At 38.6% G+C, this 144,179-nt stretch overlaps 4 protein-coding genes across 8 annotated transcripts; 3 read left to right on the forward strand and 1 right to left on the reverse strand.

The window, feature by feature from the left end:
• Positions 1 to 3,817: 3,817 nt before the first annotated feature.
• Positions 3,818 to 11,109, forward strand: bdh2 (3-hydroxybutyrate dehydrogenase, type 2). The gene is made up of 10 exons (XM_074695023.1): positions 3,818 to 3,896; positions 5,887 to 5,977; positions 6,712 to 6,790; positions 8,069 to 8,165; positions 8,980 to 9,088; positions 9,420 to 9,480; positions 9,638 to 9,751; positions 10,067 to 10,125; positions 10,289 to 10,381; positions 10,848 to 11,109. Exons 2-10 carry the CDS (start codon positions 5,906 to 5,908, stop codon positions 10,899 to 10,901), a joined length of 738 nt encoding a protein of 245 aa, XP_074551124.1. The 5' UTR covers positions 3,818 to 3,896; positions 5,887 to 5,905; the 3' UTR covers positions 10,902 to 11,109.
• An 85-nt stretch (positions 11,110 to 11,194) lies between these two features.
• LOC141808402 (sodium/hydrogen exchanger 9B2) lies at positions 11,195 to 20,252 on the forward strand. Of its 5 annotated transcripts, none has more exons than XM_074695008.1 (13): positions 11,195 to 11,347; positions 12,759 to 13,029; positions 13,684 to 13,885; positions 14,277 to 14,447; positions 15,754 to 15,896; positions 16,075 to 16,202; positions 16,685 to 16,860; positions 17,283 to 17,389; positions 17,585 to 17,734; positions 17,850 to 17,958; positions 18,444 to 18,580; positions 18,737 to 18,920; positions 19,252 to 20,252. In XM_074695008.1, exons 2-13 carry the CDS (start codon positions 12,844 to 12,846, stop codon positions 19,311 to 19,313), a joined length of 1,755 nt encoding a protein of 584 aa, XP_074551109.1. In that variant the 5' UTR covers positions 11,195 to 11,347; positions 12,759 to 12,843; the 3' UTR covers positions 19,314 to 20,252. The 5 variants fall into 5 exon arrangements, with proteins under 5 accessions (XP_074551109.1, XP_074551077.1, XP_074551094.1 ...); XM_074694976.1 differs by having other exon boundaries at positions 11,196 to 11,347; positions 18,737 to 18,959; XM_074694993.1 differs by having other exon boundaries at positions 11,213 to 11,347; positions 12,764 to 13,029; positions 18,737 to 18,959.
• A 564-nt stretch (positions 20,253 to 20,816) lies between these two features.
• On the reverse strand, positions 20,817 to 24,482 carry cisd2 (CDGSH iron sulfur domain 2). Its single transcript, XM_074695039.1, has 3 exons — positions 24,213 to 24,482; positions 21,751 to 21,965; positions 20,817 to 21,613 (listed from the first exon to the last, which is right to left on the reverse strand). The coding sequence occupies exons 1-3, from the start codon at positions 24,313 to 24,315 to the stop codon at positions 21,524 to 21,526; spliced, it is 408 nt and encodes a 135-aa protein (XP_074551140.1). The 5' UTR covers positions 24,316 to 24,482; the 3' UTR covers positions 20,817 to 21,523.
• A 2,289-nt stretch (positions 24,483 to 26,771) lies between these two features.
• suclg1 (succinate-CoA ligase GDP/ADP-forming subunit alph) lies at positions 26,772 to 52,152 on the forward strand. The gene is made up of 9 exons (XM_074665458.1): positions 26,772 to 26,969; positions 30,120 to 30,220; positions 35,928 to 36,044; positions 36,219 to 36,431; positions 36,884 to 36,941; positions 37,444 to 37,527; positions 40,049 to 40,200; positions 45,464 to 45,652; positions 51,916 to 52,152. Exons 1-9 carry the CDS (start codon positions 26,936 to 26,938, stop codon positions 51,940 to 51,942), a joined length of 975 nt encoding a protein of 324 aa, XP_074521559.1. The 5' UTR covers positions 26,772 to 26,935; the 3' UTR covers positions 51,943 to 52,152.
• Positions 52,153 to 144,179: the final 92,027 nt, after the last annotated feature.

The following is a 144,179-nucleotide window of genomic DNA, read 5'->3' on the forward strand; positions in this document are numbered from 1 at the left end:
GAAATGTGCAATCATTGTGTCTGTTCAGATAGTAATTGTATTGTTTACCACTGGGATAAATTTTCTGATTTCTTATTAAAACCATGTCTTGATTGGAAGCTATTTGTGTAATTCACCTCTGTGCCAATATCCTCTTCTTGTTTGATTAAATCTTAATGTGTTCAGCTGTATGGCAGCCTGACCTGAGCAGTGATTAATATTGTAGTTGAGGTCAAACCGACCGTGCCATTAGAATGATATTCATTCCAACATTATGCACTTGAGTAGCTTTTAAAAACGATATGTTCCGGTCACAAACGTCCAAGAGAACACTGTGCTCTCTACCTCTGTAGAGCGTCTTGATCAATCTCTTTCATAATTCATACATATTTCTCTCGGTAGGAAATAATAGGAATTTCAGTCCTAACCACCAGACAATGAGGTCCTCTATCAAGATATGTACAGGCTTGTCGAGGAAAATTAATTGCAAGGACACTTCACAGCATGAGAGACAGCAGAGCAGACAGTGTGGAACAGAGAAGTTGTATTAAATTCATTATGCTGTTAAAAAAAAAACCTTAAAGACGTGTAAAATAAAAGTGTTTAATTAGCAAAGTTTTGGTGCTTTGTTTTCTTTAATGCTGTGAAATACAGGTGTGTGCTCACATCTGCACATTGTATTTAGAGTATAAACTGACTCTTTAAAAAACAATTTAAAAAATACAAATTATATAATAATAATAATAATAATAATAATAATAATAATAGCACCCTATACATCTTCCTACAAAACACTTTTGAAAGCTCTAAATTTCATATCATGCCATGTTCTTCACTTCATCAACTAAGTTTCCACTGTTCTCTGTAATTCTTACATGAGCAGAGCAGATAAAGTTGTCATCTGCACAAACTCATCAGAGGATCTAAAGATATAATCTAAGTAGAGTATGAACAACCCTGACAGACCATCCCCACCACATGGTACTTTTCAAAACTGATTCATTTTCATTCATTTTCACATATCAATATATTTTCTTTCAAAATAACTTCCTTACTTTTGTTGAACAACACCTCTTTTACTGTAGCATTTCAGCTTACTTAGAAGTATAGTATGGTATATTGTGTTAAACACTCTAGAAATATAGTTTTTCCAGTACTTTAGAAAATTGAAAAGGCTGGTAAAGTATTTTTACCACCATTATCACTCAGACACAGTGGGAGGTTATGTATAGGGGAAAAAACAGTTAGCATCAAACAGCAGGTGGTAAAATTGAATGCAACACGAGAAATAACTTTTGGATGTGGGCCATTTCACCAAGTGAATTTCTCCCCACAATACTGATGCTTATCTTGCCTTTACACAAGGCTATGCTGAAAAGGTGTTCACACTTTAAATTCAAACTCTTAAAGATATTTACCACATATCAAAGTTGTAACGACTATACACAAATATACACATTATTGTTTTTTTATTGCCAGTATAAGGACAAAAAATGATTTATCTCACAAATAAACTCATAAAGTATTCTTTTATTGAAGCCTGCATTAAATTGAGAAATCACACAAGCTCTTAAAATGTCATTACCTCATCAAATGCTATCACCCGTTGTGGGTTGTATAGGTCTGGGTCTGGGCCTTTCTCCATCCTGTGTCTGGTTGGTTTCTATTTCTATGGCAGTGGAAAATTGAGCCAGTTAGTATAATTTTCTTTGAAGAAATGCATGAGATTTTTTTCTAAAAAAAACATGGTGGCTCAAGCAGAAACCATGGCTGTGGACACCAAAGAGACATCTGTGAGAGGCTTTGAATTGGGAAACTAAACAGGCTGGACATCCTGGTTGATGCAGTCCAAAAGAGAAAATGAATAAGTGACTAAGACACATTTCAAAGTATTGCATATATATTTCCTTAAAAGCACATTTCCACATGCATGGACATACTTTGAGAGCTGGAAAGGTTGCTGGTGTATTCAATCTATTAAGGGGTGGGTAATTGTACTGGCGAGAGAATCCTTCTTCCCTTGACAATAACACAGTCTCCCACTCAGAGTATAGTATTTGTAGTTGTAGGCTTCAATGTATTACATTACAAACTGAAATGACCTTTTATAAAGCCACTAGTTGTTCAAGATGACAACAATCAAATTGTTTCAGCATGTAATCAATCTCTGCATGATAGCGAGTTATTCTGACTGAAGAGTTTCCCTGACCTGCTTACAAGCCACTTTTCTGGCTCTATGAAGAAAATAATGATATCTTGACTCCCGTCCTTGTTGTATTCAAACCAGCTGGTGGGCCAGTCTTTTGTGATCACAACTAGTCATGCATACTGTATATTGTATTCAGATAGCTCACTGGGTCTCTCAGCAGATTGATGTTTGTGGAAGGTTTGTCATTATGGCATTAAAAGGGAGGGTTATGTATGCTATGTAAGTTCATATTGTAGTATTTTGAATTGGCAACAGGGAAGTTTCCCTGAAATGAGAAAGCAAAGAAGTTCATCTAAAAAACAGCAGTACATTGAATCATCAAAAGCAAATAAATGGAGGTTAAACGTTTGGAATAGAGAAGCTCACAGATGCCTTGCAATCAGATATTTAGAGAGAAATAAAGGCTCATGAAAGTCTTTACCCAGAAAACAGCATTTAAAGAAACAGTCACATAACAAGCAGCTTTTCTACAGCTTTTGATTAAAATATATCTCCATGTCTTGGTTGTTATGTGGCCAAAAATAATATGGTTATTGACCATTTTTGGTACTCTCTCTTCCATGTTTGTCTCCAAGTTAAAATTGAAATACAAGCTAAGGAAGTTTAATAGCACATGGATGGTGAGGAAATCATGCAATATGATCAAAAACTACTGCTAAATGCAAGATTTAAACCACAAACACTACCCCCCTTCACTCAGATTTCTGACAGGCCTATGCACTGAAGTGACTCTTCTCTTGTGCTGTCAGTCAATAAATTGTGTTATAGGTAAAATACATGTTAAAAAACTATCTTTTACACCTTGCAATAGCACCAGTGCTAAATCATCTTGACTCGAGCGTTATTACTGTTGCTAAGTCATATTTTTTTTTAGAAAAAAATCAAATGGTATATAAAACCTTAGAATTTGAACTTTTCAGTGATATATGGTCCATCACTGTAAACACAAGCATGTGATCTAGCCCCCACAAAGCAAAATAACGGAAATATTGAGAAATTGCTTAACTGCTGTCACTCAAATTTTTGCTCAAGTCAAAAACAGACAGAGAGAGCTCGGGACCTGTGCTTACTGTGTTCTGTCTTATCAAACTCCTTATGAAACCAATTTAACTTCATGTTTTTCTCCTTTTACACAACTGATACTTCCATAATATAGGCCCATGCAAAAATCATTTGACAGGGGCGAAAGCACTCAGGGCCTTTTCTATTTTGCAGTCATAGGAACAAAATATGTCCAGACCATTTTAGCCTGAGTAGCTAAAGGGTTAACACTCTCCAGTAAAACACTTCAACTTCATGTTAAGCATTACTTTTACAAACCATTAACCCATGAAGATGGAAAAAAAGGTCCTTGGAAACTGTGCAGACCTTAAAGTTCAACCCAAGTCTTGCATAATAAAAGATAGTCTCTTCATAAAGAGAGTCATGGAAGCCCATTTTCACCTGGTAAACAGAGACAGAGAAAAATGCACATTTGCAGAGGGAACAACAAAAAAAAGTCATGTACGTTGTGATAACATAAATAAACTTACATAGAAAAGTGTGGGAATAAATTGATTTGACTGCACTCTGCCTCTTTCGGGTCAAAACGACACTGCATTCTTTTATGCAGTCACTACTTCCTGGTCTGGAACCAATAGCGATACAAACAGAAGGTCACATGATATCCTCCCCTTATCACGGACATTGCAGTGGTTTGAGCAGCAAGGTAAGTTTCAGCAAATATGTCTTTCGCATAGTGTTCTGTACCATGCATTAAATATACAGATAATATAAGGTAAATTTTTGGAGACTGTTACGGATTTTGAGGCTGCCACGACGTAAACCTACAAAAAGTGCCTTTGCAACTACAGTCAGTGTTAAAGTCATAGAAAGTAAATCCATTGAAGTTGTGCAACAAATGGAAAGACTGAAATGGGGCAATCTCTGTATTAGATATGCCGGGAAAAGTCAATCAGTGCCAAGGATACATGCTGGCTTGTTAAGTTGCAGGTGCTGAAGGCTACGTTGTGCAGAAGTAACAATCTTCCCAATACAACCACTTAAGACACGTGCAGGCTGCAGCCCTATTATTAGAGTCGACGCTAAAAGAATACCGCTCTGGTCAAACAGCGTTATCAGGCTGTATATTTAAAGCTAAGCTCCAATAGATGTTCATTGATTTTTCCAATTTGCTAATAGGAACTGCTCAGCGCAATGGCCATGATTTGAAAGAGCCAGTTGGCTTAAATTGGTCTTTTCTGTTTCAGCTGAAAGGATGTCAATAGTTTTTGACATTGACTTAGAAGGGAAGTCTTTTATATTAAAAACAGACCACACATACTTTGTGTGACTATACTGAGGTTTACAAACATAGCCTTGAGCAAAAAAGTTATGCTCCCTGTAAGTTTTGCTTTTAAAGTAAATATAAAAGCCTTCAAAACTGTTACTTAAAAAAAGGGGAAAAAACACTGCATAAAGAGTGCAGCTGTTATACATAACTGCTCCACTTAAGCTTAATGCTGTTGCTATTGTCTGATTCACAGGCTCTAAAGAGCATCAATAGTCATACACATGAAATCTCACAACTATGTTTTAACTGAGTAGGCTCAAGGTAAATGAAAAAATGCAGTCTCCGAGCTCCATGCTAGTTTTGTCTCTCTTCAACCTTTGCTTGAGAAGAGAGGAATAAAAAGGTGGACAGTTTCTCTGAGTCTGACTAATTGGTTGAAACAACCAGCTGTCCTTTTACAAACTTCTTCTCAAATATGCACCAGCCAAAATAGTCCAGAATGCTCCTTGTTGAAACTGTTCTGACTAACTACTTGAAACTGTGCCATCTACTGACTGCTACAAATGCAGAGTCTAAAAGCACACTTTTTTTCCAGTGCGTCATGAGGTCCTCAGTGAAAATGGTTTAAATTTTAACACTTTATTTTAAAATCTCAGAGTAATTTGCCTTGTAAGGAAAATTTTCCCTGTCTAAACATTTCCAAAAGCTAGTATCAGCCTAAAAAGCACAATTAGGGGGAAGTACTACTTATAAAGAGTTTATGAACTTATTATTTTTTCAATAAAATGATACAAGATCACAGAACATAATGATTAGCCTGCACTTGAAGATCAAAGGTCTTGTGCTATTTGCTAATAATAAATAAAGCTGACGTGCATATTGACATACTAGGACTTTGTAACCACTACAATGATTGAAGTGTGCTACATCTAAAAACGCTTCACCTTGAAAGACACAGGCTGTGGTGGAAGTGCCCAGTTTAATCAGATTAAGCAGATATGACATTACCCTAGGGAAACTTAAATACGAGTCCCAAATTGCTTGAAATAAAAAAGGCTTTTATCTTTATTTCTTGTCTAAAGTAATTTTGAGGTGTCTCTGCTGTTAATTGTGTTGTGAAAAATAGCCTGTCAATCAATTCTTCTGAGCTTGACTGAGGCTCAATGCACTTAATTAAAAAAATTGTAAAGAGTTTATTTTTTTGGTGCTCCAAGCATCACATCGTCAGTGTGATCAAAATTTGAAAAATAGTCAGTGGATTACCTTCCAGGTAGATTTTTACTGTATGTATTCTATCTAAACCCCCTACAACTGATATAATCTATGAAAACTGGTAGTCGTGTTTATTTCTTAAGAATAGAAGCCTTAGTCATCAAAGTGAACCTATTACTGATAAACACTCTGTTTCTCTTTGTTTTCATCACAGGAGCCGTGAAAGGTGCACTATGGGCCGCCTGGATGGGAAAGTGATTGTGCTGTCAGCTGCTGCTCAGGGGATTGGCCGTGCTGCCGCAATAGTAAAAAGCTTTAATTTTGACTTCTCACTGATACATCCTCCATTAATTCACGGGGAAGATTTTAAAGAGTTATTTATGTTGCGCATACTCAAAGCTACGTGTATTCCCACATAACTGCATATTTATGTCTGCTCTTGACATGCCTGAAGATTTCATTGTTGCTGTTGCCATTAGGAAGGATATGAAAAAAAAAATTAAATCAATTTGGGGATGTAAAACTATTACATTAGAGACATTACTTTATTCATATTTGACTTCTCTCTGTGCATGTGTTGAAGGCAATGTTTTTTCCATGCATGTTCTGTGAATAACTTTACCTCTGTAGGTATTCTTGATGTGACACACACATCCTTGAATGATCACCTGTATTAAAACCACGCCTTTTTTACAGTATCTGCTGAGTGTGAAAGAGTTCACAAACAGATAGGTCTATTACTGTTTCGAGTCATTTGACCCAAATATCATTGCATTGATCTGTGAGCAGTCTTTAGAGTATGTTCCAGATGCACTGTTAAGGGTATTTTACTGTCTATGTGATGTGGCTTGGGGGTAATGGTGCAGAAACTCTGTAGTTGTCACCTGACTAAAGGTGCAGTGGGTGTCTGTGTGCATATAAGCAGCAATGAAAGACTGAATAAAAAGAGTGCCTCTCTGCAGAGAAACAGTGTGCTGCAGGCTTTATGCAATGATGACTTGAGAAATTACTGGAACTGACTCAATATGTCCACCTGTAGGCATTTGCAAAGGAGGGTGCTCAAGTCACTGCAACGGACATCAACGGAGAGAAGTTGAAGGAGCTGGACGGCATTCAAGGCAAGGTTCATCTCTGTTTATGTGAGGCTGACCTCTGCTGGGTAACCGAAGTAATGCAGCCAGGGTCCCTAAGCCATGTTTTGCTTTCCTGGTGATTACTGTACCACCAGGGTTTTAAACGACATTTGACAAATTTTGGAAATAAAACAAAATAGTTTATTTAAAGTAGCATTAATAAACAAATGATTAAACCCACTGACCATACAATCTTTGTTATTTTTCTTATCTCCTTAAAAGTTGGCCTTCAGTAGTTTTCCTTGAGTACTGGTACTGGTAACCTTAAAAATTCCTGCGTATTAGCAGTTCTGCGTTAACAGACTGAAATGTTGTACCATCTCAAAAAAATATATAATCTGAGGATGATTGAAAACAGTCAAAAATCAATCACTGGAAAAAAATAAATTAGACATTGGTTATAAACATATTACACATTTGTTATGTAGTTATGACATTTGGTTAATGATTCTTTCTACAGTCTTGCTACTGCTTGAGCAAATAACCCTCTTTACCTCTCTCGTAGCCTGAAGAGTATTAGGTCAGAGATGAGATGAGAACAATATAATGAGGAGAAAGATTTTCCATTTTGAACTTTGAGAAAAAATGTGAAATAAATAAATCAGCTTCAGTTACAATTGCAGTGACAGTTGCAAAGGGGTCACACATCTAAACAAAACGAAAATACTTATTCGCTGGCCACTAAACATTAGCTCTCTGTCTCACTGTCTGTGGTTAACCAACAAATAAAGGAAAAAACATATAAATTGTCTATGTCAACCAAAACCATCAGCCTTCAGTTTAGCACCGGCTTACTCAACAGATTATGTTCACAAAGATGTTGCACAGATTTTGCTTCATTCAGACTCCTGTTTCTCTCTGTAGATTTGAAATAATCCTACTTCTGTCATTCTTCTCACCCCTAGACTTGATATTCTTCCATGAGAATCTTTGTAGTGGACATTCAGCAAACAGTACCCTACAATACACAATGTGAAGCTGGGGGCTCTTTCAATATCTTAAGTTTTTGACATTTAGCTCTCACAAGTAAAGCCTCAATTTGCAGCTAGTTTCCTGTAGATTAACCGGAGGAACAGATAAAAGACAGCAGTGTGACAGAGGGCAGTAGCTTGTAACAAATGTGTGTAACTGTTAAGCAGATGAAGCCCAGAAGATCACATCCATTGTTTTTCTAACAGGGATGATTCCTTCATTTCATAGAAATGTATCCTAAAACAAAACACTACTTCTCTAACCAAACTATCTTTTTCCCCTCTCAAACAGGGATCAGGACCAAGGTTGTCGATGTCACAAAGAAAGACCAAGTTGAAGCCCTTGCCAAGGAACATGACCATGTAGATGTGCTGTTCAATGTCGCTGGGTATTCTTCCTTTTCTTTTGCTACATCTTTTTCTGCACTGGGTAACACATCCTTGCATCCCTTATTATAGGTCCTAATGGTTAAGTTTTCTTCAAATAGGAGTTTATCGCCTCAGAGATGTGCCTCATTATGTTTGAAGAAAGCTGAAGAAGCTATCTAAGTTTTATAGCAGAGTATCTAAAGGTGCGGCTGTAGCTCAGTGGTTGAGTAGGTTGTCTCAATGGAGGGATGCTGGTTTAGGCCAGGTCCTGCAGTCTAGTGATGAAGTGAGCTTTGACAAGACACTGAGCCCTGAAATGAATGGGTGAATGTGACATGTAAAAAGTCCCTTGAAGGGTGAAGTCAATAACAGAAAACAACTTTATGAATACAGTCTGTTTACCTTTTCACTTAAATACAATAAATTAGATAGAAATTTCAGCCTTACAATCTGGAATACAACTGCCTGACAGGTCTTTTAGAAGTTTCAACTTGCTATCCTCACATTAAGCATGTTAATCCACCCTCCTTAACTACATTTCCAAAATCCCTATACGTTAAGGTTTAACCTCTACTTGGCCTTTTGTCAAGCTCCTTAACAAAGGTCTCTGAATTGACACACTTTAATACTAGGTAGTATGAAGAAGGAGGTTTCACACATCCTTTCCAGCATTCAGTTTTAATTGGATGTTCTGCATCTCATACTGATATTTTCTGCCATCTGTTTTTAATCAGATTAACATATTAACCTTTATACTGAAACCATGTCTGCATCATTGTACATGATAACGTTAAACTGTATTTTTCATGGTTGTATATCATCTTTTGTTGACAGCTTTGTGCACCATGGCTCTATCTTGGACTGCGAGGAGGCCGACTGGGATTTTACCATGAACACTAATGTCCGCAGCATGTACCTTATGTGCAAAGCTTTCCTGCCAAAGGTGACCTTTGCCCACTTTACTCCTTTACAACTTTATCCTGCTGTTATTGAATGAGAGAGGTACCAATGCACACTGAGCGACATATGCTTTGATTTTGTTCTCATCCTTTGTCCGCTGGGATTAGCTGTATTACTCTGAGCCTGTGCCATGATGGGCGGTGACTACCTAATCACTAATCCAGCTTTAGCTCACAAACTCACCAAACTGTCTCAAAGGAAGAATTTTACATTGGATTATTGCATATTTTTCTATTGTTTTTGTTTGAAAATTAAGCCAAGACTCTGTTTCAATTTTTACGTCATGTGCCATCTTATTACTATTGTCTTTCTAGATGCTGGAAAAGAAGTCAGGAAACATTATAAACATGGCATCTGTTGCATCAAGCATTAAAGGTAAATAATCATCCTTAAATTCCCCTGCTTTTGATGTAGAACAAATATAATGATCATAAAATTAATATTAGACTATTTAAGTAGAACCATTGACAATGTCATCCTTTTATCTTGGGTAATTATTTGCATGTCTGTCTGTGTGTCCTCCTCCTCCCAGGTGTTGTGAACCGGTGTGTCTACAGCACTTCAAAGGCTGCTGTAATCGGGCTCACCAAATCTATAGCAGCTGATTTCATTGAGAAAGGCATTCGCTGTAACTGTGTTTGTCCTGGTAAGCCCAATAAAACAAAAAAGGATATGACCGAGCCCTTTTATTGTTTTACAAGTGTGCCTTAGGGTTACACTGCAGTAGATAATACACTTGTTGACATCCTTGAGAACTTATAATCATAGGATCTGTTGTGTTTGGAGACAGTGTGTTGATCAAAGTTATACAGGCCTTGAGTTTGCCCCCTCAAAACCATTCAAAATAAACATTGTGTACTTTATTTTTCCCCTTTTATCAAACAAAGATTAAACTCAGAAGAACACTCTGAATCATTTTAGATACCTCAAAATTTAAGATTATTCTCTCATATTTTCACAGGTACTGTTGATACTCCATCACTCAGAGGAAGGATTCAAGCCCAGCCTGATCCAGAGGAGGTGTGATTTACTTATGATTTACTTATGTGCAGCAAAATTCCCTCTTCCCTGCATTTGGCAGTATTCGACAGATACATCATCTTATCTCATCTTAGTTTCCCCAACAAGAAATTCTGTTTGTCAAAGTTTGTGAATAATGAATCAAAAAACTGCAACTCCTCAGGCTTTTAAAGCTTTCATGGCAAGGCAAAAGACTGGAAGGATGTGTACAGCTGAAGAGGTGGCACACCTCTGTGTGTACTTGGCGTCAGATGAGGTGAGTGTTCAAAGACACATGATTTGTGTCATTAATGTTTATTGTCTATGTTATCTACCGACAAGAAGTATGTAGTGGGCTGAAGTAACAGATAAAATTGAGTCTGAATGCATTGTACCAGCTGCAGAGTTTGAATGGGCTTTTCAGCCATGTTGACATGAATAATAAAAGCCATTTATATACTAGTGGTTATTTCAAATACTACAAAAGTTGATAAATAAATAAATTAAAGAAGATTCTCAAGAATTTCAGTACGTACAATGAAATGATTACATGGGAACTAAATAAAAGTGCACTGAGGAAATAAAATTATTTTGTTGTTTCATTATTTTCATCTTAGTGTGTGTATGTTTGACTACAATATTCACACATTGTATTCCATTATAATAAATAATGGAAAAGCTGATATGCATTGAATCTTGGTGAAATAACTTCTGAGTGAACTTTTGTTTTGGTTCCTCTACAGTCTGCCTACGTGACTGGGACAGAGCAAGTCATCGATGGTGGATGGAGTCTCTAAGAAAACTTCTCAAAGCCTATACAGACTTGGATTGGAGGCAGTCAAGCCTGAACAAAATTCACAAACATTGACTTTACATACAAAAAAAGTTGGTGTTGAAGACTTAAATCTATCTTGCAAATGTGTGCAAACTTGCAAAAAATAACACAAGTCAATCTGATAAATTGTTATTTAGAGTTTGATTTATTTCTAAATACGTATAACACTGCATTAAAACGACTTGACTCATTTCCTTGAGTGACTTGCCTTGAGTTGCTTCTGCATTTTACCCTATCACCCCCACCCCACCCCAAACCAAACAACAAAGCAGCAGTTCAGTGCGCGGTACATAGTTGCTTTGCCATCCCTAATCCGCCTGATTCCTGTTCCCCAGCTGCTCTATCTGCCACAAGACTAGTGCCAGACACGCTGCCGCTGACAGAAGATGACAATGTTTACGTTATGAGGTGAGATGTATTTTCTTCTGGGTTTGAAATTCGGGGTATCCCGTTAAAGAGTCAGGAGCGGTTTCCCTCAAGAAAGCTGCCGTGCTGAGTTCACTGACAGCTCCCGGGTAGGAATCATGGAGTCAGCTGCTAGCGATGGCTGTATTATCAGATATACCTCTCTCTATCAACCAGATTTAATGCTCCGTGGACACACAGGTGTAGAGTAAGTAATACTAACTTCAGCCGATGTTGTTGGCTTCGTATGTTATCGGCTGAGAGTCAGTCATTGGTCTAGGGTGCTTTGTATGTCAGCAACATTCACGGTGTCTTCGTGCATTTCACACCGCGTTAGACCTACAGGCGCTTTGACCTAAAACCGTCACTTGTGTTGTGAAATTAAAGCTAGCATTTGAGACATTTAAGGGGGAAATTCAATGCCAGCGTTAGTGCGTTATTGCTACTGAGCAAACACGCTGCCCGGTAATGGGTTTGCCATGAGGCGTGGATTAATTCGCCTCCTTAACGTGGAGCTTTAGCCGCGGTTTTCTGTGTGCCTGTAAGGTTACAGGATATCGTGACAACTCCACCTGTAAACATTTACTTTGCTTAGCGGACTTGATGCCATTTGGACAGGCTTGTATTGGCAGTTGCTAGTTAACTCTAACCTACTTGTCCTGGCATCCGCAGTAACGTACTTGAGCTAAAGCTAGCAATATGTGCCATATGGTCGAGCTGTAAGCATTGATTAGTGTGGTCTACTCACAATTGGATTAACCAACGTCTGTTGCCATGAGCAACTGTCAAAACATTGTAGTAGTGTTAGCTTAATGTAAATGACTCAACAACATTTTGTGTACTACGTAGCTTAAAACCTGTCAGAAACAAGCAAGGGTTAAGTACATTACAAATGTAACAGGTTAAGCCCGGTAACTCTGGCTTGTGTGCAATGCTTAAATGTTAAGAGACATGAGGTAGCAAACTTGAACATATTTCACTCTCCTCTGGGTTTTCATCTCCAAGATTAATATAATAATTACACATTACATTAAAGAGACATTTCTCACTTTTTTAAAGTCTCATTTTTCTTTCTTATTACAATGTGACCTGCATTAAATGGTGGTCATAAAAGTAAAGATTTTCATTTTTACTCAAAATTGTTTTATTCACCTCTAGACCTTAATTTCACCTCTGTAGCTTATTTATACAGCTCTAATGACATGCGACACACCTACGTGGCTCTCTGTAGCATTTTTATTTCTCCGTTATCTTGTTTACATTTCTTGAACAAATCCAGTGCAATATTTGTTTACCAGAACACTATGCCAGTATAAATAAAGACTTAATGTCATGCCACACCAATTTCTTTACTTGCCTCAACACAATGTGAATAAACAGGGAATTTTTCTTTTGTTGATTTGACTGTGAAAAGGATAGGAGCATCTGGTCAGAGCTGGACATAAAAACCCAGAAGCGAAGGAACTGCCCATCAATGGCCAACCCCACCCCTCAGCTTGATGTCCTGTGATTACGAAAAGCTCGGACCAGAAGTACTGATACAGACTGCCATGGAGGAATCTCAGCCCAAACCTGCCACCCCAGAACCAAGCCCTGTCCACACTCCAGCACCCAGTCCGGCACCCAGTCCTGCACCTAGCCCACTGCTAGACAGGATTCCTATACCCTCACCAAACCATGTGGAGGTAAAGTATTATTGTTTTTTCCAACTCTCTAAGGCTCTTGCATTGATAAAGTAATTCTGTTTTATGATGCCGTTGTATCCAATTTTATTCATCTGTTTTGTTTTCATACTTAGTTTAAGAATAGCTATCTTAACTTGTGATATTGACCATAAACTTTCACAACCTCTTCATCTGTATTTCTAATGTTAGAAATGCAGCAACAGGCAAAGTCCAGGCTAACATACAAGAGAACAATGTAACAAAGAAAGTGTTCTGGGAGATTACAGTTATCGCTTTCTGGAGCAAGTTCATTCATATCTTTACTCTATTATTTACAATGATATTGTGGCCTGTAATCAGCTGGTATGACGTACCAATGTGGAGCAGTACTAGTAGGGCATGGGACTTAAGTTTTAAATTATAAGGGGATTCTGGGGCTTTGGCTAGTCTTTTGATTTGTTTTGAAATAATTTTTTCATTTTTTTTTTTAATATTGTGAACCTCCAGATGAGTTGATTTTCACATGACCTCTTCTCAGTTGCAAATTATCTCTGGGAAAAAAAAGCACATTGTTAAAAGAAAATACTGTTCTATAGCCTTTACAGATAGCATGTTAACTTATCTCACAAAACACATTTCCTTGTATTATCCCTGACCCCGTCTTTGTTTTCCCAGCATCTAAGTGTAAACCAGATCCAGGTGGTGGTACGGCGTTGCTCCACCCCAAATGTCACTGAGGAGACCACATATTTTATTCCCCGAAACCCTGTTGTGGATGCTGGCACCAACACAGACCCCCCAGTGGTCTGCTGCCCCTTGCTTCATAGATTCTGCCCATGTCCACCAAGAGGCCTTCTGGCCTCTCTTATTACCAAAGGTAAATCAAGGACAAAGTTAAGTTGGCTGAGTGAGTTCTTTACGTGACACTGTCTGCACGCCATCCTCTTTTTATCACCCACATAAATAAAATCCAGTACAAGACATGACCTTATTATGAAATTTCTAAACATGTCAGGGAATTTGTATATGAATGCATATGAATAGAACTCAAAATATAAATGAACACTTATTCTTTATTATATGTCACAATCATAAAAGACATGATGACAAAAAATGAGCTCTCGATAGTCTCGTTTTTTAAGATCATATGTTTTGAGAAGTTTGAGAGGTTATCTAATATCTAAAATAATGTTTTTAAGATCATTTATTTATAATGGCAATTACCCATAACACTTCAACGTAATGTCTGTCCTCTGTGTCTCTTCCAGGCCTTTTGGCAGCTGTGCTCTTTGGAGCAGTCTGGTCCATCACAGAAGATGAATGTCTTCCAGGGGGCAACCTGTTTGGCATCACAATCCTCTTCATCTGTGCACTCATCGGTGGGAAAGCAGTGGCTCTCATTCGTCTGCCAAATCTTCCCCCGTTCCCACCCCTTCTGGGTAAGGCTGAAAATTCAATTTAGTGTTTCTGCTCTACATGCCCGTGTGCCTACACAAACCTTTACTTTATATTTAATGACACAGATGTCTCCACCAAGGTAACACTTTGCCACACTATAGATTAGTAGGAAAACTGCTTATTTAACTGGGCAAATGCCTGCTGTATGGTTTGCACACTTAGTGGTATGACGTAGTGGGGGATCTTTACCACTGAAGTTTGTACAGGTTCAGTTAGAGATTTCAACTTAAAACAGGTATCATTTTCAGGACAATTGCAGGTTGGGGTGTTGATGGTTGCAGGATAGTGTCATAATATTACTCCTATCCAAACCTCTCACTTTTTTCATTAAATCATTTTTCCTTGCTCTATTTGTTTGGAAGTTTGAGCATCCTTTGTTCATTAAATTACAACACAGTACTCCCTGAAGGTAGGAAATTGCCCTACATTGAACATTATGTGATACAACAAAATTTTCTTATTTTGTTAGTATATATATTGTTAGTAATGCTCTATTCATGTATCAAGAGGATTGTGCCCTTCTGTTGATGTTTGCCATATTTTGTCCTTCATAGCTGGTTGTGTAATACCTCTGTTTGATGTTTTTACATCCCACATTGTGATGGCTTTATTACCTATAAGTGAATCATTGTTGTCTTATAAAAATGTTTTGGGGTCAGTGAGTACACAACATGATGAATTGCCCTCAAATGTGTATTTTAACACCTTTAACACTCCCTGTGAATAAATAACCAAAACAATCAGAGCACGGACAATATTTTATCAATCTTAGAAACTGGCAAGAGTTGATTTGAATAATACAGGGTGTTCCCAGGGTTGTGAAACTAAAAATTGAGATCATAAACCTGATTTGAACCCATAACGTGATTAAAATCAAGGAAGTGGAGACACTCCTTAGTCGTTTGTGTTATACCACACAAAGATTTTCTGTTGTTTTTTTTTTTTTTTACAAAGCAGTCATACTCTTGTTGTGTAGTGTCTATTTCTATGTTTTTCATCAACCTTGGACAGGATTGCTTAATAATGACAAAGTACAGAGGGAATAGTAGAAGATTTTGATCGTGCAGAATGCTAAGAAGGAGGTGATGTTGCAAGCCCTTTTTTTGTTTTTTGAAACTTGAGTTTTGAGCAATCAGAGTCCCTCAGTGAGTCTCAGCATCTCAGATATCCAACATAAGCATTGTAAGTTTAAAAAGCAACTGGTGGTTTGTTCTCTTCTCCGTGTCTATGGGAAAGTCAGTACCAAAGGATCATCTGAACTCTGTCATGCTTTCTGCTGGGTTGCAGGTATGCTGCTGATGGGGTTCACACTGAGAAACATCCCAGTCGTATCAGATGGAGTGTATATTGACTACAAATGGTCTGCATCACTGAGGAACATTGCCCTCGCTGTTATTCTGACAAGGGCAGGTCTTGGGTTGGATCCCATGGTATGCCACATACTCCACATATATCATGCATAATAATCCAGTCCCACAGCTGTGCTTTTGCTTGCCTGTACAGTGTTTTAATGATTCTCATTGCTATCAAAATGTTTTTGGAACTGTTAAAACTATTGGATAATCAAGCAAAACTGACAGAAATGTTTTGTATTTTGTTTGGGTTTAGGCTCTGAAGAAACTAAAATCAGTGTGTGCTCGTGTGGCAGCTGGACCCTGCATCTTAGAGGCATGCACCACAGCGCTGGTCTCTCATTTCCTCATGGGCTTGCCCTGGGTGTGGGGCTTCATCCTAGGGTAACTTGAAAACTGTTTACTCACCCCACTGGCTTTATCTCTCCACAGGCTATTTGACAGATTTAAGAGTCATGGTTCTTTGTAGACACATACTCTAAAGTGAAATTATATGTTTCATGAGCAGCATCATTTTTTTATTTCTTGGTTTAAAAGAACTTTGGAACATGTGACAGAGCCTTTATTCTATCAACCATAGTGTGAAATGTAGACCTAGATACACAAAACATCTTTTATAAGATCAAGGTTACTTGTAATTTTCCAAAAGAAAGAAATTCTATTTTTTATGCACAACAAAATGCAACGCTTGAGGGTAATTTTTCTCATTTAGCTTAATGAATTGTATTGACAGATAAAAAAACTAAAATTCAGATTATTTTCATTTTAAAGGAGTTAAAGAATATCGCTTTGCAAAGTTTTTCAAAGGCAGTTCTTCATAATGACTGGATCTGAATAGATAAAAACCCATTCCTTCTACGTTCTAGCTTCGTCCTGGGCGCTGTCTCTCCAGCAGTGGTGGTTCCCTCAATGCTTCTGCTGCAGAAGGACGGTTACGGTGTGGAGCAGGGAATCCCCACACTCCTGATGGCAGCAGGAAGCTTTGATGACATTCTTGCTATCACAGGGTTCACTACATGCTTGGGGATGGCCTTTGCAACAGGTGATGCTGCTTATATGTGGTAATAAGAGTCAAGTTTAGAGGTCAATTTAATAGCTCTGCTGTGGAACATAACACTACCTTATCTCTGGAACAAGTTCAGTCGTCTGAAGAGGGTTATCTTTGGAGATTATTCTTTCTTTTTATTATTATTTTGAAGTTGTAGTGTAGTTTGGCAGAAGCTCAGCAGAGGGTGTGATTGAACTGTTTACTCTTGTTGGAACATTAAAAGGTTTTTGTTTGCCAATGCAGCAAGATTTCATGACCTCTAAAGAGTTTTACTCTTCTGCCTTCAAAACATCAGTACATAAGTACAAAGATTGTTTCACCTACAACTTATATAACTCACGCTGGTTTACAAATTATTGAAAACAACTTGGATGAAATCAACCTTTTGAAATGTTATACTCTGCTGATTCTTCCAGGCTCCACTTGGTACAATCTCTTGAGAGGTGTGTTGGAAGTGGCAGGGGGGATGGTTGCTGGGATTCTTCTTGGTTTCCTCATTCAGTACTTTCCCAGTGTTGACCAGGTAGGCATGGATACAGAAAATGTATACATATAAATGTATGTATACGTGTTTACTTGTATATTTGAAACACTGTTGTATATAAGATGTCATCAAATTCTCTTTACCAGCAGATACATTAAGGCTGTTTGATGTTGGATTTCTATTTTAGATGTCATGATATTATAAACTCAATCTTTTTTTTTTTTTTACATCCAGAAACACTTAGTCATGAAGCGTTCCTTCTTGGTTCTGGGCCTGTCTGTCTTTGCTGTATTTGGCAGCGGAGTTGCTGGGTTCCCAGGCTCTGGAGGTCTCTGCACCCTGGTACTTGCCTTCCTGGCCGGCCTCGGCTGGGGGGAAGGAAAGGTAATAGCATTTTTCTTTTGCGCCATGTGTTATTGAAGCATAGATCATTGAGGATGAAATATCCACTCTGCTTTATGTCAAAGCTAACTTCTCTCTGTGCTCTGTTTATCTTCAGGGGCGTGTGGAGGAAGTGGTGGGGTGGGCGTGGGATGTTTTTCAGCCTCTCCTTTTTGGACTGATAGGGGCAGAGATCAGGGTCTCTGAGCTGGAAGGACACACAGTCGGTGAGACAACCACACACGTGGGTTCACAAATTCTTTGAAAATAAACAGTGAGGTGACTGTTATCACTGAGATATTCAAATATGACTGGGCAGATGTAAATATATTTGCTCAGCCAAAAGTAAGCCCTGGGAGAGTTTTACCTCTCTCTTTGTGCCTGGCAAATATTTGTGCCTGAGATTGTGGTAGTACCCATGTAGCCATAGAAGTTCCCCTGTGAGAGCACTTTTTATCATATGTAATACTAACTTCTTTGATTGACAGCCTTGCAGGATTTTGGCTCACTTTTTGCTAAGCTAGCCTCACAGACACTACAAGTAATCCACATTTACTAGAACTTTATATTCAGACAGTTTGTTTTGTTATCCAACCTTTGCCTTGTTGACAGTTCCAAAGGGAGAACCGGGGATCTAGAAATTGATGTTTTTCACAACTTTTTAGCAACACGTTTGGCCCTCTTTATGACTCCTGCCTGTTTTTGTTCTTAGGTTTGGGGATAGCCTCTCTGCTTATTGCCCTGGTGGTACGAATCCTGTTTACTTACGTTTGTGTGTTGTGTGCTGGATTTAGCACGAGGGAAAAAATATTCATTGCACTGGCGTGGATGCCCAAAGCCACTGTGCAGGTATGTTGACTTATTTTTTCTAGGTACACTCACCATGTTGTGCGGAGTGATTTTTTCCTGTGGTCTTTTTGTAACTGAGCATAAAGATTTTTTTTATTCAGTGTCTTGTTTGTTTGAGGTCATTGTCATACTGTTGTCTCCATCCTCCATCATCAGGCAGCTATTGGCTCCACAGCTTTGGACATGGCCAGGGTGAGGAATGACCCTCAGCTGATAAAGCAGGGCATGGATGTACTGACTGTGGCTGTACTAGCCATACTTCTCACAGCTCCTGTTGGAGCTCTTATCATAGGGCTCACTGGACCCCGTCTGCTGCAAAAACCCAAGACCCCATCCAGTGGTGAGCGAGTCAAACCCAATTTGTCAGCTTTCTTCTTGGGTATGTACACTTTTCTACTCATTCAACAACTGCACACTGCAGTCACACCTTGCTGTGTAGTTGTGTTTGAGTAGTGAGTAGTGAGTAGCTCCTACATACAGTTAAATTTGCATAGCATTAGGCTGCTTCTATTTACCCGTCTTTAATGCATTCATGAAATTTGCATCCACACAGTGTTGTGTTCATGTTGTTGCTTTTAAAGTTAAAGAGAACTGGATTGAACTCAGTGCCTTTTTGAAACGTGAGTGTTTCTCATTACTCATTCACCCTTTTTATTCTCTCCATCTTCCAGGAACTGCAGCAGGCGCCGAAGATGACGATGAAACCCCTGTCACCTATGAAAGCACTCTCTGACACCACCTGTCTTCACACACCAAGAACAAATAATACAAGAAACTTCTAGTGTGCTTTTATACCTCAGACAGTTGGTTTTTTTTCTTTAGCCACCAAGTGGCTCTCTTTGTCTGTGTGTGGTCAGCTCCTGATGATTGCCATGCTGCAGGGACACGGGCTCTCTATTTATAGCCTTGAGGGGTTTTTCAGTCCTCAGGCTCTGAACAAGTGACTCACATGGCACAGCTAGACTGTCAAATGAATGTTTGATTTAATATAAAGACTATGTAGTGTGAGAGTAGTTTTAAAAAGGTGAAAGTTGCTCCTGCTTGTCATTGTCACTGAATCTATTATTTGTGACTACAATCAATGAACAATTTGCTTTATCTTGACTCAACAGTTATTTTTTGTAGCAATACTGTCCTGTTTTAAATTAGACTACAAGGCTAACACAGCCTTGCTCAAAGTTTTAGATGTTTTGCACTCAGTACAACACTAAACTGCTTCATGTTTGTGGTTTTGCGTGTTATAACTAAAGATGTATTAGCTGTGTCTGGATTATGAGACGGGTTTGTGAGGTTTACAATAACTCAGGAATTTATTGAAATTAAACATTACTTTTCTTAGCTTTACACACAATGCTGCTAAAATTCCAATCATCTACATGTATTTTGTCTGTAGTTAATCCAATGAACAATTAACATAAATCAGGTCCTCATTTTAAACATCCACTCAAACCCCTTTTTTTAGTTTGATTGTCGTGTAGAGATTTCGTGTTACATGTGTGCTTGTTTTTCTAACAGAGTTTGAAGAATGCAGTTTCATTTAAACGTGTTTTGATTTATCTTAAATTATTTCCATTCAAAATGATCTTTTATACTGTCAGAAACGATTTATGTTAGATTAAAATGTTTGAGAATTAGTTTTTTACCAAATGTTGTTTAAAAATAAATGATAAAATATGCCAAGAACTTGTATTTTTTGGGGTGTAGTTATTTTTTTCATGATTGCAGCTTAGTCATTCAATGTGACTGGCTCTATGGATTGTGATTACCCTTCTTTAGGTAAGTGTCTCCTGAAATCTACAAAAAATTGCAGACAATTGCTTATGGCTCAGGGGACTATAACTCTATTCTCTCAAATCCGCAGCACTTATTTTTTGAAATATAACAGAATTCAAACAAGAATCATCGACTCTCCACTCAGTGCAGTATTAAAACCCATTTTTTATGCTCTTTGAACAAATATGTTATGAGAAGTGACCGGACTATACTTAAGCAAACAGTCAACTTAAATGGTTACTGAGCACCTTTGACATTTTAAAAATCGCAACCATTGTACCGTTTTTGATGCTAGACTGTTAAAATGCTTGAGTTGACATTTAGCTATGAGGCTTTTCCTGTCTAGCATAGTGCAGCCTCACAAAGCAGCAGTTGGTCTTGGCAATTTTCATTTATGCCACTCTACCTCCAAAGAATGAATTGATTTACACCATTTTTCTCTCAAACATCACAAAAAGACCGATTAGACAATAAAGACTGTTTATGTATAAAATATTTTAGATGAAAAAAGAAAAACTCCAGCAAAAGTTAAATATATACAACCATTGTGACATTACAGAGACTATAAGAGTATGTTAGAGAACCAGGACATATATCCTCAATAACATGATAATGAGGTTTAAACTCTTTATGAGTGGATATTGCTCTGCAGTGCAGATGTTTGAAATGCTTTAACGGTAAAGATTTGAACAAAATGCAAATGAAGAAGAAAAAGTAACCTCCAGTACATTCAAAATAACTTAGAAGAGAATTTTCACATCCTGAAAGTGTGAATAGCATGTTAACAATATGGCACACAATCGGAAACGGTAGAAAGATAAACAATAAAGCAGTTATGCAATACAAAGCAATGAGCTTTTCACTGAGAAAGGCATGTTTTACTCAAGTTGTTGAACACAGCTGTTAGGTTTTAAGTGTTCCCCCTCAAAGTGGTCCCAATTGTTTTAAACGTGACTTTAATGGAATTTACTGTAATAAAGAAAGGGTGCTCTGATACAAACATGAACAACAACCAGACTGGAAACTTATGTTTTAGGGCTGGCTCACACAAAGACTGAAGGATGACACTTAACGCAACATCTTGTAAAGAAAAAAAACTGTACAAACAGTTGGGAAAAGAAAACAATATAGAGATTAGAACGTTATGAAGAAACATTCATCAGTGGTACGTTACAGTATCTTCTTTTTGAGAATGAGTGGTCCCACGTTGTCTCCGGTTAGCTCATTGTGCTTTAAGTGTGACTTATCACAAACAGGAAACTAAAAAACAGGAAACAACTTCATATTAGCTGATCAGCAAGAAGCAGAAATGCTTCACTCACTCTTACTCTTAATGAAAAGAAAAAGTGGAAAATCAGTTTCTCTTGTGTAAGTTTTACACACAGTGTTACACTTACAGTTTTGGAGCGCCAGCAGCGACAGTAGCAGACATTCGCACTGTTGAGGTCTTCAATGTCTATCTCATTGACCACTTTGGGGTTCTCCTTCTGGATCTTCAGGTTGATCAGGCTGTCTCTCTGCTTCTTCTTCTTAGGCAGGAATGGACGAATGGTCAGATAACCAAGCAAAGCCAGGATACCCAGAAGAGGCAGCAACCGCAGCCACTCGGACACTAAGAAAGAGAACAGATCACACACATTGCATCTGTTCAATAACGTCTACTCTTCTGGACATTAAGCTACCTTGCCTAAGCATCAACTAAATCATGCGTTCATAAGACAACTAACTGATGAAATCAGTTGGGTGTTGATTTCACAAAAAATGACGATCTAACAGATTTAAGTTATTGTGTTTGTTTGTGGCTTATGCATCTAATGTGTGTAGCGTCCAAATTGGAATCTACATCAAACTGAGGGGTCAAACCTCTCCTGCACCATCTCTCTTTCCTCCTAACAGCATGGTGGGACCACAAAAACAGTGACACACTATCGCCTGAAATGACGTGGGAGCGATCTCACCTCCTATCTACATGTCTACTCCACTGCCTGCTGAGTGACCTCTGAAGAGTATTGTGTCATACGGCAGCCATGGGGGGAAATGCCACACTGAGCCAAGAAAAGAGTTTTAGGAAAGACCCATCATACAGTCCACCGTACATGGAGAAGACGGACAAGTGAAGCGCAGAGAGGATTAGCCTCTGTTATGTAATTTTACCTTTAGCTAAGGGTTATAAACTGGTCCCTGGAACATTTTATAATGCTCTTATACCTATTAAAATACTTTGAATGAAGGGATTCAGATACATAATGGGATGTGCTTCTCTGTAATCCCATTAAGAAATTATATTCCACATGTACAGGAGGAATCAATAAATCCTCTAACTCTATCACATTGCCTTCTACATACTGCAACAACACTAAAATCTTTGAACCATGACTCTGGTTCTTGAGCCATTCAGTGAGGAACTACTAAAATAGCTTGGTTATTGCCACTTAAGCATTTCAATACTGCAGGGTGAGCTCTGGGTTTTTTTGTACTTTTTGGGTCTATTTATAGGTTCCATTTGATACCTTCCAGGGGTCTGTGATGGCTAAAAGGTCAGGTTGGGGGGAGATGGACTTTCACTTGAGCATGTGAAACATGTCACTTTGTTTGGCTGTATACACTGTATTTAAATGTATAACAATACATTTCACTTGATAAGTTTCTTCAACAAATGTCAGAGTACTTTTGACTTCCTGATGAAGGCTTGATGCTGAATTGTGTAGAACTGCGTTTATAGCATCACCATAACTATGTAATTAAAATAAAGGTATGTAGCTGGTCGATAGAGAGTGTTTTGTTTGTGTGGCTGTCAAAATGTTAATGATTTTTTTTTTCAGGCATCAGTTTCCTGGGAGTTTCAATACAGATACAGAAACAAAGTGAAAAAGTTATTTTGGGGTATTTTTGAAACTGACAAGACTGGACAGTCAAAACTTTTGCGATGCCGACTTTGATACATCAAGGAAAAAAGTTGCAGGGATTAGTATCATCTCTTTAACTCTCTCTCTTTTTTGTAATTACCAAGCACATCATGACAGTTTCTTTTAAATATGGCCCAGTGGGGTTGATATATCAAAATGGCAGATCACAATGTTGGTATTTCTCTATAGATCAAATCCTCTTACTGCTCTCTTATTGCAAAACCATGCAAACAAATAAACAAATAAAACGAAGCCAAAAAGAGTAGTCTTTAGCTTTTTCCATGACCGCTGATAGCTCAGCATGGCATAAAGCATAGGAAAATCAAAGATACGCTTAAGGAGAAAAAAATAAACTTTTCTCAAATTGTAGGAATTGAAACCATTACATATTACTGGCTGTTTTTCTTTCTTTAATCTTTCATCATCCAAAGTTCTAGGATTCACTACCCTACCTCTACAAACCTTGACTGTACGACAGACTGAACATGTCACAAATTGTGGAAGAGGCACACATAAAGCAGCACCACATGACATGATTAACAAGATATCACTTACACATCATGTCCTCTGATGTTTTAATGCAGGACTAAAACATCAGAGGACACATCCACAATTACAGACAGTGAAGTCAAAGTAGTATCATGATTCATGACCCAAACACAGATTACACTTGGTTCTAATTTATGGATTAAAGCCTATGCTGTTGCAGATAGGGACAATAATCGATGGCTCAAACTTTTATCGCAACTTATCAGCACCTGAGTGTCGAACAGACTTTTTTCAGACTTCAGGGTCTGAAAGGTTTCCTACTACAATGTCACGAGTTCAGGTCTGCAGGCTAATGTTTGTAGAGATAAGAAGCCACTATATGATTTCAAAAGTGTCCACAGTAAGTTCAGAAGTCATCTTTATAGTTCAGGTATAAGTGTATCACAGCTGTTGTGTATCTTTACCTGTTAACCTTGCAAAACCGGTGATGGTCTCCGGAAGCGGAAGCCTCTTTAGGTAGGCTGGAAGCTGGACTTTTATTATCCGTGAAATCGTCTCTAAAACCATCTTGAATAGCCCAGTGTAGCAGTTTTTATGATTGACTTAGATAGTTCCTGTGGTTCGTTCTTGTCATTGCGTTAATTCCTGTGCGTTGTTTAGTACCGGTGCGTAACCTCCTATCGTACTAAGCCGGAAGCAAGAGGAGAGCTGCGTGAATCACGTTGTGAATATGCGTAGCAAGGACCTGTGACGCTAATGGACGCGACCAATCACAGGTGAAGGAGTTGGTGGCCTCTGATTGGACTATTTAACTCAAGGAAGGTGGTTTCTGCCTGCCTCTTCAGGGTCTCCTCGTAAACTTGAAATTTAAAAATATAAGTAAGGCTACTTAATTCATCGACAGATTTACGAGATTAAACGACATGGAGCATACAATAACAAAAGTTATAAATGTGAACATTCATGTGTTAAGCACATTTCACAGAAAAAGTGGGCCGCTAGTAAATCCCTGTCTACAGGCCATGATATTATATCGTCATTTACCGATGATTTTTTTAATGGACACGGTTACCATTTCTTCAACGACCCGTTTGTGATTATTGTGTAATCGCTATCTTGCACTTTTTTTTTTTTTTTTTTTTTTTTTTTCATTTTTTGTTTGTTTAATAAAAAACTATTAAACTCGACATAGTGGGTGTACCATGAAGGCAACATTGTAGTGGCTCACCCTGTTCTTCCTTCTAGCCAAGAAAAGGGAAAACAATTGCACAAACCTCACAAACATTGATTGGTGATCGAGGTCCGGGACAGAGGACCCCATGACTTTTGGAGAAATTAAAGTCAATATTCACAACTCAGTGGAGCACCAACCCAAAATATCCTTGTAGACACCAAAGATTAATTTGCTCAAAAAAAAAAAAAAAAAAAAAAAAAAAAAAAATTGAACAGGAAAAAAAGAAAAGAAAATTAAATTAAAAAGTTGTGTGTGCATTGACCAGTTTGAGATTTGTTCAAGTTTTTATGATCAATATGAAAATATTGTAATTGGTTAAAGTTCGAGTGAGTTAAACTGAATTGATACACAGTAAATCCAATGACTATCCAGCACTGGTTTTTCAATCGAATGAAAGAATAATGCTTGATAACATGATACTTATGTCTTAAGTTAAAAAATCAGATCTTATCCTATCAACACTACAGACGGTATATTCTGTAGGAACATTATAATTAAAATTCCTCTTTACTTAATTTAATTGGAACTCACTTGAGTACTGTGCTCTTGTAAAACCCACAACCATCATGTCATAACTTGTTCACCAGAAGAAGAATCAGCACAGACAGTAACTCTTGGGTTAACAAAACTCGCATGCAAACTTGAAGGGCACCTCAAAGGGCAATCTGACAAGCAGCCAAAATGTATGCATAAGCCACAATGTTTTGTTATCAGCAGGAGAGAAATGTAGAAGTTTGAGGTGTAATGTTCAGCTAAATCATACGCCTCTAAACAGTGAGACTTGCAAAGATTTGAAGAGCATGGTTTACTTAAATATTTGAGAAAATATTTAAATGCCCCATTTATCTTGGATCCAGTTCATACTGTTTAACACACCCTTTGCAGCTGTTTTTCTCCATGCAGTGTTTCAATTTCCTTTTATTTTTTCCTTAAATTTACAGTGCTCAGGTAGCTTTTTGCAACTTTGATGTGCAATGACATATTTGTAAATGAAAATGCAGATATACTGATTTTTTTTAATTCATTTATATATATATATATATATATATATATATATATATATATATATATATATATATATATATATATATATATATATATATATATATATATATATATATATATATATATAGTAAATAGTAATTATTGTACAATAGTCTGTAGTTAACTGGCATGTATTTGTCATGTTTTATGCATATTAGCCCATATCATTTACTTAATTATATAAGTGTTTTACCTCAAACTTTTAAATTAACTTTTTTCCAATTGTAACAAGTGAATTTCCCAGAACTGGAGATCAATACATTAGGCGACATCTGATTTTATCTTGTTTTAACTGAAATCAAGGAGGCTATTGGATGGATTATAACTAACTACTTCTTGTGGGGAACACTCCTCAAAATTATTTCTGTTTACTTGATTGAAGGGGACTACTGTCTGTTTATCTTTTTAAAGGAATGTCTGAAACCAAAAAGGAAAAGAAACACCTGACTAAAAAATATCCTCTAAAATGCTAAATACGTTTCCAGAAAATATAAGGATGGAAGTTTTTATAACAGCCTAGATTTTCAGGGCAAGTATAATTGAAAAGTTCGCACAGTTAAAAATAGCGGAGGTAATTCAGAGTGACTCATCCATATGGCTTATACGCCCTCTAGTGCTAGTAAGGTTTCATTAATCCATTTGGATATGTACATCATTACCCATAGTCCCTCGTACATCGAGGCAGCCGTCAATAGCGCCTGAAATAAATGTAGAGACTGTTTCTACTTTGAAGACAATATTGTCTGGCCGGGACAACACATATTTAGCTCGAAAACGGGGTTTCAGTGGGAAACAGAATTAAATTGTCGTTTACATCTTGGGACACAAATTTAGTGACGGATATTTATAGACAGCTAAATACCGTGTGTCAGGTCCTCAGCCTCTGGTGTCATTGGTGAATGACCGAAGATGTCTCACAGCAGGTTGTTTGCCAGGCTGCTTTGTAAGTTTTTAAGTTAATTTCATCTTCGCTCAACTGTAATGTTGGTCAGCATAATGTATTTCTTTAAGAGGTATCCTCGTGTGTTTTGTCCCGGACATTTGCAGAGCCCCGCAGGCTCATTTAGTCCTGTACTGGCTAGCAAAGCTCCCCTTGGTTTGCTGTCAGTTAGCATTCAGGCTAGTTAGCCACGTTAGCATTCCAACCGACCCAGCTGTTAAAACTCAATGACAGTTAGCCTTTCAGGTAGCTTTTTGTGAACGCTAAGCTAAAATCTAACTTTAACCCATGCTAGCCTGCTCCATAGGAAGAGCAAGTGCAGACTGTTGACCTTGCATGTCCTGTTGACTTTAATAACCATGTTTAAACTTATTTTAAGTTGTCTTGCTTTATGACAAGTTTCAGCCTTCAATGTTTGTATGAAGCATAGACTGTAGGTATGAAAGCCAGATGAGCAGTTCCTCCCACATTTCTGCAACCTGCTTGTTAACAGAACTGCAGAAATGTGTATTACACAACTAGAAAAGCTTGTTTATAAAGGTAATATGGTAGTTTAGTAGGCACTTGTCTCTTTGCAATGACATTGTGCTCATGTGAACAACTGAACTTCGTTCAGTGTCATTGATAAGTTTTCTCTGAGTGAGGCTCTGTTAGGAGATCAAAGTTCAAAGTTCAGTCAACTGCTGCGTTACAGAAGCCTCTGTTTGGAGTGTTTGTAAGAAGGAAAGGCATGCTTCAATACGCAAGGTGTTGACCTTCACAATCTTGCAGGGGATCAGTGGTAGACATCTAGTTGTTTTGTCATCTAACCTCATCTAACCTCATCTGCCCTTTTCGGTTGGCAGTGGTAGACAGCTGCTGTTTTAAAGTTAACTTTTTCTACAAAGAAAAGGGAAAACCCTCTGAATGCAACAGATTTAAAAGAAAGGAACAACAAACCATTGTCTAAATGTCCAGGCTAAGGTGGTGATAAGATTTGAATATTAGCTAATGCTAAAAAGTCTGAGTGTTAGGTACAGTATTTAGTTTCATGTTCTGTGTTTAAACTTTGTTAATTTGCATTGACCTTATCAAATTGGTATACTGAAACTAACACCTGTGCTCAATATCACAATAAGTTATGTTATCAAAACAAAATGTGTCTAAGTCTGAACAAATATTTTTGATGCGTTTATTGGATTGCCGCTTTTATTCTTTCCTACATGACATCAGTGAAAACTTGATAATGTTAAGTGAGGTTAGGTTTTAAAACACTGGAGCCCTTTTTGGGTTTTTATTAGCTGTCTAGCAAAATTTCCATTGAGTCATTGAGTAATTGATACATTGTAAGTATTGAACAAGCTGTTTCGTTTCTTTATTTACAAGTCTTGAACTGGGTGTTTGTAATGTTATAGTCTGATGAATTTCAAGAGAGGGTATTATGCTTTCCCATATTGAAACATAGATACAAAATAACAGTGCTAGATGTTCATATTTAATATGTGGAGGTTTTTAAACTGCTACACATTCACATGTGGTTGAAATTCTTGAATCTGTCTGTAAACTGCTCACAATGGTCCGTTTTAACGATAACACGAAATCTGCTGAAATGCCATGGAGTCATGACATACAGATCTCCTATCCAGTTAATGACCCTTTTCAGGGGCATGCCTCATACGGCACTGTCTGCCCATAGCTCTACAGAGGGAATCAGATGGCTGGCCAATCAGAGAGAAGAGGGTTTGTGGATGGAAAACCTTAAAGAGGTATCAGCTAATACAAAGTGTTTCAGATAGAGGCTAAAATAAGGATCTTTCTTAAAAAACAATACAGATTTTTTTTTAACTGTGAAAAGGATGTCCTATGGATGAACCACAGGGTCAGTGCAAAGCCTTAACAACAGCACAATGCCCCTCTTTCAAAGTACTGATTTCACACTGAGTAGCAACCATCTCAAGTTTAGATATTAAACTAGCTGTTGTAAAGTTTTTGTGCTTGTTGTAATGTGAACAATGCAATTATGCATGTTTATGCTGAATATCACTAAAAACCAGTCAGTCTTAACTTTGAATCATTTTGTGCAGTATTTGTGCGGTAAAGGTTAGGTTTTTATACAACAGCTGCAGTTTTCCTCTTATCAGTTGTCTCACATTAGATGTGAAACCTGTCAGAGGATCCTCACTGGTTGTCTGTTGCTGCTTGCTGTGTTGTGTCTAAGTTGGGGATTTGAAGACAGCTTGTACTCTGCAGCTGATGGAGACAGATGTGATAAGAGCCCAGAGATTGAACTGAACCACGACATAAGCATGTGAGCCAGAAACACTGAGCTTAAAGGGTGAGAAAATTACAGAGCTGTGTGACAACTCCCTCTGAGTTTGTCCCCACAGCACTGTAGAAAAAAAATCAGTACAATGATAAACTGATGCAAGAATGTTGAGCTACAGCTTCACACAGCTGAAATATTGTCGTTACATGCATCATACAATATAACATATACGAGGCAGGCGTTTTAAAACTATAGCTCACAGGTTTTTGGAGCCTTCTAAACCAAAAAAGATAATACTTTTACTTCAAATCTTTCTCACATTTACTAGATCTGTTGTTAACTGATTAAGGGTAATTTCCCTGAGATAATTCATAAAGGTATCAGACAGTGTTATTTTCATCTACAAAAAATTGAAAATTAAAGGATTTTTTGTTGTGCTGTTTGCTGACTGATGCTACAGCCATGTTCCATGTCCATTGGATCAGTTTTAAAAGCATTCTGGGAATTAATTGTCACAGTACTAGTCTGGATGTAACATTGTTTCTGTTATTTACACACGTCCATGCTTAAGCAAACATCTCTGACTTTAAAGGTAAATATCTTGAGGACAAACTGAGAATGTTTGTAGTAACAGGTGAATTAAAAGGAGCCTTTAACAAAGCTAAACTGAACCAAACTAATTCGTAAATGGTACAAGATGGTTGCAGAGACAAAGTGCATGTGACCAAAATGCTTTATAATTCAATAATTGAATATGCAGTTTATTTTGTTTTTGTTATATAAGTTTGGAGCTGATATTGTCCCCCTTTGTTACCAGTGGGATGATTTCAGTACACAGGCTTTAAAAGTCAACATTATAAAAAGTAGTTTTTGTCACTTAAATTGAGCATGTTTGTTTGTCTTTTCAGTGCAGCAGACGGGGGTCAGGCACTGTTATACTGCAACAAGAAAAAACCTGTACATTGACAAGAACACTAAGGTCATCTGCCAAGGTTTCACAGGGAAGCAGGTTTGTACCAATCCAGTGTTACCCCTTTATTAAACAAACACACACACACATGGTTTTTGTTAAGAACCTCATATTTGAACCTGGTTCTTTGGATAATGGTTTGATTTTATTTCAATTCAGGATTGATCAATATGGGTTGATATTAAGTTAGTACCCACATTACTTATTAAAGAACCTTCTATTTTTTGTTGAACAATTTTTGCATTTTCTGGATTTGGTAAGTAAAATACTCTAAATAAATGTTGTTATTCAGAAACTCTTTGACAATTGTACAATAAAAGTAGTAGAGTGTGCTATGAGGGGATTAGCTGCCGACTCTATTTCTAGTCTTATATGACTCCTGTTATGGTTCTTGTATTGGTGTGATAAAGCATGAATCTGTTTTAGCTATAATACTGCCTCAAAGAGCTTACAACATGACTTCTTCTATCAACGTCCTATATGAACTTCTCCTGTGCCAGCTTTACCTCAAAACCTAAAACACATCCAGACATCAGGTTTAAAGCATGTAGGTTCTGACTAGGGCTGGGCGATATGGCCTAAAAATGAAATCTCCGATTTTTTCACAAAAAACTTGATTTTCGATTTTTTGATGATTTTTTTTACCTCTTGAAGAAAACAATAAGTACAAATAAAAGAGATAACTCAAAACCAGTTTTGTGTTAATTTTGTCAAAAACTTAATAAAAGTAACCTCTATTTGACTCTTGGAATTGAATTTTCAGCTTTTCTTCTGTTTCAGTAACTTTACTTTGTAGTTTTAAAGGAGGGAGACTTCTTTACGTTCACACTGAAGGCTGCACCGTTTTGTAAATTTTGAATTTAAAAATACTGCAAGGAAAAGCGTGTACAGTACTGTTTCAGTGCTCTATAGCACTGTTCTGTTCTCCCACCCCGCAGTCTACTTTCACAAATCATGACCCGTCCATGTCACCATAAGAGGGGATTTTCTTTGGTACAGTGAGGGTGTTCTGAGAAAAACCAATGTATATTTCTTTACCGTCTAAATCTCAAAATGATCAGAGTATTCCAAGAGCAGCAGTTTTTACGTTTTACAATAATATGCAGGTGAACCTAAAAGGGTCCCGGCTTTGTAAATGTTTCAGTCAAAGATCTAAACAAACTCCTGAAAAGTGACAGATAGAAAACAGAGGATTGGATGAAAGGGATTTGAACGTTTACTGACGAGAGGTCTAGTTTATATCAACCTCTTTGTGCTGTTGATACGGACTGTAAGGAACACGTCTCTGTCAAGGTGCTGGGTGTCAAAGACGCACAAGAACATTTTAATGACATTTAGGTTTCTGTTGTTTTGTTTGTGAACTGTTAAATCACGCTGCACACACATGGAGTCAGCGCTTGCTGCGGTATAAAAGGTGCACAATAGGGGGAGAAAAAATTCAAATTTTTAATTTTTTAAATCATCCACAAGGAAAAATTTGAAATAATCGATATAATCGATATATCGCCCAGTCCAAGTTCTGACTTTACTGCAATACTTGCTGCAGTCTTCATTCAAGGAGTTTCTACCTCAGTCACAGTATGGCAGCCACCATCATGCCCCCCAAAATGTCTGGCATCTTTACAATGGAAAAGATTGACTCCAGGGTTGTCTGAATGGATATTGAATTCAGAAAAAAAAACATGTATTGCAATGCATTTTGACTTTTTCACTTTTTGTTCATTTAGCCCTAAAAATATCTCATTCTTTGTGTGTCTGTCTGTAGGGGCATAAAAGAAGACATTTTAAAGCTTATCATTTCAAACTATTGTGACCAAGGCATTGTAGACCATCATTCAAGTGTTTTTTTCCTTGTATAACCCACATTCTCAAGTTTTGTCTACCAAGTCTTCAGAAGCTGTGTAAAATACAGCATCCTCCCAATGCAGACCTTGAGTTCAGTTCAAGAAATAACCTCTTTTTTTCTTAATAATGGAGACACATAATGGAACAGAGCTGTAAAGATGGTTAACATGGGACACTGTGAACACACAGTTTTGTTAGTCTCATGGTAAAATAAGAAAACTGTATTCTAGGGCTGTTTCCTTTTTTTCTGAGACAGGGCATGTAATCTACAAGAACCCCCTTTTGACTTTTCTACATGTATTTGAGAGAAAGGTCAGTGGATAGAGTAGATAAACGGGTAGAGAGATGAGGATTACATGTAACAGAGGACTGCACGTCAGAATGCAGCTTTAAGAACGATAACTATAGCCTCATTAGTATTTTTTGAAAGAAAGATTTCAAAAAGAGAACAAAAAGACTGCTCTTATTACTAATCGTCATGGTCATTTCATTACAACTGAAGTATAAACAGAAGAAAAAAATGAGTAAAACCACAAACTGAGAAAGTGTTACATTTCACTTTGGGGTTAGATGATAAAAGCTTAAAAAAGTGTTAAAAGGTAAAAGTTGGTAGAATCACAACTTTGTTTTTCATAAGCTCTAAATTCTACAACCTCTCCTTTAAAGAAAAAAAAGGTATGTTTTACGGGCACATATTTATACTTCATCTTTTATTTACCACATGCTTTTCTATCTGTCAATAATATAAACTTTTCTTGCACAGCAGTTGATCCTTCAAGTTGTTTTTTGAAAGCATGAAAAAGTGGAGGTCATTCACGATGAACCGCGTCCACTCAAGGAGAATAAAAATCTTGGCAAGCATGTTAAACAAGGCAGAAATGTGGGCTTCACAGATTTATATCCCCCTTCTGTCCTCAATGCACTTTCCATTTTTCATCCTCCAATTTCTCTTCAACATAATAAAAGGTTGTTAAATATAGTTCCAGTGAACACTCCAGATAATTAGAAAAGGATGAGAAATGAAGCAAGGGCTATTGAGTGCACATTTGGGTGTCTTTCTGGCCTGATAAGCAAGCAATTTTTCAAATTTATTGTCCCAACATTTGCGATAATAATGACTGGCAAAAACGGCAAACTTAGCAGGGTTGAGGGGTATATTTCAATTAGAAGAAAAATGCTGATTCATGGCTTCTAATTCCTGTTACAATTTTTACATGGAGGTCATTTATTTGCTCTTGTAGTTATGACCGCTGGCTGTATTATCTACATTGTTTCAGCATCTTCTGTAATAATTAACTGGCTATGGACTGATAGGATTTGTTCAGCAGAACATGAATTTACACTGCAGTGGGCCCTTGTTTTCTGGGAAAGTACATGAGATTGGGTCTGGAGATTTGAACTCCCAGAAAACATGATGTCCCCTGAGTGTTATCACTGCTTTATCTTCTTCATTTTCTTTTAAGACAGGCCTGATGGGGCTATTTGTACCAAACACAGAACATAACAAAAAACAGCTCAGGTTATATAAAGCCTCACTTGATTACAAATTTTATCTGGTACATCCTGGCACCAATGTCTAACAGCCTAGCAATCCATTTACCAAAGAAGGTCTTCAGGACCAATTATGAAGAAAAACTAAATATAATCGTTTGTATTTCACTTTATCTACTTGCAATGCTAGGCTAGATCAGGAGTTCTCAAACTTCACTATGCCAAGGCCCCCCAAACAGCCTTTGCTTCTGGCTGGGGACCCCCCTTGGAACAGACAATGCTTCAGAATATGTAAAGAAATGCCATCTTTAAGAATATATTTTCAGACCTTTATTCACATTTCAATCATTGTTACATTTTTTTAGAACAGGAAATTATCAAACAAAAGTCAGACTCACACAAGTAGGTTGTTGCAAAAGGGAGAAGGCTTTCAGGGCTCTGTCAGATACTTCTTTCTCATATGTAGTCAGGAGACAGGGGAAGAGCCTCAAAGTTCAGTGTAGTTTTTTTTTTTTTAACAGATAGATGTATAACAGGCGCAAACCGCCAGGTCGACACAGGTCTTGACATCATCATGCCGAAGTTGCAGCTGTCACACAAAGTGCGGTTGGGTACAATTGGAAACATGTGAACCTGATGATTATGGCACTTTACGTGTTGTATATTCAGGACAAATGGTTGTAAAAAAAATATTGGATTCTATTTTTTCCCTTCCCTCCAATTTTCTGAGGCACCGCTTGTTCTCCCTGGCAGCCCCCAGGGGGCCGCAGCCCCCTCTTTGAGTACCACTGGGCTAGATAACAGACAATTCAGCAATATAAGATATAAGACGATGGCACTTATCCTTTATAGTTTTATCTGAAGCTTATCAGTGTAACATATTAACCACACTGGGCAGTTGTACACGCACCAGAATCAGCATGTTGGAAAGTATTTTAAAGAATTGTGCGGGACCACTGCCCAAGGGTTTATCTTTGTTGTATTGCGACCAGATCCATCTCCACTCTGTCCGTGCTTTGTCACGGCTCCATATCTGATAGGTTTCAACTCAAGTCAATGTGTTACCTCACACTGGCTTCACTCCACTGAGTTGCTGCTGTGTGTTGGCTTCTTTAGGACAGAGATCCCTGATCAGATACACAAGACTACTATTTTTGCTGAATGCTGTAGCAACAGTGCATTAATTTTCACAGATATGACTGGGAGCTATTTTTTTACTGTGTTACAATAAAAACTATTATTATGAGTAGAGCCAGGCCAGGAATCCACTGCTTTAAGGTTTTTCAGCCCAACATGATTGAGGAGAGACTCATCATTTGAGTGGAAACTGTGGGAACTCCTCTGTCTTGTAACTCCAGCTGGTGGCTCTGTTATGTGCCTGACTGAACACGCTGCTGGTGTGATGAGAAAGCACGCAGTCAAAACAGAGCAGAGACAGAATGGACAGGGATCTGGTGTGAGTACAGTGTATGTGGAGTGTTTTCTGGCACCACTTTAGCCCAGCTGTTTGGGCAGGCACCCCAAGAGGCTACAGTAGCTGATTCCTGAAGTCATTAGATGCTCTGCCCCTCCCTCAAGTTTCCCCAGCCATTAAATGCCTAAGAAGTGCCTCCAAAACAAACAGAAAATGTAATAAAGTTTGTCAGCAAACTACATGCCTACACAAAATGACCTTTAGTGTTGTGTTGCAGTTTTGTGTTTTATGAAAAAACTATTAGTGACTTCATAATTTTGGCTGAGAAGGAAACTCCATTAAGTCTATAAAGAATGAACTAATCATAAGTTCCCTCTCTAGTGCCCAGCATACTCTCACCAGATGTACAATATGTTTGAGACATCAAAAGAAAACAAATGATAAAAGGAAAAAAAAAGATGTTAGCCTTGGATTTGCATTTCAATTATTGTGGCAATGTATTGTGTTCCTTCTTGCTACAAGGAGCTTCTTGGCTCTTGTCATGTAATCCTTGACACATCTTGAGTTTCAGATTGGATCTGTCTCTGTTTGGGTTTCAGAAAATAAGATATCTTCTTGGCTGGATAAAATAAAAAAGGAGGTTTTTTGAAGCCTACATGGGAGAAAAAAATGTGAAAGTGAAAAATGTGAAAGACATTTTTAATTGGATTTTGGGGACATTTAAAGCTTTTGATTTGTTATAAAAGGAGATCAAATTCAACACATATTAGTCATGAGCATTTCAATAGCAGAGATGTATTCATCTGTAGCTGCTTCCCTAAGAAAAACCCGACCTCACTTTTGTATCCATCCCTTTTCTCCACGGAACAAGTGATTAATCCTGGATGGCAGCATATTTCCTCCCTCCTCTCTGTCTGTAATGATCTCTTAAGGTTGATGCTGCAGAAGTGGCTGCACCCCTCTTCATCACACACTCTGCTTCCTTTTTCCTTGTAGGGGACGTTTCACAGTCAGCAGTCGATTGACTATGGCTCTCAGTTAGTGGGAGGTGTTTCACCTGGAAAGGGTGGTAAGACGCACCTCGGCCTGCCTGTCTTCAACTCGGTCAAAGAGGTATGTACGGTGGTTGGCTCATGATAAAAAATGGAAGCATGGTCCACAGTGAAGAATTACTGCAAGATTTCTTAGATATTTAAAGAAACATTAGATGGCACTATTTCACAACTTTTGGATTTTCATTTTTAATGCACCAACAATATCTTTTTTTTTTCTCTGTTCTTGCCTCAGGCAAAAGAGGGCACAGGGGCAGATGCCACTGTGATTTATGTCCCTCCCCCATTTGCGGCGGCAGCCATCATCGAGGCCATCGACGCAGAGATCCCTCTGGTGGTGTGCATCACTGAGGGCATCCCCCAGCAGGACATGGTGAGAGTCAAACATAAGCTGCTGCGCCAGGGCAAGACCCGCCTCATCGGCCCCAACTGCCCAGGAGTCATTAATGTAAGCTTACACATCAACACTTTCACCTTTCAGAGAGGCAGTTAAAGGCTAAATTATTTACTCAAGCTGTTTTCTTTATTTTGTGTCTGTGTTTACAGTATAAATTATTACAGCTCTATGGTTTGCTGGATTTTTGGGGTGTAAAAACACAATCATTTTGGGAGAGAAAACTTTAAGAAGTTCTTTTTCCTCATGGGGATATGAACAGTGAATATTCATTGAATTTGTTATGGTTTATTTGAAGTGAGCTCATGGTGTAGGGAAGAAAGCTGAATAATGGATTACTGCACTCCATAAAGGAGCGCCTCGCTGCAGTTTAAAGACTCATACACTGGATTCAGGTTCATCAGGGGAACAAGTGATAGAAAATGTCGATTGATACAAAGCAGAATCATTTGCATGAATCATGTTGATGTAATAAAACTGAATTTAAAAACACAATGTTTTTGCAGCCTGGTGAATGTAAGATTGGGATCATGCCCGGGCACATTCACAAGAAAGGAAGAATTGGTAAGATTTTCTTCTTTGAAGATTTTATATTATTGCTTTGTTTTCTGTTTGTGTCCATAAAATGAAAGTCACCTGATGACTTCTCAAAAATAATGCAGTACTGATTGAAGTGGAATGGAACAGAAGAAAAACTTTGTTCTCCCATCTGTCATAGATAAAACTTTTATACTGCACTCACTTTAAATCCGTGATTGAGTTTCTGCTGCTGACAGCTTGATCAGAAACCTGAGCTGCTGTTGACCAGCGAACCTTTAAGAAAGTCTTTTTTTAAACGTACATCCACTGTCATCATTCTTAGAGCATGCACCAAACAGCTGTTCCAGTCCTGTTCGGTGAAATGATCTCATTTGTTTATGCTGTCAGGATGAAACGGCTCAGTTTGAGTTTTGGGACAAACAGCTGCATTGTTTATTGTTTTATGACCCTTGTGTGACACCCGGTGTTTGGTTTATAATTTAGCAAAACAGTGCCACTTAAAATTGTTATCACAACTTTCCTTTAGGCATTGTGTCCAGATCGGGGACCCTGACATATGAAGCTGTACACCAAACTACACAAGTCGGGCTCGGCCAGTCACTCTGCGTAGGTGAGTTCACAAATCTATCAAATCAATCAAATCTATTCTGATGTTGCTCTGAAAAAGATTGAAAATAAAGAAATGAAAGTTTAGACATTTAATAAAATGTGACTGCTTTAATACTTTTGTCTTCAACTCTTGTACAAGAGGATATAAAAAAAAACTCCTTTGACTCCAGAGAAATGGTTCGTGATGAGTTCAGCTCATCAGAAGTTTTGTGTTTGAAGAAGCACTCACCAAATTTGCCAGCTATTCTGTCCTATTAGAGCCCTAAATTTGCAGCCGTCCTCTAACGATACCTAGAGGTTAAAAAGGCTGATCGAGAGGCTCAGGTAAAAGTGGGAACCTTGTACACCTTCAAATCACTTTATCTTGAAAGTCTTAGTCTTCTTCAATAAATGAGCTGGGACAAACTTTTGTAAAGATGTAAGTAATCTGGAAAAAAACGCAGACTTTGTATGAGGCAATTCAACTCAGTCTTTTTTTTGTTCAATACAGACTCTTGAACATTACCTAAGGAAACTTTAACTGTGAGTGTCAGTATGAACAATCCATGCTAAGTGACAAGCTTTAAAGTTTAAAGTGGTTTAAAATGTTTTTAGACAAGGCTCTGCATGAATTCCAAGTACTTCACTGATTTCTGTCATATTCAAAAGCCTGATGTTTTGTTCTCACATTTCTTTTTCTTCTTCTTAATTCTTTATCAGCCTTTTTTTCTCTTATTCACTGATATCAATGTTATTTCGACTTTGTTTGAAACTGCAGCTTACTTAACTGAACTGAATTTATAGTATGCCGCCCCTGTTCCTTTGATTAAAATGTTCTTTGAGAGCTCCGCTCAATCCTGTTTTCTGGTCTCTTGATGCAGCTTTACATGCTTAGAAGGTTTGTTTGTAATTTCAACACACCATTTAGACACACTGCAAATAAAAGATTAAGTATTTAAGAAAAGAACTAATTCTTTTGGCTGACTTATTTGCCACCAGAAAATCGATATTAAAGGCCTGGTTGGACACTGGAATTAACTGAAAACAACTTGGCTTCATTATTATTTAGACGTTTTAATTATAGGGTGTCCTCCAGCCAGACTTCATAAAGCCAGTGCAGCAACAGTATTAAATATTGTAAAGTTCATTAAGAAGGTTTATTGGTGGCTCTGCTTCAGACTTCTTAAGTCTGAGTATGACCTACAGGCTACAGCAAATTACTGCTGCTTCAATATTTAAAATCAGTGTCACCCGTGTTGCTGTTAATGTGCTCCTCTGATTATTATTCATGTAATTCTTTTCTTGGTGTGTCCAGGTTTTTTAATCCAACCGATGTTCATTTTGGTGCAATTTTGTCTTTGAAGTTGTGTCCTGTGCGTGCTTACTTTTACTGTGGTGTCATTTTCAGTGGCAATTAACTGTTCTTGAAATAAGTTTTGGTCCTTTTCAAAGCTCTGGGTCCTGAGTATTAAAGGAAAAGTATAATTAAACTACCTCACAGGGAACATGGTAAATGAAGGTGGTTATGCCATTAAACAAACTTTAAAGTGACTTTGACTTTTCTCATCTCGGCCCATTATTTTTACAAATGTTTCTTTATTCACTGTATCTTTGGCAAGCTTTCAATCCTGCTGCTTTTCCCCTAGCACATCACAGCTGTAATCAACCAAAGCTATAAAAATCATACTTTTTTGAGAACTTTTGAAGAAACTCCTACCCATATGTGAGGGGATGTCATAATGCAGCTTTCTTAAACTTTACTGAGCATTTTAGCAGCTTTGGATCCACAGCCCACAACTTCACGGTTTTACTCGCTTTCACTGCTGGCAAAGTTACTTCAAGGTACAACAGGGTACAGTTAAACACTCTATAAAGCTTGTTCAGTAAATGCTGACCTTGTTTGGCCCTTGTCTTGAAACCAGTTTTTCACGTGTGCCCTCTCTTCTGTGATTAAGTTTGACGCCCCTGTGTCAGGGCATTAGGTGCTAACTCAAGGAGTTAGTGAACACATATACAGAGCTAAAGGTAGATAACATTTTTCCAGATAAACTGATTAATAAAACTATTGTTGCACATCAGTGAGAAAAGGGAACAGGTGACAGTCAGTAAGACGTTCCCCTGGAAACTTAAGATATTCAAACAAATCGGTGATAATAACTAAGTCAAAAAAGTTTGTTAGTGTTTGAAAAAGATATTAAGTATCTCTTAGCAAGTTTTTGAAAATGCTGAAGATTGTGTGGCATCAGGACCCAGCTCAAGGCCACAAGAGTTTTAAATCTATCAGTAAACAGGATTTCAAGTTGTGATATTAAATAGGCCAGAAATTTTTATACGTCTCTTTTCAGCCAACAAAATTTCTCATTATCAGGTCAAATGGTCCTAACAGTGCACAACTATTTACAATCCCACTGATCAGCTTTTGTCAAGACGAGGCCCACCTCTGCTTTATATTCTTCACCACATCCATTTGATCCTCAGATCCCCAGGACTTATCATTTGAGAGTTTTGAGCACACAACACGTGTTTGCTTTGTCTTCTGTAAGGTATTGGCGGGGATCCATTCAACGGCACCAACTTCATAGACTGTCTGGAGGTGTTCCTAAAGGACCCTAAGACCGAGGGCATCATCCTTATTGGAGAAATCGGAGGCAACGCCGAGGAAAACGCAGCAGAGTACCTCAAAGAACACAACTCTGTAAGGAAATGACACTCAATGCACACATCATTTTCCCTCCCTGTCCTTGGAAATTCTTCCTGCGTCAGTGCTCCACGTCAGCAGATGTGTTTGTCACATCAGATACTTCTTTTCAGGATTATCTGTTGACCTTTCAGATCAGCAGCAAACTATGAGAAGGATCATGCCTGTAGAACAAGGTAGAAATGTGAAAGTGTTTTTTTTATGATCTCAGCCTCAGGCTTTCTCTCTTAGTTTACTCTACTGGTGTGATGGAGACAAAGCATGGCAGATGGCAGAAAGTGATGATTCACCGAGCATGTTCCAGAAATCTGCCATTCTTATGAGCAGTGAACCTTTAGCAGTGCCCACATGTGACAGATAGCAGTGAGGTGATGATCAGCTCATGCACTGACATCTTCACAAAGTCTGTTTCAAGCCTTTTTTTTAATTCTGCGTCTTGCAGATGATTTTTAATTTTTCAGTGTGAATGTGTTGTTTCTATGTGTGTATTTGTGAGTGCCTTTGGTGCTTTTGAGCTGAGGATTGGACTCGATTTGCCCTCGGCTCCTCTAATGCATGCAAATCTCCCGCTAGTGTCTCAGGAGAATAACTTTTCTCACTCAACAAATAAAGTTCCAGCACCAACACCACCACATGCCACCCACTCAATCTCTTCCCCAACAACCCAATCACCCAGAGTGTTGACAGCGAGGGACAGTTCAAATGAAACATGCACAAAAACGTCCACCGTGGGTGTAAGTTGCAGATCTCCGGTGGAAAGTTGATTGTGCAGAATATTGTACAGTAAAATAGTGTGCCATTTTTAGAATTCTGAGGACAGTGTTTTTACTTTTGGAGCAAACTTAACTTTACTTGATTTGAATAAATTTGAATTCGCAGCACTTTTACACTAACCCAGGGCAGCTCCCTTATGTGAGTTCATATGAATGCAAAGCACAGTCTTACCGCAGAGGAGCAGCAGGTGAGCTCAGCCGAATTATATACAAGCTGCAAATATTGAAAGCCTAAACTTGATGCTAAAATCGTTCTTTATCTATCAGAGAGAGTATGGTCATGCCCACGATCAGAGAATTTTCAAACATCAAACATGTTTCCCCAACATCACCACTTATTTTCAGACTGGCTCTGTTTAAAAATGTTGTACGCACTCTAAAGTTTATTAATCAAAATGATCAATTCTTCTAATCTCTTTGAATTTTCTATTCTTAAAGGAATATCCGCAATCCCGAAACAGATTACTGGGTCTCTCAACTTGATTTAAGCATCATAAATCTAGTTTTCTGGATGTAAAATATCTGGAATAAGGTGTGAACAAAGTTGAACTTCCAATAACCAACAGTTGCTGTTTTTTTTTTTTATCATTTGGGGTTAAATGTCACACCTTTCAGACATGACTGCACAACATCCAAACCTGCTGAAAATGCATCAGTGAAGCAGATCAATCATTCCTTACTGCAGGGGTGTCAGAGTTGATTTAGTCCAGGGACCACATACAGCACAATTTGCTCTTACAGGGCCAAGATCACAGCATGATGGCCTATAAATAACAAGCCTCCATTTTTTTCTTTTTAAGATGCAAAAAAATTCAAGTATAATCTGAAAATGTTCACATTAGTTGAACTATATTTCTACTTAACATGAACAACCTCAAATTTCTGTACTTTTTTGTAAATAAGCTGTTCTTCTCTGTAATTATATACCCTGGAAAGTCATGCAGCTGACTGGATTAGCATTTCTAAGGGCAGTTTGGCCATAGGCCATATGTTTGACAACCCTGCTTTACTGATTGTTTTGAACAAAATGAAACAAAGTAAATTCTCTGACTTTACTTTCCTAACATGCTCAGAAATTTTGTTCAAAGTGTGAAAATTAAAATCCTTAATCCAGGCTAGAATTATCACCAGGTTTTTGCCTTTGATAATCCTAACAATTTACACCCCACATTCATTTTCAAGTCCCATGCAGGCTTCATTTTATCAAGGCCTCAAGACAAACCTGCTCAAAAATGTGCAGCCAATAAGGGCAACAAACTTGTTTCCAGTTGCTTCAGACTTTAAGGCTTGGTAACCATAAACCAATCATACAGCAGTTAAACTTAAAGGTCCCATATCATGCTCCTTTTCTGCAGTTTAATATGGATCATTGGTGTCTTCATGAAATGGTAGTAACATTTTTTGGTCCAAAAAGCCAATAAATCAAGCACAGCAGCATTGTTTCCAGGCTCTCATAGCCCCTCTGTTCAGAACGGTCTGATTTAGTGGGCGTGACCTTCATGAGTAAATGAGCCACCGCTGATACCGCCCCACTGTTCAGCGTCACTGAGAGCGGCGCCACAAGCTCCGAGTGCACAATGTTTCGAAAACAGCGAAGCTCATTTACCGTAACTTTACAGGCTAGAACAGGCTAACCGCAGCTAAAGTTAGCATCCTGAAGCTAACACAGAGACAGGTGGGGACACTGAGGAAAAGCTTTTACATCTGCTCCACAGCACACAGCATTTATCTGCTCTGGTGGACCAATCAGGTCAGACTTGCTCCTGATTGGTCAAAAAAGAGAATCGCTGGCGTCGGCAAACCCCAGAAATTGTCAGGATTTAACAATCGCAAGCACTACTAAGTACAGGTTTTGTCATTAAATCTCACATTTTGTGGGCTGGGAGGAAAGCCAAAAACCCACAAATTTCACTTAAAGACTTAATTAAGTGATTGTTGCATAATATGGGACCTTTAACTCAAACATTTTTGCTAATTCATAATGTAGCAATTAACACATTCCTTATGTGTTGCTGTAGAAGATTAAGAAGCAGCTATCTTAGATAAAAGCATCATTAAAATAAGAGTTGTCTAAACAAAAAGGTGATGAAATGCATCTTTTAGAGGGAATAAACGGAAATAAATCCAAGTTTTTCCAGAACTGTCAGCTGTACAAACGTCTATCCTCTTTAAACTAGTTTAGAGTTCAGGCAGTGGACAGAAAAACCTAGAAAATAAACTAATTTAGTCTGAATATTGTGTGTTCTTGTAGTACCCTCTCAGTCATAGAAAGAAGTCATTTGAGAAAATAGTTTGTTGTTGTTTTGGGACACTGCGTTTCACATTAAGGTGACAAATTTACATTAAGTACAAACTGCTCAGTGAAAATAGGGTCCAGAGTCATGATTGATTCGAGTCATGCAACATTAAATATATTGAGCTCCCACTTCAGAAACACACATTACACCAGAAGGTGAAGAAGTATTGATTTCTGCATGCAGCAGTGTTACAGTTGAGTTACTGCTGACGTTTTATCTACAGGTGCCTTAATTCTGTAAAATTCAAGAGAAAATCTTTATACTTCCCTCTCGGTTCTGCTGTCAGATTTTATGATGCAGGGCATATTTCAGGGTTCTGTCTTCATCAGTGTCTGCGATGCTTGCCAGCGTCGTATAGTTTAAAAGTCACCTGTATCAAAGGTCTGCCTATCATCGCCTCGCAGGCTTTCTGAAGTCAGAAATAGGCTTACGCAGAATAACCATATTACACTTTGCTTCATGCATATCAAGTAGGTCGGAGAATTTGGCAACTGAGCTACCGTAGGGGGTAAGTGATTTGTTTCTGTATTTCAGCACCAACTCGCCCAGGTTGAGCTCAGTGAAACTCCTTCTAATTCTCAGGAAACACAGAAAACCACGACAGATTGAAGGAGGAGTTTGTTGGCTTCACACATGCCAACTTTATTCATACCTGTCATGTTCAAAGGGGCAAAAAGCTGCCTCAATTCGGCCTCTTAAGCTCCTTTAATACAGTTGCCCACCTTGGAGCTGGCTGCTGTGTGTTTATACAACAAAGCTTTCCTCCAGTCATGTTGGCACTCAGCGCTGTGGGATCTACCCTATTGGTCTCGTAATTAAGGTAATATATCTGAACTGCTAACAGCAGAAGACAAAATGTAGGAGAAGTGAGTGATAGTATGACTCTCCTCCCTGTATGCATTGTTAGCACTTAGTATCAAGGGAGGCAGGGATTAATAGAGTAATTAAACCCCTTTCGTTTGAGGTAGATTTAAGACTTGATTCACATGAGGATGGTTTGTTTATTCACGACGTGATCAGACTTCTCAATACTGAACAGGGCTCTACTGCTAATTTGTTCTGTGCTTACATTTCTGAACACGCTGCACAGATGCTTGTAACATATTTGAAGGACTTAAAAGTGATATCCTTTTCCTCTCTCTTCCTCATTTTGACATTAACTGCGTTAAGTGTTAATGTCTCATTAGCAGAGCATTTCTAGCCAAGGTCCTCTACATTTCCCTGACTGATATACATCCTGCTGGTCTTAATTATTAAAAGTCATCTCAGTTTATATGAGCCGCTGCCATCTTGTTCCTGCCAGTGTCAGGACTGAATTTTGAGCTGAAATGGTAGGAGAAGTGGGTGTCTTTGAAGGTCCTCACTGCATTGCCTCAGCTGTTGAAAACGCCAAATTTATTATGTGAAAACTGTCTCCCAGATGAGCCACTGCCTTTGTTGAACACCAAGGATTCATTGTGTGTGTCTGTGGTTGTGTGTGTGTGAGTACGTGCACAAAGCTGTCGTCTACAATTAGGTTGTTATTACTAAGTATGAAATATTAGCTGTTTAGACGCACACACACACACACACACACACACACACACACACACACACACACACACACACACACACACACACACACACACACACACACAGTGTGTCCCCCGTGCTGGTGTTGTGATGTTATTGCTGAAGATGAAATATTAGCTCTCTTCACCTTGGAAATGATCTTAACTGTTGAACGTAACATCCATCAATGAGCAAGCAGCACAGACAGGCGCTGGGCTAATCAGTGACTGCATGACTAATTACCATCTCAGAAATGAGATGATATGAAATGGCAGGAGTCTGAGCCCCTATCTGGTCATACACCAACCCATGCAATTAAATGGCTTGATTGACCCTTTGTTTTAATAATGCTGGCTGAGACAGTGATGGCTGCTTAGACAAGCCTGTTACCATGGGGGCTTTGTAATTGGAAGAGATTGGGTGTTTAATATCTAATGAACGAATAAAATGTAGGTGCAGAAAACTAATTCTCTCTTTCAATCCCCACCTTGTGTTGCCCCCTTTCTTCATACATATTATCTGCTTTGTTGCGTTGTCAACACTCCTCTGCACTCTCCCCTTGGGCTTCTTCTTTTTTTCTGTGCTTTTTCACCTTATTGTACGCTCATGATTTTCTTGTACTCCCTCCCCCGTGTCCAGGGTGCCAAAGCAAAGCCCGTGGTGTCCTTCATCGCAGGGCTGACCGCTCCTCCAGGACGCAGAATGGGCCACGCCGGCGCCATCATTGCTGGTGGAAAAGGCGGCGCCAAAGAGAAGATTGCAGCCCTTCAGTCAGCTGGAGTTGTAGTCAGCATGTCCCCTGCACAGCTGGGCAGCACCATTTTCAAGGTGAGGACTTAGTTCCCGCAGGACATGATTGTACATAATCAGTAAACACGTCGGAAAGGTAACACTGCCCAAAGACTACATTTATTTTTCAAAACTCACAGTTTCAAACTTACACTTGATGTTGAATAGAGGACTTTACATTTGAGACTTGTCAACATTGATCTTTTGAACACAACATTTTGAGAACATTAATATTGATTTGGAACAGCAAGAGAACAGGACAGGACATTGCGCAAGATCAAGTTCAAGGTTCTCTAAAAGTTTTTAAAGCATCAGTAGTCATTCAAGTTACGATCAATAGTACTACTTAATAATACTTAAGACATTTCCTTCAGTCAATAAACATTCCAGTTGTGTTTTTCTTATATCATTTTCCTGTTAGGTCTTTTAATGATGAAATTAAATAATGTTGCTTGTCCAAATTGTTTAACTCAGAAGTAATTTATCCATCTTACCAAAAAAAAGAAACACTCTATTTACTTATTTCTTTTTGGGCTGTTATCAGTTAGATAAGGCAAAAACAGACAGACAGTGAGGAGAGATTAGGAGATGATGAGCAGCACTGGGAACTGGACCGAAGTGCCGCTGCTCCAAGGACCCTGGCATCTGTATTTAGGTGCTTTTTGACCAGAACTTACCACTTTTCCAGAGACTAATTGGTTCATTTAAACAATTTAATACATTTCCCAAATAAAAGTAATTGCATCACTCTGCCAGACCAGCAGAGGGCACTAAGACAACAATAAGTCCATTCAGCAAAGATGGCATTGTACCAGGCAACAGACAAGCTGGCATTGAAATGTACACTATTGGAGTTAGCATGTTAGCTTGGAGGATTTGCAGCCTGTGCTCATTTTGATTGTGCTTCATTGCACTGCAGATTGCTTTGTTGAAACAGGGCTTGAAGGTAAGCACTAGTCACAAAGCTGTTTCAAAATACAAATTGAGCTAAAGCATGAAGAAGTTGACTGGTGTTACAGTTGAATGAGTGACCCTTGTTAACTAAAGACTTGTGCCTGAACCACACGTATATGGATATATTCCTAAACGCACATTTTTCTGTCTGATTGGGCTTCTCAACCACACAAACACGGTGATTTCACCCACATAAACGGAGATTTTTAAAACGGATGAAATAGCGAAGACATAAAAAAGTATCCGGTTGAGTGGATCCGTGTAGCGGTGTTAAACGGAGCTGGTGTGGATGCAATGACGTCAAGCGTCTAACAAGTCACTGTGTTTGACTGCGCATGCTCCTAACGTTCTTCTTCTATGGTTTTCATATTTTGCTAACCTGCCACTTATCGGCCAGGCATGGCATTGTAGGCTTCAGAGGCGATCGTTTTCAGTTTGGCCTCTTCGTATGGACAGAGATATTTCTGTGGTGTGGACGGAGATTTTTTTTAAACAAGGACAAAGATATCCGATCAAAAAAATATCCATATACGTGTGGTTCAGGCCTTAAAGACCAGCCCCCCACAGGCCAAACTGTTTCAAACCCAGAACTAAATTTAAGCTCAAGTACCTGCTGTTAAAAAACAGGGTCCTCAAAGAGTCCCTAGTTCCTGGTGAAAGTTCCTGTGGTGGAAAATGACCCAAATGAGGCATAATTCAAGTGAATCTTCAGACATTTTTTTTTAAAACCATTTTTTTCTTTACCTTTTGAGAACATTAATACACTAAAAATTGCCCATTAGCATGAGTACATTCTCCTAATGTTCTCTTAATTAATATGTAAACAAAAGATCAATACGGAGTAGACTTTTCCCTTGTTTATATTTTTCATAGTTCAGCAGTCATCTTTTCTGTCTGTGATTCCCATTTCTTCTCTTGAACCTGGTTTTAGTCTTCAAAAAACATAGTTAAAATATATTTTCAGATTTAATTAGAAGAAAAACATTTGAAATCTCAATTAATCTGATGACATGGCATAAAGGATAAGTATATTAATACAGAGGTCACTGTTTTTAAAAGATGAGCATCAATAAGCTTAAGTAGAGCTGACATTCAGCAAAGGTAAGCGTAGAACCATTTCATTCTTATTTTTTCAATTTAATTAATTTTTGCAGGTAGCGCTTGGGCTGGGCTAACTATTTTTTTATTCTAACAGATTTTTAGATTCCCAAGATGATCATCAAGATTATAAAATTACTCTGCCCTCCTTGTTGCACTTGTTCGTCCATTGTGGCTTTACTCCTCCCTAAAACAGCTCTCATCACACATTATATTGAGAGTCTGGAGCTGAGGAGCCACAGCAGGACTGGCAGTCTGGCATTGTGAGCAGTTTCCGGGTGGGCTGACACACGTAGGAGCTGGTAGGCTATAATACATCATCATCAGGAGCACAGATCGAAGTGCAATAAAGTTTAGGAGTCTGTAGAAGCTGCAGATGCTGCACAATGTGTTAAGTGGGGGATGCTGCACTGCCAACATGTTGTTGTGCTCCAGCAGAATCAACCACCATGTAGCTACAGGTGGAGGGAGGAGGGAGAGGCTGTCCTGCTAACCTGCCTTCATGGGCTAACAGTTGCTGTGCTGGACAGTGTGACAGAGGTCTGCATAAGTCATGGTAAAGCAGAGATGAAGGCTTAAAAAAGGCTGAATTTCTGAGGTTCAATATGCAGCCTGTGATCAAATTTAAGTGAAAGAAGAGCTCAGATTTTTTACTTTATAGTAAAACAGTTTAAAAACATTACAAAAATTTTAGTCTTATATTCTGTTCCATCTTAAAAAAAAAATAAGAAAACATTCCTGAAGCAGAGTACTGATGCAGTAAATGGTCCCTGACAGCACAATTATAAATGGCATTCAGTGTCACCATTACTGCTGTATTAATCCACTTAGTTTGAAAAGCAGCGAGCTGAAGAGGAACACTGAAGTGATCATCATATGTCTATTTACTAATTTATTTTCATATTTTTGTTATTTTAGAATTTAAAAGTGGTAAAAAGATTGTTTCAGTTCAGGAAATGCATGTGATGCAGATGTTATCAAACCAGCGAGTAGAAAGTATTAAATGTGATTTTATTATTAATCAACAAATCTGATTTCTACTGTATTCCAGCAGCCTTCAGTGGCCCTTAATGTGCGAGTGTTTACTGGGCAGTTGACTTTATTTTTTATCTCACAGTAGCAAGGTTGAGATTGAACTTTTAATACACCATAAAGAAAGGCAGAAGACAAGGGCAAGAATGAATAAACATGTGTTGGCAGTAGCTGAGTCGGCAACACTACCCCTTTATTCCAATTTATCTCTGGGGATGCACTGTTAACAAGATGTATAAAAAGTGAAAGAATGTATTACGCCCATTCATCATCTTATATTTTCATTACCACTTCTGGCACTACTGCGTGCCGACATAGATTTACACTCTTTGTTCTCCACAAAGTTTAATTCATAATCATTGTGTGTAATGATGAAAAACGTGCAATGTGGTTGTTCATTTTGCCGCACACAATGTTCATACATCTCTGTTAATTTTAGCAGGCGCTGTAATCGAAGTAATAACATGTTAGAGAAGTGGTTTGACATGAATGCTGGGTGTGTGTCCTCTAGCTTCTGGGTGTTAAAAATCAGGGAAGGATGCTACATAGGTCACTTGTTTCCCTAAGAGAGATTATTATCCACTGATGCAGTGTTGGTGTGAAAACATTATTGGCTTATAAATAACTTTGTGTGTTACATTTGTTTACTTGGTGTTTGCGATGTTCATCTTTCTGCAAAATGGCAAGTTTGTGCGTCATCAAATGTATAATTAGACCTAAAAGGCGCATGTTGTATTTCAGGATGTTTCCAGTCAATTAAATGTTAAAGCCAGACAGTCGGAAAGCTCTTACCTTTGAGTGGAACATCATCGACTTCAACAAACACTGCTGAAAAAGCTTTTGTCCTCAAAGTTACGTAAGCACATCCTGGCACTGCATTGTATTCATCATAATAATGGTTACAGATGCACACTGCCAACTCAGGTCAAGTGTAAACAGGATGCAGCATGCTAGTGTTCCTATAAGGTGCCAGTGTTAAAATAATAACGTCTCACTTCAAGATATTTGACAATTTAGTGCAGCAAAAAAGGCAAAATGATGAAATGCCTCAGGTGTACTTTTTGTTTTTTAATCAAAACACAGCACTGTCCCACGCACGTCTGCTAGACAGGCGCTTAGGAAAGTGATGTAATTCAGAGGAAGTAGTTGAATTCACACTGTCACAGCTCTGAGTTTATTAAAAGGAGAAGTTTTAGTCCTAAGGAGATGCAAACAGTGAAAACAATATATATTTACAACAGGAAAGACAGAAAGACAAAAATATATAACTTAGAGGAGAAAGATAACCTGTCCTTGATAAATAGTTGGTATCAGGACATGTGTTATTTTTTAATCATCTGAATACATCTTTAGCCTTCTGGCTTATTCATACTTTTAGTTTAAAAAGCTGTTGATTAATTGTTAAATATTGACTTTGTTTAGGCTCAAGTATGTTGGCTTAATAACCGAAGCTACACATCCAAGCATGTATAGCCTAACACATGAGCAATGAGTTGGTTTTCAGAACACATAAAATAACAAATGTATACAAGAGAGTGGAATATAAGACAATAAGTGGGAATGAGAATTTTGATTGCACAAAAAGAGTGGGTTTGGTATGAAATATGAACATTTTCTGAAAAGAAGTCATGTTTTAAGCCCCTCCCACTTTAGAGCAGAAACATAATAACCAGAAAGATGTTTATGATGAAAAGTCAAATCAGAGGCTTAAATATTTGATCCAGAGTTTCTTCAGTGACATTGCAATGACTTTCGTGTCACTGGAGTAAAGACAGCATATCAGAAAACTTGTCTTTATCTAAAAAAAGCTCCACATCCATGTGCAAGGTTGAGTAATTACGACCTTTTACTTGTTTACAAAATATCTGAGGCTCATAACCGCAGCAGCTGATAGTATTATTCCTACCTGCTCAATATTCTTGGTGCAGCAGGCATGTTCATATATTCAGACGTGTCTGGACAAACAGAACGATAAGTTTTGTTTGTGTAATACATTCATATCTCACAACATGAAGGCAATATGCACACACACCATATTTACACCACCGCATTCCAATCTTCATGTGTGTCAAGGCAGTTGTCGCCAGCAAGTAAATGTGTTGCTTTTCTCTGTCGTCTTGTTGTTTTTCGTTTTCTTCTGCTTGGTATTTTCACCCATCTCCATTTGAGTGGCAACCTCTACTTTCCCCCACCCCCCTCCTTGTCTTGTCAGGAGTATGAGTCTGTCTCACAGGCAAAATAAGCGTCTCTTTTCCCCCTTCTCTGTCACCGAAAACTCTGCTTTTACCTTTTGTGTCATGATTTCTGTCTAGCCTTGAGTTACTCTGCTGCCCTGGACCAACAAAGCATCTGCCTGTCTGCTCATTTCACACATAACCTCCTCATCCTTTTGCCTTGCCACTCTTCCTGTCCCATTACTTTCCTTGTGTCCTTATTTTCTTGAAAGCTTTTCCCTAAATACTGAACCCTGTGACTTTTGCCCCTCCTTTTATGTAAAGCAAAAAAAAACAAAAATCTAGTGACCAAGGCCTAAGCTGCCCACCCAAACAACTCCTCAATCACGGTGTCCTTCACAGAAAGCTGAGGTTAGAGAGGCTGGGTCTAAAACGTTTCACTAACATGAAAATGTTTCCTCCTCAAGGTGGCAGTAGACCTTCAGAGATCCACAGAGAGCAGAGGAATGAGCCGACATGTGCTCCTGTGTTTGTGTGTTCTGTAGACCTGATAAATGGCATTTGCATTAAGTTACTTTCCCCCTGTGAAACAGAAAACTCCAGGGGAACAACGTCTTCTATCATATTTTCCAAATTGAAAATGTAAATAGCTCCAGCGTTTTTAAATTGCGATCATAATGCTTTTTCATTTTTGGTCACATGGTTGGACTGTGCTGAAAAACAGCAACCATAACCTCACATAAAACACATTTTTTTTAAATGTCTAGTCTCCATCAGTCACAAGAAGTGAGTTGTTTTAATGTTGACAAGTGGAACTTACTGTCACGTAGAGCGCTACATGATTTGCACTCTCTAAGAAAAAACAACAGGCACTCTCCCGATGCTCTGGCTGCCTCTGTTTTTTTCCCCCGCCTCAACAGCAGATCTGATGCAGGGGATCAAAAAACAGAGCCGTGTGAATTCTGCATGAATAAATCATTCACTTCTGTCTATCTTCACTTCACGTGATGTCTCTTCTCCTCTCTTTTTTGTCCATCTCTTTAGGAATTTGAGAAAAGGAAGATGTTGTAAATTGTGCAAGAAAGCGACTCCACCTTTTACCCATCCTGTCCTGAAAATTGAGATGAACAGTCGGATTCTGGAGGTGGATCTGCCCCGTGGTAGCCGTGCACCCTGATTATTTCATCCATGATGCGCACACGCAGTGTTTATATTGTAATTTCTGCCATGAACTTGTACCTTGCACACAACAAAATAATAAAACATAGTGTCTTAATGGAATTCTAAAAAACTCATTGTAAGCAGTGTAAAAGCTTTATAGATGTTAAACTCCCTCCACACACACACAATGTCGGCAGCTGAGGGAAGGATGCCATGGTAACCTTGGTGATCTGTTTGGTTCTGTTATTCTCCTCTTGCTGTAATCCATTACTCATTTCACTGGCTGTCCACCTGAATAAGAAATATTTCTCATATCACTTTCCTGCTGTGGTGGTTTATGCTTTCATCACGCACTCACACGTAGTCTCATTATAAGATGAACCCCTATGCTACTGTGTTTCTCCCTTTTTGAAGTAACATGAATGTAGAACTTCTTATGCAAGAGAATCAAAAGGTGTCATATGTTGGAAGCATTTGAAAAACTCTTCAGCACAGTCTGTGTCTGTTGCATACCATATGTAAATAATTAAAGACCAACAGAGGAGATGAAAGGAAGGCACTGTCATACAGTAAAGCTGCATGTTGAGAGTTGATAAAATAACCCCCGCAGTTACAGTGCTTGACATTTAAAGACACACACCTGTTTTTAAGTCATGACTGCATTCTGTTTAAAGACAGCACAGCAGATCAAGAGTTCAATACAAGAATGTGCTGCAGCAGCTATTTAATGTAACCTCCTCTGATGGAGCGTAAACTCGTCCACAGGAGAGGGAGAGTTTCTGACTGTGAATCGGAGGTCAACGGTACAGAAATGTCCCTTGGAAAAACTTGAACCTTATCAACCTGTAAGCTTCAAAACAGACATTTAGCAAGAGGTGTAGAGTTCAGATTGCAAAAGTGCAAAATGAGAATCAATACAAAGTCAGGAAAAGTGTCATCCCTGCAAAGTTAGTTTCAATGTCAGTAAGGTAAAGCTGCAAGTGGGTGTTTTCAACATTGTGATCAAGAGGAGCATGCATTTGATATTTTACTCAGTGAAAAAAATACAAAGGAAACATTTGAAAGTTCTTCTCACCATAGATACACCTCCTCTGCAACATTTTAGTCCTCTCACTCTATATCCTGGTTATTCTTTCATGAACTCAAATACGTTACGTTCATCACACTTTACAAATAGAAGGTAGACACATTTCTCATACTACTAAAGTAACCCACAACATTAAACCATGGCCTAAGCTTTGGCAACATTAGCAAAGGACAAACTTGTTTAACAGGCAGAAACCTCCAACAGGACCAGACTCATTTAAACATATTGAAAGATCATTAAGGTTTTCTCACATCATTAATGCTGTTGAGAGTCCAGGTGCATCCAGCAAAAAAGAGTGAATTTTCGAATAACTTGTTATCAACGTTTTGCTCATTCCATGTTATGGCCTGACTTTGCTGAAAGGTGGGAACTCTGTAGCTGTCTGCAGAGAGGCTAAAGCAGGGGTGGCCAACCTGTGGCTTGTGAGCCACATTTGGCTCTTTGCCTTTCGGTGTGCACCCCTTCTATCCACTATAAAGTTATGATTAACGGTGTACCAATCAATCTAAAATATTGATATACTGATGCCAAAGTTGGGATCAGTATAAATCAATACTTGAGTGATGGGATTGATGCTTAAGTTTCAGTTTCTCTTCTCTACATGTGCTCCTCTTAATAGCTCATGTGCTCATATCTGTCTATCTAGATAGATAGATAGATAGATAGATAGATAGATAGATAGATAGATAGATAGATAGATAGGTGGAACTTTGTCTCTCTTGCAGTACAACAGACATTTCTGTGACACGGCTCCAAACATAGATATAAACACACAAACACAATAAATCTCGCTTTGAAAATTAGAAACATATTGATTTTCATTTTATGTCATTTCATATACGTGTGAGAGGACGTGTGAGAGGACGTGTGTTTGTAAGACCACATGTGTGATGCAGCTCTTTGTAGTACCATGGTGATTTTTGTGGCTCTTGGTCTCTGACTGGTTGGCCACCCCTAGGCTAAAGGCTCACCTCTGTTCTTCATCCAAACTTCAATACAAACTTCCTGATGTGAAGCTAGGTTGAGTTCAACCTACTAATGTGACACTTATGGACAGTGGGCTTCAAAACACCATAGAAGAATCAGATTAAAGGTCTGCTCTGTCTTAATTATTAAGTAGGTGATCCAGTCAAACTTGGAAGAAGGCAGTAAGTTGTGCTTTGATTAGCAGCTTATGTCACGGGTCAGGTGACAGATAAAACATAACTATGAACATCATTAGAAGCAAATGATTATTCAATCCAACAGCCACTAAATCCGTCACTTAATTACACTTAATTCATATAGCACAGGTCATAATGTACAGTACCTAAATATGCTTTAAAATGAAGCCATATAAGTTAGTTATTATAGCTTTCTCTTTTAACTCTCTAGCATGTATTATCACCACAGTGCATACCTTGATGATCTGACACTGTTGTTTCACAGCTTCCTGATCAATTAGCAGCCGCAAAGATGCCGGGAAAGGGGGAAAACCCTGACGTAACAGCCCATGTACTTCCATAATAGCACACCTTAGTTTAGCATTTAGCATATTTCTTGTTAAACTAAAGTTTAAAATTCACACATACAGTGGAAACGATAAATGTTGGCATGTTGGCTGAAAAGTTTGGGAATACCTGCAGTAGGGCATGATAACATCTGAGTTTCCTCGCCCTGAGTGTGGCCTCACAAGAAGATGACTGGGAAAACAAGATAAGGTTAGTTTATGAGGAATGTTAATTAAGTAATGTCAAGCTTGACCCATGTCTTGCCTTTCTTCAATTTGAATAAAAAAAGTTTTATTTTCCTAATTTATCCATAAAAATGTTAAAACAGTAATCAGTTTCCAATCCAGAGGGTTTCCAAAGTATTTTGACCACATGCATTGTTATTCTTTCTATCTTTTTTCAGCTTTGAATGTTTCTACTATATATTAACTATAATTGTATTAGTATCTATGAATATTTCCTTGTGAGCATGGAGCCAAAGTGCTCACAAAGGAACCTGGAAACAGACTATAACAACGAAATGGTAATGAAAGTAACTTAGAATTAATAAACAATATACTTTCAAAAACAAAATCATCTGGAAATTTCACGTCAAGGTAAAAAACATCGATCTAAGATCATAGGTTGTAAAAATGCAGCCTGTGGGACTCTCCTAAACAACATCACAGATGAGTCTCTAATTAAGACGACCCACTGTGAGAGCCGTAGGAGCTATACTGTATGTCAACACCTCTTTAATGCACACAGGCTCAAATGAGAGAGGGAAATGAAAGAGTGAGATAAGGTTACAGTTGCTTCTACCCGCTCTGAATCTTTTCTAATAAACACACAAGGAACAAAAGTGTGTAATGAAGCATATAATGCCATACACTGGACATCTTTACAGCATACTCCTATCTTCTATGCAGCAGTCAGCCGAAGCAGATTATTCAGTGTACACATTGTTAACAATTACTTTTTAATCTGCATTAGTGAATTAACATAATGAGGGACAGTGGAAGAGAAAGCTCATTTGTTTAGGGGCTCAGAAGAACTTCTCCCACTGAAGTTGCCAAGTTGTGTTCGGCTTTGGTTCGTCTCCTATATGAGATGTAAAAGAGGCCAGAGTTTGCCTTCTGGTGTTTGGCTGCAGTTCGAAGACTTTTTCAACCAAAGTACAACTCAACCCAACGAACTCAGCCAATTTGAAGCGTACTACAGTTTTATATTTGCTGGGCTGAGAAGAAAGTTTTCTACTCAAACATCAGTCTTACCACACATGACAATTTGGGTAATTTTTTGCACACAGTAGATGTAGCTTTTTTAAGATGATGGCATTGTTGATGTTTGTGGGAATTAAATAGCACATCTGTAAATGTCTGGTCTTATAATCATATTAGTCAGTAAATGTGAAAATAGGTGATTTTTCAGCTGGTGCCAAAGAGTTTTATTTGACCAGCAGTGGGGTGAGATGGTCACAAGGGGTTGTAGAAAACACCTCTTACTTAAGGGAGCTTAAGACAAAGGTTATAATAAAGGTTATTTTAAAGGTTATAGAAAGCAGAGGGCCCCCAAAAGGGTCTGTGCTAATTCTCTGTAGCAAAAAGAAGCACTTTAAGACAAAGATCACTGCAAGAGTTGGGAATCTTTGAAACTTTGATTAGAAGCTACATTATGAAAGAAGAAGAAGAAGAGACTCTGATACACATCACAAAACTGCTGTGATAGTTGGAAGGTATTTACAAAAGACCCTAAACTGGAATTAGCTAAAAGAATCAAACTAATAGACAGCATGATAGCATACTGCATACTATCACAAGAACAGAATTTTAACAAACTTTGACGTCTTCTGTGCACTGCTGTCCCAAAGATATCAAACACTTCTATTGGGGAAACATCAACACAGAAACACTTTGTAAAATGAACCAGAAGTGTTGCTCTAAGAGAAAAGCCTCACAGATCAGTGTGCATCCAGGGATTTTTAAACTCTCAAAGTGGACAAGCAATTGCCACTCACTTTTGCAATCTGTGCCTGGTGAAGGATCTGGATCTCGCAAAAGAAACACTTCCCATTGAGAGAGCATGAGCTGTGCTATGGTGTGAAAATTCAGACTTCTTAAAATTCAGAGTTACCATGAAGGAAAAACCAATGGAAGAAGAGGAGTTGGCTCTGGTGGCTTGTTGGGGTTCTGGTGCCTGTTGTACCACCAGCCAAAGTGATCATCTTCAGACTGTTTAATCTGAGTGAACAAGCTGGAAAGTTGCCATTACAAGGTTAATGAAAATAATTACATATTGAGTTACAACCTGTATGGCAGTGTTTATTAATTCACAGTAAGAATCTGTAGACAAAAAATATTAACTAGAAAAGCACTCAGAGAGCGCAGACCTCAGTCAAGCATATTGTTATTATGACGCAACACTTGAGTCCTTCTTTGGTGTTATACTCCCTTTCAGCAGACTGTCTGCTACAATTGGGTGTTAGTTGCAGGTTTGTACGATAATTTGTTACCCCACATTGAAATTATTGAAATTTATGATGACCCAACACATAATTCATTTTCTAAATCTTAGTATCCAGAATATTTCCAGGATCTGGATCTTACTTTTACATCTGTCATTGTCTTGTATTCTTTTGCAAAGTTATAAACACATATGGCGAAAACAGCCCTATCTTACAATAATAAAGAATCCTTTAAAAAAGGTCCTGGATACAGATGGTGATCCAGATCAACTCCAAAATTTATTCACTTCTTCCTTATCCCATTTTGAACGTTTCCTGAAAATTTCATCATGATCTGTTCATTACTTTTTAAGTTATGTTGTTCACAGGCAAAAAGACAGAAAAACTCTCCCAAAAACATAACCTTGGCAGAGGTAATTATTAGGTTGATTTGGACACTGCGTTTATGTGATCGGATGGATGGTGAAAAAAAAAAAAATGATAATAATAATAATAATAAAAATTGTATTTTTTACATGCTTAAGTTGGAGTTTACTCCACTACACAAGGATATTAGATGAGTCAGGCAAACCTGGTGCTGGTTAAGCATTCAGTCAAATTACATGTTCTACGTACAAAGACCATTGTCCTCCAAGTGGACAGTGGTGTTTGATTCTGACCCATGACCTTTGACTAAAACTCATTCCCCACTCCACCTCTTTTTATTGTCCTATGTTAAAAATAAAAGCAGAAGAACCCAAAAATAAACATGCAAGCTTGACTTAGTAATGCCTCAGAGTACAAAAACCACAATCCCACTGCTTTGAAAGGATTTGTATTGAGCAAGGAGATACCACCCAGCAGTGTTCACCTTTAGCCTTAGCTTATGCTTAATACCTCATGAAGTGGGTAAAATTTAATTGGTCTGCAGTTCTCTTCACAGATCACTGATTTAGGTCTCTCTTAAAAAAATCTTGTTCCTATTTCAACCCCCAACCTTAACAATAAAGCAGCACTTATCACTGGAGCATTCAGTTTTGATGTTATTATATGTGGCCAGAAAAGTGTTAAGATTTCCAGCTGACATTGTAATCTTTCAAATGAAACTTATTTATGAACCCACAAATCGCTGACTGTGTCCCATCCACAGTGAAAACCTCATTACCAAAAATGTGCCGTCCTCAGGCGAGTGGATCCACTGAGCTGAAGAAACAGAAATATTCCTGGGAGCAGGTAGACAGACAGCAGTCCTAATGAACTCAACAGGGTGCTCTGCAGGTGCCCTCACACACACACAGCAACACCTTATGACTAATGTATGTGAGGAGGAGCTGAGCAGTGCCAAAGTGCTGCGCATGTGAATCAGTCATTAAATTAAGCGGGTGCTAATGAAACAGACGAGATAAATTTTATGCCAAGAGTGTAGAGAGGTTTTTCTTTTTTTTTAAATCTAAATTTCCACTCTGTGTTGAGGGATGAGTCTGTGCTTTTCATTGACACTGCTATTGATATGTAACAACAGCACAAGCTGCCACTTGCCAATTAGTATAATGAAGCTGCTGTTTTGAATAAGTTGTGTGATCTGAAAGATGTACAGGTGCAGTTTAGATATGTTGCCCCTCTTTGTAATTACCTTGTTTGTCGGCAGCAGCCGCTCAATGAAGTGTTCATCCATTCAATGTCACACATCGGTCTTTTTAGCCTGAAAGTGCCAGCGATCATTGTCAGATTGTTTCATTGATACCATTGATCCTGCCTGATGCTGCACTATCTCCATTAGAACAGTGGAGAGCTGTGCAAGAAGAGGAGAAATAAAACCGAGGGGGCTTGACAGTAGCAATTTGCATGAGGCAGTATTGTTTTAATAGAACGCCTGGTTTTTAGATTGCTTTGGGACTCGAGGGCAAAGACAAGGACGGAGGAGAGGATGTATAGAGATCCTGGAACAGAGGCCTGCTCTTTTTTCTAGTCAGCTGAGGATTGGGTTCTTCTTCAGACAGAATTGGTTTCTATTTGTCTGGCTTAAGATGATATAAAAAGACACAGGACAGCAAGCTGCTTTTTCCTTATAACTGACGAACTGACAAACACGTTCATATTGCAGGCAACTGTTCAACAGGAGGAGCAAACTGCTTTGTGTTTATCATTTTAAAATAACCCATAAAAATCCTTTTCACCACTTTCACCCTTGGGTTTTCAAGTTGTAACAAATGCTTCATTGTGTTAGCAAGCAAACACTGGAGCCAAAAGTTTTATCCTAGTGGTACAATTTCAAAGAAAATCTGACTTTGATGTTTCAACTAATCTGCCTGTGCTCAAGCAGAAAAAAATGTGAGGTCAGGGTTAATTTGTCTGTAGACTGTTGCTATTATAGATGCTAGATACTAGCTGACCATGCAAAAGTGCCAACTTATTAGGAACCCTTCATAACATCTGTTCCTGGCACTGTGTGAACTTTCAGAGGGCGAGCTTAATTACAGAAAGCAGCCCTGCCTCTCTAACATTGCAAGGTACCAAAAACGTTTTGGGCATTTTGCCTTTAAGAAATAGGACAGCAGAAGGGAAACAGGAAATAAAGGGTGTAAAGAATGTTAAAAAAAAAAAAAAATTAGAGTAGGTTGAAATAGTAGCAGAATACTATAGCTTCCTTATTCAGGGCATGTCTTTCTTTACCTGCTTTAAAAACTATTACTTCAGTGTTATAAATATGTTATGTTTTGGTGTTTCACTTCTTGACATAAAAATCACAACGGTCATAAATAGTCAATTTCAGTTCAACAAGGAGGGGATATTGCACTTTTTTACTGTGCCTCTGGTGCCTGTGAAGTAACTTCACATAATTTTCAGCAGGCGAAGTAAACAAAAAACAATCAAAAACAAAACAAACACAAAACCCCATTTGTCTCACAAAGGTGTTTTTAAAAACCCTTATTATCCCTAGGTCTTGCTAGAACAGACCATTTTAGCAGTTTGAAAACAGGCTTTAGAGAATGATTGTCCCAATTAAAGGCATCAAAAAAAAAAAGAAAAAAATGTTATATTTTCAAAACAAACAGAAATGAGGCGATACAGCCAAAATTTTGCTCTTTTGTAGAAAATTTACCAAATATTTAAAACTAAATGTGTTTACAACATTAAATAAAGACTTTTTTTATGTATTTAGTCCTAAAAAGGAAGACCCTGACTGTGGTAAGATCTTTTTAGATTTTAATTTTGAAAAAATAATCTCCAAGGGGAGCGCCTTTTAACCTCTATTAGTCAATTCAGTGAAATTGACAGAAACCAATTAACAATAATAAATCCTGTTCGGTGTACAGAGAAGAACGATACATGGCAGAGACTGCAACCTTGTCTTACTCAAACAAGCTCAAATAAGAAAAGGAAAAACAGAAATAAAGAATGAAAAGCTAAAACCTTCTATGACCACTGTTTACACGTTTGACCCTGTCATTGTTCATAGATGGACCTTCATTAAACAAGATATCACAGTACTTAACGTAAAGACAAGGGCTCCATTTATCAGCATCTTATTAACATTAGCCACAGCATGCCTGACTGATAACCCTTTAAGATACTGTAATGACTTATTAGCATTTATAATCACACATCACTGCTGCTGATAGCCTGTGGATGGCAGACTAACCTGACACCCCTTGGTCAGAAAGCGGAGAATAAACCCCAACTGCAAGCTCAAGTGTTTTCAGTCCCAACACTTTTATGAGATATTAAATTGGTTCCTCCTTCCCTTTTCTGTCTCATAGTAAGTACTTTGTATTGTTGAAAGTGCTGAACAAAGAAATTTGCTAATGGCTTTTTAAAGAGCTGTTGTGTAATATAAGGGGTAAGTATATACTGCAAAGGCATAATGACCAAACTTAGCCTATTAACCAGTGGTAAAGAGCATGTTGTTAGCGAGCTGCTCTGTGGACTCAGAGGAAAGGAGGCGTGAGCTATCTATGAGTATCTCGGCTGGTAGCTGTTTAATGACTTTATCTGTGAGCTCATGCTGAGTTATCGTGTTCGACCAGTTGGTGCCACGGCTCTTCATCAGGATTCCTCCCAGTGGGAAGGACTGCAGTGTCAGTTAATCCCTGAGAGCGATATGTTTTGATGTGCAGGGGTATTTTTTGTGATATGAACGTGGGTTGCCTTTAGTTAGCTTGTCAGCCATAAAATGTGTTTGCAAAAAAATAAAAAAGGACTGACATGACTGAAAGCTGACAGGATTATTACAGGTCTTATCATGTGTATGCTTCTGTAACATGGCAAAGAAAATACGTCCCCAACACAAAACTGTCAGAAAATCTTGAGTCAAATACAGTTTTCTCCTTTTTAATCCAATTTCTCTGATAAAACAAAAGACAGATGAAAGACTGTTGGTGTCTGTGTTGTGTAAATTTGAGATGATGACGAAGCAGAGTGATACAATATGAATGCAGCTTCCTTTGATCTCTAAATGTTTATGACATTTCCAGTGTATGAACAGGTTGGCTGGAGGGATGGATTTTTCCCTTTACCTTTCATGATTTGCTGCTCCGGGCAATGCTGGAGGTTGACTTTAGAAGCTGCAAAAAATCATATGAATCGTCATGTAAATCATTTTATAAAATTCGCAAGAGACAAATAACCCAACCCCAAGGTCCTGAGCTTGTCCAGATTTTTATTTTATTTTATTTTATTTTTTTTGATGGGGACTACCCAATTAGGGCACTGATTTATACAGAAATGTGTGTTTATAATGACAGGTGAACAGCCTTAATTTGACCTTTAAATCAACTTTATACTAAGACTCCATCATCACACAGGTGTTATATTCCTGTATGTGTTTCACAGCTTCAAGAACTGATGAGAAGAAGCTGATCAGGAGGATCAGACCCTACCTGACACAACAGGCCACTGCAGCCTCTGGTACAGGCCCTTGTGATATCATGCATCGACTACTGCAATTCCCTCCTTGCAGGCGTCCCTGCGTGTACATTTAAACCTCTCCAAATGATTCAGAATGCAGCGGCACGTCAAGTCTTTAACCAGCCCAAAACAGCACACGTCACCCAGCTGTTAATCCCGCTTCACTGGCTTCCAGTAGCAGCTTGATCAAATTCAAAGCTCTTTTTCTGGCTTATAAAACATTGACAAGAATAGCTCCTGTCTACCTGGGGTCCCTCATCCAGGTCTACACTCCTTCTCACCCACTCCGCTCTGCTTGTGAAAGATATCTGGTGCTCCCAGCCTAGTAAGGCTCCAAATCACTAGCCAGACTCTTCTCCTCTGTTGTGCCCAAATGGTGGAATGAATGACCTTACTCTATACAATCTGCACAGTCCCTTTCTGCTTTTAAGAGATGTCTGAAAACTCATCTGTTCAGGGAACACTTGTGCACTTAGGCTGACACTTCTCTTCTTTGTCCTCAGGGGTAGAATCAGCCCCCCCCCCCCCTCAACAAAAAAAAAAGAAATAATCCTGCACTAAATGGCAGCACCTGCATCTGAATAACTTGTAGCACTGTGGTCGCTCTAACTAGGTTTGCCTTCTGTCTGAATTCTTGCTTGTGTTGTACGTCGCTTTGGACAAAAGCGTCTGTTAAATTAAACTGTAAGTTACCAGCCAGTTCACATGTCCCAAAAATTCAAATTTAACTTGTGTCCCACCTCAAAGACGATTACCCAATCACAGAGAAGAATTTTATCATGCACCAGGGGTGATTAATAAGCTCTTGAGCCTCAAGCTGTCAGCTGCATCTTGCATTTGTTGAGCTACTGCTGCAGTTGTGAAGATATTAGCCGGTGAGAACAGTGCTCCACTAAAACAGACCCACTGACGATGAAAGTTTTCATACTTCAGCTTGAATAAAATGTGCTGAAGTGGATGCTGAGAGCTGAATCAAGCCAGGAATGTCTCTTGATTTATGTATCGATCTCAGCTCTCAAAATCCTTCCATTTGTAAGCTTACCTGATTTGAGCTTTTGATAAGAGGTACACATGAAGTATGTTGGAGTTCTTTTTACCCTCTAATGTCTCCCAGAAGCTCAGATTCCTGTTTGAAAGGCAGTAATCTTCTCCAGAAGCTCATCCAGTCTCTCAAAGCAGACTGTTGTAAAGTATCTCTTCACTGCTGCCTATCCATCACCCTTGAAGGAAACCGACCCACTAATGTTGGACTGAACACAATTTATGCTTCTGCCTGTGTTGTGTTTTTATTAAATCCACTGCCTGTGTGTGTGTGTGTGTGTGTGTATGTGTGTGTGTGTGTGTGTGTGTGTGTGTGTGTGTGTGTGTGTGTGTGTGTGTGTGTGTGTGTGTTTGTGTATGTGTGTACTTTGGGGAATCTGTACTGTTTGACAAAAACCCAAGGAGGAAGGGGCTCCTGTGTTACAACTCTTTGAGAAAAGGCTGAGAGAGGATCTCCTGTGATTTAAAGGTCACAGGTTTGATGCCAGCAAAGAAGAAAAATGGAATAATTTCATTGGCCTTAAACCCTACAGGGAGTCTTATAACACCCAAGCTTCATAGTGAAGTAAACCTGGGAACATACTGACACAGCAGTCTGGACTGCTTGTGTCTCTTATGGAAAACTGAGAAAAAAAATCTATACTATATATGGCAGTGTGTTGCTTTCATTACCTACCGGGAAGGGGAGCCTGAGGCCGGAGACCCCCTGTGGCCACAAGAGGTCCCAGATTCACTTTGTTGTAATTGGTTTTTGGTAATTTGTTTAAGTGTTACTCCATTTGGGAATACTCTCATGATAACAGCTGGTGTGTCTTGGAGCTGTGTGTCAAAACCTAGCGTCAGAAAAAAAAAGAAAGAAAGTGGAAAATAAGCCAATCTTAAGTAGATGATATGATACCAGAAACAGAACCAAGGGTTATAGGACTGCACTCATGAATAAATCCTACAATGTCATGACCATGACAATAAATTTTTGGACTTAACAGGTGTTACAGAATTTTGCTCACCATAATGATAAGTTAAGAAAAGTTGTGATTATTCACCCTTTAACTTGCTGCTAAATTGTTTTGGAGCACTTTCTTTAATCTCATGTAAAGTATGTTGAACTGAGTAAAACCTGAATGGGTCGTCTCTGCAGCTTGAAATATATATATTTTTAATCTTGTGGTTTCTGTTCCAAGTCCTCGAATAACAGTAATACCAAAAAAATACATAATTTTAATCTTATTTATTTAATTTTAAATGTTAATTTTTTTAAATTTAATTTATTTACCTTTTTTTTTAATGGTCATTTCATTTTTCACGATTTTCTTTTTCATTCAATTTTATATATTTCTTTTTTAACAACAGACTGTTGTTGACATATCTTTGTCTGCAGTTGTTTACATTGTTTACTGCTCTATGTGCATTCAACTGCCCCTCAGGGAAAAACAAAGATTTTTTTAATTTGAATTTAAAATTGAATTATACTTCATATTTGTTTGCATTTAAAAAACTAAACTTCAAGTTAAAGGAGAGGTAACTAAAGGGTTACGGTTAATAACTATTGAGGCTTATTCATTCATCCCTTTTTTATTTTTTTCAGAAAGTTCTAGTTCATTTTGCTTGGGCCAGGCCTTTCTACTCACGGTTCATTTTGTTTTGATTTTGACAAATTTCCCCCCTATTTTTATGGTAAGTACAATGTTCACGCTGCATGCAAACATAATTATTTACTCAAGTGTAATACAGGACTTAAGTAAATGCAAGTTTTTGTAGTGCAATGTGAATGATGCAAATTTGGCCGCACAGATTACACAAATGTAGCAGATTTACTGCCCATATGGTTCAAATTCAACACTGTACTCACTTTATTGTAGCTGTAGCTTGCAAAAGTTGAAAAATCTGATATCTAGCAAATCAAATCTTGCCTGTGATGACCCATGTGCACAAAAATCAAGAAATAAATGATAAATTGATCATTCTACTGGGCTTTATCAAACATTATGGAATAACAGGAATAAAAAGGAACACACTTTATGAAACGTCGCTGAGGAGGTCAGATTATCTGGTTGTAAAAAACTTTGACTGTAACTTATTTTGGAAGTACTTGCTAGTTAGCAATGTCTCAATTGGCGTCATCTTGCAATGTACACAGCTTGCAAATTTTAAGTCTTTTGGAACTTGTGAGTGCAATCTGTTCAAATCCATGCAAGTAAAGCATGTAAGTTATTTGAAATGCATCTGGTGTGAGCACAATAAGCTTTGACCTGCAGTTCACTGTGCTAGAATAAAATAGCCTAGACAACACTGCTTAGAATTATCTCTTTTTTTCATGTTAGTTTCTTTCTTTGATTCTCATTTCTGTAGATGTATTAGCTGAGCATGCTTCTTTAAACAACTCTGCCCTACTCAACATTCATAGCACACTTGCTCAAATGCACACTCAGGAGCTCAGCACATCAGCTGATGACCAGTGAGTGTTTCCTGTGGAGATGTGAGGGAAACCTGGACAGATCTGGAAACAAGAAATGCCAAAGAAGCCCACTAAAGGCCTGACACGACCCTTGTCCAGTTACTTTTTAATCTGATGTAGCTTCTGAAAACATGAATCTACAGAACTACTCCAGGGAAGCAGAGTGAACGCTCACCACCCCTCCGAAAATGAAAAGCGAAATTAATATTAATATAATTTAAAATTCTTGTAGACTGGCTGTTCTTGATGTTTTGACCCCAGAAAACCTCCGCGTTCTCTCTCTGAAGCACGTCTGTTTATTTATCTTTTCTCCTTCACTCTGCATATCTGCCATGCTGTTTCTGTCCCTGAGGTTTTGAGCTAAATTTCTCACAACAGCAACTGCAATAATCATCTCTATGGTAACTCATTGCAAATGCGTTGCTGCATTTGAAGCAGCAAGGGCAACAAGCTAGAATGAGAGAAAGGGGGCATTTTTTTAACCATCAGTTATTTATCCATGTTTTAAGTCCATCACTCATACTCACCGAGGAGTCCTCAGATTGCATCAAAAGTGGAATGGGGTGAATGCTATCTGTCTTGCCAATCCTGTGCTACAAATAAAAAACAGGGAGGAGGATATCAAGTTTAGCTATCAAAAATTATTTATTCCAATAACAAGTCTGCCTTCTCCTTATTTAGAACAGTGCATTTGCCTCATAAATATCTCATGCTCCACATCAATCAGCGAGCCTGTAGTCAGTTTTACATTCTGCTCTGTTGTTGGGTATAAGGCTGTAAGTGGTTGTACTGGAGACCCAGATGAATAATCTATGTGTCCACTAAATTCTGCTCTCATCCTGCTGGGAAATGAATACCAAACCAGCAGTGCTCAGTGAGGTGTAGGACTCAAATCCCCGGCTCTTTACTTTTATCTTTGGGTGCAAATATTTGTCTCATGAATTTCTCTGCCAACTGTTCCCAGAGATATAATATCCCCAAGATATAGCACAGGTTGTACTCGACATTTATTTAAATCTTTATTATCAGTTCAACCTCTCCTGAAAGCTCTCGGCTCAGGGAGTATTGCTTTCCTATATGTACATAGGGTTTTGGCATTTTCTCTCGGTGAGATATGTGCAGATCCGTAAAGAGGCCCGCCAGTGTTACGTGTTGGTTCAACCTCTGGATGTAATGCTCTGCAAAGATTAATTAGAGCTGCAGGTGCAGCTTAAAGGTCGCAGCCTGGGGATGTGAGTCAATAGGGCCGGAGCAGCCATGGGACATCTCTGGACAAATTAAATTAAAATGTAAAACCAGGAAGCAATTCCACTTGTGTTAAGCAACTAGGGTCTTTAAATGTGTGAGCTTCGGTGGCTGAGCTTAGATACCCCAAGGAGAGGCGTTGTTCCCTCTAGAATATAATATTAAACAGTGTTACTAACGAAAAAGATATGTACCTGTATTAAAAGAAAAAGGTCTTTCCATAATTTCATTAAAAAGGCAGAATTGGCAAACCACATACATCAAATAGGCAGTTAATTCCTTTAATAGAGTGCTGCTAGTTGGCCTTTTTGCAAGGCGCCACCCTGTTGGCTATGGCTGCCTTTTGCAGCAGCTCTCTCTTCTTTGTCCGTTTTTTGTATTTTTTTGTCTCTTTTTTGTAAATTTCATTTGGAGTGGATCATTACTTTGTATGGCTCATTTGTTGGTCATGAACACCAAACTTTCTGTGGCTTCAGTGATATTTTTACTACTTTTTCTCCTGTGTTTGTCTGGAGATCCTACATGTAACCATGGCTGCATTGTTTACATGTGAACTCAGCTGTTAGCAGCCTGTAGCATGTAAATGCTAACTGGTGTAAGGCCTGATGTCTTCCCACAAGGTGAGGAGAAGGAGGTGAGGACGACATGCTGGTTCTCAGGTGTGAGCTAAGAAGTGACGACATGGACCTGTCCTTCCATCCATTGTTACTGGGAACACAAGATTTATCTCCAATAAGATGGACAAGCTAGCTGCGCTACCCCAGCAACAGAGGGAATACAAGAAGGCAGAGTAGCATCATGCTATTCACAGACATGGCTAACAGAGCTAACACTAGACACCAACACCACATTGGAAGAATTTCATCTGCTGTGAGCAGACAGGAGACAGGAGGCAGAGGCAGAACAGACTGCTGAAGAAGCTCAGTCCTGGACCCTGTGGAGGTGGAGGCTGGCTGAACTGGAGAATGATGGACAAGCTGTCATCATCTATTTTCTTATGGACCTTTTTGCACTTTCTGTACACTTTCTTACTTTTTTTTTATTGTTATTGTTGCTGTGACTTCAATTTCTTTGTACCTGTTACAATGACAATAACATTCTATTCTATTCTATTCTATTCTATTCTATTCTATTCTATTCTATTCTATTCTATTTGAGCCAGCAGTTAGCAAACATTAGCATTGACAGAAGGCAGAGCTCTTTGGCTAACAAAACTGTAGGAAACTTACAGATATTTTCAGAAAACTAATGTTCAAAAATAATGAAAACATGATTAAGTATTGATGTATGACTGCCTTTATCATGAGCATTAAGCTGACTTTAGGGTAGACCTTTTGTTCATCTCTGCCACATAACCTCACCTCCTCCCCTTGATCTTACCTCTCACTCCCATAAGCACTGAAGTAAACACAGCATCCAGAGACAAAAGGCTAATCTTCTCTGAAGTGTACTATGCAGTGGGATTAGAAGTTAAGATGAGTATGCTGAGCCACAGTTCACAGGTGTCACAAAGATTGCTTTGTTTTGACTTGGACAGATAAACATGGTTACATATCCTACACTACTAAACCAGTCAGAACCCCCAAGCTGTGATCCCACTGAAAGGTGCCATCTTTATAGAGTGGGTACAATTTTAAGCAACTATGTATTCATACATTGCAGAAATCTCCTGATCTCGCAGTTAACTCCTAAAAAGGCCTCAATCACCAACTTCCACCCACAGCTCTGCTCCCGACAGGCCTCCAGAAAGCTGGCCAATCAGAGTGAAGGGGGTTTCTGGAGGGGAGAGCCTTAAAGAGGCAGCAGCTGAAGTGAGAGACTGAGAGACAGACTGAGGCCAAAATAAGGGTTTCCACCAGTGTTAAAAAAACTAGGGACATAGAAGGACAATATGAATCTTACAAAAAGCAAAGAGGGAATTTTATGTTTCTCAACTGTGTCTTAACACCCCAAAACTTGTGTACAAAGTTTTGAGTTGTTGTAAATCGCAAGTTACATCTTAGTGTATGTGGGAAATTGATTGCAAGAGACTGGACAAAATTCACACTTTCACTTTCACTGTTTGTGCTGGAATTTGTTGTCCTTCCCCATCATTGTGATGAATATAGATAACTCTCTTTAGGGAAAACTGTTCATGCAGTGCTGTGGGAATTACAGTGCAGTGCAGTCTTCCTACATCTCCTTATGTTCCTGTTTGTTGGGCCACAAATTCTCATCCACATCCAACAAAGGTCTTCTGTGACAACAAAACGTCTGAATGATTGAGGACACAGTTGTCTCCCAGCTTTTGGCTGCATCCTTCAACCAACCTGGGCCATTGTAAGCTTATGATTGAGAACGTGGTCCACAAATGACACAGATCTCTATTGACCTTTCACAGGAAATTTTTGCCACTGTCTGTACAGAGGAAAGTACACATACGTACCTATGAGTTGATGGCTCATGAGATGAACCTTTAAGCGATTTCAGAAAATTGGTTGATCATTGGCTGATCCAATGCTCCACATATTTCCATTTGTTAGAGAAAGTCAAGACTGACCAGGGAGCCATTTACCAATCCAGACAGATTTAGAAAAAGGTGTCTGATGGAATTGTGTGGAGAGATGCTTGACATTTTATGATATCTTGTTCAACCTTTTTTCATTGCATAGACTTATGCAATGAAGTCATGACTAAATGTTGTGGGGGATGAGACTGTTCAACAGAGACCCATGATAATCCATTTTGATCAACATGACAAAAGCAATTGATAATGTAGGAAACAGCAGAGAATTGTACATAATCAATTGCATGGATGTCCCAAAACACTTGCAACTTGTTCAAAGAAATTTGATGTGCACAAGTGACACAATGATGTAAAGATTTAACAAGTAGTTTTGAGAATTTCAATTCTAATCTCAGAAATGAACCAAAGCAACTGAGAAAAACTGGAATAGTTACAGTAGAAAGAGTCATGACCGAGCAAACTAGCCACCCAGCTAGAAATATCAGCATATCAATGACATGCATGACTCATCCCCTACTACCTCCAACCATGGACGGAGGAACAGAGCTCCATCATTCCCCCTCTATGAGTAATGAATGAAATGTTCTTCTGTCCTTACATTTTGGATTTAACATGGAAATAGTCAATTTCATCAACCTCTGCTTTTGACAAATCAGCTTGACGCAAACATGTTTTGTCAGCTCTTGCTTTGCCCACCACTCTGTGATTATTCTATCATAATGATGTCAGAGAAATTGTTTGGCTGCTTCTAACTCCCAGTGTGTATTATTATCACTGAACCTCTTCCCACCAACATCAAAACACAACTCTTATTCCCAAAGGTGCATCTTTAAGCTTTCTTTTTAGTGTGTGTTTTTCCTCCAGTTCCTGAGAGACAACAAACTTCTCTTCTGTGGAACAACAGAGTTGACCCAGCATGAATTTCCAGGTGTTGGATTTTTTTTTTTCTATTTAGAAATGTTGTATTTACACCACAAAGGAAAAACTGTGAGTATTGTTTTAGGGGTGTGGGACAAAACGGGCTAATTAAGATGGATGGCCAGCACTCGTACTGTGTTTTAATTTGCTTCTTGCAGTTTGGTGAATGTGTTTCACTTTCCAGCTTGTTGACAGCCAATCTGTGAGAGCACACTTAAACGCTGACAATAGAAAGGGACATTAATAAGGATATCGCTTTTGCCACCCTGGGCATCCCAATAATGGCATTCAAATTGTACGTACTGTGTTCTGCACTGCAATCTGCTGGAGACTGGAGCAATTTGAAGGCAATCAAACAGTCGCAAGAGAGCAGTACTCTGATTAGATAACCACCAACATTACACAAGATTTCCTGTGTGACACTCGACTCTTTATCACGCATTGCGAACATTTGTTACACTCACCATGCTTTACAAAGTCGACAAGCATCAGGACTGCTAGCAGCACACAAGCTTCCTTTTATTCCCATGGCGGTGAAGATAACACGACCAAAGAGCACACGAAATATCTTCCGCCCAATAAATGACAGCCCAGAAATGATATGATGAGGACACGTTTTGTGTTCTGTGACACAAAATTACAGCTTTTGGGGGGCAGGAGGAGACAAAAAGGAGTAACTCAAGAGGCTTTGGTGTGTGGGTGTACAAGTGCTGAGCATGAATTGTAGATGAGGACATGTCTGAGCTGAACACTTGCACAACATCGCAGAAAGAGAAATCCAGCTTGCTGGAACTCTCACCATGATTACAGTTCACACAGTAATGTTATTCATAAATTATTGAGTGTTGGTATGGGTACCAGCCTCCAAAGATACTTGCAATCTCTGGTATTACTTTCTTTTTTTAGGGTTTACAGATCTTGCATAGGCTCATAAGCTCAACAGATTTAGCAGATTACCTGTTCTCAGCAGCAGCAGCCTGGGGGAATGATGCAGGAGTGCAGCTGAGTGAAGTGTCACTTCATAGAGACTTTTTCATTCAGCTAATTATCCGATAAAGGAGAAATATGCTTGCTGTTTTCATTTGCATGCAATTTTTCTGTTATGAGAAACTGCTGGAGACATGCTTGCAACAGGAAGGCTTTGTGCCTATAAAAAGCACTGTAAAATAGAATATACTTATCGGTGTGTTTGAAAGTCTTGTGAGTATCATTAAAAGAAAAAAAAAAGCTGTATCAAACTATCATTACATTCACGTTCAAACAAAGTCTTTGGTTACTTGTTGTGTCTTTGCTTTTGTGGCTGTCTTGGCTGTTTACAAAATTCTGCATATTTCATTGAGAGTGTTCAACTCCACAACCCCCTCCCTTCCTGGATTTGCATGGCAAATTTTCCCAGCTCTTTATTTAGATCATGGAGTTCAGAAGGGAAGGCAACTGGAAACATTTTCTGAAGTTTCTTCAATGAAGTGTAAGAACTCAGTGCTCTAACAGGGACTCCAGTGATTTAATAATCTACTTTCATGCAGTTAGAAAGCTTATCAGAGACACATTTTCTTTATTAAAATGAAGAAAGTGGTCAAAATCAAGGCAGCTGAGGCAGAGATAATGTGACCTTTTATGATCTAGAATAGCTGAAGTTTCAAAATTGAGCACCACAGAGCCACAGATGATATTAATTACTGTGTTTGCAGACTGAGTAAAATACAACATTAACATTACTGTCACAAAAAGTGCCCCGTGAATTTTCTGTTTAATCTTGTCTTCTGAGAAAAAGTTTTTCCTGATGAAAACCCTGACATGAACAAAATCTTAAGTCTTCAATTACACCTTCTTATCCTTCACTGCAGACAAGTGCAACCGTTTCTTGACATTCTTCTAAAGTCAACTATTCTCAACTTATTGTCACCTTTTACTCACTCAATAAAAATGTCAGATTTCAGGCCCATTTTCAATCTCTGTAAAATGTGTTGGCTATGATCAACATCTGCGCAATGCAGGTCGTAAAGACAATAAAAACAGGCCAGAGCACCCAGTAGAAAGCAACAGAAAAATCTGATGAATTTAAGGCAGGATAAGGGCACAACCAAACCGTGCAGGGCTCGTGCTGTGTCTGGTGGATAGGGGGCCAGTGTGTTGATTGCTTCATAGAGGCTGAAGCAGACAAAGGCCAAGGTTGTTAGGCGAGTGAAAAAAGTATACCAAGACCTCCACATTCAGAGTGAACTCCAAAAACAAAGAAATATCAGATTTAGTAACTTACACTTGCAGTTACCCCACTGCTCCTTCTCCTCCATTCCAAGGTGTCCCCCAAGGCTTCGTGCTTGGTCTTCTTTTATTGATTCTCTACATGCTCCCTCTTGGTAACACTATTCAAAAATTTGTTCTTTATTTCCTCTGCTACACACTGCCCAAATCTTCATCTTTACTAAATCCATCACCATAACAATCCACTCCACATCAGATCCCCTGCACTACTCCCCCCTTTTTTCCGCCCATCACTTTTCTTCTCTGCTGTTTAAAACTCTGATCAGTGCTTTCATCACATGTTGATGACTGCAGGAGCTTACTGTGTGGTTCATCATCCTCAGTCCACTCAAGCTGATCCAAAGCTGTGCTGTTTGCCAACTCACACATTCCTGCTTCCGTGACCACATCACCTCTGCCCTCCAGAACCTCCCCTGGCTCCCCCCTCCACAACACATCCAGAGTTCCTCTGACCTTCATAGCCCGCCATAATCAGACCCCTGCTTACCTCACTGACCTGCTCTTGTCCGCAGTCTCAGCTCCTTTGATGCTAACTAGCTCACCCCAGTGCCCAAGGTCAGGGTTAGGGTTAGGGTCAGGTCAAGCACTGAATCTAGAGAGACTGAGCCTTTGCATTTCTGCCTCCTCAACTCTGTCTCCAAATACAACCAAGACTGAACTGCCCTGAGTTTGTTATTCAAATCCCTTTTCAGAGCTGCCGAAACAGCTTTTGTTGCTGCTTTTGACTATTGTTAAGATATGTTTGTGTTTATTGTGATTTCTGCCAGATGTCTTGAAGTATTCTAAAAATTGCTGTTTAAATAAAATGTTTTTTTTTCTTGGTATTTGTTGCATGAAGAAGAGGAGGAGAGGTACTTTTTAGTTGTTGTTATGGTGCCAACAAGAGGAGATGATCTGCAACCCCCAAGGAAACCTTCATTAGGAAAAACCTACCAGGAATTCAGAAAAGACGTAAATTAAGACACATGTACAACTACAACAGTCAGTTACATGGAAATTGATACATTTAAAGCAGAGGTCTCAAACTCATGGCCTGCAGGTCAGATATGACCTGTGTATGAAAACATATGGCCCAACCCTTGACATCAATTTAAATTCAGCCTGTAGTAGTCACGGCTTGGTCTGCTGTTAGGACTGAAGAAGAAATACCCGATTATCCAGTTTACCATGAACACAGCATAATGGCAATGCAAATCGGGAAACAAACCACAAGTTAAAGCAAGATGTCACCTTCAAAAGCTATGCCATGTTGATGTTAACCTTGCAGAGCAGATGGACACTGCCTGATTCAGTTTCTGAAATCCTGCAGATCCATCTTGCCAGGCTCTGCTGACCAGTGAATTCACTCAGCTTAATTCTAACCAGCCCAATCAGGGAAAAGAGGCAGGAGCTGCAGGAGCAGCAGAGGTGACGAGCAGACGTGACGTCAGCAGACTTTTGTACTTGTCAGAGTTTCTTTGATTGTTAAGTTAACTTTACAAAAACAGCAGAAGTCGTCTAACACCATTATCACAGCTGTTTCTAGTATTCCTGTACTTGTTCACCTATTGCAGGGATCTTCAACTCCTACCCTAGAGGACCTAGTCTACCCTAAACTAGCTGATTTCAATGATTAGTCCCTGCTCTCTGCTTGAAGGTGAGGCAATCAGTGAAATCATCCGGTGGAGTTTTTGGTTGGAAAGAAAACCTGCAGCCTCTCGGCCCTCCAGGGTAGGAGTTGGAGAACCCTGGTCTATTGTTTCTCGGCAGCGGCACACATAGCTATGTGATTGCTTGATGTGGATTGGTCCGTGGTGAGTGTGTCAATCAGTACGGTCGTCCAATCACCAGATGCTGATTTTTTTGAAGGTCCCACCTCTGAAAACAAATCCGAAGAGCTGCTACCCAGATGGACCAGTGAAATATTTCAATGGCGCATGTATGAAACTGTTCGTCTGGCGTGCCAGGTTATGTTGGTGTTGGGCACAGAGAAAGTTGCTCTTCTTAAAGAGCATAACTTCACACAGCTTCATTCAAATAAACACGCAGGGCAGGTTGCAAAGTAACAGGGTGATAAGTGGACAGCTCTTAAGTTAGAGCTATCAACACAGCAAAATGTATTCCTGAGAGCAGAAAAGGACAGAAATCAAAGAAAAGATCCAGACTTAGTGATATCTATCTTTAAGCCATAGAGAGGTTTTTTAATGTTTGCTTGGAAAACTATCAGTACATTCTTGACTTTTTAAAACTTTTTAACCAAAGGTAGCTCCCAGGAACTAGATTTCAACAAACAGTATCTAATATTTAAGACTGACCGCCCACTAAATAATACTTGATCTTACAGAGAGATGTTTGAGGAAATGAACCATAGAGACCAGCACTACATGTCAGCTCAACAACAACTTGTTCCAGCCTGGCAGAAAGCACATGTTTCCTGCTGGGCCAATTTCAATCACTTGAGCACAAAAATACCTGCCAGACACTTAACTACTCAGGTGAAATGGTGGGATAAATGTATCACTCAGCTGGCTGCAACACAAATGCCTGTAAGTGTCTTTAATTTAAATTCATAGGGGGAAAAAAGTCTGTAAAATTCAGTGTGTGCCTCATATTGATTTGCTCAGATGCCACATTTATTTCGCATCCAGCCACAAGCAGTCTACCCTTTTTCATTAGGAATCATACATCATTTCTGGCGCTTGTTTTAATGATTATGACTGAGGGCCAGGTAGAATTATATGAGACATTGCCTTGGCAACAAAACATGAATTACTGTATGAGTTCAGCAGGGTTATATGTATGAAGTGAAGCTCTGAACAACCCTCTGATGATTCAAGGGAGAGATTTTTATTCTGTTTTCAGCTGCTAGATTGTTTTTCTTTTGGAAATACACCTAAACTTCAAATCATCGTCTTAAGAAGCCTTGCCCTTTGATTGGTACACAAGTGCCAGGATAGAAATGCTCACTCTTGAATCATTCAACACGTTTTTGCAGATCAATAATGCCCCAACTTTAGAGAAGCAACGGCTACTGGATTGATGTTTCCCTAAGCAACACTCTGAGTAAATATATCTGCATTCATTGAGTTGCCCAGCTCAATCACATTCCTTTGGCTAGAGCACTACAAGATTGCTTGCCCCCAAAGGGAGACACTGGCAGACTCAGTAAGGCGTCTTACTGACTGCTCAAGTGCCTTTATCTGTGCGTGTCCTAATGGCACAGTGCTTTCACGGACTTTCATGTAAAAAACAAGATAATGTTCAAAGTGATTTTTCCTTCCCTTGTGACTTAATTAGTGATAATGCCACCACAGAAACGACTGTTTTTATACGTGTCCTCACTCTTCAGTTGTTCTTTTAGGTTTGCTGAGACTGAGGACTTCATACCGTTGATCTCAGTTCTTTGAAGCCGCTTTGTTTTGGATTCTTTTGGCATCTTTTAGCTTTGTCATTGGAAAGTAGTACTTGTGGGTTTTCTTTGATTGTGGCGCACCTGCCAATTAGTCCAAATATAATAGCCATTAACTGTTAGGGTTTCATCTGTTGCCATTTGAAAAGAATGAATCCAAGCATAGTAATCACACTTCAGCTTTCCAGCACAGACCAGAGCCTCTCTCATTATCTGACCTCCAGCCATCTACTGTATATCCTCTGCTGTCATTTGACAAGTAATCAATGGGTCCTTGTGAGGACAAAAACAATCCCAATAGACCTTTGTAATGTATACATACCTCCACTAGCTTAATAGCACAGCTCGTTCCAAGGTGCTTGCCAAAAAGGGGTGATGCCATCTGTTTTTAATTAGCACTGGCCAGGAAGGAAGCGTTTGACAGTGTTGTTTAAATCAATCAGATGAAGGATGGGAGGGATCTCATTATGGTTATGCTGATCCTGGTAATCAATCATGACCCAGCAGATGTTTCCAAGAAAACGTTTAGTCTTCATTTGGGCACTTCTTTACCATCCGTCAGCTTTCTAGCATCGGCTTAAGAAACACGAAGAATCTAGATTAAATCAGTTTCCTGTCTGGGACGTAAATTACTGTAAACTGTATCTCATCATACTAAACATTTCTTTCCTAATTCAAAACATTAGATGTTTTTCTGCAGCAAACCTTAAACTTCATCTTGATGTTTAGATATGATACGCAGTGTCAACTGTTTCAAACTTGATTTCAGAAACTTTGGTGGCAGTACAGAGTTTGACGCCAAGCTCATGCTGAGATTAACAGTATTTGGCCATATGGTATGTATGTCTCTATCTCTATCTCTCTGTGTTGTGTGTGTGTGTGTGTGTGTGTGTGTGTGTGTGTGTGTGTGTGTGTGTGTGTGTGTGTGTGTGTGTGTGTGTGTGTGTGTGTGTGTGTGTGTGTGTGTGTGAGACAGAATTTGAATCTGTTGCTGGCATTCATACATATGCATTTGTGCTCCTAGCAATAAAGTTGCAGTGGCTTACCTCTCTTTCTTGAAGTATAAATAATAGCGTTCTGAATTCCCTACTCCGGTCTTCCAGGTGTCTCTGTTACTGATCCAGATGGGTTAGGGTCAGGAACTAAAACTACAGGGTTAGGTAAAGGCCAAGCTCATGCTTTGATTCATATAAATTACCAACTTAGAATTGAAGTGAAAGACAAACACAGTCTCCTGGATCACCTCAGTTGTTGACTTATGCAGTGAAAACTATAGGCTTTGAGTAGGACAAGAGATAAGATGTTATCCGAAGTGACATGTTTTAGTGCAAACTGACACTGTGAATGAATGTTTCAAGTGTAGCACTGAATTTTAATTTAAATACAAACCTCCTGCCTGTGTGACAAACCCCCCTGCTTTTGTTCAGCTTGCATTCACTACCACTTTGGTGCTTGCTCTTGTTCAATGCTATTACCTCAAACTCTATTTACACACGCTATACTCTGTCCTATGCTTTAAAGTAACTGTGCTGACAAGGTATCCTGAGGATAAGCGCTACATGACAAAAGTGGGCCAGCAAGAGTGGAGGAGACACAGCAAAGCGTGCAGTGATCGCCAGCATCTGCAGTGACTTTCAAAAGTTTTTGAAATCCATTGAAGTTAGTTGTCCTTACTTCTGATTGTAGCTCCATTGTTACTGTTGGTAGCTTTTCAATGCTGAAGTATGTGGTGCTCACGACAGCACCAGCCTCTACAGCGCAGCAGCTCACGTGACGAGTCAATACAAAAGTATAAACTTGGCTTTGGGAAACTCCTGAATGAATCAAGTTATTTGCATCTTGTGAGACAATATAAAACATGATCTTTAAGATGTTTCTGCATCATCTTACATCTTTTGTACCAGCTAACAGGCCCAAGAGACAAATTTGATGAATGCATTACACTTTTTTAGGCTCACATTCTGAAAATACTTACATTTTTACTGTGACGGGTTAGCATGCTAGCTTTTCAGAATTGTATCCCAGTCATGGGTACAAAATGAGAGAACAACACACTTATTGAGTGCAGCGTCCAGTCTGTTTCTGTTTTTTGCAGTCTGTTTCTGTTTTTTGTCTTCATTTTTGTGAGAGCTCCAAGTCGTATTTGTTTAAATGAGCCTGTCAAAGTCAAGTTTCTGTCAGTCGTGACAGACAAGAAAAAAAAAACGTTTCTATATTATTCTATTTAATGAGGTTGTGAAAGAGATAAGAAGCAAAATACCAGACTCAGGACAAGATATTCAGATGCGATGCTCATCTATTTGAGTCTTTTTTTCAGCGTGCAGTCACTGCACAGCTGTAACAAGCTCCGTTTCTGCAGCTGGTCCCTGTCCAAGATCCAACAGTGGACTTTCAAAGTCAAAGGGGTTTTGAATCTGACTTCAAATCTTTCTTTTGGAAACTAACGATCAAAGTTATCAATGGGTTAACTCTTTCATTTATGTTATAGTGACACAGATATGGTGGCTTGTCTTTGGCTGTTTGAGCTCGTGGCTTCAGACGTTTTTTAAAGCAGTTAAATGTTTCCAGTAACAGTAAACATTGTGGCGATGACCCTTTATGATGAAAACTTAACCAGCTATAACAGCTTGTGCAGCCAATCATCAGTAAACAAATCAGCGAGGGGAGACTTCTTCTGGTTAAGGAACGCATGAATTTCATATTAAACATTCTGGAAACTAATTTGGTGACCCATAAAAATACTCTGGCAACCCACCTTTGAGTCAGGACCCAGACTTTGGGAATGACTAATGTATTTGGTGTGAGCATTTGACCAACAAATGTACCAAAAACAGGTTTGATGACACTTCTAATGCTGAGAATCTAGACCCTCATCCACAGATTCATCATAGATTTGGCTCATGAGACTTGATGGATACTTGCTGATTTTCTTGTTAGCAAAATCATTTTCTATCATTTACTGGAATAAATGTTATGTGGGGGTTGGGGTGGGCCATACACGGGTCAGCATGGTAAACAAAAGTGGATGTTAAGCTGTACATTCACCTTGACTTGTGCTGAACACAGGCTGTCTCACCTTTTACCAAATGACCTGACTTTCCACTTGAGCAGGTGCTGTGAGAGTCTAATACAACAGCAGATTCATTTACATTTGTGCCTGTTGACATCTCAAATAAACACTGGAGAGACCTTGTGTGTGTGTGTGTGTGTGTGTGTGTGTGTGTGTGTGTGTGTGTGTGTGTGTGTGTGTGTGTGTGTGTGTGTGTGTGTGTGTGTGTGTGTGTGTGTGTGTGTGTAAGACACAGACGCCCATGCATCTGTAATTGATGACCACAGAAAGAGGCTGGTCTGGGAATTATTTCAAAGGTTTTTTTGTTTTTTTTTTACTCTGCATACGCGCTATCCTCAGATGGCCCTTTTAATTTGTCCACCCCTTGTGCATTCATACAGAGCTATTCAGCCAGATTCATATGAGGACAACACTGCCAATGTAAAATACAGAGTCCAAAATGCATGGCACAAGATTAAAACCATTCCCCTCACCGCCGCCAACAACACACACAGAATCGAACACACTCACACCATGACTACCACACCAAGCAACAACGGTAGAGTGCACACACACACACACACACACACACACACACACACACACACACACACACACACACACACACACACACACACACACACACACACTTGCACACAGGCTTTGGATAAAAACTAATAAAAAGCCTGGCAGAAGAGGGATGTTTTGCGCCTCCTCGCTAAATTGATAAGATTAGGGCCACATCTCTGGTCATCTTACAGGCTGCTCCACAGTTTGTGACTAAAAGCAGCTTCACCGGATTTAGATTCCATTCTTGGAACAACGAAAATTTGCCGACCAGATGATTATAGAGGTCTGCGGCTGAAAAACAGTGAGCAATGAGAAATGTGTTGTGCAGCCGGGTCAGTTGGTGCTTTATAAACCAGAAGTGCAATCTTAAAGTAAATTCAGGAGGCTTAAAGGGAGCCAAAAAAAAAGGTCTAGGCAGGGCAGTGATGTGCTCAGCAATTTCCTCTCTTAGCCTGTGCAGCAGTATCACAGTCTGCTGGGGGAGAACTTGGGGGAGAGCATTTCAATAATCTAATCCACCTGCAAAAGCAAAATACAGATTGTATTCTGAGCTGCAGAAAGTTTCTAGACTCCCTTTTCTTAATGTCATTTCAGTCAGCCAGTCAAAACTATTGTCCTGACATAATACACCAGAGGGGCTTTTACATGCAGAGCCCTCAACAGTTCCTCTGGATTAAACTGGAGGATGTCATCCTGTGATACACTAACCGTATCAGACTGTAGCATCCTCAAGGGAAAGGTAAACTTCACTCACCAGAATATGTGATCTACATGCCTGATGATCCACTGTGACAGGTGTTCTGTGGTCAATTCTTTGCTGCTACACTCTCAGAAAAATACTTCAAAAGTTCTTCTCATGCTCCATTGGTTCTACAAACTTTGATTGAAGTTGAAGGGTGAAAGACCACTCCTCTCAGCTGCAGCCTTGAGGTAGTTTTCAGCACTGTGATAAAGACGGAGCACTGAAGAACACTGATTTATGAGGTGCTGCAGCTACAAAGAAGTAATAGCCAAAGGATGTAGTCATAGAGGGCATGTTTGGGTGCAATTTTGGGGGATAGTACTGCAAACATTTACCAAAACCACGTAGATAACAACTAACAGTTTTTCTCAGATGCTGTAATACATTTCTGGAATCATCCCCTCCATTTGTAAACAGCAAGTGCATTCTCAAAACAGTTCGTACAAATAGCAGAACACCATGGATAACTTGCAAAAGCCATTCCCTTCCTCAAAATTCTTGGTTCATCTCTCAAAAGTAAATTTTTGTCAGTGAACATGTCTGTGCCATCAGAATGACAAGTCTTCATGTCATTGTGTATGGATAGGACAGTCAAAGTGATTGGTTATGTTATTGATATAACAGTGTACTCTGGAAAGATGTTCTGATGTAAACTATGGCTAACGTTTTGATGACCAATATTGTGAATTGTAAGTAACGTCTTAGTGTATGTGGTAGAGTGATTGCAAGAGACTGGGCGAAACGTACATTTTGTCTTTCAATGTTTGTGCTGTACTTTGCTGACTGACTCCATCATTGGGATACAGAAGAAGGCGCTGCATGGCACAAAGAAAAACACAAAAGTAGAAATGTGAACATAGAACAGTCCCTTTAGGGAAAACTGTACATGCAGTGCTGTAGGAATTACAGTGCAGTGCAGTCTTCCTACACTTTATGCTCCTGTATGTTGGGCCATGTTCTCATCCACATCACAACAAAGATCTTCTCTGTTGACAAGAAGTCTGAATGATTGAGGACACAGTTGTTCTCCCAGCTTTTGTCTGCATCCTTCAACCAGCCTCGACCATTGTAAGCTTATGATCGAGAACATGGTCCACAAGTGTTATAGATCTTTATTGTCCTTTTATGGTAAATGTGTTGCCACTGTCTGTACAGAGGAAAGTACACATACATTCCTGCCAGTCGATGGTTCAAGAGATGCCCTTTCAGCTATTTCAGAAAACTGGTTGATCATTGGTTGATTTAATGCTTCACAGATTTCCATTTGTTAGAAAAAGTCAAGAAAGACCAGGGAGCAATTTACCAATCCACACAGAAATAAAAGATAAATGTTAAATCGAATTGTGTAGCTTGACATATAATAACTTGTTCAACATTTTTGCATTTGAGGACTTATGCGATGAACTAATGACTAAATATTTTGGGGGATGAGACTGTTCAACAGAGAGGCATGATAATCCAATTTGATCAACATGACATAAGCAGTTGATAATGAATGAAACAGCAGAGAACTGTACATAATCATTTGCATTGATGTCCCCAAACATTTGCATCTTGTTCAAAGAAATGAGAAACTGCTTGATTGAAGAAGTAGTTTTAAGAATTTCAATTCTCATCTGAGAAATTAACAGAACAACTGAGAAAAACTGTAATGTAAAGCATGTTGAAGTCTTTCATTGTTTTTCATTTTGAGTGCAACCGTCTTTCTGCTATCTGAATGAGTCCCTGATGCCACAAGAAACAACATCTATCATCGAGCCAGCTACCGACACACTGAAAATGCTAAGCACCAACAGGTTTCACCTTCAGGGCAACAATAATGAAAGCATGTCTCTTTGTTATCTGAGAAAGATGTACGTCATACTTTGCAAATACAACATCAGTGCAAGGAGATGAGTATAGATAGATAGATAGATAGATAGATAGATAGATAGATAGATAGATAGATAGATAGATAGATAGATAGATAGATAGATAGATAGATAGATAGATAGATAGATAGATAGATAGATAGATAGATAGATAGATAGATGGATGAATGGATAATTGGATAATATATTTATATAGTAGGGGTCAACTGCAAGCATGAAGAACTCTGGTGCCTTGCTCAGTAGAAGGTCCTTCATCAGTATTTGATGCTTTTCATACAAGATGACTTTCCCATTTGAAAAGTCCGACCCCTGACTTGAGTGTTCTAGGCATGCCATGTAAAAGATGACTGTTGATAAAATAAGGATTAATCAAAGAGCAGTTCTGAGCAGGTGTACTCTAAATAAGACTTAATCGACTGATTTAATTTTAGCTATTGATTGACATAACTTGTTGCTGAATCAAATCAAATCAGCTACATATATGAACTCTGCTTACATAGAGAACAGGTTTACTGTATAATTTATTGTGTTATTACAATGGAAAAAAGGGAAATGTAAATTTTGTTACATTCGTTTTTTTGACGTTTTCCTATCCATGACTTTTCAGTGGATGCTGCCATTGAAGTATGACATAAGATAAACCAAACTTAGTGATGTCAGGATGGATTTTTTTCTCTGAGTTTCTGTGTTTGAGCTCCAACTTCAGTGGTCATTCCAGTGCACTTTTTCAAGCCAGAGGTCAGAAAATCCCAACCTCAGAGTTGTCTGATTTGCAGCATAAGAATTGCTAGTCTTGGTGGTGGACAAAGCTTTTCTTCCTGTTTAAACACAAGTCTACTCCTTAACCTCAAAGAAGGAACAATAATACTGGTAACATTTGAGCTCTGCAGTGGAGGCCTCTACCTGAAGTCAAACCCAGTACCATAATCATAACCGCTACACTTTGGTTACTTCTTTGTGAAGCTTAATAATCTAGTTGATCTACCTTTAAGTACAGTTTGGATGCTGAAACACACACATTTAATTTAATTCTGAAGTTTATTCAACACCGAAAAAGCCCTTGATCATCTGAACTAGATTGCTGCCTAGCTGCTTCAACCTAAAGTGCTGATTTTATCCTGAATCCTAAATGTGCCCATTTTTCTTTCTCCACAAGAAGTCACTCATGGACCCTCTTCCTCAGACTGCTTTCTCTCTTTTGCTTTTCCCTCTTTCCTCTTTGATTCCCTGATGTTTTTGTCTTTAGGGAAACACATGGTGCTCCCCGTTGTTATGGCTGTCCAAACTATTTTGCGCATATATCAGCTGGGGAGATAGGTCTGTAAAAGAGAGAGCACATTTTCCCAGATGAGTACTTCAGAGTCATGGTCGTGTATTCAGAGAGTTTGATTTTGCTGCTGAGAGTTATAAGTGAAAGGTGGGGAACTGAAAATTAAATTTTCATCTCTTAGTTCACACATTTTGAAATTCAATAATGATCTATAAAAATGTGATGATTTTATTTCAATAAATTTCACTACAAGAAAGGTGTCTTTCTAAAACCTTGCAGTGGATCAGCTGACAGACAAGTCGCAACATTAGTGACTCTTCTGAGGAAGACTGCAGAAAATATGAAAATATCAGGATAACCAAGAAATCACTCTGGTCTAACGATAATATATGGTGTCAGATCAAATGAACCGTTTTGATCTAAATAAACTCTGGTGTAAAGTGTTGAGTGATGAATAAAAAACACTCTTGGCACCAACAAAGTCTTTTTTAAATGACAGGACTTTTCTTTTCCTTCTTTTTTGAGCCTTTTCCAACCAGCTGCCGGTCTCCTTGGCCTTTTATTCTGTTGTATTTTTGTGCTGGAGAAATATTTCAGCAGCAGACATAGACACAACAGCAGGAAGAGCTAACGTCTTTCACCATCAGGGCCTTTGAAGTCGACAATACTTTTTGAAATAATTATGAAGAGAAAAGAACGTAAACATGAGCAGCATGCTGCCACAACTCAGAGAGGATGTGAGATATACCTGATACACAGGTTTACTGCTGCTGCTGATGTGTCTCCCTTTAATGATTTTTAATGATATTTCAGTCAAACACAGACTCTGTGGTTCCACTGGCATCTAAATGTATACTGCGTCGTTCAAAGTTCTGCGTTCCTTTGAGGCTAATGATAGTTCTTTTTATATGACTTGGTGGATTACATAATAAGGAGTAGCTCCATGTTTTGACTCTGTGGCTTGTCATGTTTCAAATAAAACAGGGAGAAGATCACAGAAAAGCACCTGCTGTGATGACAGCAATGGAAGTCATGGGAAGATGTTTGTAGTTAAAAATACAGAGCTAGGTGGTTTTACCCAGGACTCTCAAGCAGAAAAGTACCATCAAAGTTCTGACAGAAGTTAAAACCTTGATTATGGACTCAATTATTACAGTTTTTCTCATTCAATTTTGCTCATTATCAAACTTTTTTTTTAAACGTCCAGCTCAATTGGGAAAACAAGAGGATTTTTTGTCTTTACAAGGGTTTAGAATTTATTGTCTTTCAAGCTTAATGAGAGCAAACACAATTCTCTATAAATCTGCACAGAAGTTGCTTGACTGTTGCTTGCAGGTCTAATCTGATCTGTTGATTCTTAATGGAATTCTCAAACTCTTCACACCTTATAAACCTTCTTTCATCAGTCCCACAAAAATGTCCTTTCAATTTTCTAAATCTTTCAAATATACACATATGTGCTATAAATACCTATGACGTGGAGGTGATGGTGCAGTTATACCAGATGTATAAATATTAGTGCTGGGCAAGTTAACGCGTAATCTATTCACGCCATTGAATATTTTATCGCATGTTAGTGCATGTTGCTCACATGCTTTTATTTTGTAAATGTCTGTTGCTGACCGCGGTGGAACCTGAAGTGAAATTGGCGGAAAAACACGATGAGTAACCAAAACAAGCATGGAGAAGAGGGGCAACGCCACGGAACTTAAAGGCGCTCACCACTTACTGTATCAGTCCACGCGCAGTGTGCCAGATATAAACAAACGCAGGTAGTCTGCCAGGACGAAGAGACACGATGAGAACTAGAGCCTTATTTAGCGGTGCTTTTGTGTGAAAGTAACGCGCTGAAAATTCTCTAAATAAAGCGTGAAAAAAAGAAAACAGAAGTGATGTTGTGGGATATCTGAAGCTAGACCAAGAGGACTGACAGGGTACCTACTGAGCAGGGAACTTACAGTTTGTTGACATGTAAGTAACTGCAATAAGTTATTTTTGCTATCATGGGATTTTCTTTCTTTTTATTTTTTCTTGTCTCATCACTTGTGTTACTTTGCACTTTTCACTCAGTTTCTGTCATGTATATTTCTTTTATCTGGTTCCGTTTAGTAATCATGCCGTTCCACTCTTTGGAGGACACTTTTGTCCCGGTGTTTTCCTGGCCTTGCGAATGTGATCCCTGTCCCTCATTATAGTCATCTGTGCCCCACTGCCTCATTTATGAATGTCTGCAACTCCCCTTTTTCTGTGCAAGATTGCTGTATTTATACTTTGTCAACCTTCCATGCCTGTTAAGCCTTGTGTTAAGTTGGTGTTTGACAGTTTTATTTTGATTTTCTAGTCAAATACTGAGATTCTTGGTTGTGTTTTTGCTCACTTTTTTCTGCATTGCTAAAATTTCCTGTAATTAATTTTCATCAAGGATTTTTTCCAATCAGCTTTTTTTTCATTGCTTCGTTGATAGTTTCCAGAGTTTAGGTTGACATATTGTTTTATCACTCTTAGAAAATAAAAACATTAAACCTTTATTTCTGTTATTCATCCTTGGAGTGTGTTTGGGTCCTTCCAGCCAATCCTTGTCATCATCTTTATTTTGTATAGCATTAAACCACAAATGCTATCTCATCTGAACATCAACTAAAATGAGAACATGCCACACTAAAGGTGAATCAAACTTTGATAAAACTCTTCACATTTGTCTTTTTTCATCGATTTCTCAAATCTTGGGGGTTTCCTTTCAAAAAAGAAAACCTCTTTTTCATAATGATAATTACTTTATTTAAAACATCTCAATTATAAGTGGTATGTCAAGATTAAGGAAAATATCTAAACATCCGCTTAATAAAATTTTCATTAATTTAATTGTGATGTAATCATGTTAAAGTGCATCCAGTTCCTGGGACAAAAAACTAAGTGGCAGAAAAAAACAGTCTCCAAAGGTGTCTGAAAACATCCCACTTTGCAAAATTAAGGTAAGAAAACAAATAATAGGATCCTGAAAGCTGCTCTGAGGAGGAATCAAGGAAGCTAATTTAGAAAACCAATTTATTTAGCTGATTTAAAGTTTCATATTGAATTTAATTACCACTCAGTGAATAACTTCCTCAAGTTTTCCTCATTTCACACAGCCAAGGCCATAATTCTCAAATTTAAACACAGCATCAACTTTATTCCCCCCTATTCTTAACAAAGCTCATTATCCACTGCTTTCTCCTCCCTCCTCTCTTTTCATCCATTCTCTGACTTACTCTACCTTTCTGCTCCACAACTCATCTTGTTCACGGAAGCCAATTTAAAAGCAGCTTAATCCTAGAGAGGAATACCAGTTCTGCTTTCAGCTGCACTCCTGTGAATGATGTCTGGCAAGATCTAATCCAATGCATTCTTGTGATTGACACCACACAGGTAGGCTCCTACACATGCAAAAAGTAAAAAGAAGGTTTACTTACTGCTCACCCGCTGCTTGGAGATTAAAGGCACATGCCAGGCTGCCACATTCTTGATGTTGTGAATTTGGTATAGCTGTTCTTTAAAAAAAAAAAAAAAAAAAAAAAATTAAGTCTATTTTGTTGCCTTTATTTTTATCACAGTCTACACCAGCCTTGATTGGCAAAGTGGGTGGAACAATGAAGTTTTGTGGGAAAATCTAACTTACTGGAATTTAGGACACAGATGTTAACATCAAATTATAAAAGATAAGCTAAAAAGTACACACAAAAAAAAGTTTTTGCTAAAACAAGCAAAACTCATCACACACATTACGCATGTTATTCTTTCTTTCCTTTTTTTGCTTATTGTGGAAAAAAAAGATGGAAGCCAATTATACATACAACCTTTCCAAGATGATTTTTCTACACTGTGGCACTCCATCAAGAAGAACAACATGTCAGCCATGAGGGCTTTTCATTTTCACCCACTTCTTGCCTGGATTTTCCTCTGATTCTCTTGAGTCCTCTCAAAGTCTAAAAAAAACCCCATAGACGTTAGGTTAATTAACAAATCAAACCAGCCCATGGGTAGGAAAATGGGAATAAATTGTTTCCTGTTTCTGTTTCTGTTCAACAGAAATTTAAATGGTGATCCGTCCAGGGTTTATACCGAGGCTGGGATCAATTTAAGCCTCCCTCTGCACTTAATATGCAGATAGAATGCCTGATGTATAGGTTTTTTTTTAAAGAACAAATATGTATTATTCTCTAATTTAGCAACTTTGGTTCAAACATCTACAGCTATACCATGCCATTTCCTGCTGCCATGTTTTTGAGCATGCTCACAATTTACCATGGAGCTGCCACTCAAAAGTAGGACGCTGGGCCACAACCTCCTCTGAAGCTTTATTCATATGATACTTTGACAGAAACATGGTACAGAAATTTCAGTTCATTTGCATTTGATGTTGTTAGATGATTAAGAAGGATTTATGTAATCTTTAAAGGTAGAGTCTGCAGGATTACCCCCATAAATAAAAAGCGAACTTTTACAGGAGTAATCCTGCTCAATCGTCACTTTTAGGCCTCTATATATGTTAGTGTCTGTCCAGAGGTGCCACATGCAAACAGGCAGGACAGGCAAGGACATCTGCAATCAAGTTGTTTATGCAGGCTAAAAGTAAAAAATGCTAACTTGAACAACACTTTTTCTCTAGTTTTCAAATGGAAACTACGTCCAGCTAAACTTAGCTGACAAGCTAAGAATGCTAAGTTAATGCAGAATTAATGTAGGCAATATACTACTGGGGTGAATTGATTAAAGTTACTGTATGTTTTGTGCCAGTGGTGTCTACATTTTGTTTTATTTTATTCTCAATGTGTGTTAAGTAGGTTTATACTTCTTCAAACTGTTTTATGTTGTATATGCAAACTTAAAGTTGTAATGCAGGATTCAGCACATAGTTTAATCTTCTGTATTGGAACCATGTTTGTCTCTGATTTGACTAAGTACAAAATGAAGCATAAGTAAGTAGAAAAACAGTGTCAAAGAACAAAGCCTTTTAAAGTGGGCATATCATGCTTGTTTCTCCTTTTCACCAGGCCAGACTAGGATGCCTGTAAAGCATTTCTGCCCTCAGTACAAGTAATTTAGTTTCTTCATTGCCCCACAATAGCGTTCTCAATATCCTCAGTTTAGGCCATTCCGAAGATCTCATTGAAACGCACCGTTTCAAGAATGACCTCCAGTAACCTCGCAACGTCACAAGCCTTTGTGCTCTGATTGGTCAGTTCTATCAGAGGGGCGGAGGGTGTAGAGCCAGGGGGCGGTTTTTGCAGCATGGCAGTATTTACAAAATTGCCATATTGGATGGGGCAGACCAAGTGAGTTTGCTGTTTGCCAAAACTTCACCGTAAGGTATTGATAGCACTAATAAAATGGCAGAGTGTAGGATACGTCCTTTTGTAGTGGATCCCGAGTCAGACCCGGACGGTTCTGCAGCTCAGGAGGAAGAAAATCCAACTCGACACAGATCGTCTCAGGACGCTTCAGTGTGATGAGTCAAACTGGTACTGTAACATGTATAGTTTATACGTTTATACTCAGCTCTTGGTGGGTGTATCCCTCGGTGGCGGTTGTGTGACTAACTGACATCACAGAGGAGGAGCTGCTTTATCAGATTACTCCCATAAAAAGAAAGGTACCTCATGTCGTCACGATAGGCCATCTCGCGGCCAACTGGCTATGACCTTTTTTCAGAGGCATCAAATCTCGTTCTAGGATATCAGAAAAAATACAATATCTCAATTTTTTAAAATTCAGGGGGTGTAAGGTCTTGTTTTTAAATGTATTACATTGTAAGTATTAAATCAGGGATCAGCATGATATGTCCCCTTTAAGATGACATCATTAACATGTTATTGTTTTGTCGCCTCTGCCTGCCTCGAACCTCCTTCTCAGCCCGTAAGTCGGTGTTTTGGTTGTTTCGGGAAGTTTCTAGGCGGAGAAAAGGTGCGGTTACGTCAGCCAATCACAGCACGCCCAGTGCGCGTGACTTTGCGTGTTGGTTAGCGAGTGGAAGCGAGTGGATTGTCCGAGCGGGCCTGGTAATGCAGTGTTTCTCAATCCTGGTGCTGCACACCTGATTCAAATGAATGGCTCGTTATCAGTCTTGAGCAGAGCTTGATGACGAGCTGATCATTTGAATCAGGTGTGTTGGAGTCGGGAACATAAAAAACATGCAGGGCAGGGGGTCCCAAGGACCAGGGTTGAGAAACACTGTGGTAATGGACGTAAAACGAGAAAGAAAAACACAAACTATTTGGAATGAAACGCCAAAAAGATGAAGCTTTAAACTAAACGAGGATGAAACTTGACTCAACTTTCAGTCACTTTGGAGGACTTGTGGAGCAGCAGGGGGAGAGGAGCGACACAAGTCAGCTTTCTGCTAAACAGGTATGTGTCAAATAACCCAGTGATTAGCTTGTGCTAACGTGCCAAGGCTCTCGAGTCTGCCCCGCGTGGATACATGATGCTACAGGTGTATGCTGCTGTGCAGTAGAAGGTTGTGAGTGTGCGCTGTCACTGGTGTAGCGGGTCTCAGCAAGGTCTCCGCTGAACAGATCTATGAATAATCGGTTGGCAGGATGCCCTGTAAATGTTTGAAATTTTGTGCAGGCATCAGAGAAACTGAATAGCTACTGCTTGTCTTCCGCTACGTATCCCAAAGAGTCTCAGTGTCGCTGTTGATCCGTGCTGTCCCCAAGGGTCCATTCAGTGAAACAAGATATTGTGTGCATCTCTGTGATTCTTATAATAAAGAAATCGGACATCTCAAAACGACATAACAAAATTTCGATAAAAAAAGAAACTACTCTGAAAGGAAACCAAAAAGAATTAAAAGATCAATAAAATACTTTTTTTGTGAGTATCACACTGGCACTGAGCCAAGAAGAAGAAGACCAGTTTGAATGTTGTATTTACTGACAAGTAACGAGAATTCCTACAGACCCTACCTTTAAAATGTATTTTCCAGCTCAAATTAATGATAAAAATACAATTAAGTTCATCTTCATAGTTGACAAAATCTCATTGTTGACTGAAGGAACTGTTAGTGCTCAGTCTCAGGTAACATCTTTTATGTGCGTCACCTTATTCCATGATCTCATGGAAGTGTGAGGCTTGTTCAGTCTAAATCCACACTTTGATATTGGTGACAGGTTGTCAGTTTTCAGAGCCAAGATCTCCATCATTAGGTCTTCTGTCATGGACAGTTTTTTTTCTTTAAGTTGTAACCTCAGTTTTTGGTCCCATCTGGATTTCTATGTGGATCAGCCCCCATCCTTTGCACAGCCACAGATTTTGTGTGCCACACATTTAAAGTCAAACTAGTTGGGCTGAATCATTCATCCTCTGCCAGTTCCTCTTCCAGCTCATGAAAAGAAGCCAGTCAACATGTTCAAACCACTCATGGGTGTTTATCTTTTGGGGGGCTGCAGTTTTGGCCTGAAGAGAGGAGCTTTTTTCATACTGGTACACTGATTTTTCAGAAAAATCAAACTGTAGACCCTTCTCTTTTAAAACTGTTGTCCACTCACTTCCTTAACTCCTAATGATGCTCCTAACAGTTACACCAAGCTGTAGTGAATCTCTGCATGCTTGTATGACAAATGCCTTGAACATCACTACTTCTTTTCTGCACTTAAAGTTTTCTTTCTAAAATAATGCATTGGCAGAGAAAAACATACTTATAACCTACCTGAGTGTGAATACAACAGAAAGACTGCAGTGAAAAGAAGACGTGGCTGCACTGATAAAAGCCCAAGGGTACCGGCTGGGTTCAAAAGAGCGTTCACAATCGCAGCCTTGAGATGTTTTTTGCTGGACAATCTGCACACAGAGTTTTAATATTTATTTTCCGAGGCTGTATTTTCTGTCTGTATTTGCTGCTCTCTAATGCTTTCTTCCCATATTTGTATTGTAAACATCCCTTTCTTGTTTGGTCCCCAAAATTGCTTTTATAATTCAACAGGAAAAAAAAAAGGAGTTTAGCAAATGGATAAAGCTTTTGCTGTTACACCTTGGTCATAGTGGGCCAAACATACTCGTGAATTTTCCTTTAAAACTCTGCACTTTAAAACTCTCCAACAGATTTCTTCTTGACAATAAAATGAACACTTAAGGCTTCTATATATGCTTTTGCCTATTGATGAGTTGTTCTCCCTTCTTGTCCTCTTAAGCTTTCTCAAAACAGCGTAGGCTGTTGTCACTGGCATGTGAAAAGACCCCAAGAGATTCAAAGAGAGCAAAGAAATACATAGAGAAATACATTTTTTACTTCGCCATTATGCTGTGGGACTTTGTCTGCATCTTTCAGTCCAATGTGTGTATGCATTTTATGTATTGCCCTACATTCAGTATGTGTGTATTCAAGCTCAAGGATAGCGCTTTGATTTGACCAGAACATTTCTGGCACAGATTGTTTTAGAGTAAAGTGTTGTATTCTTCTAAAATGAATGCTTTCACATTCTTTTGTTAAATGAATGTAGATGCTCTTACCCAGATTTGGGGTTTGTTTATAATACTTAGACTTTTTTCACAGCAACATTTCAGTACATGTTTTAAATTGCAGCAAAGTTTTTGTAGCAAATCCCTGTGGTAAGCGCACTTCTTTCTAGCCAGGCATCTACAAATTCACATGACTTAATGGGATCTCAGGGCAAAGTTTACTGCCTTGGGTGACATCTACTTTGGGTTGGGTTTACTTGGACCAGGCATTTCCTGTCATCCGTGGCCTCTAATGCTGCATTATCAGAGTAAATCCAGTTAAGTGGATGTGCACACAGAGCCCCAAATGATGATTTAATCCTACAGTAAGTGATCCTGGATGATGCTGTGAGTCCCAGTGTGAATGTGAAATTAGGTCTCAATGCTATCTTAAATCAGGATCAATGCCAAGCATCGAGTGGCCAGACAGTTTGTTCCACACACTCACAGGAAAAATGTGTATTTGGGCAGATGTTGGGATTGTGGGCATAAATAATATGCAGCATTTCAAATGAGTCCTGGGCTCCTGGTTGGAGAGTTGTTCTTGCTGCAGTGGGTGGTCTTATGTCGGCCAGTCTGGCATAAGAATCACACTGAGTTTCTATCTGCTTTGTAAAAAGCTTTGCAACATTGTCTGACTGTTGGAACAGAAATGAAAGCCTGCAGGATGGAAGTACTAAAGTACTAAAAGAGCATCGTCTCAGAATGTGAAGTTTTAGTTGCAGTGTAAATATGGGCTTGTCTGAAAGTTGCAGTGATCAACTTTTTGGTCACATGATAGGGTTGTTATTTCAGCATTCACTTTTCCTTTTTTATGATATAAAGCATGTTAATTTTCGTATCCTATAGTGATAACCAGCAACTGCATTTCCATTCCAGGATGCTCGAGGTTCTTCAAATAGGAAAAAAAGCTTTAAAATGTCCTCCCCGTAGTGCAGAAAATGTGATTGTGTGTCCCTCTTCCTTCCAATAGAAAGAGTAGCTATGCTTTCAAAGAAGTGTACCCAGTGTAGAAAAGTACCATTTGGGATCTAGACATTACTCAATCCAAGGTACCTTCAACATGAAAAATCTCCTTTAGAGTGGTATTTTCCAACTCTGACTGGATCCAACAGGTGCCCTGTTTGAATTCTGTCTTTGGATCAAACAGACTCCCATGGGAAATAGCTGTCCCTTCAGGCACTTAAAGTTACACTTTGCTCATCAGTTGCTTTCCCATATTGTGTGTTTGGTGCTGGTTAGGTGGGATACAATTGGTCCTCAGAGTCTTTTGGCAAAAAAATAGCAGCTTGCTAGGGCCAGAAGTGGCAACATAGGGATAAAAAGAGTGAACAACAGTAGTTTGAAACTTGTGAAACCTTATTTTGTGATTCACTGGGGAATCTGTGTTTCTTCAAGGTGGATAAGTAATCACTTTCCTCAATGCTTCTCTGAGGTCTATGGGATAAACCACAGCTGTTTTAATACAACCAGTGATACCTGAAGTGAATTTATCAGTTATGCTCTGTAACACACATCATACTGACAACAGGACAAGGGAGTTTTGGAGTTGCATGAAAAAAATGGATGAAAAGAAATGTATAGAGGACAAAATGCAAACTCTTCATAGAAAAGCTGACGGCAGATCGTAACCATGGACCCCACCCAAACTCAACTGGATCTGCAGAAAAATCTTGTTACAGCAGATGAATATTATGCATTCTTAGTAGGTCTGAACCCTGACCTAATCTTAATCTAAAGATGACATAAAACAATCCCATTAAATTTTGATGCTGTGTTTTGGTGTGCTGAGTTTCTAGCTTGAATAAAAAAAAAGTGCTTCAGGACCTGGCTAGCCAAGCTAAAGGGCTCAGACATATTGGATGTGTTCTTTGACTTACCAGACTCAGAATCTCATTGGCTGAGGATCTTAAAAATGTTCTTTATTTACACAGCAGGGGTTTAGTTCAAAATTGCAAAGGCATCATGGCACTTTTTTATTTTAACTTAAAGTCAAAACAGCGTGAATTCTAATTTGGGTAAAAACTCAACTTAACCAAGCTGTGCTGGACGCAGCAGGGCTAGGATAGGCTGACTATGGCAATTATTACTTAGGGGACCAGCCTTTAATTTATCAATAAGAAACTTTAATTTTTTTTTAAATAGGCTCATTATTAGGGGTGGGAGAAAAAAAAATCGAAAATTGATGTATCAGTTTGTTTGACAATATCAAAACCGTGATTCTTTGTCATAAAACGTTTTTCTTCTCAAATTCAAATTCTTGATTTAAGTCTTTGTTTATAAACTGGATTGGAAAAAAGTTGGCACTTTTCTCCAGCAGGGGGTGAAATGTTTCTCGCTGACTCATGTGATAGGCATTTTATGGGAAAATATGGATCTTGATGTAGTCTGTAGATGTTCACATGGTCTGGTGTTAAAAAAGCAAACTAATAATTTCCAAAATTGAAGAATCGCAATCTAGATCAAATCAGCACCCCAAAAATTGTGTTAAAAAATCACGAGAGTAGCATATCCTACTGGCCCTACTCATTATGTTAGATTTACCTGACTATAGGGACTTTTCCCCTCATTCCTGTCTAATATTATCTGATAAAAATGATTTTTACAACAACTGTTACTACTGTTGCAGCAATTCATACTACTACTGACATTTACCATTTTACTGTTTTTATGATAGTGAAAATCGCTCATGAATAAAATTCTTTCAAATTGTTACATGGGTATTTTAAAAGTGACATCCATCCTAAATATTCTGCATGAGCTCCAGACAATTCTGGAGACACATTTCACTTTAACTGTGTATTGCTTTACATGCTGATGTCTGTAAACAGGACGTCTTTTCAGTTGTTCCTATTTATTCTGTCGTACATGTTAATGTTTAGATAGTATCACAGCACCAAGAGGGTTGTTTTCCTCTGAGGGCTCTGAGGGACTATGCATTTTCCCTTTGCATGTTCTGCCAATTAGATGGTTTCTTCTTCTTCTTTCATTTGTGAAGGTTAAACTGCCTGAAAGAAGAGCAACTCCCTGGGGAATGTATTAGGCCAGAGAGCAGCCCATGTTAAACATATGTAAATAATTATTTACCACCGTGTTGCAAGTGAGTAATGCAGGCCTGGTCGGTCTAATCTCCATATTAGCAAAGATGATGTCCTGAGGTTAATTGCCTTTAAGACCTTCGGTATTTTACACAAGCAACAACAACCATAGCACCAAAATGCTGAACCAAATAATGATTAATAATTCATCAATTAATCATTACAACAGTGGAATGAGAATGTGGAATGAATTCATAAACACACTACATTTGTTACGCATATTCTTTCTGCCCCGCTTGCTTGCAGTAACTACGACTGTTTTACTGCTGATATCTTCCTTTTTCTGTTCCCTGAGTCGAAAGCAACAAAAAAATGACTCTTTATGATGGCATTGGATCATCATCACAAGAAACATTAGGCTAGATACTGCTGGCTCACTGCATCCTAACTGATTGGGGCAAGAACCAATAATAACACAGCTTCAGATAGCTGTGTCTAGCTGTGTCTTATCTTGTTTTGGTGGTGTTATCAGTTAAATCACAGACTTGGTCCTTAGTCACAAAGGTAACACAATAAGAATGTTCTCGCTCGCACAGTTGTTCATTAGGGGCTGTGTTGCATCCACAACAAAGACAACTGTGGGAACACGTTCATCTGTGCCCCCCCTTATTTTAATGAATTTGATAAATAAATTAGTTAATAAATAAATGAATAAGGCAAACATGTCAAAGTAATATTTATGTGGCCTTCAAAATATTTTGTTGAGGCTGTTTGGTCAGGGGATGAACCCAGCTGTGAAATAACAAAACATAATAAGAATCCACATATGCTCTTCTGACTCAGTTTTAACCATATGCAACATCTACTTCCTATTACAGATGAACAGCTTCTATATAGTGGATCATCAAACATTAACAGAACAAAGTCTAGTGAATATGAAAGGCTTACATGTAAAGCTGGAAAAAGACAGCGAGGGGGAAAAGGGGTGAAAAAGGCATGATTAAAACTTCAGAACCACGGACAGCACCATGGATTTATCAATACAAATCCAGCTTGACTACTTCTGGTTTAGAGCCCTGGTCAGGGTGTTTTAAATTGTGCAGAGCTCAGTCAGATAAATGATCAATGAATTCTCCAGGAGGGTCCTACATAATACTCAATTTAGCCCTTCAGTCCAAACACTCTGCACCAGGAGACAGAGATGTGGGCCAGTTTGGAAATGCTTTTTTTTTTTTTTTTTATAAGTGACAATGCTGAAATGCACCTGACATTCTTGCTAGAAACTGTAGACTTACACTGACTTAATGCATCACATTGCAACCATGAAGTGTCCCTTAACTATCTTACATGAATAGCAAAGAACTGGGCTATTTTTTGTAAATGAACAACAGAGAATCTGTGTGCATGCAAGAGAGGGTTGCTGCATCAGTGAAAAAGTTGTAGCTGACTAGAGCCATATTTAGCACACAATATCAAAATTCTTAATCATGTTCTGTCACGTCGTTAGTTTCTTTTTTAACATCTTTTGCTTTTAAAAAATCTGACCTTTAATAACATCCATGAGGAAGACATAAAGTTTAGCCAATCTATAACTTGAAACTTGCTGCCTCCTAACTATGTAAATTACAGCATGTAATTGCGTTCATAAAACTATCACATATAGCCTTTGAGCTTGAATCATCTATGAGTCATATGGAACAGGAAAGATCTCCTCTCTATCACTGACAGACTTTATCCTCCTCCCTTCAACAAGTTTATTTTTTTCTGGCTATTCACTCTCAATTTATGTTGCTCCACACCTGTCCAGATATATCTTTTGGTGTATTTCCTCCTGAAAGAGAGGCTTTTTTCCAGGTTGACAGTTTGTGTCAAAGCCTGCTCATGGTAGGCAGACAGATCTGAAGCATATCCCAACCCTGCAGAGAGCTTGGGACAGCTTTATGGACAACACTGGGATGTAGCTGTGTCCTTGAAAACTGTAATCCAATCATTCTAAAGGGCAGCCATTTTTATTTTTGCTAAAGCAATTTATCATCAGACATGTTTACAACCACCACAAGTTGTGCAAGATTTAAAAAACAAATTTGGATTTTCTGTGTTCCATCAATAAACGATAAAGACGTCATAAGTGGTCTATATTTGATTTTTTACTGGCCACTGGCTACATTCAATTTCATTTAAAATATGCCAAGAGATCATTTAAGGACTCAGAGATCTAGCTCACTTTAGTAACAGAACATGCCATTCATTTGTGTTTTCACTGCAAGCTGCTTCTATTGGCTTGAACTAGCAAATGATTTATGATTGAAATGAAAAGAGAGTAGAAAAAGAGACAAAAGGGAGGTAATGACCCTGTTTAAAAGCCCTTTCCGCTTTATCAGTTTAGATAACAGAAATAACCTGTGAGCACCTGCTGTAAATGAGACAAAAGAGTCTGCTTTTCCATTGATCGTGTCCAAAAAACCATCCCCTCATGCCATCACTCTATGACGGGAAAGGAAAAATAAAAACAACAGACACAGAAGATGTACTTGCTCATGTTTTACATTTGGCCCAGTTCTTCACAAACTCCCAGGCTTTGCATGAAAACTTGAGGGTGTTTTCCAGGTTCTTGTGTTTAGAGCACAGGCTGCCTGGAGAGCGCAGCTGAAAGCTTGTCCCTAGTGCAATGAGATGCTACAAGACATCACTGAGCTCCTGTCAGGTCTTCCTAACTGAGGCAGAGAGATCCTGCTAAATGAGTTTTTGGTTTCTGTTGTACTGAAGCTTCTTGCCTTTTTCTTTGGCTGCTGTCATGAGTCTGTGTTTGTCGATGAAATTGTGCTTGATTGTCTCGAGTCATGAATATTTTTTGTGAAGCAGACAGAGAACTCTGTGTGTGTGATCTGACATGACACTGGTTTGCAGACCCAGAAGTTTGGGGAGCCACGACTTTAACGATTTTAAATAGTTGTCATCCTTCTGTAACTTCCTTTAGTCTGATGATGTCATATTTTTACAGCTGTGTTTTTTCCTGCCTCAATACTTGGTGTTTCCTTTAGGTGTCAGTCTGTGAATTTCATGTCTCCTATGGCGCTGAATCCTCCTTTGTGAGGAGAGCAGCTAAGCCATCCTGTAGCATCATGTTGGCTAACTTTAGCCTCAATGCTAGCCAGTTGAAGTTTTGTTAGATCTCATTGGGTTTGAGGAATCCAGTGAATTTGTTCAAGTAGTAGACATGTTAAAAACACAAGCAAAAAAGTACATTTGTTCCTGGTATTGATGGAAGAATGGGAAAGAAAACCTCACTAAGTGATTCCTCTTCAGTAATCTTAACATTGAGAAAAGCTTCAAAATGTCTGATTCCAATACACAGTAAAATCATGTATTTTTAAGTTCACTCTGCTCTACACTTCTTCTAAATTATAAATGTTTTCAAAAAGGGTGACCTTAGGGTCTTAAAAAGTATTAAAAGTTGATGAACAGTTGTGGTAAAATAAGGCCCCTAAAAAGTATTTAAAAAGTTTTAATCGTGATTTTATTAGATATTAAATTTTACAGGTATTCGAGCTCTGACTCCAAAAGTATCTCTGAAAATTTAAAACTGACCGGACACAACAAACAATTCTGTTTATCTGCCACAGAAATAGTCTGTCTCTGGGTGAGAGCCATTTCAAAATGTTTTCAGGGGCTGAACCTTCAAAAATAACTTTACCTGATGATTGGACAATAATTCTGCTCATCACACTCGTCACAGACCAATCCATGTTGCGATTGTTTTAAAATGTGCAGTTGCTCCCTGCTGTTGTCACGTTTGCAGCTCCGACTTCTGTCCGCTGATTGTGCTGTGAAGCATTCAGCTGGTGAAGTTGTAAGCTTGGCAATATGGACATGCTGGATTTGATGAATCGTACAAGTCCTTGCGCTCTGCAAAGTAAATAACAAATTACATTGATGTGATGTGATGTGATGTGAACAAAATGCGATGAGGTCTTAACATTTTTTGGAAAGGTTTTTTAAAAAGTCTTAAAACTATATTGAAATTAACCTCAAGATTTCAGCATATACCCTGGCAAAGTCTTATTAAAAAAGAAATTCTGCTAAGCAACGTGTCTTTAACTTCTTTAGCCCCTGGCTTGACTTAATTAATTTTGTCCCTTCTTATCTTTAGTTTGACTTCATATGTCTCATCTGCATGCAAGCAGTGGAGCAAACTAAACAAAAAAGTTGAGAAAAAGGAAAAAGATAGGACGGATTTCTCACCTGCAATGTGCACTGTTTTATTTATGAAGGCTCTGCCAGGCAAGATGGAGACAAATTACCTTTTAACAATGTGAAATAGAATTTTGTTTACAAGGCTACGCTTCCCCTTGCTTTTTCAAATGAGGTTTTTCACAGCTTCCTCATTTGTATCTCACAGCGTTATCGTCTCAATCTTTCAAAACCAATCAGTCTCAAGAAAAGAACAGAAAAAAGGAGGAGAATGAATCACTGCTGTTCATAAAACAAGCCATTAGGTATATTTATGAATGCACACCACATCAGCCACCAGTTTCTGACTCCCCCTACTTTTCTGTACTCCTCCAAAACAGCCATTAGTTTAGTCATTTCAGCGACATACCCTCCACAACATTATTTAAAGCTCAGTACAGCGTGTAGCATGGTAGGGTGCCCTCTGTGAAAACACCCAGAGACTGAGATTCAAGGAAATATTTTTTGAATCTGAATCTGAAAGAGACAGTAGGCAACATGAGGACAGAGCGGTCGGCGCTACAACAGGAACCATATCACTGTAGCACAGATGTAGCATACTAACATTTCAAAGCTCTGAATCTGTTTTAGAGATCATTACCTTTGATAGTAAGGTTAACCAAGCACAGCATAGAGTCTGTGTTTGGAAAGATGGAAAGAGATTCTATGGCAGAGGAAATCAATATCTGTTAAATCCATCTTTAGCTCACTTTCTGTGTTACCTTTATGCTTTATTAAGATTGAGTTATGTGTCCAAATATAAACCACAGTAACAAAATCACAGTAAGTCTCTTTTGTTAAAGCTCCAGAGTAGTACCATGCAGTATATAAATAAAACTCCATATGTCACAGCTTGAGATTCATAAAATAACTACATGACAACCATCAAGTGCTGCACCGTTCAAGTTTCAAGCTGTCTACATTCAATTCTCTTTGGAGTTTGGCTTCTGTCACTTTCCCTTAATGTTCCTCTCACTGCAGCACATTCCCCCACCCCTCCAGAAAATCCTCCAGCGTGCATGCTTGATTTTGTATCAGAAGAGGAAGGAGGGGGACACAAAAAAAGCAAAAGGAGTTGAGCTCGGGCAAGATTATGGAGTTGAATGTTGCTGCAGGCTCTCATGAGCTCACAGAATCTGTTCTTATCTTTCATCAACGACAAGTCTCCTGAAATCATTCATGATCAGATCTCACAAGCTCCGTACACCTTCATAAGACTTTAAAACAACATACAATTATTATTTCAAATAGAGATGCACAAATCCAACTTTTCTGGTTCCGATAGCAATAGCAATAGCGATACCTTGGCTTTGGTATCAACCAATACTGATACTGATCCGATACCAGGGTTGAATAATAACCTGCATGCCCTACTGTGGGATAAGACTGGTGATGTTTTGGGTAATAGGCAAAAAAATCAGTAAATGGAATTACTAAAGTTAAAATGTATCTTAAGTATGAAATATTTTAATGTTTACCATCAAAACAATTCTTCATAATGTACACAAGTTCTTTTCAATTGTAAACTGTTATACCCTGTAGACTGGTAATGCAGCAAAAAACAAAGCAAGTGCATCAGAGGCAATGTTTCAAATCAAATAGCAAAGAGCGCTGGTAAAATAAAAAAAACAAAGACAAAAAGGCAGTGAGCGGTTTGCCTGGATTGGCACCATGGATCTCTTCCCACCGATACTGATCAAGCCTTGAGGGGCACTGATACACCGATAACTGATACCACCAATCGGTATCGGAGCATCCCTGGTTTCAAACATTTTTGTTGACCAGTTGCTGCTCCTTTTCCTCTCACCAACCAGTACATGATGTTGTGTCATTAAATAGCCTTAAACTTCTGTTTGTATTATGAAGCCTGGAGTTTCTGGAGTTACAGTGCTGTGGTTTGAACTAACCAGTGGTGTTGCTTGAGTTCGTAACATCAGCAAGGCAACATCTAACAAGTTCAGTTGTCTCTGCGCTCATCATAGAGGCATTGTCCCATTCTCTGAAACTCAAGCTTAGAAACAAGATTAGCTTAATGTCAAATTTAATGCAATGTCAACTCCTCATATACTTCACTTTCTTTACTGTTGTTCAATCTGTGTGATTTAAAGTCAGCTCTTAGTTTGTAAACTAGTTATTATGGTCCTTTCGTTCAATTCATAAGCTCATAATCTTTGTTTTATCTTTGCATGTTGCACTAAAAGTGGAAATGCAGTTAAATAAAATGCAGTTAGCAATTGCCTCTTAACTACTATAAGTAAATTTGTCATTTTAAAAACACAAAACCTCAACACTACAGTAAAAAAAAAAAAAAATAATAATAATGATAAAAACTCACTGTATGCTATCATTATGGCAGATAAAACCACAGTGTAGCTTTCCCCAGGCCAGCCTCTGTCATTGCTGTAGTCTTTGTTAGAGGAAAGAGTGCCATTAAAATTTCAAAACCCTGAGATGGTGCAATGTATTGTACATTTTTTATAATCCGACAAAAGCTTCTTGATGATAGGTGTCCAGTAAAAATGGGCCAGCGTGTAATCTTCTCCTCTCCCTGCGTCTGTCAGCAACAAGAAGCTAACATGTGGGTTCCTCACAACTATTAACTAATGTGCTCACTGTAGAGCTGCCAAACCCACTGTGCTGGATAGAACATCAAGATGGAAGAGGTAGCTGTAAACAAGACCCCCCTCCCTCTACACACACTCACACACATCCTCAAGCTAGAGAATAGTGCTGATGGGCAAAATAAAAACCTGAAAACATGGCTTTCCTTTAAGATCTGTTTGAGTCAGCAGGGACAAAGGTGACAGAGGTAAATTGAGGTCATCAAACAAAAAGGAGAATAAAGCACTTTGCTTTGTTACCTAAGTACCCAAGGCTGAGTGATTGATATGTTGTTGATCAAGTGTTCTTTCTTTCTTCTCTACTTTGTCCTATTAAATTGACACAAATTAAAGACAGCAGATCTCATAGAAAAATTCATCAACAAAACCAACAAGTTAAATAAATGCTGTAATGTAGCAACAGTTATTTGTCTGAACCAAAAACAGGACAAAAACATTAAAGCATTTGTTTACATAAAATAAACAGCACTTGCAGAGTAGCTCGTCAGGCCAAAAATTCCCACAGTCCTTCTGGCATCTGCATCTTTGAGAAGTTTCAGCATATGCACTAGACTCTAACTTCTGTTTGAAGCTTACACATCCAAGAGTTCTTCTTGGCTGGTCTCCTTGGTTACTTCACATATTAGAAAATAGAATGTGATTTTCTTATGAGTTTGCTTTTTTCGTTTGGTTAAAATCTTATTGCATCAATTATTACAGACCAAGTGCATCATTTGTTTTCTGCTTATTGAAGAAGAAGAAAGCATTGAGGATATTTTATGCAGTCTAATATTTACTTGTGTTTTTTACCTTTATGATTTATTTCAGGTTATACAAGACATTGTGTTGGATGGACTGATCCAACATCTTCAGTCCTTATACTATTAACCAGACTGGGGCTTTGGTATTGGCACACTGATACTCATCCAATCTGATTAGGACTGTCACTTTTTATTCAAGTTTTGAACATGAGGTAAAAAGTTCATGTTCGAACTTTAATCACCTGCTCGAAACACCAGCTGCGGTCAAACAGTTGATGCTGTTAGCCTTGTTATCCAACAGATGGCGCTCTAAGAATTCACTACCATGTTAACCTATGCCCTGCTGATCTATCACTCAACAAAGCTACACGAGTGGGAGAAAAGGCAGATGCTGCCCTGGGTGCAATGGGGCTGTTTGGGGATCTGTTTCGATGGGATGACTTGGGTAAAGGCAGCCATGGCGGCATCCTGGAGACGCAAGCCTACACGAAGGAGACTCCCCTGTCTGCAGACAGCAACCTGCTGCTTTGGTGGAGAGACATAGGTTGCAACCATGCGGCAACCTCCAATCTAAGAAAATGAGACAATGTGGAAGTGATGAAACCTGCTGCTTCTCGAGTGTCCGCTTGAGACTGGCTCCGGAAGTACCAGAAGTCACATACACACCAAGCCAAAAAAAGCCATTTCCAAAGCAGAAATTAACATACTTACAGCCTGGTTCAAAAAACGTCTCCTGTCTGAACCATTAAATTAACTATCAAAACACACTGTACGGGGGGTGAATTTTTGTCCAACTCGGCAGTTCAGAGGATATTAAGGTGGCAAGCTTGCCCAATCAGAGGCACAGCTCAGGGTCACGTGACCTACAGGCGCCCTATAGCTGTACGCAAAGCCCTTGCCACTACCAGTATGGCCGCAATAGTCAATGTGCTTCATTTTCCACTTCAGAAACAGATGGGTGACATCAGGGGGACTACATCCATGTTTTATACAGTCTATGGTTGCAACAGGTACCTGCGACTCCCAAAGCTGGCCCGTAAATACCTGTATGTACCAGCAACGTCTGTTCGCTCAGAGCGCGAGTTCTTGTCAGCAGGTAATATTGTAAACAAAAAAAGAGCCACTCTTGATCCAGATCAGGTTGATAGACTTGTGTTTCTGGCAAGTAATCTCGGGAACAAAGATGGACCTTTCGGCTTGACTTTCGGTTTTACATTGTTTTCATTTTTGAGCTGTTGGAGCTCCCTCGTTAGACAAGTTGAGAAAGGAAAGAAACAAAAACAATGAGGTTGTGCTGTGGTATTTAAGGGGGGCTGGCAGGTTTTTTTTTATTATTAACTACAGGCCGTTTGAAAATCATTTGAACTTGATTTTTTGAAAAAGTGACAGCCCTAAGTCTGATACAAATGTTAGCCTAACATTGTCCACTCCCTGATATGAGAATGAGACTGAGAATCATGTTTTTGCAAAGTCAATCTTCTCTTACTTTGTTAACCAAAATTACGTGAATACTTATTTAAACTGACTACATGGTGACTTTATAAAAATATAAATGTGTGGTGAGTAAATCTGCAATACTGACAGGAATTTAACTGTGAGCTTCAATACAGGTTTAGTGAGCAATTCAACTTGAAAGTTTTCACTTACCAACCAGTTTTAATGAACAAATAACAGCATAGAACTGAGTCTGATAGATCTGTCCTATGGATGGGCCCTTTGTCACTGATTTTTGATGTACCACCTGATAAATGGTTCAGATTGGTGCGTCCCTAGAGTTAGTTAAATAATTTTTTGGGGGTGCAGATGATTAGACTGACTTTACAGCTAGTGGTCTAAAAGCCCTTGTCAGTTAGTTAGAATCAGCATTTTCAATGAATCCACCATCATCATCTGGTTTTACAAAGGTGCTTCTGGGACTAGTGGTTAATGTCGCTCAAAGTGTGTCCATGGTGTGTGTATTGTTATGGAAGAATTTTTGACCAAGCCACCGTCTCTGGATGAATCCTCCTGGACATGCTTTTTATAACAAGTGATGGGAAATATGCCGAGTCATATTGTTACATATAGCTGTCTTTTTATCAGGTTACACAGAAATTCACACTATGAATTCAAGGCAATATATTTCCCCAATCTTCTTCCGTCTCCTCTGCTCTTCAACCCCTCAGTGATCTTTTGCCCTGTGATGTATGCTGCAGTGTAGACACAGATTGAATGGGAATGGGAAAAAGGAGAACTCCTTCACTCCTTCACCATGACAACAGTGTGCAAGGTTTTTTCTTTTTCTTAATAGTTAAGATATGCCTAGATTAAGTGCCATGCAAGATCAACAACATGCACAGTTGAAAGTCTTTTTAGATTTTACAACAATTTGAAACTTGCCAAACCAACATTTGAGTCAATATGTTGTATCTAAGAGTCTGAAGAACAGAAAGTAAAGTAACTCAGTAAAATAAAGACTCTTTTGATCAATGCTTTGTTCCTCTCTGTTGGAACAGAAGTCTCTGTTTGTAAAATTCAGACTTCCCCTCCCCTTCCTCCATCCTTATAAGCATTTTTTTAACCAGATGAAATTTTAAGCACATGCTGATTTTTCTCTTTTTGTTGGTTCCAAAAAGAAGGAAATCAGAAATTCATGGTTGATGTTAAACTACATTTGTTTTATTTTTTAAATGTTCTGGTTGGTGTGCTTCTTGTAAAATTAGTGGGGCTGCAACTAATGATTTCTTTCATTTATCGATTACTCTGACATCTACATTTACGATGAATTGAAAAAAAAAAAACATAAATGTGGTGTCACTTAAAGAATTAACAGTATGGGCAAAATAACAGAAAATATATTTTTGTCATCAGATTAAGAACTTAGTGGGCCAAAAAGGCAAATAAATAAAAAAAATCTTTTCCCCATAATTTTTCACCTGCAGGTCAAACAGTACACCCCCTCTGCCCTACTACTATCTGTAGCAGCTAAAGCTAACATTAGTTTTATGAACTGCTGGTGGTTTTCAAATAGGGTGATGATTTAATTGAAAAAAACAAAACAAGTCCTAAAAAACACACCATGAATTTCACAACATATAAAAGGAGTGTATGTTATGTTTTTAAGCTCCTCATCTCACTGTTGAGCTCCTCGACACGTTTGTTGTTTATGAGCTGGATCATTGCAGTCGTACTGCCTTGCCATGCGAGGTCTTTTTTTTTTTCACAATTAACATGCTGTGTGCTTTGACTCAGCATAAGATACTCCCAAACTCTGGAATTTTGAGGGACAAATGGCTTCTCTGGCTCTGCCACAACATGTGTTTACCTGTTTCCCTCACCTGCCGGCTCAGCTTCTCCTCCGCCACGCTGATCTGTTTACGTGTGATACATACAGCCCCGCAGCTCAGGTAATCTACACTCCAGTCAAGTAGGTGGCAGTAATGCACCTTCAGGCTAGTTGCCAACTGCTGAATAATCCAACCAAAAGGAAGAAGACGATAAGAAGAGATAAAACTGAAGAAAAACAAATACAGTAATGACGCAGCACAGTGCATCTATGGAAAAACGTTGTTTGCACTTTTACTTATCTATTTTTATCCATTTCATCGATTCATTGTTGTAGCCCTAGATATTAGGTTATAGGTAGAAATACCTGCATGCTTTTTCCAGATGGTTTGTTGGGAAAAATGGGTGCTGTCTGAAGAAGGGGTGATACATACACCAAACCTACGTTTACTTTTTGTGAGCAACTAAAAAACCCAAAATTGCAGTGTTATCTGCCCTCATTATCTATCTATCTATCTATCTATCTATCTATCTATCTATCTATCTATCTATCTATCTATCTATCTATCTATCTATCTATCTATCTATCTATGATACAAATATTGTACAACAAAATTAGAGATAGTGAAAAAAATCAGATAAAAGGTAGTTACTAACATATTGAAATACTGCAGTTCCATACCTTTTAATCTCCTCCATGTTACACAAGTGGCCTCTCAGCACAACTCATAGTTCAGCTGTAGGTGTAACATAAGCTGACCTTCCTTCATCAAAGTCCATTCATTCCTTTAATTAGCCCCAGAGGCGCAAACTGGTTGAAGATTTACTGAACCCTTATCCCTCACTACTTGCAATAGTTAACACCCACACACACGTCATTAGCCTGCCTGTTTTGGAAACAAGGGTTTGCGTTGAACTCCCTTCTATTCAGCTGGTTAACGATTGAAGTCAAGCTGCATTAGGGTGAGGTCAATATGACACTGAATAGGCCTTTCCTGTTTCTTCCAAAGGCTTATGGTGGTATTGACAGAGCCGTTGTAAGTCACATGCTTGCCCTCATTGATCAATGAATTATGCTGAAACAGCGTTCGATGTTGTAATCCGTCATGACGTTACGGAACTTGAAATAGGACAAAAAAACTGACAAAGTCCATTCATTTTGTGCAGAATTGTGCTCTACAAACCCAACGTTCAGCCAAGAACAGCTTTCTGAAATTATTTAACAGTTGTGAGAAGTAGCCTGAAATAAATTTTGTATAAGAATAAGTGGGTGGCAAACAACCTTGAAGGGGTACACAAGCCCTGAGGGGAGAGATCTATTGAGCACCAGCAGATGATGTCACAGGCTTCTGGCTTTCTTGCAGGACAGAGCTAGAGGTCATTATCTTGATGACGCCAATTACTGTCTCTGTGTTTCTAAAAGTGTTTTATGCCTTTCATTGTGACTGTGGATTTTAACACCTCATGACTAAGTCAGAGGAATAGGATGGTGAGACAAAGCTGATGACATTTTTAACAGCTTATCACTGTCCAATGTGCAAATACAATATGCTGATTTAGTGATAATGATGATGTGTGTTTATAATAATTTTGAAATTAAAAGGAAACCAGTTTGTAAATGGAATTAAAACAAAATACAACTTTACTTCACCCTTTCACCACCCCCACTAACAATTTCTCCAGCCTCTAAAATATGCATGTTTATGGGTTGTGCACATTTCCCACCACATTTGTTTGTAGGGATCAGGCACTTATCATGATGTGCTCTGTGGTTTTTATTTAATTCAAAAGCTAACTGAATCTTCATAGAGGTAAACATAGATCAAATGTATTGAGGTCTGACTATGTGCATTTCAAATATCTACATAGCTACATATCATCAAAGTAATGTCACACTATACAGGGCTTAATCAAACTTGAACTGATTGTGTTTGGACGTAGGGCGTTTCTCCAAATACTCTGAATTTAAATTTTCTGGTTTATCCCTCCAGGCCAGCAGATTATCAAGATCACTGGCTCCACTTTGTAACCACTGGCCCTTGGACATTAGATTTGTTTCTCAAAATAGCAGTCAAGAAATTCATACCTTAATCTGACTGACGGGAGGGAGAAATGCTAAGAGAATTGCTGTCATTATGCCTTTGTTTCTTGCCCATCACTGTCAGCTGGTTAGGTAACCTGTAAACCCTGTGTAGGGATTATGCTGACATGTTATTCTGCACAGGATTCAGGCTGTGGCGCGTCATTTATACTGTAGACTGAGTTAGCAGATCTTCTGATTTTTGTTCGCATCAGAAGAGGGTAACAAGTCATCCCTACAATGCCAAAGCAAGCCCACCTCATCTCCTTTATCCTCCACTTACTTTCATGAGGGGACTAGCTTGAGAGAAAACCCGTGCTTCAGTTGGTGTCAGAGCCTGCACCTTGAACGTAGTGAAAATGCTAACAGGAGTGACAGCAGTTCAGCTGTGGGAGGCAGCAACTCCTTTCAGCTATGACACACACACACACACACACACACACACACACACACACACACACACACACACACACACACACACACACACACACACACACACACAAGCACTTATGGAGTGATGATGCTGTAGCAGAAAATAACTAGATGGCAAGAATCACTTGGCAACTCTTCAGTGTCACAGGAAAAAGCCGAAGTGGGTGACATAATGTCATTGGCTGTGTGACCTCTTGAGCTAAGATTCTTATGGCCAGAGCAGGCTGGTGAAAAGTGCAATCAGCTGATTTAGAGTCTGCCGATCATGCATCATGTCCAAAGCCCAGCAAAGAATGAAAATCACATATCTGGAAGATCCCTTGTATTTAATAATAAAACTTGTATTCTTTCCACAAGGGACCAAATGATCTGTCACAGTCACCGAGATTAGTTGATGTTTTTTGTGCTTTTTTTTCCCCACTGCTGTAATATTTTGAGCACTAAAGCATCAGTCTTCAACAAAGAAAAATAAAACAGATTGGGTTGCTTGTGAAACTCCAGTGGCTTGTTGTGGAATGGAACTGTCATGTTAACAGAGTTGGTGGTATTGGTTGGATTGATAGATTGAGTTTGGGATTAGGGATGGGCATTTCAAGCAAAAGAGCTATTTGATACTTGCTTGTATTTATTTGAAAAATATTCGAAGACACCCCTCCACCTGCAATACCTGCCCCAACAAAACTTTGGCGAAGAGGGAGAAGGCTGTTATGCTCTTCACATCAATCATCAAACTTACTTCTTGGGTGACTGCTGCTGCAGACCTCGCTCTTACATGGCTGTGCAGTTGTTGACGACTTGTGATATGCTAGACTTATCTTGCCGAGTTGGCACTTTATCTCATTTTTGTTCATTTTTTCAAGGGAGTTCCTGCACTTCTCAATCCATATTTTAACTTCTCCTCATTCTTGTTTTGGCTACAGATGCTCCAGCCTGTTCACTCCTGGCATAGCTCCATCTATTATGTCAGTTTATTGCTGTAGTCAAGTTAAGTACGATCTGGTTTGGACACAGTTTGTTTTATTTTGAAAGTCATTGGGCCTTTTAGATAGTTTTCGTGCACAACTTCCCCTCTCACTCGACTTGCTTATTGTAAAATCAACGTGTAACAGCTCCGGCATCCTGCATAAGACTGCGATCTGCCGCAGACTGGACAAAGCTATCTTCACAATGATTATTTGATTTTTGATGTTAACGAATATTTGAATATTTGAAAATCATCGCCCATTCCTACTTGCATGTTTGAACAAGAGAAATCAAAGGCATAGGTATAGTAACTTATGTTTTCTAACTGAGTGTAGTGATATTCATTTTACATTTCATTTATGAATGACACCATTCATTCACTGTTTTCATTCATCCAGTGCTGCACTTTCCTTCTGTTCATGCACTGCTGAGATGAAGCTTTACCGATTTAAAAAAAGTACTTTTTCTTATTCCTCGTGTGCATGAACTCTCCCAATTTGAGCCTTATGATTCTTCTTAATATGTTTTCAAATCATTAAAAGTGAAAAAAATACATAATCTTTCATTTCTGCAGAGGTCAAACTGCTCTGTGTTCAGTTTCAAGGTTTTGTAGTCCAGAAGAGCAGGACAGTTATAATATGTGACATGGCGTTGGATTTTGACGTCCAATCCTCTTTTAGATTCAGATAAATTAAAACACTATGTAAAAGAGTCTCTAGATGTCCTCTACACGCTTGGTGAACAATGTCACTGGGCAATACATAAAATCTTCTACACTTATTCTTATTCAGTTGATATTGAAAGATTACTTGCCTATACTTGACACTTGTGAATAATGTTAATCTCTCTTTGAATAAAATTCATTACATCCCAGCTGCAGAAAAAGTGCAGTTTGTTGCAAGGACATTATGTCAATAAACTCTTGTAAAGATAGGTGTTTATTTATTCTGCCTTGCCTTAAGCACTAAACCTTGTCTTTATATGAATGGACTGAAGGGGTCAGCTCTCCAGAGATTGAAGAGTTGCATAAAACTGCGCACTTTCTCCCTGCATGAATACTAAATGAAGTAAGATTCCCAGTGAGAACACCTGCCAAGAAGGAAGGGGGGGTTAACAGTGGGAGATACAGCTTTTTAAATCTGGTACCACAGTAGGAGAGGGACTTCTGCAGAATACATTGAGCATGTTGTGTTTTGACAATGCATACTACCTTTAGTATAATGGTCTCACCTCAGTAAAACATCAAGAATATTAATTCCAGGGGGATTACACTTAGAAGGATATCCCCTATAACAAGGAAATCAACACACAAACACCTATTTTATATGTATGATAAATAAAAATAAAATGTAATAGTATAAATGAGGGAAAAGTTAATGTAAAAATACACAAGTCTAAGTTGTGAACAAAAAATGATTTAGGTGATAGTAAATTGTTGATAATTGGCCTGATACTAGTTATAGAGTAGATCTTTGGATTTGCTTTCTAAAGAAGATTGGCCTATTTTGGATTCATAAATTTTGAATGCAGCAAAGGCTCCAACATTATTTAACTTACATAACCTTTTCCTGTGTGTGCTGTTGTTCTGGTATTCATCTAACTTTAGCTCTCAAAAAACTTTAAGGAAACAACACTTTTTTTCTCATCGAATTTTCAAATTTACCATTCAAATCTTTTGCTTAAGACAACTTTGTGCAGGACTCAAAATGATGAGGTAATGTATTTATTAATAGAACGGTAGAAGTATCGTTTGAAACAATAGCAAACTTTGCAAACTCAGTTTGTGCCGTAGTTTAGTAACAGGCTAGTAGCACTGCTCACAGCCCGGTACTCTTAGATGTGTCAGAAACTAATAATGTTGGTCAATCCTTGCTATGTCCTGCCAATGCTCATCTACTCCGATCTTACTAAGCAGAGTAAACATAACCTCACTCTTCATTCTATTGATTGACTCTTAAGTTTGAACACACCACTGCGGTATATGAATGAACTTTATCACAAACAGCTTACCCTGTGTTTTAGCCTGTGATCTATCACTCCCGTGTTTAGCTTTCTTCAGCTCTTCTGTCCCTTTTTCTTTTTGTCAGTTCAAGTCTGGTGTCCTTCACTACTACTAAATAAATTCAAAATTATTTTTCTTCAAGAAAAAGCACAGATCTTCCTAAATGACCAGGAAGCTGAGAAAAAGCATTTTGAAATATCCTGTTTTGGAATTTATAATGTCATTTAAATCGTAGATTACAATCTGGCATATGTCTAGAAGTGAGACTTTTTAGGATCACTTAGAAAGTCCTTGCAGGAACTTTTATTAAGATGACAAAATGAATAGGGCATTGGTAGCCTTGTATCAGAGCTATGTGCTGCTGGAGTGCATCACTGTGTTTATAACAGTCACAGTACAATCATTCAAATCTGGTGCTACAGAATGTTTTGTCTCTCACATTTAAAACGTGACTTTACCAAGCCTCTGGGACTGAGGATTATTCACTAGCTGAGGCGAAGTGACTGCATGGGGACATTGATGTAAAAAGATCACAGAAATGAAGTCTATATGCTGTTAAATGTGGAGCATAAAATGTGTTGTCCAATAACTCCTTATCCAAAATTACAACCGTCCCCTTTGCAGCCCAAATCACAGGCGCTGATTTCTGTCCGTAGCAACGTCAGGCATTTGAAGTTGAGCCTTTTGTATCCTCATTAACTGCTTGGCTGTGTATTCCTTGGCACAGTAGTTAGGTTGTGCTTGTTGCTTAGCAACAGAGGAAAATTCCACCCCCCTCGCTTGTGCTTGGCTCTTTTAAGGTAGTCCAAAGAGGAGCAAAGCGGTAAACAATTAAGTTAACTTTTGAAGGCCAAAACACAGATCAAACACAGGATGAGGCTGGACATGGTGCGAATGGGGCTCTTAGTTTGTCAACTCAGACTTAAATTAAGTGTATGGGTCAGCGTTTAGTTTTCATATTCTCTCTGTTACATACATTGAAAAGACTCTCAGCATCTTTGTGTTAATCAGAAATTAATGTCCTATCACAGTTTAAGGTCTTTGAATTTGCTTTGCCTTTTACAAAATATAAGAGTATCTGCTTTAGAACAGAGGGATGGTATAATGCAGTATGCAAATGTCTCATTAATAGTATGTTATTGCTTGCACTTCCTGACAGACTTGTTTGTTTTATACATCTGAGAAAGAGGACCATTTTTTTCGAGCAAATCATGATGCTAAAATCAGACACTAAGACTTCCAAGTTGACATTTTTCTTCTTCTTCTTCTTATTTTTTTTTTTTTGTGAAAAGTTCTGGTGCCTGAAATGTGCCATTATTGGCTCTTGACCCAGGGCCCATATTATGCACAGTATGTATTATTTATATTGTTTTGCATTTTGTGCGATAAAATGAATAACAAAAAGAGAACCAGTTCCCTGTTTTCTTGTCTCTTTGCCTTTCCATCTCTTTGACTGTCAGCTCTTTCGCTCTCTCTCCTGAAATCTATGAATCTATCTCTCTCTACCCTTCCCTGCCAGAGCTGACACCTGCTGGCTGAGTACCAGTAATACTGCCTAATAAATCCTGACAGGTTCTCGCCTGAGCCAATATTAATGCCGGCTACCTGGCAGGCCGACCTGTGAGAGTGTTTCAATAAAGCAGTCTACCCAGGGCTCCTTATTTACCGACCACAGACAAGCAGATTAAAGCCTGGCAGGATTTTTGTCCTGTTTTCACCACAGCTTTGAGGTTAATTACCCGCCCCAGCCTCACACACTTCTGCCCTACCTTCTGCAACCAAAAGGTCTTTTGCCTACCTCAGCTGTTGCTGTTGGATTTGTGGAAATGTTTCACGTATCTCATCTGTTGTGTAGCCTTTGTCAACAAAGGCTAACAGTGGGTTAAACCTGCCTGTCTCCGGATCCTGGCTCCAAATCCTGCCCACCTTTGCTGAAAGCTTCTGTTTGCTTTTGATAAGATCTCATTGAGGTAGCTCTTCATCTCATTTTACATTCCCATCACTTTGCACTGCTGCAGGCCTCCTGAGTTTGCTGTTCCTCTGAGGCTGCCATCACAGGCAGCTCTTGAATTGCTCTGCAGCAGAAAGCGGTGCAGGCTCAGTTCCTTTCCTTTAATTCACCCTCTTTGTGCCTGACTCCTCCATGTTTTTCTTTTTTTCAATATCCTTCTGAGTTTTTTAGAAACTCACTGACACTGTGCCTTTTATTCCTCCTAAGTTATCAGTATTCTATGCATTCCGTTATATTGAGATTTTAGGCTTTGGACAAAGATTTGTCTTATTTTATCTCAATTAATCATTTACTTGTTGTTTTGTTCACTCTAAAAAGAAAAAAAAATCTCATTTTTTATGACAAACTTTTTGGGATACTAAATTTGGAGTGTCTTATTGACATCATCAGACTTTGACCAGGACTGGGGTTAGTCCAAAAATTAGTTGGCGGCAGCTGTTAATGTTTTGCACTGTAAACCTTGTTCATTGGAACTATTTATACTCATAAATATGTGAATGTGTGTACTTTAACATCGTTACAAGAGAAATGAAAAAATGTATAGGAAAGAAGCACTGGACCGGGCTGTTGGTGGTGATAAAGAAGGTTTCTCCTTGTAAGAAAATAAAATGTGTTGTGGCAGATTATAGCTAAGAATGAAAAGAAAAACAGAGAAAAGTAGACCATTTGATTCTAAAGACTCTCCCTCACAGATGACAGCAGTCGCCTGTCCACCCTTCTCACTGAGACCTCGCATAGAATGACCATTGTACTATCTTTCAGATAATTGCTTCAGCTAGGGTGACTAAAATAATTTGAATAATGATAATTCACACTGACCCCTGCTCTAAATATTTGATTCTCCATCTGCAACTCATCAGCCTCCTTCTATAACTTAATTTTAACCAACATGAAAAAGAGAAGCAATGGACAAAGGGTGAATTTAATCTAAGGGAAAAAAGAAAAAAGAAAAAAAAAGGCTTCACAGCTTTCTGCTCTTTGTATTGCAGTGCAGAAAAATGAGCCCTCTACCACGGCCCAGAACCAACTGCTGACCTGCAGCTGACTCTGCTGACCTCTCCACAGAGAGCATGATGCACTTTCTCTGCAGCTGTATGAGTCAGGCCTCCCTCTGCATCTCATAACTATCTGCCATTCAGCGCTGTCATCCAGGGTGTCCCCAGACCTGATTCCTATTGCAGCACTGTTCTAGTAGAAATTCACAGTTTCTAATTATGCTTTACAGCTGTGTTCCAGATAATAAGTGGTGCAAATGTTGAATATGTGGTCATTTACATCTCCCTGACAATAGATTGTGATACTCAGGAGAAAGCTCTATTTCAAGTTCTAATCACATATTTGATGACCCATTTGCTACCAGTACAGCTAACATTAGGATTCAGCCACTCCTTAGAAACAACAATAATTATAACAGATAAGTATTCCAGACAGATAGGAAAGGAAAAAAAATAGCCAAAGCAGAATTGTTGTTTTTCTTCAGTACTCAAAATAGGGATATAAGTAAATCCAAAAATAAAAGGTAATAAAACATTTCTATTATTTGATTTAAATGTATTACTTTTAAACTTTCAGATGCATTTGAACACAGCTTGTTATCTCTTAAATTATAGATACTTGAACACCACAGTTACCAGGGTTGGAAAAAAAATGCAAAAACAGTATATTAAGATTTTTGTTTTACAATATCAAAATCAGGAGTCTCAGTCAAAAAAAGTTTTTTTTTTCCAAATTCAAATTCTTCATTTCAGTCTTTGTTTATAAACTGGATTGGTAAAAAGTTACCACTTTTCTCCAGCAGTGGGTGAAATGTTTCTCTCTCAGGTGATGTGCATTTTATGGGAAAATATGGCTGCTGACGTAGTCTGTACACATTATCATCATCATTTAACTTTTTCACATGGTCCAGTGTTAAAATAGCAAACTAAAAATCATAAATACCGAAGAATTGCAATTTAAATCATATCACCGCCCCAAAAATCATAATAGATCGTGAGAATACCATATCATCCTAGCCCTGACAGTTACTAGAGAAATAACAGTTGTATTGGGGAGCCCTTGAATTTCCCTGGGACCAACTGAAATTGGAATATTTTGCATAAATGGCTATCAACGTTGCAGGAAGATGGCCACCCTGGGCCATAGTAATAGCAACAGTATCATTTTGCTAGCCTTGAGTTGATTTGCTTGACACTTTTTGGTAGAAAACTAAATGTAATGGCAGTAAGTGGCATTCAGATTTAAGGGACTGGTAATAGCTCACTCATACTGCTGAATTCACAGCCTGTTAGTTACAGTTACACATCCACATGTGTAGGCAGATTTTACTCGTACACATACCCACACAGACAGACAAACAAGCTTACCACCACCTTTGTCAGCAGTATTGGCAAACTCCCTTTCCTGCATCCCCCGCCCTCATGCTGTGTCTGCTTTAAACCACTGCAGTAGGCTCCAAAGCTCTTTGGGGTGCTCCAGTAAATTTCTCTGTCAAAGCTTCAGGCCCCATAAAAATGCCCACTGTAAAACAGCATTGTTTATAAGGTACTTGTGCATGTGCGGTAGAGAAAGTTGCCAATAGACTACCATTGTCTGAGTTATTTTTCTGCTAAGCAGGCATATTCTTGGACCTGTCCTTTAAAATTAAGCTAGAAAGTGAAGAACTGTGTCTTGTGTAAATTTATTGTCGAGTATTTCTTTAGAATTGAAAAATATTCCCTTTGTTCATGATTAAATGCTACACAGCAGGAGTGTTACACCCCAACAGAAAGGTCGGAACATCGTGTAATACCCTTTTTTTGTAATCCTTTCCCAAAAGATCTGTCTGCTTTTAACAATAGCTGCTAGAGCTCTGCTTGAAGTCTTCTTCCCACAACAAGCCTGTTTGTTAAACTCTGGTGGAGTGAGTCACAACCTTGAGCATGATTTAATTCCACAGGGCTGAGATCAGTGTCCAGTTAGAGCACAAGTTGTCCACTTGACCTGTAGAAGCCAAGGATTACTTAAGTAATCAAACTACCGGTTCTTTTCTGTTATAATCACAACAATGATAACTTTGTTTTTCGTTTTCATGTTTCAAGCATGTTTTTCTTCTGTAAAGGTTGGGAGATAATGTGTATCCTATATCTGTCTGTGTTTTCTATACTCCTACAAGTGTACGCTGAGACGACAGAGACATCAAAAGTGCCGAGTCATTGTCCCTTGCCTCTCACAGAGGAGCTAAAGCAAGTGGATTGAGATGTTTTGTCACTGATAAGAGAGCAGGGGAGGACCAACAGGTGCAGTTTGTTTATATCAGTAAACAGCAAAGCTGTCCGCCTCATCACTTCATCCGTAAACGTCTGTGCTGCATATTGGGTAAACTTTGAAATGCTTAATGTGCTTACTGGCATCGTGTTTCTGTCACCGGTGTTTTACAGTGTGTTCTGAAGGAGACTGTGATGTTGATTACCCGTCTCATAGACTGAGCCCCTGCCTCTCCTTGCTCACACACTCACAGCATGCAACAGCGATGCTGACGCAGACAGCCGTAAGCGTGCTTCAGGAACACAGGAAAAGCAAGTTGGAGCATTTATAATCTGCAGATCACACATGGGATGAAATATGGAGGTGGTCAAAACTCATACACCAGCTGAGATCTCATGTGTACTGTATGTGTTTGAACTGTATGCGTGTGTCTAGACACAGATATCGGAAATAACAGGCAGGGTACTTATAGTCAGGGTTTATTTCAACATAGAGACCTCAAGGCTTTGCTGAGATCTCTGCAGCAATTATAAGAAGAGGGAGGGCCCCTGCTTCTTTTTATGTTGCTGCAGCGAGGGCTTGGAGAGCACCCACTGTCTCCTGGCATGCCGCTCCTCATCAGCGCTGCAATAAATCAATTTCCATCCTCACACCAGCCCCACCAACACCCTCTGCACCTCCTGCTCCTTTGCCTCTCTACTTCTATACTCCCACATGTCTCCTTCCCCTCAACCCTCTTCCTTTCAAAGCAATGGTTCTCAGTGCTGAATAAGGGCAAGTGGATGCAAAAGTCTCCCCGACCCCTCTCCTCCGCCTTGTTCACTTTTTTTTCTATTGAAGCTAGTGGGAGTTTTCTCTGATTGTCTGAAATGCCATTCATACTGACCTGAGGCTAGAGTGTTTACATAATGGCTTTGCTTGTTTGTAATGTATCACTATGTCTTGGGTCAAACAGCTGAAGAACTATAGATGCTCTCTTATGTATCTTGCTCCCTTGCTTTTACTACATACATGGAATCATTCTGAAGCATGTGTTACGAATCAGCTTCTTGAGAAAATAACTAGCCCCTTGGTATTGTGATATTTCAAGGTGTACACTGTCCTTGTGGTTTCCCCATGCTAGCTGTACATTGTTTACAGCTTTAAAAAATCCTATTTATCTCATGATCCTGTTTAAAAAAAACCTTGTTTCAGCCTTTGTCTGTTTGAGGCAGCTGTCTCTTTAAGGCTTCTTGCTTCACAAACCCCCTTCCCCCTGAATGGCCATGCCTCTGGAGGCCTGTAGAGTGCAAATCTATGAGCAGACCTTTGTGTTTAAGGCCCACTCCCTCCAGTAAATCAGTTAGAAGATCCTTATGTGGTGACCTCATTTGACAGCAAGACTTGTGAGGATCACTTACTACTTTAAGAATGGAGTGTTTTTAGCAGTTTGCAGAAAGTTTGTGTGTGTGTGTGTGTGTGTGTGTGTGTGTGTGTGTGTGTGTGTGTGGGGGGGGGGGGGGGGTTGACAACTGGTGACTATCATCTCTTAAAAAATCTTCCCATGTTGGGGATGGACATCCAGGATTGTAACTTTATGTCGATGTTTAAAATATGGGAAAGCATAATAATACGTTCTCCCTGAATACCTGAGCTATAACCTCTCTGCTGTTCCACTGTTTGCCCCAGAAGCACCTTTACCTCCAAAAGCATGTTTACTTTTATTTTTTTGTGCTAGTCATTAAGCTGAGGTCCTGTAGGGAGTCTCAGACATGGGAGCAGTTCTTACTCTCTGATGCTGGATAGATGCATGAAAATTATGGATTCACACTCTCAATCCCATTGGCTTTCCTGGCACAGCATTTTACTTTGATATTTTGCTGGTTCTGTGCTTTCCTCTCCATGCTGATTACAAAACGTAGGCTTATGAATGGATTAAATCACCCTCTTAATCATAACATAAGTTTGATGACATTTGTCAAATTTGGACAGATATAAAACGTTTGATATTGCTGCTACTTGTTGTGACATGATAATTCACCTCGTTGCTGTTGGTTTTCTGAAGGGTTAGCTTGTTATTGTAACACACCGATGCACTGACTGGTGTTCTCATTGATACTCAATACAGCATTACAATAGTGTTAGATGCTAGGGATGGGCATTTCAAGCAAAAGAGCTATTTGATATTTGCTCGCAACTTTTGGAAGATTAGTCAACCGCCCTCACAGGCCACCACCGCTGCCCACACACGTATGTGCCCCATCATTACTATTTGACAAAGAGGAAGGGGGCTGTAATGCCTTACACATCGATCATCAAACTTACTTCTTGGGTGACAAAGGCTTCCACTTACTGTTGATCTGTGGACAGTGCCGCACTTTCGGCTGTAAACCTCGCTCTCAATTGGGTGTGCAGTTGTTAACGACTTGTGTTATGCTAGACTAACCTTGCAGAGTTTGTACTGTACCTCACTTTTGTTCATTTTTTTGAGGGAGTTCCTGCACTTTCCCAATCCATATTTGAACTTCTCCTTGTTCTTGTTTTGGCTACAATTGCTCAAGCCTGTTCACTTCTGCTCTGGCTACATTCAATATGTTAGTTTATTGCCGTGGTCAACTTTAATATGATCTGGTTTGGACATGTTTTCTTTGATTTTGAAAGGGCATTTTAGATGGTGCACAACTTCCTGTCCTACTTGACCTGCTTTTTGTGAAAGTGACGCTGAACAGCTTTGGCATCCTGCATAAAACTGCCATCTGCCACAGACAGGACAAAGGATTTTTTTATGACGACAAGTATTCGAATATTCAAAAATCACTGCCCATCCCTATGAGATGCTTACGTCAGTACTGGTATGGGTCATAGATTACAACTGTTGTTTCTGTTTCTGCTTATGTGTGTCTTATAATTAGGTTTTCTCTCTGCATCAGTGTTGTAGCATACACTCTTTTAAATATATTAAGCACAAGGTGATACTATTCTAGTCTGCAGAAGCCTGTGAGCAGTTTGACACAGATGCAAAAACCTCCTAAGTGCTCTGACACGAAACCAAGTGAGAGCTTGTCTTAGAGCTGTGTCTGTCAAGTGAAGATCCTGCAAAGCTAAGAAAAGAATGAGAACAGCCATTCAGGCTCTTCCATCCATTCCTTTCCTAAATGTCAGCTGAGCTGCAGCCTCAGGACAGGTACTGCAGGGGGGCAAGACTTGGTGGCCTCTATCTGTGAATGGCTTTTGGTTGGCTTTAATCCCATCTCCATATTAACCCTAGGGCACTTGCTGATATTTGGAAGAGACAAACACAAAGGCATACCTGAAGCTTTGTGTTCACAGCATTTATGCTGTCTTAGGAAACAGAAGAGTGGGCGTTGTTTAAGCAGTTGGCAGAAGTACATGTGGCCATAATTAGAGATCAAACATTTATTCTCTGTTTTTCTGGCATGGAAAGCTATTTTTTTGTGATAAATGCTACAATTTGGTGGATCTGTCAAATAAAAGCCAGAATGAAGTGGATGACACAATATTGACCTGGTAGATGTTGCAAATTTGGATCTAAAACACAGATTTTCCTGTTTCATCCAATTTAGATAAATAAAAATAAGTATTTAGCTGATACTGACAGACTAAAATGTATATCTATGTGTTCATATCACATACAAAACATTGCTGAAGTAAGAAATAAACCAGAGAGGACCACTTTTCTGATAATTATGTATGATGTCCAGCAAATGATTGATGTGAAGAATTTCCAATGTGTCAATCCAAGTGCAGGTGCAGCTTTTTACTTTGTCATAAAATTTTCAGCATTTTATGGCTCCTCTCTCGTGGGTTTTGATCAGTAGATCTTTCAGACATTGACTGACTGCTTTGCTGATGAGAGTTTTTTTTTCCCCCACTCCTTTAAACTTGCCAAAGCTTTAAAAGGCAACCTATATAAAGTGTAGATACGCCTTTCCTTCTCTGTTCTTTAATGCTTTTGGAATGGTCTCTAGATATATCACTTTTATTTCTGATCTTATATATCTCTTAAACGGCCAACAAGCAAATAAAACACTTGCAAAGCACCGTTTTGTTTCCCAGCAAGAACATTGCATAAAAACAATGTCTGCTGGCGAATGGGGCTTTAGTTTTGATATAAAGATCCTCTAACTTTCTCTTCCACTTATCCAACTAATCTGAGGTGAAATACATCTGTCATATAAACCCTGCCCCATCACTATGAATAAGAATTTGGCAGTGTTATCTCCCCAACCTATTGGCAAGCACCTTTGCTAAACACTTACCAAGCAGTGAACACAAATCCTCTTTGACTGAGGTCCCAGCTCGATTGCTTTACTATTCTCACAGCTGCCAGCCTCACTCCTTTTTTTAAAAACTGCATCTTACTCTGAGTATGGATACTTTGCCTCTCCCTGCAATTCCCAGTCTTCTTCAACCTTTTACAAACAGGCTGTAAAGGGAAGTTTTTCTTTGCACAGTTTTTCTTTTACTGACACCATTTAAAAAACTGGCTCCACAAACAGGGTGGACGAGCGTCCACTTAAGAAGCTATGAGATACTCAAGCATGGCACATAATCAAATGCATATATTACTCAAGTTGTGTTTATTTTTTATCCAACACCCTTGCAAACTACACACCAGGTTATAAATTAATATTACTTTTGCACACCTCACATCAAGGCCCGAGATAACTCGAGGATTTCTCTCAGTAAGTTAAACACAGGGAGCGATGAGAGATAGTCTGAATGGTTGGTGACAAATGGTGATCTCATAGGATTTAAAATTAACTTTGAAAACAAAAAATAAAACTTGTAAGACACGATAGCAAGATTTAAATATAGAACTAAGCTACATCTAGGGATGGGTACTGAATCCGGTACTTTTATAGGTACTGACCAAATTCCATGTGTAGTACCATGTACCAATTCATGTAAAATTAAAAGGTACCACGTTTAGGTACCTAAACACTTCCTTGTGACTGTGAGGGAGTGTAGGAGTAGGCAATTTTCCATGCTGGACATGAACACAGCATTGCAAGGTTCTATATTGAAGAAAAAATATGATGAATTGAAAAACTTTGGGATTTTATTATCAAAAAAATGTATTGCCACATAAACACACATTAAAGTACCAAAAATTGGTACCGTTGAGTACTGATACAGATTACCAGGTACCAGGCATTGGTACTGTATTATTTCAAATGTGAAAGGTACCCATCCCTACAACTAAGCTGCCTTGTAAAATAATTTATATATATATTTTTTAATTTGCTGTTGGATCGTTTTTGCTTTCTAGTGTCATATGTATTGCTAGTCTTTAAGCCACAGAGAAGTTATGCTAGGTCACCTGCATGCTCAAACCCCTTGGATTTAGCTGCAGGTTGTGCTCAGTTTAAACCAGCTGCTGTAATCATAGCAGTGAGACAATTGATTAAAATTGTCAATCCAGGACTAGCTAAAAAATGCCTCTTCAGTCACCTCTTTTTTTTTTAACCCCACTGAGTGACAAGATCACCACACATGTTGTGCCGCTTCTTTTTTCTCCTGCATTTTTACTAAATTTTATATTTTATGAATCCAGCTGGGTTTGGTTTTAAAGTTATTTTTCAAACCTTTTCTTCCATTTACTTGTACTTTTTCATAACATAAATCTACTACTGTAGAGAGATGACGGTAATTGCTTCCTGTTTCTTTCACAAAGTCCTTCACTTAAATGAAACGCTTCATTGATGTATGCTCTTGCTTTACAAGTGATGCTGTGAATGACTAATACTGCTACCTTGAATAACTGCTGCATCCTCTGTGTGTGTGAAAAACTACGTAAGAAGTAAAACTGTCCATTTTTTTCTGAAAGATTCACTGGAGTTGATTTAATTTATTTGGAATCAAACTTAATACTACAATTTTGGTACATAAAACATGTAACCATCATTTTTCTTTGTCCCCTGCCTCTTTGTGTGTCTTTGAGGATAAAACATGACAGGACAGCCAAACTGCAAACATATAAAGAAAGCGTTCTTTCTTGAAGCTCTCTGCCATGTACCTCACAATAAACCTGGACGAGTGCAATGGTGGTTGCAGGGGGTTGTGGTTTGACATAAAAGAGATAAATGGGCTGAGCCCTGTGTTAGATGGAGAAGGCGTATCAGACTACAGTTTAACCTGTAAGCCTGTGTCACAGTCCAGCTTCTATCTCCGCCACAGGAGGCACTAACATTTTGACAGGAGTTGTTTGTCAGTCCCCACAAAATGAGATTGGATCTGTCCACTCGTTCCCTTCCTTTAGTCAGGGAAGCACACAGGCAAAGGACTGTAAATGTCTGTCATCTGTGTTAGGAAGGATAGTTTCTCATAATGTACCAAAAAAACACTGACAAAACACTTGATCTGTTTTACAATGATGAGAAAAACTTTTTGGTATAACACGTTCTTACCACCCTTCAAATGAACGCTGGATAGTTTTTGTTGTTCCCTTTGACTTTTGACAATATACATTAACCGGCCACTTTATTAGGCACACCTTGCTAGTACTGGGTTGGACCCCCTTTGTGGCGTAGATTCAACAAGGTACATATTGACATGATAGCATCTCGCAGTTGCTGCAGATTTCAAAGCTGCACATCCATGATGCCAGTCTCCCATTTCACCACATCCCAAAGGTGCGCTATTGGATTGAGATGTGGGGACTGTGGAGGCCATTTGAGTACAGTGAACTCATTGTCATGTTCGAGCTTTATGACATGGAGTGTTATCCTGCTGGAAGTAGCCATCATAAGATGGGTACACTGTGGTTATAGAGGGATGGCAGGTAGGCTGTGGTGTTTAAACAATGCTTAATTGGTACTAAGGGGCCCAAAGTATGCCAAGAAAATATCCCCCACATCATTACACCACCAGCAACCTGGACTGTTGATACAAGGCAGAATGGATCCATGCTTTCATGTTATTGACGCCAAATTCTGACCCTACCATCCGAATGTGGCAGCAGAAATCCAGACTCATCAGACCAGACAACGTTTCTCCATCTTCTATTGTCCAGTCTTGGTGAGCCTGTGTGGATTGTTGCCTTGGTTTTCTGTTCTTAGCTGACAGGAGTGGCACCTGGTGTGGTCGTCTGCTGCTGTAGCCAATCTGCCTCAAGGTTTGACATGATCAGAGATGCTCCTCTGCAGACCTCGGTTGTAACCAATGGTTATTTGAGTTACTGTTGCCTTTCTATCAGCTCAAACCAGTCTTTCCATTCTCCTCTGACCTCTGGCATCAACAAGGCGTTTTGACCCACAGAACTGCTGCTCACTGGATATTTTCTCTTTTGGGACCTTTCTCTGTAAACTCTAGAGATGGTTGTGCATGAAAATCCCAGCAGATCAGCAGTTTCTGAAATACTCAGACCAGCCCGTCTGGCACCAACAACCATGCCATGAACTGGAGCAGATTGTCTTGACCATGTCTGCATGCCTAAATACACTGAGATGCTGCCATGTGATTGGATGAGTAGAAATTTGCGTGAACGAGCAGTTGGACAAGTGTGCCTAATAAAGTTGCGGATGAGTGTATGCCAGTTGCAATAACATACCAAGTATAGAATAATCAGACTAAGACAGCAGAAATGATGATGACAACTTTTAGTTTAATGGCCCACACATTTCAGTTACATGCTGATTTCCTGCCTCTAGAAAGAAAGCAAAAACAGGTGCTCCTGACAAGCATATGATCAGAGTGAAGTGAACCTAAAAATGTTGACTTTGGCACAAGAAGACTTTAGTGTCTTTGAAAACCATGTGAATAAGGAAAAAGAAATTATGCAATTTTAAAACATTTAGTCCCCAGACAAAGGACACATTTCTGGTTGTCAATGGCAACATGGCCGTGGGACAAAAGAGTGTTTTTAATACAAGAACCTGACCTTTTATCCATATTAAGTGACTTACAGGAAACAATACAACTGCAAGGAAAAGACAAAGGAAAATACTGGGCAAAAAAAAGGAGGCTTAATACATTTCTTCTAAAACCTACAATCTCTTTTCATTCACTCCAACCTTATGTTCATTATACACATTTCCAGATCTTAAAATATTATTGTTAGATAAGAGGAGAAGACATAAGACATAAAAGGAAGAGAGTACAAAGGAGAATGAAGCTGTAGGAATGAGAAGAAAGAAAGAAGGAAAATGGGGAAGAGCAGAGAAACTGGGATGACAGGAAAGAAGTAATGTGGGCTTCGTGTGAAGAGGAGATTTAAGAATTTAAAGGATAGAAGAAATGAAGAACAGAAAACGAAAACAAATAAGAGGTAAGAATAAGTTCAATAAGTTGTGTGACGTGAAAGCTCAGCCAGCAGCAGACAGATGAAGTCTTTTCAAGAGGAACATCAAACTGGAGGAAGCAGTCCAGCAGGGATTTTTCTCCTCTACTTGGTCAGACTTGTAACCAATGTGTAATAAAAAGCAGAGCTGATAGTTGACTAACGTCGCCTTGTCAACAGTACATCACCAATTTAAATCAGTTTTTCTAATTTCAAAGGGCAGGAAGACTGAACATTACATTAGCTTATATTATTTTCTGAATAGTTGAATAATGTTTGGTTATCCAAACTTTACCGACCATTTTTATCTGCAGCCATTCCAAAATACAACGTGATAGCTAACATAAGAACTGAACATAAGGACTCACCGGACTCAATGAAGCAGGCCACAGTTGTCTCAAAGCCCTGCGAAGTCACTCCATGGTTAAAGAGTAAAGTCTATGATGTCCATATGATATCCAATCATGACAAAAAAAAACAAACAACCTTCAGACATGGATGAGCACAGAGTTTCACTGGCCCTTCGGTAAGGCTTGTTAGCAAAAGCTGATGGGAAATCAAGCCACAGAGGTCTTAAGAGACACAGATTTATTTGCACTGCCCACACCAAGCTGGAGAAACTACACACAACGGCAAGACAGCAAAACAAGTTGCACTCATCCCCCCTAACGGTCCTTAACACTGTCAGGACCCAGTTGGATTTATCAGATGTCACGTTGCTTTTCCGTTCTGTCCCAGAGGCTCGTGTGCCATGCCGAAAATCCTTTCCCTGACCATTAATCTCACTATAAGGACTATGAAAAAGCTTTGCCCTCTCTCCCCTCTCTCTGTCTGAGTTTCGGGCTCCTGTCTCATATATTCCTCCATGACCAGTACCTTCCCTCCCCCTTTGCACTTTACAGCCCTTTGCTCAGGAGATAAGGTCTAAGTATCTGACGCCATTTTTATATTTCATCTTCCCCTGAGGACTCTTTGTCAGCTTCTTATCAGAATGTCAGACCTCTGCTTGAGTAAGTAAACAAACAAGCAGCAGGAGAAATGATGTATCAGAGATCTGCCACTGGTTGGGGATGAGCTGTCAGTTGCTCTGTTGAGCTAATGATTACTGTTGGGTGCTATGAGAATAGACGGTCTCTAATTCAGGCCACAATTTTTCCACCGTTGGTGCTACAGTCTCACTCATGCATGTGCTGTTGGATTCTTGAGTCTGTGACTGGAGAGAGGTCATGATCCCAGTAGCTTTGTTGTTTTTAAGGTTAGTGAGCCTGTTCTGTGGCAGATGGAGGGGAAAATTTGAGCCTCACAGAAGTGTCAGAGTCTTGAGACATTGCAATAAATGTGGGCTACAGCAGACCTTTTCTTTCTTTTTTTTTTTAACAATAACTTTCAATTGCTCAATTTCACTGTGAATAGAGATGAGGAATTGGACATTTTTTTCTTATGAACAGCCACAACCAAATGAATAACGCATTTCCTCTAAAAATCACATTTAATGCAAAATAAACTACATTTAATTTTCTCTCTATGTCTTAAGGCAGTTTTCAGTCCAGGTATACTCAGAGCAACAGAGACCAAGTCTTTTTCTCCAGTGTTTCATCAGTCCCTGCTATGCCACAAAAACTGGAATATAAGCAAATGTTGAAAATTAGAATATTGTCTCCCTACTAGAAATCTTTTTCTTACTCCATTTGTAGTTCTTTTTTACATGTTACAAATAATTCAGACCAACCTCAATTTTGTGTTAAAATATCTTGAAACAAGACACTTTTCCAAATTGGGCGAAGGTGGCTCACATTAAGTATGATGAGACAATTTTTACAGAAAATAAATCATAAATAAGACAAACTTTTGATTTGATTACAGTTTTACGAGGCTTATTTAATTAACCTGACTAATTCAAATGTCAGTCTTCATGGAGACTGTTGTTGAAAATTATCACACGATTTCAAAAGCCATTCACACATTGTGTAATTAACAAGGGTTACAATAACCTCTGACGTGTTTTCCTGGCTGTGCATAATCTGTTTAAGTATTCAGGTCTACATCATAAATACTAGCGCAGCTAAATGTACCGAGGTTCTGTTCAACTGCAACTTCCTGGTAGGAGAACCCCAAATTACCAGATTCGTCTTGTTAAACAGATGTTGGCCATTGGTGATAATCATCCAATTGGGTCCACGAGGCTTTTTGTCATTTGCTCCCCTTTGACTGGAGCACATTATAAACACAAACAAACCAGCAATCCAATTAGCAGCAGGATGTTGCTGAAATGATGGAAAACTGCAAGAGGAGTCATTTGAGCGCTCTTCAGGGCCTGTGCAAATCTTCCACCTGTTGATACCTAACTGCTTTATTTCAGAGTCACCTGTCTCTACTTGCCCTGTTTCTTTTAAGGTCAGCACTGTTGCTGAAGAATGTGTTGGATTAATTATCAAGATGAACACACTTTTAAATATAATTTCAAATATTATTGTAGGGATCGACATTACTTTTTGGGGCCAGTGGCAAAACATTGTGCACTTTATAAAGTTAACCATCTCAGATGCCAAAAAAAAAGACACCTTTCCCCCTCCTTTTTTTTAACTGGTTACATTAAATATATTTAATACATACTTAAAAGAGCCATGAATAATCATAAAAGGGCTTGGTTGAGTGTAGCAGGGTTAAAACAGGAAACAATTGGGCTGTAAAATGATTAATAGAGTTGTTCATCAGGCACAGCATTCTGTCTGTTTAATATCCTTCATATCCAGTAACCTGCTCTATAAAGAAGCACGTTTGCTGCTCCCTCTCTGTCAGTCTTTGGATAGGCAGATAAAACGTGCAGTTGCTGTCCTCCAAAGATATGTCAAAGAAATATCAAACAAATATGTCAGATCTGCATAGGTCACCTTTGTATTCTGTATCATAAGTTATCTGTACCGGCTGTCTTTTGTGACAGAAGGTTTGGTTATGCTCTTTATGCAGCGATCCTTCATCTGTTGTGTTATCCTTGTTGGAGAAATAGGAAGGCGGGAGCTGCATGCTACAAATAGAGGATTACTCAGTCCATGCATTACAAAAGAGTGAACTTTTTGTACCCTCCTCACATGGTCACTCTTGGCTCATCCCCTGACTTAGATGAAAGTTTAAATGTGTTTAAATATTATTCATTTTTGAGAGCTTTAAAGAATTAACGCATTTAAATGAGTTGCACTGAAAGTAGACAGAGGGCTTTGGAAGTGTCTGGTTTGTTCTCACCTTGAGTGTTTTCCAATGCAATTAACCATTGTTATCTCATGATGTGTTTAGCACACCCTGACATAGTGCTGTTATAATGTCTCTGTAAGAAAATACACAAGCTCAAGGTTTAGTAGCAAACTGAAGAAATTACTTAGAAGATGGTTTTCTTTAAGAAATGCTACTCTAACACTTCCAACCTCTAATTTAATTTAAAAAAAAAGCACTGCAAGTGCTCAGTGGTAGAGATACGGTCTCTCAATCAGAAGGTCAGGGGATTTAGTCTGGAGCTCGACCGATATGGGATTTTTGGGGCCGATATACCGATACTGGGGGCAAAAAAAAGACGATATCCGATATATAGACCAATATCTGATATATAGCAGCTGATATGTATAATAAATTTATTAATATACACAGGATATATACTATTTATGAACACAAATTATTATTATAATACCCATATGATTCAAGACAAAGACAGAACACTATTAAATTAAAACAAGGAACTTTAATTATAAAACTGTCAACAGAAGAACTGTAGTTTAAACCAATGATAAATAAGAACAAACTGTAAACACCTTAAATTAATAATTCAAACTTTAAATACAGTAAGAAGAAAAAAGAAGTCACACTGTAAACACACAATGAGAAACTTACACAACGTTAAAACACTGTATTATAATCTTACATTAGATAATGGTGGGCGTGTGAATTTACTATTACAGACATCTTTGTTTATTTTGCAACTAACACGACGTTAAACATTGTTACACACTCTTTAAAACTTATGTGAAAAAACCTTGAATGCTCTCCTTGGCATGTATTAATATTGTGTTTTTGTCATGGAGCACTTAAGTGTAGAGTTACATCGTTTTGCAAAGTCACAGCTTACCATGGAGTAAATCAAATTGTTGCTGTCCTCTTTTGTAGCTAAGTGAGTGTAAGTGGGGGAGAGGAGGGGCTGCAAAGCATGGTGGTGAGGGGGAGGGGCTGGGCAATCGGGCAGCGTGCAGCCCAACACATAGACACGCATGAGCAGGAGCGACAGAATGTCCGCTGAGCAAAATTTTGTATAATTGGCTACATTTTGGGCAAAGTTGAATAATCGGTGACAGGCTATAATCGGGCTGATTAATCGTCCTGACCGATTAATCGTCCCAACTGATTAATCATCTCGACCGATTAATCTATGGCTCTAGTTCAGTCCCAGCTCCTGCAGTCCTTGAGCAAGACACTGAACCCAAAATCTGCTCCTGCTGTTTTTGAGGGTTGTCTGAATAAATATGAATGAGGTTAATTAATCCTGATGATCTCCAGCTATAGCAACCTTTGCTATCAGTGTGTAAATGTTGTGTGAATGGGTGAATGTGAGCAGCAGTAAAAAAGCTCCTTGAGTGATCAGAAGAAAGGCGCTATATAACGCCTTTCTTGGATATCCAAGTACATGTCTAACTACCATTTACTGTTCCATCCATCTGCAATCAGATTGCTCTACACCAGCACTCATCTATAAGTAGATTTCACAAATACTCAAAAAATATGTACAAAAGTGCTGAAATGACTGTTTTTTTTCATCAGCCATGTCGACTCTACAACATTCACTTCATAATAATCCCCATTGCATAAGAAGGAAATGTGTGTGTGTGTGTATATGTATATATATATATATATATATATATATATATATATATATATATATATATGTATTTGTGTTATTCTATTGTGTTCTAACTTTGTAAAAACATTGTTGTATTCTCCTGTCCCTTGATTTAAGCTCCTGCAACAAAATAGCTTCACACAAAGGGTTGGGGGATTAATAGAATTAATGTTAACTTCTTCTATTATTACCGCAATGGTGCGTCCAAAATAAATATTTATACATAATACCTTCACACATGTCAAACCCTTATCACAAAACACTGGACAACAATAGACTGGGTATAAGGATGGAGCTAAATGGAATGACATTCTTTGATCTATTCTTTAAACTATCATGAAGCCAGCTTGTAAGCTAAAGTTAGTTGTTGCCTAGGAAGCCAAAATAACAGCCTCAGTGACACGGCAATTATATTCACATCTGGGAACTGAAAAGTTTGGTGACAAATTCTCTGTATTATTCTGCTCAAGTGATACCTTTCACACCACACTCAGGCATTTGAGTCTTTATTTATAACTGCTGAAGAGAAACTGAACCCGATTAAAATTTTTTGGGGGGAAGTTCATTGTCTCAGCCAAAGAGCAATCCCAGCAATAGTGCTTATAATTGGTTCCTGACTACTTTTTTTTTCCTGACAAAACAAAAGGATGGGGCAGACACTATTCACATTCTAAGTTTTGCATATGAGAGTAAGAATTGTTGTATTCATTGCACTTCCTGACATCTTGACCTCTTTTCACGACCTGTGTCCTTATTGCTCGTCTACTCGCTGGAAGCCTAGACTAAGTATTAAGAATTGAAACCTGCTGACCCATCTCCTGGCCCTGCTAGACTTGTGAAGCGCAAGGTAACTTAGAGACTTGGTATTATTAAGACTTCCCAACAAACTGTTCTGTTTACTTTTTCTCATTCTGATATAGCAGATACATTCATTTGCAGTTTGCTTGTTTTAGCTTGGCGATTCTTTCCCAGAGACAAAGAAACACATGTCTGCCTCTTCTGATGATCACAGCCTATGGAAAAATGTCAAATGCTTGGCAGAGCATGTTGTTCGAGGCACCTGTTCTCAGTTTTCAAAGCAACAATTTATCTAACACAAGAGGCATGCTACAGGCACAAACTGAGGTGGAGCTAGAAGCAGTCTGAAGCAGCTGTTATTAATATGCACACTTTGTCTAAACATGAGAGACAAAAAACTGGTCTAGTATATGAATGGCTTCACCATTTTGTCTATATTCTCTGGACTATTAACCATTTGAAAAGCTTGAGCACATCTCAACATTTCAGTCACTTCTCCCATTTACTTTAAGCTTGAGTTTTCCAAGTACTACAATGTTTTCAGTGAACTCTGGGCTAAAAGCCGGGTAATTCTCAATTGTTGCGTTTCTTTCAATACCACAGCCAAACTTAAGTGAATTCCTTTATTAGCAACATAATTACATACCGGTCTTGGCAGGTATAGCTACTACAGTATGGTATGGAGATTAATAAGTGTTCTAAAATTGCAGTTCTTTAAGATTCCTCTTAATGCTGTTTGCAGTAACACCAAAGACCACATATACACAACAGATAAGCAAAATAAATCAAAAAACAAACAAAAAGAGTTTTAGAGTGAAAATATCAACATTTGCAGTTTGGTTTAGTTAAAAAAATGATTGGGTCCATGGAGCTAATCTCTGTATCAGCACACACTGGTTGGATTTTTTCCCCCTTTTATATAGCTTGATATTTTAAGTTGTCAGACTTCAGCATTTTTCCCATTGAGGGGCATGGCTTACTTAGCTGACATGGGGACACCCACCTGCAAAGAAGCAAAGGCCTCCCTCTTCAGTTATTTCATCCCAACTCAAACAAAGGTTGAGTTTGGCATTACCAATACGGGTAAAAACTCCATAATTGAAACAAATGGATGGAGTCATGGACACTTTGTCCATGTTTGGTGTTTGTCCACATTTTGCCTGACCTCATTGTGAACTTAGGTTTGCTGTCTGTGTTGCATTGAAAAACCATGGGTCAGTACAAATGTTTAAAAGCAGATCCCTGATTCTGAACCAGAAGTTGGTTAACCATTAATTCTTCACAATTTTGTCCATCATTTTATTTTATTAATTAATTTATTTTTTGTAAATAAGCTTTGTGATAATGTCTCAGGTTTTTTTCAGGAGTAGTGTAATACTTCATTAATGGTGACTTTTTTTTTTTTTTTTTTTTTTGGGGGGGGGGGTAAGAACAAATAAGTATTTGTCAACAGACAACCTCTCTAAATTAGTAAATTAGGTTTTCTAAAGTGTTCTAGCTTGAAGTCATTAAACTGATGCAATTAAGATAAGATGCTATAAATTACAGATAAATATTGGCTACATCCATATAAGCACATCTTAAATAGTAAGAAACCAATTCTTTGTCATCTTTTTTTTTTTAACACTGTCTATTGGCGCAAAACATTTGAATTATTGTACTTGTTTTAATTTTACACAAACCACAATAATTAGTTGCCCCAAATGCATTAAGATAATACATAATGTATAATCTTGTTTCATTGAAACAACAGAAGGCCATTAAGCTGCATTCTATCTTTTTCTTGTAAGCTGTGCCTGGTTCAGCTCTCTCTATTAGCACAGATCATAATGGCACAGATGCACAGCTGCTTTTGGGAAGACTCTTGCACACAAGTAGCTTTTGAGAATTTGTTTACATTACTTTATTATCATCCAAAATGTCTTTTTCCTGTGGAATGATAAGAATTAGATTTTCTAACAGGCAATTACAGGAGCTTGATGGATTGTTTGCACAACAAATTACTCTTTGTGACATTTTGACATACAATGGGTGCACTCCATCTTTTTTTCCTGTGACAATGATGTATAAGTATGTCTATCATTTTGGAACAGATGAAATGAAAGCTGGAACCTTGACTTTAGATCACTGACACAAATGTAATCCTCCTCTTTTTTACATATTCCAGCTACATCACTTTTGTCCCTGCATGACTTTTACATTTACACCAAAAGATGTGCCTGCTTACCAGAGATACAGAGAAAAAAGAGGTTGCTACAAATATTCCACCCCTCTGCATCTCAAGTTTTGAAGTAGGACCATGGTGGTTGGCATATGTGCTTTTCAAAATCATGTCCCTGTGGTTGTCCAAGATTTAAGTTCAATGGCAGTTTTATCAAAAACTGTGTAATCACTGCTCACATGTCATGGTTTTAATGTAAGTCCATTGAATTTATTCATAGGATTCAGCCACAACTGAAAACATGAATATGTTCTTTTAGCTTAGTCCAGTCGATCTTTTTAGATTTTTTTCTGCTGAATGTTAATTAAAGCCTTTTATTTATAAGGTAAAAGCCAAGGATTAATAAGTACTATGTTAACTATAATTTTATTATTTATTGTAATAAATAACAGTATGAACATTGAATGTACTTTAAAGGAATACATATGCACACAAACACAGGATCTTCCTTTGCAGAATCCAGAAGGGTAGTAAACTGACCTCTGGGCAGGTTTGTTGATTTCAAGGCGTGTGTGGCTCATTTGTGCCCGTGTGTTTTCATTTGGCTCATCAAATTTATTAAACAGATTTTGTTCATAATGCAGACTGTCTCCCCTGTCCTCCCCTCTTATTACACCTGAAAGAGTGAACTCATTAACCACTGGGTGGAGCTGTCACACTCTCTCCATAGACTTTTTCCCCATGCTATCTCTGAGTGTGTCTCCCTCTCTGACTTCAGTTCTGTCTTTGGTCTCTTTGCTGAAACGCACTCCTCCCATCAGTACTCCTTCATTCTCCTTTTTTTCTGTCTCCAGGTTAAGATTACACACCCTGATAAGGTCCCCCCTTTCTCTTTCTCTCTGTCTGTAATTCCCTTTCTCTCCTTTTAGTTGTTAACCATTTCCTCAGTTTTTGTCCAAACCTTTTCCCTCCACCTCAGCCAGTTACCTCCATCGCTGTAATGCAGTTCACACTTACCAAAGTGATTTAGTCATTTATTTTATCTAGTAACACTACAAAGCTTTGAAACATAATGATAAAAGGATAATTCTTACTAACTTATCACCTTTCCCCTCACTGCCTTTGACAATAAGATAGGCAGACAATGGTGTGAACTGTAGCTTTGATCAGAGGACTGAAAAATCAAGATACAGTCTGTATATTGGCCCTTGAGATATGTTGATGAATTAATTTGACTTGGAAAGACCTGATCCATGCTGATCTTATGGGTGCTTTGTCAAGAAGGTGCTTAAGACAAAAACATAAGATCCCTTGCTCCTGTATCCTACAAGTCCACACTTTATGAAAGCCTTGAGGTCAGAGTTAGGTGTCTAATGCTAATCTTACAATGAGGGGAGTCACTCAAAAAAACAAGCATATGTGCTGTTAATGATAGTCTGAGATCAGACTAAGAGCGCCTGAAGTTCAGAAACTGTATTTTCCAAATGTAATCCATGCATGAGGACATGATTTACCACCAGTTTTCATCAATCAATTATCCATCAGTAAAGTCTTTAGAGTAAGGCCTCCAGGCACACTGTAACAATAATGTTGCATTGACAGAGCAATAAAGTTTAAAAGGCACTGTGTGGGCCTTGGATGGTATACAGCATGCATTCATTCTTTAGGGAACGTTAGTACTTTGTGGATATCTTTAACCATGCAGTAATCAGTAATTTTAGTAATTAAGTATTTTATGATTTATACAGAAAATTATGAAACATAAATCAAAATTATTTCAGGTATCATTTCATTTAATGGATTGTTGTCTCCGCTGCTGTAGTGATCCAAATTTATCAAAGTTAGGACAATCTTGTTTCAATATAGTCTCAATTTACACTGTACATTGTACAATATTGTGAGTTCCCCTAGACTAGCTGATGCATGGCTAATGCTACCTTGATGTTTCCAGTGTATATGTTTAATGTGTAGCCTGTTGACTAGCAACTTTGAGCTGAATGCATCATTTGCTGTCACATTCTGTGCTAGACGCATTCAACCAAAAGCCTCCAGTTAACAGTGTCATATCTAGAGATAGACTTATCAGTCAAGTCTAATTAATGACATTTAGATGTGATGGTCACTCATGTGGCTGGTTTAAAACAACAACAACAACAACAAAAAGAACAATGTCTGCAGGCAGCCTCAACAGCTTTGCCTTAACACTTCCTTAAATGTTATCAGAGTGCGTTTTATCATGACATCGCATTTCTCCCATCCTGTGACAGCATGTTATGCACTGTATCTGTATACTGAAAAACCGTGGCCTATGCAAAGGAAATGTCATCCTGTATACACCAGCTGCATACAGAATTACAATAAAGTCTAAGTCTAAGGTATATCAGATCTAAGACAGTCACTGGCTGAAAAAATGTAGCAAAACCTACTAATTACTCTAATCCCATCTACAGTGTATTTCTGCTTAAGATAAACACGTATGTTTGGTATATTGTTCATGGAATGGACTTTTCCTCATTAGTTTACATTCAATTGATTTTTTTTTTTGCAAATTCATAAAAAAGGTACCAGTGTGTCAGACTAATTCTGTTTTACGATAGGATGAATTGCATTACATTTCATTTTAAAGCAATCTTACACTTTTCATATTTTCTATTTTTTCTCCAAATGGGCTGACTTTTATTTGTCTCTTTTGATCTTCTTGTTTTTCCTTATAATTCTCCATTCTGGGCCTTCAGTCTTTGTCACATTAACAGCAGAAGAAAGCCACAGCAAGCATCATGCCACAGAAATAACCCCCTGTGCATTACACCGTACAACATGTAGTTGTCAGGATTTCAACAAATTTACCTTAGTTTCTTCTCAGTAACTGAGTTACTGGAGATATTATAGGAATCATTTCATCAATACACTGTGTCAGAAAAGCTAAGCAGCCAATTAAGATGGGGACAAACAAGTGTCTTTTATGCATCCACGTTCTGTCTGTCCTATTATTGCTGGTCGTCTATTGTCAATTTTTAGATATGCATCATTCTTTTGCTGCAAAGTGCTTACCTGAATAGGTCCTTCTCCATCACCCAGTGGCTCTTAACTGCTGATTCCAATCAACCTCTGTGATTATTATCGGACTTAAAAATGTAGCTCTTTGTCTGCAGTGCTTTTTCAAGAGAGTAAAATCATGTATGTCTCTAAAATGAGACTATATGAGGTGAAACCTGCTGCTTTGGTACTTGGGCTTTGGTAGTGTAGGTATGTACAGTATTGGAAGATCACTGTCAACCAGTGTGGTTTCTGTTAGAAGCTGTGACATTGACAGGCCAACTTCTCCAGTACAGCCCGATTTTCCCACTGCTCCAAGGTGACTCCACTATGACTTCTACAGCTATGGGTGATTTCATGTGATTCAATGATTCTCTAGTGTCTTGCCAATATCCAGCCCCCCACTGAAGGTTCAGCCTGGTTAGATCAACTGCTTTTCAAAGCAAAGACAACTTCTGCCTGCTCCCTCGGCAGCTAATAACATTAACTCTGATAAGAGTTGTTTCAAAAGTCAATCCATCTCTTTTGAACAAAGGTACATTTTTTAATCATTGATACCAATAAACATTTGGAGAAACACACTTGAGCACTGTCAGCCTGTCATCAAGCTTGGTTAATTATTAAATGTTTTAATACATTTTGAGAAATTGTTAAAAAAAAATGAAAAAATTAGAATAACAAATAAATAGATAAATAACTAATTGAATAAATAAATAAATAAATGAAAAAAATCACTGGAGTTACTTAAACATAATGGCAAATAAACACAAAATTAAATCATAAAGAATGGGATGTCCTCTAGTGTGCTCAACACAAGACTTGCAAATAGATTTTATGATTTTGTAACTAGGCAACAACAGTGCTTGTGTTACCACAGTTGTTTCAAAAAAGTTTGTTCCATTTCATTTTTATGTCCTTAAAGGTCAAAGTTCCACCCTTACTTCCTCCCCTGGTGCTATCTGCATATTGCAGTACTGGTAGACTAAAAGCAAGCTGTTCACCTCAAGAGTCCAAAGTGCCTACAAATTCAACCATGTCAGAATATAAAGGACTGGAAGAACAGAATTTCATGTGGCTTTTTTACTTCTACAAAGTGAGGTTTTTTTTGGGAGGTTTGAATTGCAAATTTCTTGTAGCAGTATTAAATGACTGAGACACAGCCACCATTTAAGCATCACGGAAAACTCTACATGGCAGCCTGGCTATTAGTCAAAATCATGACAAGACTGGAAGGTTTTGTGTTTGATCTCCATGGCTTGAAATTTCACCTCTGTCTGTCTGTGTCAGGATCCATTAGGAGCACAGAAGCATTTCCTGCTCCGACAGTTACATGAAAGGCAGTTGCAGTACACTTGCCGCCGAAAAATGCATGTAATTGGCGTTCTTAAAAAAAAAAAAAAACAGTTCCTTTGTTCATTTGAAAAGAGGCACAATTATATAGTGCTCTTCCACAAAGTACAAAGGTTTGTCAGATATTGATCTGCTGAGTGAGAGGTCACATGGCTGTTCTTGACAGCACAATGAAAAACCGTGCTGCCACTCATCCTTTGGGGGTTCAGTGGCAAGTGACACCTTACCCTTTACTTGTCTATTGCTTCATACTTATCTAAGGGTAGAGATAAAGTTCAGAGTCCCTCTGTGGCAAACTCCTCTGTTTCTTCAGGTTCTCTGGAGTATTACTGAGAGCATACTTTGTTCTGTTCCTCAGCACTTTCCTGAAAGCCACCTTGCTCAGCAGACTTGATGCTGTACCATTCAAGTAAAGTGTTCTTCTACCGTTTAAGTATTTATTAATTGGAGAGATGCAAATTCTGTATTGTTTTTCTTTTGAAAAAAGATGATTATATCTGCATCTATGCAAAGGGAAATTGGGACATTGCCTAAAAAATACCTCAGCCACCTGTTGGCAGTTGTATCCTTTCGTTAAACGGTGCCTATAATCAAGGTGTGACGTTGACATGATAAATGAATGCTTACTTGACACATCTAACATTTAGTGCCTATCCAGAAGGTTTGCCCATGTGATATTGGTGAAAACTAGAGATGATTTTGACATTAAATTTATTTTTTTTTGTAATTTTTGGACTTATACGGTACCCAGAGGGCCCTGGAAATAGTAGTATACAATTGTCTTATATAGTACCCAAAAGGCCCTGAAACTAGTAGTATACATTAGTAGTATACATTTGTCTTACATAGTACCCAAAAGGCCCTGAAACTAGTAGTATACATTAGTAGTATACATTTGTCTTACATAGTACCCAAAAGGCCCTGGAACTAGTAGTATACATTAGAAGTATACATTTGTCTTACATAGTACCCAAAAGTCCCTGAAACTAGTAGTATACATTAGTAGTATACATTTGTCTTACATAGTACCCAAAAGTCCCTGAAACTAGTAGTATACATTAGTAGTATACATTTGTCTTACATAGTACCCCAAAGCCCCTGGAACTAGTAGTTTGCAGTGAACAAAACAAAAACAAACCAAAAAAAACTCAACATTTGCCAAATGATTCCAATACAATAGATAAAAAATCACAGCCATTTATAGGAAATGGCCACAGGACTTGTGTGCAGTTTTCTGTTTGAATTAACTGCAAAAACTAACTTTAGCAATGTCACATTGCATGCTTGTTTCATAGGACTCGCATTGCAGTGTTAATCTGAAGCTGTGCACTCCAATATTTAAATCGACTCAACACTTTCTGGTAAATGCAAACATTAAGTCAAGTTGTAAATGCTTGTAAAAGTGTTCTTTTTATGCACCTGTTCAGCAGACTGTGATCAGGGGTTTCAGTGTCGGACATTTTTTAACGTTTTTTTATTTTTTTTTTGATAATAGAGAAATCTAACTGACAGAGCGGCCTCCCACAAACTTCTAGATTGGACAGAAAAGTGTTTGGAGATACTTGTGTCTTACAGCACTTGTCATGACCCCAGCTAGTGTGAGTACATAACTGCAGGGCATGCATGGCATTTCATTTCAAACTGTGAATGAAATCCTGTCAGTTCGATCAGCAGAAATGGCTGCACAACATGCTCAGTCAGAATACTTCGCCTAAAAATAACGTGTTGGCAGCACACCTGATAGGCAGGCACAGCAACAGGTGAATAACAGACAGAATGAAAGTGTCCAAATGTTTTTCTCTTTTTGCTTTAAAATCAGAAATGCTTACACCTCAATAACGATTGACCTAGCCAAAGGGAAGCAGAGAAAGATCAGGTACAGAATACACAAAATAGAGTAATTCAGAGTAACCCATTTAAGTCATCTATAGGGTAAAATTCTGTTTTTGGAGAAAACTTCCAACAGTTTCATTGTACATCAGAGACAACATTTTCTTTTCAATTTCCTCGAGGGGCCTTCATGTAAAACAAGTGTCAAGTAATATTGCGTATTTACTTAATATTGTCAATTTAATTTTTATGGAATCCCCTCATCCGCTTGGCCATCTGTCATCTTAACTTCAGAGAGGCTGAAGTACATCCAAGCAATCATTAGACATCAGGCACATGACACCCTAGATAGGTTGCCTACAGAAAAACAAGTGAAATTCTGGAGTGTGGGAATTGCCACACATCTGTGGTAGAGGTCCAAAAGCTATTGTCAGGTTGGCATGTTGTGACCAGTCATGCCTTACTGGCCGATGGCAATGTCACATTTAGCAGGGATCACTGGGAGTCATTAAATAATTAATATAGACTCAGACTGGACATTTTACATGCACTTCAATTATGTAGCTGTGTTGTCTTTTAAAATAAATCTATGATTGACTCAAACTTTTCATAGAGTTCACACTTTAAAGTTGTTTCCTTCTTCTAAGTCATGTTTTCAAACTAAAATGATGTAGTAGTGCTGCATTTGTTATGAAAAAATGAAGCCAAAACCTAAGGCCATACATTACACTAAATTCATTTGATTCCAAACAAGACACTGGAAAGGATTACCCCAGATTGTTAACATGCACTTAAAAACTGTTTTGAAATATGAAATAATGGAACCTCAAACCTGAAATCTAATACAGTTAATGTGAGATTGAAATGAAGGATTTTTCTGTTCTCTGGGAGACAGAGTAAAAAAAAAACTACTCTAAACCAGGCAGCTACTCTGTAAAACAGACTTAGACCCAAGCATTTAGGCTTTTACAAATGACTTCAAGGAACTTTAAATAATCAGTAACCATGGCAGTAATCCAGCTTTCTGTCTGTAGACAAAAACAATTCACCTGAGCTCAACTCAGCCCTTTAAAATACTGACCAAGTAGAAACTTTTCCATAGTAATGAACCAGACATCAAATATTCAGTACCCTCTGGCCTTCCATTAATATGTCTGTCCTGAGACACTCCACAGCCACTTGATATATGGAAATATTTAGTATGTTATGTGAGTTTTCAGTTCAGTTTCTTGAAAAACAGGATATTATTTCCGAGGTCTGGGTTAGAAACCTGATGAAAAAGTTGTATGGTATTCAGAAGATGACTTGTTACATCTTTCTTTTGTTTTCTAACCTTAAGGCAACGCCCTCGTTGTGCACCAATCAAAGTTTCATTATCACAGCCCAAAACAGGATCCTCCAGGCCCAAACAGTCACACACCTACAACTAAACTGTCTCTCACCTTTGACAACAGCTCTCAGAGTAATGACAGCTGTCAGACTTCTGTGGTTTTACAGAGGAGCTTGTGTCTTTTGTGTTCTACTAAAGTGAAAACAAAAGAAAGAGATGGAGATGGTTGTATTTCTGTTTTCCTTCTTAGCTTCACATAAGACTATTTCTGTTTCTGGGAGATAAGTAAATGTTAGGAGAAAGAAAATTAAATTGTGTTTTATATCAATTATTTGAACAATACAATAAAAAAAGAACAACAACAACATAATAAATCAGGTTTTGGATTCTTAGTGCTACAGTGCAGTGATTGTTATTAGGTCTCTAACTGAGATGAAACATCTTAAGTCATAATACAATAAATTACAAATTTTCGAGCCTTGACCTCACAATAAGATAACAGCCAGGGGTGGAATCCCATTTCCAATCATTTTCACGTATACTAGCTTGACAGTAAACTGTGTTTTTTGTCCTGGCTGTCATATCTCTTCCTGATTTTCCTGCTGTAGCCTTTTTTTCTCTCTACATTGCAATATCTCCATTTTTTGGGAAATGCTGTACATGTGCACTGCAATGTCACCCACTCACTCACACCCCACTGTTACTGCTGTGTGTATACTGCAGGTGTGAGCCAGGTCTGACACACAGCAATAGGAAGCCTTATGTGTTCCTCCTCAAGGACCTCAGCGGCCTCCTTTCATCTACCTCTTGATGTGTTTACACATCACTGGTCTTCACACATGCCATCCTCTTCAAAGCTGACCTGCAATGAAGCTCTTTCCTCTTTCTTCTCTGATTTTTTCTTCTCAGAAAGACATTGTTCAGGCAATTCTACAAAAAGGAATGTCCAGCACAGTAACGTGAACCACTAGGTTGATGACAGCGAGGACTGTGTCAGCAGAGGAGATGGACCTGTGAAAGATCAATTTAATTGACAGAGGAAAAAAATGTTAGCTGGTAATTGTTCAAAGTCTTGAGTTCAGTATGGGTTGTTAAAGACTGTCAAGATGTGTCAAGAGATTTCAAGTGCAACGGCTGACAGTGATGCAGTTGATGATCACTTTGATATGCTGTAATTAAAATCAGTCCCCCTCCTCATGCAGCTTACCCACTGCTGTGGAAATGTGCTTGCAGGTGAAACATCAAAACACAGACTAAGCATTTGGGTGCAACTTTAAATAGCAGTGGAAGCCAACTATGTGTGTTTGGTGTGTGTGTGTCTGTGTGTCTGTGTGTGTGTGTGTGTAAGAGAGACAGAGAAGGGGGGGTGGGCGAGTGCAGAGAAGACAACTGGAGGAATGCACTGTGAGCTGATTAAAATCGTAAGTGAACAATCGCTTCAATAATAATAATTAAGGTGGTGAATTATCTTCTACAAACAGGGTTATTTTTTCACATCACATTTCAGTGGGCCCTGGAGTTAATTTGTATTTTGAAGTAGGCCGCGGTATTCTTAAGGGTGTTGAAGAGAACACAACACTATTTGTGTGCACTAATCCACCATTTGAGTTAAAAGGTGAGGATTTGTGAGAACAGAACTGGATTTAAGCACATGGGAGTAACTTCAGATTTTAGCGGTGCAAGAGAAATTCTTAAGTTAACCACTTCTGACTCAGGATTGTCACCCTTTTGATGTTTGTGCTTACTTTTGCTTTGACTTGGAAGAGGGTATTTTTCCACATTGATCCTTGTAATTCTCAAGTCGAGACTGATATGCTCGGTGCTTTTAAGTTCTGATCCACTCTTTGAAACAAATGATGAAGCAAGCTTGCACAAGCCAACTTTACTTTTGAAAATAATAAAAAACATAACCTTGGCGTCCAGACGTAGGAGTGTGTGGTTGCACTGCTTGTTGGACGTGTATTTGTGATCTGCTTCTGGACAACATTGGGAGAGTGCACTTGTAACTGGGAACGGGGAATTCGAGAATGGTGGTGATTTCATACTAAATGATTATGCTCTTACTAAAGCAGTTTTGGCGCACTCTCAAACTGTGATTGGCAGATTGAGTAGCTGTTTTTCAGCTCTCTCTTGAATCAGATTTTGCTGCAGTCACTTTTTGCAATCCAACAGTAAAAATGGAGATCAGAATAAAGTTTAGGACTCTCCTCTTTCGCCTCTATCATATGAGCTTTTATAGTTTTGTCAATGGCTGTACTTATTGCCACACACATCTTTCAGTCTGACTTTTTTGTTACCAAGAATCTCATTCCAAAGCATTAGCAACCGTGCATCAGAAAATGCGTGCATTGTTTTTGAATATTAAACTACTAATCTGACAATTTATCTTGTAAAAGTTATGTTTTCTTCGATCACAAGCACTTAAACCATTATCCCCCCCAAAAAAATCCATGACCCACGCATGTCAACCTTAATATATTCTAAATTTTTCAACTCCATACAAAGTTGGATGCCTGCATGAACATTGGGAAAGAATTGACTTTGTATATAACATTTAACATTTTTTTTATCTGAAAGATAATAACAATGGCAAATATGGATTCTCTGTGTGAACATTTAACCTCTGTAGTGTGGTGCTCTATAACTGTAATGTGTCAGATAGTGGTATATTTAATTTGTCAAACCATTTACAAGAGATTAAGAAGGTAAATATTAAAGTTCTCTCTTTAGAATCATTTGGCATCTGCCTTACAAATACTGCCTGTCTTCGCTCTCATACTTCTCTCAGAAAAGCCAGGCTGGTTATTCTAAGATGGTGTTTTTGCTGATTTAAAGCATACCACACTTGCTTTCAAAATCAGAAGATTCTTTTTCTTCACCCTATCACTTTTTTTTCTCATCCTAAAAACATCAATTTGAAAACTGCTCTAGCTGGATGATTGCTTCCCATTTACATTCACCCAGCTCCTTGATTTTGGATCCTGACCTTGTTTCAGAGAATCAGAGCATTTGTTTGGGTCAGTTTTTCCCCACAGTTTACTTGAAAATTAATCAGTTGTAAAGTCAGACTCTTCAGAGGGTTAAATTAGTACATGGTTACCTGGTTCTCTGGCTGAATTGGCAACCATAGCAACACACTCAAGGCATATGTTGCATAGCCGTATACTGTGAACATCTGCTGCCATTTCAAAATATGTTTTAAAAAAATAAATAAAACACACAAAGAAAAAATAAATAATTGAGTAGAGGCACTCAAAGAGTGAAATAAGTTTGGTCAGCCTTACCTAAAGAACTTGTTCAGTATTAAGCTGTCATAATAAACAATTAAGTGGTTGAGTCTGACAGTTGTAGATAATTTATTTCATGTCAGTGAACTGAAACATCCTGTTGCTTAGCTATAGAGATCATCTTATCCACAGAAAGCCACCAGAACAGATGTTAAGCTATATGTGATGGAGATGTGCCAATAGCCCAGTTTGTGTCATGGATGGTATCTCAATCTGTTCAATTTCACACTTCCCTGGGTTGGCCCTGATCATAGGCAGCCTTAAGGGCTCTATAAGAAGCCCCAGATGCAACATACGCTGCTCACAGCTGTTCCTATGGATAAAAGTATCATCTGAAACAAAACTTACTGACTGACATTAAAATGAGCAAAACCAGTACGATGAAGAGAAAATGACTGTGGTGGTCAGAAAGTCTGAAACAGTAATGCTCTGAATAGCTTTTATTGGCCCAGCATCCAATTTTAATTTTTGTGTATTGATCTGTTGACATTGAGTCCTCTATTCAGTATTCAAATCTAACACATTGCTCTTTCCTCTTGTTTCTTTTTCAACAAAAATAACAAATAAAAATATCAGAGCAACCAAAAGATATCCTAACTTTATTGCATTTAACTTATTTCAGCTAGTGTTTTTGTAAGTCTTGTTCATATGTAACCTGTTTTAAATGCCCTGCTGAGAAAGCACCAGACTTGCTTACAAGTCATTTGTTGCAAGTCCAAGTCAAGACACAAGTCTTTGGTCACAAGTCCAAGTCAAGTCTCGAGTTTAAAACAAATAAGTCTTTTGAAATTTATCATCTGCTGCTATCCATCCTACTAAGAATACAGCACAGCCTTATCTACGAAAAGAATTCAAAGCATTTACTGTAT

Source organism: Halichoeres trimaculatus, unplaced genomic scaffold (assembly GCF_033239565.1).
Source record: "Halichoeres trimaculatus isolate MK-OKI-2021-1 unplaced genomic scaffold, fHalTri1.1 fHalTri1_scaffold_2, whole genome shotgun sequence".
Taxonomy (NCBI): Eukaryota; Metazoa; Chordata; class Actinopteri; order Labriformes; family Labridae; genus Halichoeres; species Halichoeres trimaculatus.

Excerpts from the sequence above, each read along its gene's own strand:
- bdh2 (XM_074695023.1), top strand. The coding sequence starts at position 5,906 with ATGGGCCGCCTGGATGGGAAAGTGATTGTGCTGTCAGCTGCTGCTCAG. Across the intron at positions 5,978-6,711 it reads TTGGCCGTGCTGCCGCAATA|GCATTTGCAAAGGAGGGTGC; the intron begins GTAAAAAGCTTT and ends GTCCACCTGTAG. Across the intron at positions 10,126-10,288 it reads CCCAGCCTGATCCAGAGGAG|GCTTTTAAAGCTTTCATGGC; the intron begins GTGTGATTTACT and ends GCAACTCCTCAG.
- LOC141808402 (XM_074694976.1), top strand. The coding sequence starts at position 12,844 with ATGTCCTGTGATTACGAAAAGCTCGGACCAGAAGTACTGATACAGACT. Across the intron at positions 17,959-18,443 it reads GCTGGAAGGACACACAGTCG|GTTTGGGGATAGCCTCTCTG; the intron begins GTGAGACAACCA and ends TTTTGTTCTTAG. Across the intron at positions 18,960-19,251 it reads TTTGTCAGCTTTCTTCTTGG|GAACTGCAGCAGGCGCCGAA; the intron begins GTATGTACACTT and ends TCCATCTTCCAG.
- cisd2 (XM_074695039.1), bottom strand. The coding sequence starts at position 24,315 with ATGGTTTTAGAGACGATTTCACGGATAATAAAAGTCCAGCTTCCAGCC. Across the intron at positions 21,966-24,212 it reads CGGTTTTGCAAGGTTAACAG|TGTCCGAGTGGCTGCGGTTG; the intron begins GTAAAGATACAC and ends TCTCTTTCTTAG. Across the intron at positions 21,614-21,750 it reads GCTGCTGGCGCTCCAAAACT|TTTCCTGTTTGTGATAAGTC; the intron begins GTAAGTGTAACA and ends CCTGTTTTTTAG.
- suclg1 (XM_074665458.1), top strand. The coding sequence starts at position 26,936 with ATGTCTCACAGCAGGTTGTTTGCCAGGCTGCTTT. Across the intron at positions 36,432-36,883 it reads ACTGCCCAGGAGTCATTAAT|CCTGGTGAATGTAAGATTGG; the intron begins GTAAGCTTACAC and ends ATGTTTTTGCAG. Across the intron at positions 36,942-37,443 it reads TCACAAGAAAGGAAGAATTG|GCATTGTGTCCAGATCGGGG; the intron begins GTAAGATTTTCT and ends ACTTTCCTTTAG.